At 41.9% G+C, this 121,896-nt stretch overlaps 1 protein-coding gene across 4 annotated transcripts; it reads left to right on the forward strand.

Moving 5' to 3' along the window:
• The first annotated feature begins 50,710 nt into the window (after positions 1-50,710).
• Positions 50,711-117,698, forward strand: PRICKLE1 (prickle planar cell polarity protein 1). 4 transcript variants are annotated; one of them, XM_042792084.1, is made up of 8 exons: positions 50,711-50,925; positions 108,128-108,307; positions 110,581-110,694; positions 111,535-111,672; positions 112,160-112,363; positions 112,897-113,083; positions 113,223-114,086; positions 115,407-117,698. In XM_042792084.1, exons 2-8 carry the CDS (start codon positions 108,176-108,178, stop codon positions 116,261-116,263), a joined length of 2,496 nt encoding a protein of 831 aa, XP_042648018.1. In that variant the 5' UTR covers positions 50,711-50,925; positions 108,128-108,175; the 3' UTR covers positions 116,264-117,698. The 4 variants fall into 4 exon arrangements, with proteins under 4 accessions (XP_042648018.1, XP_042648019.1, XP_032855661.1 ...); XM_042792085.1 differs by lacking the exon at positions 50,711-50,925 and adding an exon at positions 51,351-51,452; XM_032999770.2 differs by lacking the exon at positions 50,711-50,925 and adding an exon at positions 65,353-65,371.
• Positions 117,699-121,896: the final 4,198 nt, after the last annotated feature.

The raw sequence follows: 121,896 nt of genomic DNA on the forward strand, positions 1-121,896 counted from the left end.
GCCCTTGAAAGTACGCTGCAATATATTAAAGCTTTTCTCTTTCTAGCTTCTATCCCATTTTTTTAATCAGACACAAAAAAAGACTTGAACTCATTCTTAATGTTAAAACGATCTTCATTGCTCTGACTAAGGAAGGTAATGAAAGAGGATAGATGCAGAGAAAACCTGTTGCTAATGTTAGCACAAATGTAAATAGTCAGGTTTTCACACTGGTAGTTAATTTTGGGAAAACTCTTTAGCACTGTCGTTTTTCAGCTCACGTTCAACACGTAGAAGGACTAACAACTCATTCTCTAATCCACTGGCTGCAGAGGATACCTCTGCGTGTATGTCTGCAGACAACCATGGATTAATATAAGTACAAACAAAGCTGGTGTTCCTGGCCCCCATTGTTTAGATCTGGCAGAAGAAATAAAGCAATAAAACTGTTAATAAACATTTTGAAATACCTACTCAGTCATAGCTAAACCAGACCTAAACCCAAGCTTTTTTGGAAAGAGGGAAGAAATAGACACTTCATTTCTGCACCTCAGCTACTCATGAGCACAGCCCTTGTTTGTAAACCTGGCAGGCTCAGGCTTATGGACCTTAAAGTTACAACAGCATTATGTACAGAAAACTGTTTCCATTCATCCTTAGGAATATCTAATTGTGTATCTTTTTTTTTTTTTTTTTTTGGCTTGGTCTCCATAGTACATATAAAGTGTGCTGACACAAAAATACAAAAAGCCTGGGACATTGATGGAGAGGTCAGAACCCAGAATTCTTTTTCCCTCTGCCTGGGAGACTTTTTCAGGAAAATAAATTCTCCAGAATTTAGAACCTAATCCGGCTGTAATTGCAGATTAAAGCATTTTCATCAAGAATGGGGTGAACTGGATCAATCTTCGCTTAAAATTAGCTACATATATTTACTTGTGGCTTTGCCTCCCCTGAGCAATGGAGTCATCCCTAATAATTACTCCCCATAGGACCCAAGCCCCACAGATCAAGGGACTGTACACACAATAAAAAGACTGTCTAAAGTAGTTCAGTCTATCTAATGTACAGACAATCAGAGAATCAGCTGAATGCCAGCTGTATTTACTTAGCTGTTTTTTCTATCTCAAATGTACACAATGTGTGTAATTCTATAAAAATCAGTTGCATATTAGTTGAAAATTGACTTAATAAATAAAATCGATAAAATATATTTAAAAAACATTCATTCACTGATTCCTTACACTGGTTATTTAAAATAATAGTGTATGATTAAAAATTGTTTTGGCTAAACCAAAATATCAGTTGTCCCAACCATTAAAATGTCCTGGCTGTGCTCCTAGGTGATGACAGTACTATATTTAGTCACTGAGTACCACCAGCTGTCTTGCTAACAGAAGTCTGGCATTTTCCTTAATTGAGAGATGCAGTATGTGTGAAATGATACCACTCACACTCACTCATGATAATACTAGCATGACCTAGTTGAAAGCTTTTAATTTTTTTTGCTTCTTTGTTCAGAAGAATAACAGTTGGTTCGGTACAATGTTAAAAACTGAAACCTATCCAAGAGGTTTATAAGGAATTCTCTGCAGATTATGATCTAGAAACCTCATTTTCCTGAGTCCCCCGGCAGGGAAGGGCAGGTTAAGGGGAAGAAGTGGAAAATGTAGCCTTCAACATTTGACAATTATCTTCCCAGTCACCCATATCTTGCAAGTTTGGGTGATGTTTTCTTATTTTTTTTTTTTACCTGACTGAACGCTGGGCCAGAGATAGCACAGGGTGTTATATTCTGGTGGACATTACCACTTTCTGCCAGTCTTCTACTTTAAAAACAATGTTATAACTAAAAGTGGAATGATGACTTTTGGTGATGAATTGCGAGTCTGCCCCAGAATTGTAGTTTTGGATACAACAAAATTATTTGCGAAATCTGGTTTGAATTCCTAGAGTATGAATTTGAGAGAGGAGCCCGTGGTCCCTTTCCCCACTCTCACTCCAAGGCTCAGTATTGCCCAGTAGGTAGGACAAGCATCAGGTTGGAAATGTAACTAAGTACACCACTTCCCATGAGAGCTCCTTGGCGCTGGGGTCTGGGTGATGGGTAATGTAGATCATTTATTCTCTCTTGTAGTCATGCTTCCACTCATATTCATAAATAAACATTCACTGAAGCAGCAACTACAAATCTGAAACTCCCCTTGTCAAATGACCTAACCACCATCTTAGACAGATGTATATTATTTTTGTTCCAATAAAGGTTTATGTTTTCATTGTTAAGTGGTCCAGCCATAACAGAGGAGCCTTGAGACCCCTGCTTCAGCACACACTACAGTTTGACACTTGTGATATTTTCTGAGTGGGGCAGCCTGGGGTTAAAATTCCTGCTGTGGACCAGACAAAGAAGGAATCAGGCCCAAGGTTTCCCACATATGATGTGCATGTCCAGCACTGGGATCTAGGGTGCAGGAAGGAACAGCTTTAATATCAGCTTCTCATGATTACCTCATTGCTCTTGTGAATCTGGCCCTTGGGTTTTTTTTACAATGTCCCAAAGTGAAACCAAATGATTCAAGGTGAATTAAATGTTGCAAGCAATCCAGAAGGGCTTTTTTTTTTTTTTTTTTTTGATTCACTGAAAATGTTGAAAAGCCTTGGCTGTAGGAGCAGTCAACCACAACAGTCAAAAAAAAAAATGGAAGAATGGTTGTTGAGCAGGAAATGTCCTCATTCCCTGTGCCTGATTCTGAAGGGCCAGCTGGAGCTGACGTGTGCAGCCAACCATCTTTTACCAAGAGTGCGACAGCTTGTGAATAGACAAAATAAATATTAAGTAGCATTTATAGGCACTGTGGGCAGGTGAGGAGGCAGAACCTGAGCCTGCAATTCAGAGATGTGAATTCAGTTCCCAGCTGAGCCACAGGATTTCTGTGCAGCCTCAGGTGAGTTGTTTACTCCCTGGATGTGCAGATGCAAATTCTTGTAGCTCTGTGAGACGTTTCTCTGCTTCTGTGGACCAGTTATACCAGCTGGAGATCTGGGCCCTGACACCTCATGCCCCTCGGTATAACAGGGTGGGTAATGCTTTCCTAGATCTTAACAACCTTGGCCTAATGATAAAGTCACTAATGTCTCATGGGTGTCTGTTGCGATGGACTTACAAAGACCTAAAAAAACAGAATGAGTAAAACAAATAGCATGGGAACAACTTAAGCAGCAATTTATCGTATAGTACATAGCAATTTGCTGTATACTATATCACACTGCCAACATGGGCCTTTAAAATCTTTAAACACAGGATGTTTTCCTGTTCTCACACACTTGATGTTTCCTCCAAATGGAGAACTCCTGGTGCGTACAGCAGATCAACCATTCACGTATTCATTGTTCTGTGAAGTCAGGAGTTTGTGAGTGAAGCTGTGACTTTTTGCTTCAGAGGTGATTAAGAAGACAGCTGAACCCATAATACTTAGCAAAATAATGTAACTAGTCAGAATTTCTCACCATGTATTAACTGTGAAATGCACTTGAAAATTGAGATTTTTAATTAAAAGTCAGTGTTCTTATCTGACATCACTGGAGGATCACTGAGCAGCACAAGAATGCAAATGAATTCTGGCCTGCTTCAGAAGTGGTTAACAAGCCAAGGGAGATTATAACATCTCACAGAAAGCCAAAGAGCTGAATAGAATACATACTGTGTTTCCCAGCCTGCCAGTAAGTAAAGATCGTCAGATCTGGTTTTCTGCTTTTCTGTTCCACACTTGTATCTGCCATGGGGAAAAATCTGTAAGGGATGAGCAAGCTCTCAATCACTGTTTAAGTACCTTGCTTTTCATAAAAACATGAAGCAGAAGTGTTTTGTTTCCCATTGCATTTCACAGCTTCTGCATGTTAAATGCCTTCAGATTCCTGCAGAGAGCTAAATCTGGTGTGTAGTCTGCAGCAGGTAAAGAAGGTATATCTTAATGAACTGCCAAGTAATAACACGAGGGAACTTTTTAACACAGCTTTACTTTCATTACTTATGATAAACTCCATGACTGCTCCTATAGCCTCTAAGCCCTGAAAAAAACCCAGTGTCCTTGTGATTCCTGATGTAAGACAGCCAAGAGGCATAGTGGCAAAAACCTGACCCTACTTTACTGCAGCTGAGCCACATGCCTTTACAAAAAGACTGGGTAAATTATTTCTTTTTTTTTTTTTTTTTTTGAAGAGAAAAGATAAAATGTTGAATATCTACATTTAATTAGAGAAGATGTTTGGTTTCAAGAATAGGCACAGTGGGGTGGCATTTAGTAACAGCGCCGTCTGTTCTGACGGTAGCTTGTCAGACTATGAGCACCCAGTTCTACCTGCTGTTCAAACATGATCTGAGAAATGGGTCCTTCCCAGAATATTTTAGGATCTCAAAAGAAAATGTGGCGAGTTGGTGCAAGCAAACAAAGTGGGCTTGAAAGGCAGAAACAGTGAAAATGAAGGTCATATGGCAAGACAGCTCGACTTAGTGTGACTTGGACTGATGCTCTTTTAAAAAGAGAAGCAAGAGATTCTAATAACATCAGTTGGCACCTTCCATCAGCTAGCAGTTTGGCATGGACATTGTAGTAGTAAAGGGTCTTGAAAACTGACCTGAAGGAAAAGACGGAATCCCGCAGTCATAGAATTGTTGGGGCTGGAAGGGACTTCTGGAGGTCATCTGGTCCAATCCCCCCTGCTCAGGCAGGGCCACCTACAGCCTGTTTCCCAGGACTGTGTCCAGGTGGCTTTTGAATATCTCCAAAGATGGAGAGTCCACAGCCTCCCTTAGCAACCTGTGACAGTGCTCAGACACCCTCACAGCAAAAAAGTGTTTTCTGATGTTCAAAGGGAAGCTCCTGGGTTTCAGGTTGTGCCCACTGACTCTAGTCCTGTCACTGGGCAACCAGGAATAAGTAAGATGTTCTCTAGGAAATGGTTTTCCCTCATAGATGGCAAGACTCCAGATTTCTGTGTTCACAAAGCATGAGATGGATGACTTGGTAAAATTCTTACCAGGTTACTCACAAAGCCCAGCATTTAAGAAACAACAGGTCAGCTCCAGACACTATAACTTGAAGATCTTGTTTGAAAAACACACAAAAATTGGGGAAACTATATCCAATATCATAATTTGCAAAAAAACAGGGACTACATGTTCCATTAGAAATTGCTTTGCTTCTTAGGATTTCTAGCAGGGTAGCTTGTAATGCCACACTATCACTTCATATGTTTCAACATAATTGCTCTTCTTTTTAAATCAGCCATATATTCCTGCTGCAGAAATCTAAGCTTTCATTTTGAACATATTAAAATCACTGGCATGATTAACAGTAAAGGAAAATGTCAGGTAGCCAATATAAGTTCTCTGATGTTGCAAACACCGTGAAAACAACAGCTTTGATATGTGACCTTCATTCATTCATCTCAATGCAATATTAACAATGGAATATTAATTACGAGCATAATGTTACTTCTTACGTCAATATTTCACAGGTCACTTTTGTGAAAACATCACCAGCTGATGGATGCAGTCGAAGATGTTATAAAAAGATTCAACACGCAATTTGCTGTTGTCACTGATACTGTAGATCTCAAGCATTCTTTGTCAAAATATAAATTACTTACCAGAAGGAGAATATTCTCCAGGTTTTGCACTAAAGGAATCAACTGCACTCTATTCCCAAAAATCACAACCAGGTTACATATCTCTGAACCTCTCAACCTACTGGTTCTCCCAAGACCGTTTCCACAGGGCATTCGCAGTACAAAATTGACTCCAGATTGACCAGCCGACCAATTAATTTAGCATTGATTATATTGTCCCAAGTGATGGCTCATAGTTCACTCCCATCCATCTGATGTCACCTGGCCCTGAGTTATTTGCATGTCTCACAATGATCTATTTCTTAATAGGCAATGTATACGGTTGCTAGCATTATATCGATCAAGCAGACCTACACAGCAGAGCACCTGTATTATGCTCTCAACACAAGAGCCAGATGTCTAATACTATATACTAATGGATAAAAGTGGTGTTGTGGTTTTTCTTCCCTTATATGAAGACCTAACTTAAAACAATAAGCATCTGGTGGAATTTGCAAAAGAGCCTTGTGGAGCTGATGGGCTATCCTGGGTACTGCTTAGGCAATGCAAAGCCCACAAGGGTATATCTGCAGCATCTCAAGTTGCCTAGATGGCAACTGACCTGAAAACCTTTAAAGGTCTGAATCTCAACACTGGAAGGTACGTTTCTGAAGGGTATACTTTGTGAGATGATTGTCATCCACTTGAAAGGGCCACACACTGCAAAAGATGAAATTTGATGCTCCTAAGCCTTTGGGAGCAGGGTAGGAAGTGATCAGAGGTCTGCAGAGTAGAAGAGTACCTAAGCAGCTCGTCCAGCTTCAGAAGCCCCACTGTGAAGAGTCTCTGAGTAGTACATACAGCAGAAGCAGAAAGACTGGAAGTGAAAGAAAAATTACTGTCTGTCATAGTCCTCCATCACGTCAGAAACTGGACAGCTGATTGTAATGAATGATGCCAAAAATTTCTTTGAGCCTGCACCTTTTCCAAACACAGTGAATGTGCAGAGACTGTCACATTTCTGTGAGGTGTAGGCTTACAGGGACTCACTCAGGTGACATATCTGATGGACCAAGGCTGGTATCTGTGATAGGAAAGCCAAAGTTTGTGTAGCTGAAAGACTTTCTGTCAATCTGAGGATGTTAACCCCTCTCTGGCCAAAACCTGATCATGTTGTAGCTTTTACAAGTGGATTTTTCCCCTTTTCCATGTTTTGCCATGAGGGGAAAAAACGCCAGTTCCAAGCTAAATGTTTTTTCTGTCTTTGCTCTATCTTAACAAAGATAAGCACAAATGAGTAAGGAGAGCATGATAAATCACATGACAGATTATTCTCAATGACTGAAGCAGAAGCCACAAAAATAAATAAACAAATAAATTAATCTGAAAATATAGAAGGATCCGTTTATAAACGCGTAAGCCTCATTTGCACTGTTTATTCTTTACTTCCATATGTAAATTGCAGTGAGATGTCTTCAGTACTTTCTATGACTATTTATCTTACCATATTTTCGTGGATCTAACCTCTTTATTCCTCTCTGAGACATTTCTAGCACTGAGGCTGGAGAGCCCAGCTGGGAAACAGCTGTGTACTGTCCAGCTTTGATGAGCTATAAACTTTTCCCCTTGTGCTAACATTGTGACATTGCCCACTGCTTTGGTTTCTTGAATGCTGGTGGTTAAAAAGCAGATCTAAAATCCCCAGAACTGCTCTTTTTAGTCAAACATTTCTCTCCTTTTGTATCAGCAGTTTCTAATTAAACAGCACCATACTAGAGGACCTAAAGATCATTAAAGGTGCACTCAGGGTGTCCAAGAATAGAAGCACAATTCAGGTGCTGTTCCCTCAGTGCCTTTTCAAAATGGACCGGTCAGTCTCCTCACTGATTAACAATTGTGCTAAATGTCTTATAAAAGTCTGACCCTAACACTGCTAATACCTTCGGTCAGCCAAATAAATTCTTTCAAACTTTCACAGTGGAAAAAGCCTTCTATTTTATGATTTTATAACCCTGTCATTAGCAATCTTTGAAACAGCATTCCACCCCCAGGTTGCGTTCTGTGGTTATGAACTTCATTTGATCACTGCCCCATCAATTTGACATTAACTGCTACAATTTACAACTGCTCTGGCTTTCTACCTATTATTGTCGTACCTCTGCAAGTGCAAAAAAACTGCTGCCCAGGGGAAGTCTGAAAGAATGTAATGTCTTGTTAAAACCTGAAAGGGCAATGGGGGTGGAGGGAAGAACCTCCTAGAAGAGAAAACCAAAGGTTTGATAATGAATAATGCTTCATTCTCTGCTGTGAACACGGGTGACCTAGCATGTAGACCACAGCAAAGTAGTGAATAATTCACTGAGAGAGTCATAGACCTCCTGGTAGACCACAGCATTGCTTTGTCTCACAAATATGTTCTCCCACAGAACGGAGCTCGACAGGATGGTTCAGTCTACAAATGTTTAAACAAAGGGTGGATGTGACAGGCTATGCAGGGGGAGTACCATGCACAGCACAGGCCAGCCTGCATGACTATTTTTCCATTAGCAGTTGATTGATAATTCTATAGGCACTGCACATAAGGGCAATGAAGAAAAGAATGGCTTTGATGGAGCTGAGGCATATAGCTCATGTCCGATTTCTAACCCAGACAAGAAACCAATTCCACCCTCAGACAGGGACATTTAAGCAGCATTAATTGCCTGAGCTGAAGCCACAGGAGCGTGGACATTTTGAGCAGCAGCTGGAACCCAGGCTGATTTCCTGACCTTTGTGCTCATAAAAGGAAAAGCAACCAAAGGAACTATTGGGGCTGGAATATGGTCCCAGTTTCCATGTGAGTCTTTCTCTGTGCTTTTGTGGGTTTCTCAGCCTGAGAGTCAAATCTCAGGCCAGGTGGTTTCTGGTTTAGTTTGCAAAAAGAAAAAGGTTCTCAAGTCACTGAACACTATTCAGGCTCTACCTCCTTCCATCTCTGAGCCCAGGATTGTGAATATGAGCCTGGGTCCTGAGAGCTGTGCTGGGGACAGGAGAGGAGCAGTGCAAAACCCCCTAAATCCCAGCTCTGATCTGTGTTTCAGTTGTGTTTGGGAATAAAGCTAGCAGGCACTTTTTGTTAACTTGGATATCAAACTGTTTATAGAAGCTTTTTGCCATTTTTCTTTTTCTTTTCCATATTTGTAGCCAGAAATATTTTGAGATTAATCTCATGGTATATCTGAAGTTTAAATTGTTTGGTCTAATGGGGCTTCTGAGTAAGTCACTTTTATATCCAGATCCTCTCATGTTACCTTACTCACACTAAAAAAGACCTTTTGATTTCATTGTGGCTATCTCTAGCACATAAGATAGTTAAAGTCTAGCCTGCGGTTTTCTTCTTTTATGCAGATCAGCTAAGCTATTCTCAAGCTTTGTAAATTACCAAAGAATCAAACAACTATTCCTCAGTTCTTCCTTCTGATGATCCTCCCCTGTTGCACAACCTTTTCTAGATCTGTTTTTCTAACATCCCAGGCAGTGCCTTGTCCTCTCACATGGTGAAGAACATGTCTGATCTATCAGATCACATGCCAGGAGGAGGATGCCCAGATGCTAAGACTTTAATCTGGGACCATGTCCTTTGGTCATGGGGCAATGAGGCATAGGACATGAGTTCTGCTCATGACTTGGTGACCACTGTGTCTGGCTCGGGAGGTCACCAGGCAGAAGAAAGACTGCATGTTGGCATCATGCTTCATAAGTGAGCAGGATATCATCTTCAGTACATGGGGAGGGGACGCAGGGGCCGAATCTTAGAATCATAGACTCATAGAATGGTTTGGGTTGGAAAGAACCTTAAAGAACATCTAGTTCCAACTCCCTTGTCATGGGCAAGGACACCTTCCACTAGACCAGGTTGCTCAAAGCCCCGTCCAACCTGGCCTTGAACACTTCCAGGGAGGGGGCAGCCACAGCTTCTCTGGGAAACCTGTGCCAGTGTCTCACCACCCTCAGAGGAAAGAACTTCTTCATTATAGCTAATCTGAATCTACTCTCTTTCAGTTTAAAATCATTACCCTTTGTCCTATCACTACAGTCCCTGATAAATGGTCTCTCCCCACCTTTCCTGTAGGCCCTCTTTAAGTGCTGGAAGGCTGCTATAAGGTCTCCCCTGAGCCTTCTCTTCTCCAGGCTGAACAACCCCAACTCTCTCAGTCTGTCCTCATAAGGGAGGTGCTCCAGCCCCCTGAGCATCTTCGTGGCCTCCTCTGGACGCAATCAAGCAGGTCCATGTCCTTCTTATGTTGGGGTCCCCAGGGCTGAACACAACACTCCAGGTGGGGTCTCATGAGAGTGGAGTAGAGGGGGAGAATCCCCTCCCTGGACCTCCTGGACACACTTCTCTTGATGCAGCCCAGGATATGGTTGGCTTTCTGGGGTACAAGCGCATGCTGCTGGCTCATGTTCTGTTTTCCATCCACTCATACCCCGAAGACCTTCTCCACAGGGGTGCTCTCAATCCATTCATCACCCAGCTTGTATTTGTGCATGGAGCCTCCAAGGAGAGGAAATCATGTCTTGAGTGAGATGTTATCTTTCAGTCCTCTTCCCTCCTGGCATTGTTTCCTCAGCACCACCAGTAGTGAGTGATGCTCAGTATGACTCAGCATCACATCACAGAGAAAAAGAGACACTGCTGTTTTGATTGTATGTAAAAAGCTTTTTTGGTATTTCCATTTGCAGATCACGGACTCATAAGAGTGGGACAATTCATTCTGGAAATGGCCTTTCCAGTACATGCAGTTCTACACATGTTTGCAAAAGTCTCTTTACTGAAATGCTTACAGTAATCTTGTTTTACAACTAACCAGAGAACTATTTAAACCATTTTCCAAATGGATAATGTTCTTGATTTTCACTGTATATTGCAGATTTGTCTAAAAATTTAATTTTTAAAAATGAAGTCATTTTAGTGTAAGTGACTGTAGAAAGGTGGCTATTCCACCTTTGTAATGGTGCTTTTAACTCTCAGATCAGACTGCTTCTTCTATGTAATAAAGCCATAAATGCTTTATAATATCTGATATTTTTATTCCAGATTCTTGGAATAATTTAGTCATCAGTTTGACTGGTTAAAAGGGATTTTAGAAGCTACACCTAATATTTACAGGCTTCCACTGTAATCTTATTATTTTTCCAACCATGAAAGTCACATGTTCTCCTGAAAATTGGCTCATGGAACACCACTTTTTCAGTATCTTTTTTATTATTTCCATCTATTACATACTACCCTCAAGCTGAGAGGAAACTTTAAAGGCACACAACTAAAGAATCTTTGTTTATTATTTGGAAAAGCTTGGATGTATTTCCTTTGGCCAGATTTTAGTGACTATGACTGGAGAGCTAAATGTCCCTGATGTTTTTAGCAAATAACCTTTAAAATACAATTTTGTAACCCATAGTAGATAATAGCAGATAACACTGCTATTGGTATCAAATGAGCCCTCATATTTTCCCAATCAATGGATTCCTGGCAACTTCTAAGGGTATTTTATCTGAAAACAGACTGACTTATTGTTCAGCTTCCAACAGCGGGACTCACAGATGGGATCCTGCCGCTCACTGTCTCCTGTTTTCCTGCTTTCTGGAGAGGCCTGATCTGGCTCCCAGCTCCCACTGAAATCCAAGGGAGCCAGGAGCACTCTCAGCCTTTCAGAAGTCACTCAGGGCCTTCATGGGGCTGAGTCCGTTATTTTCAAGGACTGCTTCAACAACCTGAATGCACCACAGAGGTAAGAGAGCTGTAATCCCATTTCAAGCAGAGATGCTCTGAGAGTCACTGCACAACACCTCCTGCAGATTTTAATAGGTGTCCTACCCCCCTTCAAGAGAGACCATTACCAATGCAGTACAACTCCAATGGTTACTACACTGATATTTAAATCTGCTTCTTTATCAAGGTGTTGCCCCTGCTGTGTGGGCATCACTCGCTATCACTGACCTGTTAATGAGACTTTATCTGCTGACAGTACAGATCAGGCTCTGTTCCCATGGTGCACACCAAGAAGTGCTTTCCTTCTGCAGTTATCCCTTGGAAACAAGACTGACAGAATCTAACCCTTTGCCCTATAAAAATTGCATGTTGTTCTGAAAGCCAAAATGCAAATAATTCATGAATTTTGTAAATATCTCTAAGGGAAGAGAAAAATGGTAGGCAGAATTGGAGTCTGCTATTTTTACCCGCATGCCTAGCTGATTACATGTCATTCTTCTCACACAGAACTAAATATCTTAAATGCAAATAGCCAGAGGTTGTTGTACGTTTTTTGCCCTTTTCCCAGCTGTTCATTACAGAGCTCAATAGCAGCTGACAGCAGGTGAATATGTGGATGATGGGCCATGGATATATTCTGTTAAATAGAATGAATAAACCATTAAATGATCTTATTTCTTGATATGCCTGAATGCAAGCTGCATCTACAAGCAAACCAACATTAAATTCTGTATAACAAATCCCTCTTGTATTTTGCAGCACATCAGTCATGCAAATTTTATGCTATAATCTTTTAAGCAATTATAACCTCCATTTATTTTTAATGAATCGAGTATCCTTTTACTTTTAGCTCTAGACAATTGAAATAAGGATGCATGAACCTGGAATAGTAGACTACTTACATCTGGTTCATTTTGTAAACTGTATTTGGTGTTTTATATAACTTGTTTGACCTGGGTAGGAATGAGTGACAATGTACCTTCCTTTTTTGAGAATCAGTATCTTTGAAATTCTGCTATACACTAATTTATCTATATGTATGTATGACATTGCTATCATAGGAATTGAGAATGGTTTGGAGAGTGCCATTTCAGAATGAATGCATATTGCTTGTATATAACATATATGCATGTACACAGTAGAGACATAAATTGCATATTTTATGCAAAAAGAATTAAAAGATGAAAGAAACTACAGAATTAACCCTAAAGCATCATCTCCAAAAAAATAACCACAATATTTTGACCACGTTCTGATTTAGAAATCAGATGCTGGATTTGGAAGTGCCACTCTTCACTTTACAGGTTTCTATTTTCTATAGAAAGTATTACTTCAGATGTAGTTCTGCTCTCCATTTGCTCAAAAAGAGATTTATTTCCCAGTAGCTCCAGGAATGCAGGACCTCCAACTCTTTCCATGGCACACCGTCACACTGGCATGACCCTCTGCCAGCCCAAAGGCTATTTGACCTGGTCCGTGAGATCATGGGTTTTTGGAAGGTCAGGCAGATCAGGGCACTCCTCTCTGTGAGAAGGAATTAAGAGGGGAAGTGTAGGACCAGACTGGGTTGACAACTCCACGTGAGGGATGGTATCACTGCACAGATATTGCTCTACCTCCAAATGTGGAACTGGGAAAAAAAAAATACCCAAGAGCATTAAGAAGTTAACCATCCCTGCCTTCTTGTGCCTCATTGCTTACTCTCCTCATCTTGTTTACACAGCATGGTTTTTGTCTGGACTACAAAATCTGGAGAGAAGCCTCACCACCTTCACAGAGACCAGTGTGGCATTACTCACGCTGGGAACTGCAGGAGAAGACATCCGTCTTGGATTAGTAACACCTGCCTCTGTCAGACTTGCATGAGTGAAACACAGGATGAGCTGCAAAAGTGAGCAATTCCAATAGCACTAAAGGCCAGGTGGAAAAGAGGGTATGTGAAATAATCAGGAGATTTCGCATTCCTTCCTGGTGTGCAAACAGAAAGCAGCATGACTATTTCGTCCTTCAATTCAGCAAAGCTCGGATACAGCATGATTTACTAAAGTCAAAAGTATAGGGTCTATGAATCACAGACTCTAGTAAACCAGACATATCTTATCCCACTGGCCCACATGAAAGTCAGACTCCAACTCTCCATAACCTACTGTTATTATATTTTGTGTGGAATTAGATTGCTTTGTACAGCTGGCCTAATACTGTTTCTTTGCAGCCAACCGTGGACTAAGAGCAGGAGAGAGATTTAGTTAAGTTTAATCCTTCATTTTCTGCCAGCTTCTGAAAAGATGTTGTGTGCTGTGTATTTGGAGTTTTCTTTGTAAAATTTTTCTGTTACCAGCTCCCAGGGAGCCCTTTTTTCCAGTCATACTGGTGCAGTTTGGCCCCAATTTTGACCTACTGTGCTTTAAAAGACAGCTGTGCCATTTCTTTTTTACAATTGAAATCCATGAAAAAGTGCTCTACAGTTATCTGCAGGATTGTCACAGGTTTAGAGTGGGTTTTGCCATTAGCAGAATTAAAGAAGCTTGGCAGCAGAAGAATTTAAAATATGGGAATAAGAAGATCTGAACATGAAGAGCAAAAAGAAAAGGTAATATGTATGCTACAAAAACATATACTAGATAAGATTTATATATTAAGACATATTTCAGTAATGCAGAGAGAAGTTGTGTTATAATGAAAAGCAGAGACAAAACCATCTAGCTATATACAATACTATAGATTTGTGCATGTAAGGACACTCATAAAAAATGAACACTGAACTAAGCCCTGTTGAACAGACCAGAAAACAAAGAGCAGCCCTGTCAGCATACCAAGTTTCAGTAAGATTAATCTGTGTTGCAAGTGTTGTTCCCAATGTATCTCTCTGCATTCATCCATCATCTCCCTCCATGAAGCCAGCATGAGCCTGCGGCCTTTTTGCTGCCTAAGGCAAACTGGTGTATGTGTGCCTGTGTGTAAATATAGATTATTTGTCCAGTCCCCAAGCCAGCAGTCCTCATGCAGTTAATAGCTAGCAGGACGTTTTGCTGTCCCCACACTGGGAATATCCAAGCCTTCTTCTGCTCTCATATTCACCCAACTAACTTCAGTTGTTGAAAAATGATTGTTTAGAGTCCCACACTAAGATCAGTGGGAAAAAATAGGCTTTTCCAAAGGAAGGAAGTATTTTAGAAACTTATTTTAAAACTATGGAAGAGTCTATGTTAACTAAAGAGGAAGCCTAGACATCTAACTGGAACTAGACACATATTTGTACAGGTTTAACATTAAGTAAGGGAATTTGGTGCTCAGAAAGATGCATCCAAACCATACTGCACACATGAGTAGCTGCTACAGTCCACAAGAATTTGTCCACAGCCTGAGTACTCATTGGGCCAGTGCTTGAAAACTGCCATAGGCTCACCAGCAATTTGTTCTCCTCTCTGGAATAAGCTGGCAGTGCTTTGAAATTAACTAAAATTAACTTGCTCCTTTCTTTCTCATGAGACTGGTAACTCATAGTGATACTCCTCCAAGCCCTTAGATACAGCACTGGTCTCAGTTCCCAATTCCCCCTACCAGTGTGGACAGAGCCCAGAGTATGCCCCACATTCACAGCAGAGACGAGGGAGAAGTGGGAATTCTCAGAACCCAGTCCCTGTATGGTGCCATCTTCTTCCTCCCTCCCAAGATTTTCTCTGGTGTCATCTCTGATGTCATCACTAGCACAGAGTGGGGCTAATACATATCTCACAGGAATGTTGTGGGTGTTAATTAAAAAATGCTCGTAAAATGCTTGGAAACCTTCAGGCTGAAAAATGTATAAAAACTTCCTTAAAAATATTATTCTTATTTTCTATATCCGGATACTATGTCTCCAGAGATCTCTGCAATTTTAAAGTAGGTCAAAATTCGGCTCTTAATGAGTTGAGAACTCTGATATTTTCCTCCAGACACAATTTTCTAGAGCTTAAATTAAGAAACATGAGGCCTGCTTCCCTGCACCCAAACGCCACTGCACAACAGCTGGGGATAGCAATGAAGAGACCAGAAGATATGGTCCACATGCCCAGGCAAGGTGCATTTGCAAGCCAAATGTTGACCTCAGAGTATCAACCCACCTCATGCTAACACGTGCTTTGGTTTCCATGGGCTTCTACAGTTTTATTATTTGGGTCCCAAACAAAAGGCACCCATGCAATATATCATTTGCATTGGATTCTTCCTTTTGGAGAAGCCATGATAAGCCAAGTGGACACACACGTTTGATTCATGCTATCTAACCAGGTAGAACACAGGCTGTTAAAATTCTCTATACATCCCAACTGGAATGGCATCAACCCCTAAAAGAAATACAGGACATTACACTTTTCATTTCCATTCTGTAGGAGCAGACAGGGCTGAGACATACAGTGTTTCCTGAGGTTAATGATAACCTGAGGTTAATGGTTTCTGGCTGAACTTTAGGCCCTCGGCTCCCCCTAACCTGTCATTAATCCCCAGGAAATGCCTGAAACCAAGCGTATTATTTAAATCTGGCAGCAATTAATTTATCTCTGGACCTTACAGATGCTCATATTAAATTAAAAAGAGGATGATTTATGGAGAGCGCCAATAATGTCCAGATCAAGGCAAAGATAGATGTTATCCTTAATATTTAAAATTCAGGTTTCCTTTTATACTGAGTCATTGGCTATCATCTGTATTAAAAGTTTTTATTTAATTATTCCAGCAAATAGGATCTTTTCTCTAATTATTCCTTTTAAAAAACACTTTATCTTGCATATCCTGCCAGCTGCATCAAGATTTTATCTTTTTACTCTTTAGGAGTGTTTCATGAATATTGCTCACTGTTGCTTCTGAATCAGAGAGTAAATGTATTTTTAGAAACTTAGTTTAAAAAGAAGAAATCAGAACAAGCGCAGTGGCATGTGTAAGAAACAAGAATTATCCTCTCGCTCAGCAGTAGATCTACAAGTCTCAGACAAAATAACAGCTGTGATTTTATTTCCACATATTAAGAAGATAGGCCAAAAACACAGTATAAAGTTGTCAGTTTCTGGAGAGCCAGAAGGTGAAGCTGTACTTTGGTTTCTATTCTCAGTTTATCTCTGGCTTTTAGGCCGAGGCTGCCGACAGCATGTACACTCTCTGTTAAGGCTTCTGAAGCCTCACCAGAGCTCTCGGTGATGTGGTTTGGCAATAAGTACCACTAAATCAGACACACAGGCATCAGTGAAGTTGGCTCTGTAATTGCAAATAACAGCCATAAATCCATTGAAACTAATCCATGTACCAACTGAAATAAAATCCTTAATCTCGCTTCCTTTCTGTTGTTCAGGTTTCACTTTCAAGTTTTATCACAGTATAGTGCCATTAGCTCTACAGATAAAATGGATTCTTCCAGAGTCCTTAAAATCTAAACTTCTGATGTAAAAACAGCTTAAGAAAAACATTCTGGACCTTCTGAGTTGAAGGTGAACTGCAAGGGGACAAAAATCAGAGCTGGATTTTTTTCTTCTTTGCAGAGAAATCATTCAGTAATATTTTTCATTGCAAGATGGTTACTGAAAAGCTACACTTTATACTTTAATATTTCTGTAAACTGATTAAATCAATTCCCTACAGAAAAATTACTGCCTTAGTGCAATATGAGCTCTACTGATACACAGTATTACTCCACTCTTAGAGAATAACAGGAACAATCTCACATGTGTATATGTGGTCACACATCTGGGTTTGTGTAGCATTAGCACTCCCTTTCCTGAAATCAATATCTCCTGAATATTTTTTTCCTTCACAGCCTTTTCTCACATGCTGGTTCTGCTGTCCCTCAGCAGTTTCTGGTATAACCCACCCGTGGAGAAGACGACAGGGCAGGTGCAGTGGTTGTGCTATTCTGGTAAGACTCCTACTCACCAAGGTGGGTCTCAGCCCCGGCACTGCCGCCTCTGTAGATGTTTCTACCACTGGTAACACCAGTCTGTACATGTGGTCAGTACACGTACACTGCTGTGCACACGTGTCCATGAATACTGCTATGAAAATTTCATGTGAGAACTGGAAGAGAGACTTCAGCCTCCTCCACTGACATGTGGCTCCTTCATGTTTGAAGAAAATGATCTTTCTCAAGATTCAGTGCAGAAAGTGTTCAGAAATGCCTTTTTAACTCACTTTCTTTTTACAAGCTTAGTTTCATATAATGGAACTTCAGCATCTCTTTGTTACAATATTTTATCTCCTTTGTTTTGAAAATATCACTATATGTGTTCCAGCCACAGTTGTTGCCCTGTTTAATAATAACTACTTCAAATACATATTCTGCAAGATCATTTTCTAATGTCTACAAATGGATTACAGAAATATGGATATAAAATGCCAGCCAAGGAAGGTAAGGACAGTGTCTGCCACAGATGTCTTTTTCTCTCTCCTGCAGAGTCATGTACAGTGCCCATTTCTTCCAGGATGCAATCGAGCAGCTAATGAGCTTCATTGGTGCACTTGAACCTCCTGTTCTAGCTGATACAAGCAGATTTGGGCTTTTTCCCTTGGAGCAGTCAAATGTTTTAACCATGACTGAATAACTGAAGTGCCCACTAATTTTAATGAGCTAAAGAAAACATATTCCTAGTGTTCTTCTAATCACTTAGGGCCCAATCTGTATCCTACATCATTTACAAAGGACTTTGCTACGCACTTCACTAATCCGTGGTGTGGAAGATATAGAGCATGCTATCATCCATGTTTTACGGAGATATCTATATGGCAAGAGTCAAATTCAATGATGTTTACATGCTATTTGGTAAATTAATACTATTTTAAGGAAAAAATAAGCCAGTTATCAAGATACGGCCACATTTCTTATAGTTTCCTGATTTTCTGCCTTCTGGTATATCTAAATCCTCTAAATATGAGCTACTGAATCAGCATTTTGTACGCTCAATGTGATTAAAGCTGTTCAGAGGACAAGGATTCCATTTTGCTGTAAATTTCAAGGTTTCAGAATTTGTTTTCACTATTCAGAGGAATGAAAATAAACCCCTCAAACTTTTTTGCAAATGGAAATTGTTATGAAACGTCTGTTTCTGGATAGAGAACCTGATCTTTTCAGCTCAAGTTCTTTCTCCTTTGGCCGTAACTGACAAGGGAACCCCAGGCAAAAACTTTCTCAAGAAATGTTTGTCAAAAATGATATGTTGATACAACATTTTGGCTTTGATGAAGTGACATATTTCATTTCACTGAAAATATTCTGACCAGCTCCAGATGTGATTGCCTTATTTAAACTAAGAAAATGATTCATTGTGAGAGTCTGAATAAGCCAATAAAATAATAGGGTAATGCAATGTTCTTCAAATCAACAGCATTGGATCTGAACTCTTGTCTTTATGTGTGGAATACATTCATAAAATATAAACAAATTCATATTGTAGAAAGGATGTTTATGTCCATCCAATATAATCTCCTGGATTATGTTGGCCATTTCCTTTAGAATCCTGAAATCACAGGAAAGGAAGGTCTGAATCCAACTTTCTCCTGCACTGAAGAACAAATATACATAGAACAAATCTGAAAAAATTTTTTGTAACATGTTCTTAAAATTTTCTAATAGAAGAGAGTTTAAAACTTCCCCAGATAGCTGTTCCTGTACTATCAGGATCTTTGAAACGATCATTGAAAATGTTTTCCTATTACTTAACCTACATTCTCTTGATGAAACCTCAGCTAATTAATTTAAGCCAAACTTTAGATCATTGTCCTCAATTATACCAGTTCCAGGCATATTTCAAATACAGTGAAACTTTTCAAGGTCTCTTCTCATTATTACTTTTTCTTAACCAAATAAAGCATTTCTTGAAGTGTTTCCCAACTACCCATGTTTTCTAGACCTGTATTTTTGAAGAGAAAATGAATTAATTTTATGGAATGATTTCTGAATCATATTCGTATTACCTGATTAGTCATTTCAATACTTACATAACCATATATTCTAGTATTTGGGTAGTATAATTTTCTACATCAGTTGCAGCTACTACATCACCTTTAGTAAGGGGCCTCAACCTCCATTTCAATAAGAGGAAGGCAGTCAAATATTCCACCAGCGCACCACCTCAGACTGTCATAATGATGTTTGGTGTTAAGTGGAGCTCTGGCCACCAGCATGTGTCATGCAAGCCTTTATGCGGCCACCAGATGCAGAAAATGTAGTGTGGCTAACTCATTGTGAACTTCACACTTATCAGGGATTGGAAATCCCTGCCTGAACTAGAGCTTTGAGTATCAGCTGTGGAATTTCCCAAGCCATCTGACAAAGTGCAGGCATCACATCAATAGCTCCTGCCAAGCCATAGCAGTGATCCAAATGCTATTTCCTTCTTAGTGTGTCATGAAGATTGGTGTGTTTTCAGCCCAAGCTAGAATTAAACAACATAAATGGTTTCACCATGAACAGAAAAGAGGGGACAAATAGTAATTTCTTTTGTTTTAAAAACCAGAAAATACCAAGACTTGCCACATTGATTTTATCTCAAAATCTACAAACAGAAAATGCAGCTGGGCCTTAACAAAGCTCTACTGCAGTCAATCAAAGAAGATAACTTTCATAATTAATTTAGGATGTTTGCCTAATTAATATAATTGTAATATCTATTTGATCCAGAACTGATGCAATTTGGTTGGGGTTCAAGCACCAATAGGAAATAAAGCCCAATAACTAATCATTTCTCTTGGGACCAGGCTGTCCAAAGCCCCATAGATCAGAAAATATGATTCTTACTGTTTTCTCTTCAAGGAGACTCCTGGGGCCAATGGAAACATATGAGGTTTCACATCAGGTCATTAAATTGTCATGCTTTGTCCTTTGATTTAATTAAAATCTTCTTAGTTATTCAGACTTCTGCGCTGCAAGCTGAAATGTAAATGAACGATAAGATGAATGGTTTAATATAACATCTGCAATTCTATGTTTCTTCTTACCTGAGAAGCTAAAATTTGATCAAGTATTTCTAACTCCACACAATCATCACACAATCATCACTTCTCAGTGTCCAGAGCAACTGCTTGTTTTAGAAAACTAGGAAACATAATTTATAGTTTCTATACTACAAATATTCCCTAAAAAATTTTCTCCCCTCTTTTTCTACCCACCAAATGTTGTTGAAAATGTTATGAAGTTTAAAGGACTGAGCAACATCCTACAGATCATTTTGATGTTTTCATATTTCGCCTAAATAAGCACAAAAGCTGATTGATATTCTTCATAATTCAATACCCTTCTATTTTATTCCTTTGGTGAATAGGAGAGCAGAGTCCCATGGCTATAATCTACTTTTTAATATACCACTAATGATTTATTATAGATGTCTCTCAGGAAGAAGAGTAAGATTCTTCTGCATTCTTCCTCTGCTGACTTCAGCAATATAATCAGACAATTTATTTTATTTCCACTGATACTACTAAGTTCTAAAATCTAAGAAAAACGTGTATTCCTTGATACCACTGGAAACTAACATTCAACACAGATGTTTGCATTTTGCACATTTGCATTCTCCATATGTATTCTGTTTTTAAAATCTCTGCTTAGTGTAGATGGAAACCTATTCAATTACTCTCAGAGTATTTTGCTCTTCTAGACATAACATCTGCAATTCAATTAAATGTTTCATCTATTTTCTTCCTATCATCCCAGGATATAAACCCTGATTCTGTTAATCCAGTGCTGATGCTTGTTTCACTGTGAAAAGGACATTTTGAAATTCTTTAAAAGAATGCAATACTTGAGAAGTGAAAAGAAAACAGAGTATTTTGACTTAGGAAAAGCTACTATGGGATCAGATCAGTGATTGCTTCATAATCACAGCTTTTCCCTGGCAGGCAATTAGAGGAGTTCATATATGCTGGATTTCTCTGAGGGCACTGAAATACTTAGCTTCTGTTCCAGTTTTGAGTAGGAAAAATTAACAGTTCTACATCTTACAATTCTGTGAACAGTCTCTGATTTTCATCTACTTTTTAGATAATTTTGTAATAATTTCTGCAAGAACAAGTTGTAGCTTTCAAACAGTGGATTTGCAGAAAAAGATCTCCCATGAATTTCTGTGGAGTAGCCCAACACTAGACAGCCTGCAAAGATAGCTAATATTTCTACAAATAGGCTAAGAAACACCTACTTATCCCACATAAATGACTTTGCAAGCTATTCTGCATTGCACTGGCTTTTCTAAGACCTTGTCATTATGGTATCTGAGCACATGCGGACTTGAATTAAGTGACAGCATTAGTAGCTGTTGGATTTTCTTCCATTCTATGTCATTCCTTCCTCATAAGGACATCTCTGCACACAGTGCAGGACATTTATCTTTCTAGGTCCATTCGTTTAACGTGTGTTCAGTGCTTGTAGGAGTCCAGTTACTCTGCAAAGTCAACCCACTGTCTCCAAGGAGGTCCCGCTGCTCCAAGAGGTGGTACTCATCTGTCGGACTGGAAGGTGCTGGAGAAGTATGGCTGCTGCTCACCATCCTCCCTCGGGACATCCCCTGGGGGTGTCAGCCTCAGGCTGCCGAGCACTCGGTGCTCGTGGGAGTAAAGCAGCAAGTGAGGGAAGAGCGGGAGCACAGGCGGCAGCCCCGGGACCTCTGCCTCTCTCTCCTGGCAGAGGTTTCCCCCAATGCTTCTCTGGTCACCAGCTCCGTGCTGCTGCTTACTGCCTTCTCTGGGGACTCTCTCCCTGTCCCTTCTTTGAGGCATCTCATAGAACCCGGGCTTTGTCTTACATCAAGAAGATTAAATTTTGGAACTCACTATCTGTACAGCTGCCCAGACCCAGACTCCCTCTCCAAGCTAACCTTGAACATGGAGTGGTTTAGATACGAGTTCTGCACCCCAAAATTGTGTGGAGTATGTTCTCCCTTCCCAGCCTTACCTTTTTTCTTCTCGCTTGCATTGTGTTTTTAGCTTGCTAGACCAATGCACTTTATGCTCAATCTACAAATGACAAATTATTCAAGCAAACAACACACAGAGGAGACAGTGTGTGACAATAGCATCAAGTGTTGATACTGAGGGATTATTATTTTATAATAGAAGCTAGAACAAATTATTTTTTGTGAAAGAAAGTCTGCTTTCTCAAATGCATAAAGTTTCTATAATAGTCAGAAATTGGCCAGTTCAGCAGATTTTATACACATAAATGTTATATGTAATATTTTATGTATAAATGTTCCAAGTTTACTCCAGTGTAAAGCTTTCCTTTAAAGAGTAATTCTCACTCCATAATTCACTTTTATGATTTTCTTAGGGCTTTAAGTGTAAAAGCTCAATCTGGTTTTGTTTTATTCTTTAAAAAAAAAAAAAAAAAAAAAAGGCACAGAGCAAGTTAATTTTTACATTGAATCTGCCAAAGGCACGTTGTCAGATCTGAAGTTAAACATGTCGCTTTTGCAAACACATGCACACACACACGTGCACATCCAGATACACAACAACTTTTTAAGGCTTAATGACAACAGAAATAGTTTCATGCGAGTGGAAGAAGGGAGGCCCCGACTGGAGCCGATGACTGCAGCAGGCTGTGCTCATTCTTGGGCTTCTCTCCAACCCTCCCTCAGGCCCTCCTGTTTCACATCTAGTGTAAAGATGTTTCTCTCCCCCAGACAGTTTCTCACAAATCTGAAACTTGGGCTTTCTGCCAGACACTGGATCCTAGGCCGAGTCCTTTGCCTGACCACGAGCCTTTCCGTGTCCTGTCCTTTCCCTTCAGTCTCAGAGAGCTGCCACAGACAGCAACAGGCAGGTTCTTCGTTTGTCCTTCGTCTTCCTCTCCTGCCCTGTACACACAGAGGAGAGTGCCGACTCCTGCTCAGCCAAACCATGTGGACATGTTCTCAGGTGTTTTAATACGACCCCAAAAGAGAGGAGTTGATGAGGCTAACTGATGAAATTACATGTGTTTTGGATGGAATGTTATCAGACCACAACACAGATTTTGAGCCCTCCCTGGATCCATCAAAGTTTCTTTAGGAGAAGAGTAAGAATGACTAGTGGGGTTGTCTGGTTCTTCAGTCTGCTTCTTTCTTCAGTAGCTGCCCAACTTTCAGATACAACATGCAACCAACCCCATTTTGCCCCCAATATTCTACCTTAGACAGAAATTACTCCCAGTATTTTCTAGGATCTAAACTATACCTGCTCCCAGAATTGCAAAACCAAAGCCGTACATGCTTTGCACTACCAGAACTGACTCTGCTAGGATCTTGAGTCCTAACACATTTTCTTCCCATGTAGTCTGTGTCATACTTGGGAGTTGCAAGGATTCCTCTTGCATTCCACTGTATATTTAAAAATGTTTTAACTCTTATATGTGCTGCAAAAGGGAGATGCTTTTATCATCAGGATTCCATATGAAAGTTAAGTCCCCTGCTCATCCACACAAGGGTTACAGCACAAATAATGACAGCAGCCACGCCACTGCCACTACCTCCAGAGTCACTACCATCTTATTTCTATGACCATTGCATAGTGATGATACTTAATAAAGTAATGCTTCAGGATCAGCCACTAATGTGTTCCCAAGGTCCATGACACAACACATATACAGAGCACCTTATGGGATTCCTGCTGCTCTTGAACAGTTTACAGTTTCTGGTGTGAATATTCCTTGGTTATTTTATCATTTTTCTTGAAAACCATATTTATAGAGGTGGATCTAATTGAGCAAAAGTCAGTTTTCTACCAAAACAGACATTTTTTCAGTCAAAGGAGATATTCTCAACTCACCAGAGGCGGACATACCGACTATCAGAAATGAGAAATAAGCATTGGTTGGTCTCACGCAATTGCAGAGGATTCCTCAAATCACTTAGTCCTACGATTAGCCATGCTGCTCAAGTTGGTTCACTTTTCAAGTGAAAAAACTGATGCTGCCTGAGGCCAAAGCCAGGTGCAGTTCTGAAGATAGTTTACTCCAGGAACTACTGCTTACTATGAGAGGTTTGGTTCCCAGCAAGCCACGTAGTACATGCTCACACATAGTCATGCAACTGATACCCTCAGTATCATCTTATAAAACCACCAGTTTGCGACATTGCCTTCATCTTTCAGACACCTTACACTGAAAAATCGTAAGTGAAAATATGTATTTATATATATGCACATGCACTCACATGTACACATGTTTTATGGTCACAGAAATGCCACTGGTGCCTCTATGCACTCAGCAGCTCTGTAATAGAGAAACTGTCCCAAACAAGTCTGAGGGAGATCAGTCTGTCTATACTGTTTAGACACTGTTTGGTACCACTCTGCACTATTCTTGCTGTCCTGGAAGAGACATTTTACCTTGGAGCACTTCAATTGCTCATTCAGTGATTGCTGCATATCTGCTAAATGAGGTGTGTGATCATGTAAAGAAAAACATTAAAAGGCCACAGCAACGGAAGTGAGCTAAGGTTGAACAAACATCTGAATTTTAGTATTTCCTAGCTTATAAGTGATTTCAATGTAGATTTTATATTTTATATTGTTGTGAGAGTTACCATTATCACTGAAAATATATTTTTCAATTATATCTCACAGAAATTTAGATTTGAAGTGCTCCAAAATGGGAGCACAACTTCCTTACATCTTTAATTGCGTCTGGATCCAAACCATAATGACTGGATAGTTTAATATGTCACCATAACAACAGCTGAGCACTTTGATTTAAGTATTATTTTTCTACTCTTTTGTCCAAAGAATCAGTAGCTGAAGGATAGATTTTACACTCTTATTCTGAAACAGGTTTAATTAGACCAAGACAACCATTTTAGTGTTTGTCCTTGGTACACAATAGACCACAGGCCAAACGTTTCCTTGGTCCCGAGGGGTAAGTCCACCAAAGAAAATACTTTAAATGCATTATTATTACTAGCGTGTAATCAGCAGAAATGAGTGCTTCTGACAAAATGTTGGTAGCTTTTGATTTAGTTACCATTTTTTAAAGATTTCGTTTCCATATCTAGCAAATCTTATGAATCAACATAAATAAATACATCTAAGCAACTGATTTCATAACTCCATACTTTCAGGGGATATATTTTTCTAGTTAGCACATTCACGTAGATTTTTAGATGAGCTTTAAAGTCTTACAAACAATTATTTTACTGGAAGCAGATAACAAAACATTTATCTGAAAAATTTCATAGTATTTGAAGTAAGACAGACATGTTTCAACTCTAAAGGGTTTAAACCAAGCTGGATTCTTAGTTTTAGAAGTATTAAAATTATACTTAACATCTTTTATAACCAAGACTTTTTCATATAAAGAATATAAAATTAATCATAAACCTCTATCACAAATTCCCTGCAGAACCCTCTTTGCATTACTCACATTTTGGGGTTGCAGACAGCGGACACTAAGACGCACATGGACACCAAGCTTCTACTTGCTTCTACAATTCAGGTACTGAACTATACAAATAATGTTGAAACACCATGAAGGAAAAAATCTCAAAGATACATGGTGCAATATAATTTGGAAGAGGTTTCCAGCTTTGTCAGATACAAACGTCAAGAATAATTTATTGAAGGAGGCAGTTCTGACATAGTCTATGAATAGCTGTACGCATCAGAAGGCTGAGATGCAAGAGAAAATATTGACCAAATATCAAGCAAAAGTGAATGTGCATCACACTGTTGTTTATCACTCCACTCCTTTTGAGTGGCTGCATAACATGAATAATTTTTAGTTTTCATGTTAGTGATGACCCTGGCGATATAAAAAGCCAGCATAACATCCTGAGTGCTGGAATCTTAAAGCATTTCTTATGCCTTTGAACACTCATTTACATTAGTTCAAATATCAGGTGTAGATCTCAGTCAGTGAGCTTCTTAAATATGTTCTGTATCATACTGTGAATGGAAAGATGTAGACCAGCTCAGTACAAATCCTCCTTTGGTCTCTCTACAGATGAGACCACAGCTGAACACCTGTAGAAAAGATTATGTACAGATGTCTTCAAAGATTCAAACAAAGAAGAGCATTAAGGGAGGCAAGGTGCTGTGAATTCAGGAAACTATACTTGGATCACTACTGTCGCCAAACCACTGTAAAAGTCAGACCCATTTGTCATCTAGAAAGCCACAAAAGCTAGATCTGTCAAATAAATGTGAACCTTCACAAGCCCCTATCCTGTTTCATGTCTGGAAATAACTTTTGATTAAGTAGCTGAGAAGATCAATTAATTAAAAATAAATAAAATAGTTTGTAAGAATGTAGCAGTGTTGTATCCCAAAACTGACTATGTGGATCTAGAAATTATTTACACACGTAGGGATCATTCACTGCCATGTTTCAGGGGTAAGACACAGACTTTTAAACAGCACATGGCAACATATGTATTCACAAGCATTTCCTCAGGCAGACCAACATGCTCAAAACTCTTGATTTCGAAAGAGCAACTGAATCTCTAGAATGTTATGCTGGTTTGAGGCTGGACCTAAATCTATTTTCAATCCCAATGTTACCTTGTGCCCACACTGCTCAGACTTAAGTCCCTAGTTTGTGCTTGTAACATTCCTTTTATCTCTACGCTTTGATACGATTATCTACTGACTCATTGAGAAGAATATTCACAAGTTATTATTCTGAAATATTTATTGACTTAGTGGCAATTCAATTAAAAATATTTCATCCCAAATATGGTTTTCTTGTTAATGTAGTTCAAAATCTAGGACAAGATATTTCATTCCAAATATGGTTTTCTTGTTAATGTAGTTAAAAATCTAGGACAAGACTGTCTGGCTGAGCCAAAGATTAAATCACCAGGAACATATTGAAGTACTAGTTGTGACACTGTCCCACATGACATCCTTATCTCTAAATTGGAGAGACATGTATTAGATGGATGGACCACTCAGCAGATGAGAAATTGTCTGGGTGGTCACACTGAAAGAGTTGCAGTCAATGGCTTGATGTCCCAGCGGAGACCAGTGACGAGTGGCATTCCTCAGGGGTTGGTATTGGGACCAGCGCTGTTTAACATCTTTGTCGAAGACACGGACTGAATGTGAGCACAGAAAGCCAATAGTATCCTCGGCTGTATCAAGAGAAGCGTGGCGAGCAGGTTGAGGGAGGTGATTCTCACCCTCTGCTCTCATGAGACCCCCACCTAGAGTGTTGTGTCCAGATCTGGGGCCCCCAACATAAGAAGGACATGGACCTGCTTGAATGCGTCCAGAGGAGGCCACGAAGATGCTCAGGGGGCTGGAGCACCTCCCTTATGAGGACAGGCTGAGAGAGCTGGGGTTGCTCAGGCTGGAGAAGAGAAGGCTCCAGGGAAACCGTATAGCAGCCTTCCAGTACTTAAAGGGGGCTACAGGGAAGGTGGGGAGGGACCATTTATCAGGGAGTGTAGTGATGGGATGACGAATAACGGTTTTAAACTGAAAGAGAGTAGATTCGGATTAGCTATAAGGAAGAAGTTCTTTACTGTGAGAGTGGTGAGGGTGGTGAGGTTTCTCATAGAAGTTGTGGCTGCCCCCTCCCTGGAAGGGTTCAAGGCCAGGTTGGACGGGGATTTGAGCAACCTGGTCTGGTGGAAGATGTCCCTGCCCATGACAAGGGAGTTGGAACTAGATGATCCTTAAGGTTTTTTCCAACCCAAACCATTCTATGATTCCATGATTCTGTGAAGTATGCTTTACAGGTTTTTAGAAGTGTTAGTTGGATTTCCATTAAGTTAATAGATTCTTATCTTTTCTAGAACTAAAATAGATGAACCAATGAAGAGGAAAGGTGATCCAATTTCAAAGAAGGATGCTCCAGATATTATTCTTCTCTGAAAAACTAACTACAAATTCTTGCTCTATATCTGTTTCTCTATTCATAAAACAGTTTCCCTCATTGAGCAGGATGTTATGAAGATATCCACGCTGAATAGTGTGAGTGACTCCAGTAGTACAATAATGGAGTCATCCAAACTCCAAATATAAACAAAACAAAATAGATGGAGTCAGTGAACTCCGTTCTTACTTAGGAAACACTTTTGAGGATATCATGAAAAGACTTTCCAAGGGACACATCAGCAAATGTCTCGAATGGGACTGTAAGAGACCCATCATATGGTCTCGGTTTTTACTGGTTTATGCCAGAAACTTCAACAGGACAAGGATGAAATGCCTGCACATGGTTGTCCATTCTTTTTAGCTGTTAGCTAGCTCCCTGTGTTCTCTGTCCATCACAGCTCACACTCTTCTCACCTGGGTGAGAGTCCTTATTGAAGGACTTTTCCTAACTGGCAACATGGGGGGATCCACCCTGTTCTGCGGGGAAAAGCACTATGGCTTGAGCTGTAACATATTGTTTGCCCTCAGAGTCTCAAGGGCCACTACCCAATGCCCTCAGAGGCCATGGTCCATTTTATTCACTAGAATAGCCATAAATCACAATTCTAGGCCAAACACCTCCCATAGCTGTTGAAAGACAAATTTTGCATCTTGGGTTTTATTATGAATGCTTTTGTTGTTGTCAGTATGCGGAAAAGCACAAAGCATAATAGGGAAATTTTTCCTACTATGCCATATTCCCATAACTTTCTTCACATTTTCTTTAAATCTCAGGCATGCATTTCTCTTCATTATGGAAAATGTATGCTTAATTTAAGGCCTAAAACTGAAATGTTGCTTACAGTAATGCTTTCTTGAGTCTTATTAACTTATGAACTCTTGGTGGGTTGCCCAGTACTCAGAACAGCTTTTCTGTTATTTTCCAAGCTACATCAAAGCGTTTGTCTCAAGGGCCTGAGGTTTTTTTTTTTAATTTTCAGTGAGTGAAAGCCTCAAGAATAATTTTCTAATGTTAGTCATGTGTGCTGTAACTGCATTTCTCTCTTTTTGCTAAGCTTAGTTCCTCTACACATAACACAGAGGGCAAACCGTATGCCAATGGTAGGCACAAGTGATGTGAAGTTATCCTTCTAGCAACCTTGGGAAGTCAGAAAAGGGCCTCAGCCATGCAGTGTGAATCTGTATCCAAATCTGCTTCTGTTACAACGACTCAGGGTATTATTATACAAAGACCACAGCGGACTTCAGGTAAACTTCAAGGCGCTGCAGAAAGTACAACATGAACTTTTTCTTACAATAGACCCTATCATTCCCACATACAGTAAAACCACATCCATGAAGAGTACGTATAAATCCAAAGTTTGCTCTAGAGAGCAACAGCAGCATTCACTAAAAGTTTGCTCTAGAGAGCTGGCAGAATTCATACCTGAAGATGAATCCTGAACAATACGGATTGCTCAGTTGTGCATGCTTGGAACAGTGACACACTTTCCTTCTTTTCCTATAAAGCCAGTTTGTACAACCAGCCCCTTCACCTCCAAATTACATGAAGCCACAGCTGCAGAGTAAACACATTGCTAATGAGATTTGGAAGGCTTAGAGAAGTATATCTTGTAGACTACAATTTCTACTTCAGCATTCATTTGGACGATATTTAGGTGATTAGTATCTATACGTTTCCTGAACTGTGGAGGGCAAAATTCACTTAGTAACAGTCACTGTCCTGCAGAGAGACTCATAAGCTTCCCCGGATGCCTGAAGAAGCAGCTGCAGTGTCGCTCATTCAGGGATCCATGAGCATCAGAAAGCCCTTCTGCCTAGATGTGGATGAAGTAGGACCAACACTGCACACCACAGAGCAACACGATTATCTGTGCTCAGATTCAGCTCCTGCTCACACCCAGAGTGTGTATTTTGCCCCTGTATTTGACCTCACCAGTTTCTGGAAAACTTGGGAGCAAGTTAGCAGATTTTAATTCTTTCTACTATTTATTCTTGTCCTGGCTGGAAGCAAAGTTCTTTTTCATTAACTTTTTTATATGAATTGCATGGTTACTGATACAGTGAAGACTTCAAGTAGCAACACATAATGATCCCAGCAGTTCTGAACATTTATTGTCTCAGCAGGAGACTGAAAATCAAACACAGCGAACCAGCAGCTCTCTTTTCGGCAAACAAACGTCCTGCCTGTACTTCCCAAGGGATCAGAGCTTCTCGGCCTCTGGCCTCTGCTACTTACAGAAGAAAACTACTTACATCTATAAGCGCCAGAGACCTGTTTGGCTAGGAGTGGTCCTTGAAAGTAACCTGGGGTGGACCTAAATCCACAATGTGATTGCTTTATGTTGCTATGTGAGAGAAAGAAGCCACAGTGACCTTCTAATGCAACTCTCAGATTAAGGGCAGAATTGTGCTAGCTATGAGCAGTATGGACATGAATCCGCAAATACCATCAGGGCTTGCTCTCTAATGCATACCACAAAATAGATACAGACATATGTTTGAGAGGAGTTTGGAGAGAACAATTTTATCATTTGTTGCTTGTTTTTTTCCTGTGGAGCAAGTGAGTGTGGGGATTAACCAGCATGTGTGCAGTGTGGATGATGAGAAGACACCGGCTCCCACAGAACAAGGATTGATCCAGCTGGAGTGTGCAGTCCCATGGCCGGGGCAGTGGCACGTCACTGACCTGCGCCGCCCCGGAGACCTGCACGTGAAAATCCAGAGGTGCCACCCTCTGGGCCTCCCCCACGGACCAGGGGACGTGCTGATGGCAGGAGGAGATGAGGTTAGCTGCTCCTGATTTTCCCCCGGGCTGAGCCTCCCGCACAGCGTTCCACAGGCAACACAGCACTGAACCAGTCCTCTCAGCAGTGACATTACCCAGAATGGGTGAGCTTTGAGTCTCAGGCTGAGCTTTGCATCTTACAGTCTGCTCTTTTAGTATGTGCTGGGTGATTTTATGCTATGTGTAGTGTATTGTAATCTACTATATATCCCCTTTTTCCTTGCAGCTTCAAAGAAACACACTTCTTATTTAAAAGTAATTCATTCACTTGGGGCTACAGGCAATCTTAAGTGATCCCAAAGTCAGAGGCAGGTAACAAAGACAAGACCTAATCCTGAAGCATATTAATGCTGAGTTTTGTTGGGAATTTTGTCTGAGCTGGGGTGAGAGGATCTGGCCACAAAGAGTTTGTGGATGCACAACTCTCTCAGAAAATGTAACCTATTGAACTCTTCCCAATTAGTAATCAGGCTCTTTTCATTCTGAATTACAAACACCAGCAAGAGAGAGAGGGGGAAATCCACACCAATGCTTTACATCAATTAATTCCAACAGAACATCAGATTTTATGTATTATTAAACCTGCTATATAATTATAGAAAGACCTCTTGCAGTGGTTTGTTAGACATCTTAAATAATCACTTTTTTCCCACATCACCCCTTCTTTACTTTCACAATTTTATCTGTCATTAAATAGTCATTTTTTTTTTTAAATCTCACAGGTTTTTGATACTGTTTAGACATTTTTCATCACTAATGTTTCTCTAACTTCAGTAGTAATACAGGACCAGGCTGCAGTCCCCTTACACTAGCCAAAAGTTGTGTGAAACTCTGCTGACTTCAGATTAACCCCTTGTGTGAACATCTGTTCACCAGTGGAAGATGTTCACATTCTGGCATGTGGTGTTTTATTGGTCACGGGCACACTGGCTCCTCTGATTTCAGATAACTTTTGAAAAGATAGTGGTATATTGCTTATTCTTTCATTGATTTAAATCCTGACAGTCTACAGTGTTGTAAAAAAACACAGGTGAAAGAAGAATATTTCTATTATACCCATTTTGTTGATGAGGAAAAGTGGGCAGAGGAATGATGTACCACTTCTAAGTCTTGCTTCATAGATATTTTGGGAATAAGATGGAAAGGGGCTGCAGTACTCAGTGTAGTGGTTCACAGGCCATGAAGCAGATTGTCAGGAGACTAGTGTCTGCAGCTCCTGGGTTCATGCCTTCTGAGGCCAGGATGAAATCCAGACCTAAGTTGTTCATATCTATTATTTGTGTATTTATAGGGTGTCTGTCACTGAAGTACTGAAAGGCCAGACTAGCCCAAGGCCACAGACTCAGCATCCAAACAGAGTTCAGATCTCAGGAATTCCTCTGTCCCATTCCCATGCTCCATCCCTCCTCTGTGCAACATGAAAATAAAAATAAAGCTCAGGCCACCGTTATCTCTAGGACTTTTTGATTTGACTTAATAAATACAAGTACGCCATCACTACTTCCAGTAAATATTTACCTATTTTGTCCACATTTCTACAGGAATTTTATGATGCAAAAGGGCAGTGCTGCAATCATATAAATCAGGAGACTTACTTCAGGATTTCCATGATAAGCCAGTTGCATTCCCCTTGCTTGGAGTGTACAAGAAGACATAAGAGAAACAGTAGTGACAGAAAATACGTGTTAACACTCAGCCACATCTCCAACTTGCTCAGCAAAGTGCTTGTTCATTGTCTTAATTCATTCTCTTTTTTGACCTGTTCAAGACAATTAAAAAGGCAGTTTGGGAAAAGAGTGGGGCAGTGGAAGAAGGGAACAGTTGATTTTTTTTTGGTACTCTTTTTTTTGCCTTAAGTGATTATCTTTTTCTAGTAATAAAAATCATGTTGTGAGCAGTGAAGGTGACCTTTCAAACAAGTCTTGCAAAATACAGGGACTTGGGAACTTCAAATTGAAATCTCCTGAGGAATCTAGAAAACTTAACTCCTTTATTCTGCTCTTGGCTAATCCACAGTTAGAAATGAAGAGAACAGGACTCATCTAATGAAACATATCTGACTGTATCTGAGTTAGTTATCCCTTTACTGTTAAGAGAAGGAAATAGGCATCTCAGCTAATGAAGGCCAGGTAAATCTTACATTATGTAGTTTTGTAGGAGGCTCGTTGGCTACCTTAAGCATGGTTATACTGAAGTCCTATGAGGCAAATCCCAGTCTGAGTCACCACATTTTAATCAGCTTTATCCTTATCATTTCTGTTTAACAGAAGGCATGAAGTGTATAACCCTCTATTTTATTTGCTTGAAATAAATATTATAGCTTCTCATTTCCCTGTTCTCTGTGAATGGCTCCACGCTAAGAGCCCAACTCAGTAGGTATCGCTCCGCCACAATTTCTCTTTAATAAGTAAGAAACGAGGGCCAAAGACCTGAAGAATTCACAGAGCTTCTCTGCCGTCCTGTCTTTTAACTCCTTTCCATATTCTTCTCTCTCACCTAAGCTCTCATCACCATCTACAGCTTTTAGCAGCTGGTGGCCATGATAAAACAGGTCAGCTGCTGAAATTCTTCAGATAACTTTTGACAGTCAATTTGGATCAACCATCTACAGCAATAGTGCATTTCTGAAAGCCACACTCAGTTTATACCCCAGTGCAAATGGCTAATGTTCAAATATGTCAAACAGCTCAGGATTAACTGTACTGGAAAGTATGAATTTAATTTCCTCTGTTTAAGAATTAGAAGAGAAGCTTGCTTTCAAACTTCACAGTTGCAGAATAGTAATTTCACTTTACTTTAGGGTTGATTTCTGCAGGGTGGGGGAGTTGGTATCACGTAGAGCATTCATTCAACAACATGCTTAAGCACACACAGAGTTTTAAGCAAGTAAGTAGCCCTAATGAAGTAAGGAAATTAATATTGCACTGTAGGCAAGACCTGAAAGACTGAAAAATCATTTCTATTTCCCCTTCACACCAGGAAAAGCAATAGAAAAACGTATTTTTTAAAACTTATTCATGCAGTAACTAATGTCTTGACTTTGGACTGTAGTATTGTCTTGATAAACTTTCTTTCCAATGTACTGCTTAGTTTACTCCAGATCAGGACGAAAATGAGCAAGTGAGAAAGATTGACACAGGGTTGTGTTTGAGGCCAGATTACCCAGAGGCAGAAAGTGGTGGGCAGCCTTCCTTGGGACCCTGTTCCAGTGACATAGTATGTCTTTTCATTAGAGAAAAACTTCTTTCAAAGGCATCATAGCAACTCCTGAAGGACGCTCTGACTTTCAAAATGGGACAGAGAGCTACTGTTTAACACTGAAATACTATTTATTAGATAAACATTACATTTAAATAGCAAGAAAACACATGAAACCTTTGCAAAAGTTAATGTATTTTCTTTGCTGCAGCTTTGTTTTTCATGTTACTTTTCTTGAAGAAAGAGTTTCATATCAGAGCAAATGTTCAAAAAGCACCACTAATATAAACAGCAATTTACTTGTTCAGTAATACTGTATATTCTCCACTCTGGTCCATCACTGATTTCAATGTTTACTCCTGAATAATTGCTTTCTTTTTCACAACTCAAGGATCTTCTCATTGCTGCAGGAAGAAAGTAAAAACTTCTGTGTGCGTGACATCAGTCTGCTGCCACAGCAATGCGTGTCATCTTACATGCAACCTTTTGGGCTAAATTCTGCTCCTAATTATACTTGATTCATGCTGTTGGCTTGCATTCTTTTGCAGAAATTTAAGAGAGGAGAGCACTCTATTGCAAGACTATTATGGGTACGGCTCTGCTCCCATGCTAATCTTACTTCACTGGTTTCAGACAAGTTGCTCCTGATTTATATTAGTTTACCAGAGATCAGGTTCAAGCATAAAAATTATCAGGACGTAATAGACCTTTATTCAAAATAAAAATATTTTTCCTCATTAATCAGGAAAGGCTATGGAAAAAGTAAAGAAATTACTTTACATTTGCTGATATGTGGGAACATTTGCCCAAGTACTAAATCCCCCTTTAAAGAAAAATAACATGTGCTAAAGCTTTAAAAGGGGTCCAAACAGAGGATTAATTGAGGAGATTGATTTCAGTTCTCCCCACCCTAGTTTAATAGGCTTTTTCCCAACTGGGTTTTGGGGAGTTTGGTCTTTTAAACCACTTGTTCTTAACAGCAGTATGGAAGAAATCTGGAAATTGATTTATCATAAGGACTTTCCATTGTACTCAATAGACATTCTGTACTGCCTTTTTTTGCATACTTTCTGGCTAATACAAATCTGTTGGAGTTTCTACTTCGCATCTACTAGTATCATATATCTTACTGAGATGCTAAACACAAAAGTCCTGGAGCCTGTATCAAAAACCCCAAACATTTCATGATTATATTTTACTGCAACATATAGATCTTATTTTCAAGTTGCTTGGGACTGTAAATTTGCTGATATACTACTGTGCTTTAGAACTGCCGTGTATGAGCTGAGGAGCAGAGTTAGATTGAATCTGAGAACTAAAAATCTTCCATAACAAATCTAGCATTTGATCAAAGACCAAATCCTGGTTTGGTTTTGGGTCATAAAGGTGCAAGTCCCTCATCAATCAAGTTCTTTTTGAACTGATCTAATTCCAGGACATTAACTCTTAAGAGCCCCAGGAGCCAAAACAGAGAGGAAATTACTCCTTTTAACAGAGGATGCTCTTGTAACTGCAGCACCGTGACCCACCGACAAAGACAGCTGTGTCCCACACTGCGGGAGAGGAGCTCAGGGCAACTCTGCCCAGGGAGGGACATCTCCTCTTGGTCACATCACAGGTGGGGACAAGCAGCCGGAGGCAGCTATTCCCCCGCACTGCTCTACCTCCTGCTATTTAAAGCTCTGGCACAGAGCAGTCTGATCCAGCTTTACTGCAGCTCTGCTTGTGGATTTGGTCCTGCACACACCGGTGTAACTCGGACCAGAGTCAGACACGCCAGGCCAGAGCCTTGGCTGCGTTTGCAGACCACACACCCAGCAGGCTTAGCCTTACATCAGTTAGCAACAGCTAGAGCTGGTCAAAAACCAGAAGGGGAATACTCCTGGTTTTTTAACAGTGCAGTTTTTTAATTGTGAAAATGATCTTCCAGGTTTATTTAAGCCACAAGAAATCAGAACAGCAGGCAGGGGATCAGCTCCCCAGAAGAGTATCCCAGGCACACCCCTTTCTTTCTAGGAACAGATATGCCCATACTACGGCCAGAAACTGCTGTCTTTGTGATGCAAAGCACATGATCTGGCCCCTATACTACATTTTCTGTCAAAGCTGTACCTAGAATTTATGAAACTCTGGTGATTTTTTTTTCCCTCTGTTCTGTTTTAGATCAAGCTGAGAATTCATCTGAGCATTCAGAGACTTTTAGTATCGTCTTTTTTTTGGCTAAACAGACATAATGTTTTATTATTTTCCCACATTGCAGGTTTTCCAAAATGTACCGCTTTTATAAGTATAAATGTAAGAAGAGGGAGAGAAAATGGGCAATTATATGTCCTATCCTTTCTTATCAAAGCCGTGTGTTAGAAAAGAGGGAGAAATTGAGAAAAATTGAGAATAAAATTTATTGTAGACATTTTTTCTCATCTCAGCTGAATGTCTTCCAACTAAGCTTCCTCTCCCAAACCTTGTGATTTCAAAGACTTTGTATGATACATCTTATATGCAAGGATTTCGATTATTTTTTTTTGCAATGCAAGAAAATAGTGTTTCTAGTCTAACTCAAATACCAGGGAAAAAAGTGTGTTCAGTGATATCTCCCAGAACTACAGCTGCGTTATGATTGTACAGAGAATTTAAAATGTCTGGCCTCCCTATAGAAACCAGCTGGGGAAAAACAACAACAACAACAACAAATATTCCTACAGGAACCTGAAGGAAAGCACAATTAGTGGATGTTCTCACTTACTATCCAAAAGCTATAGCATGTGCTCCTTTCCCCAGGACATATATTAGTGATCTCAAAGGAGCATTTGCCTGTCACATTACACCCTGGAGCTTTGAATCAATATTTGTCTACTCCTGTCAACTTCAAGCACTTAAAAGTCATGACTCCTACCCCAGGCCAGTATGTGTAAGCTCGCAAATCCTTAGATGCCTTTTTTTTCTGGCTCTTTTGTTTTTCATTAGAAATTTTAGATCATACTTTTAGATCATATATTCCCTTGCCAGATATCCATATGGTATTTGCAGTGCTGTCAGATCCAAAATATTGAGACTATTGAGAAATACTTTTGGAAGTTCTTTACAAGACCTCCACTTGGGAGCCCCACCTGTGGTCAGCTCACAGTGGCTTTCTTTGGGCGTTATGTGTCTCTCAATTTCACATCAATTCAGTGACGTTCATCCCCACATCTAAAACTTAACTTTTGAAGCAGCTCAGCCCAGAGAGCAAAAGCAAGCACACACTCTCCAGCTATAGATCAGTTCAGCCCTCAGCCTCACATCTGTTTCTTGACCTAGCATCACCCCTGCTCCTTTTGCAGCACTGGGGGCTCCACCTCTGATGGGGTCAGTCCAGGGAGGGTTTAGCCCCCTCCCCTCCTCCTTGTTCCAAAGAGGGGTGGAGGCTCTGGCAGATGCCTTCTTCAAGAGACAGAAAGATAAAAATAGCAGGAATGGGGCAGTAAGGCCCACAGTCCTGAACTGCTGCATCTTCTCCTGATCCCCTCTTCTTCTTCCCTCCTGTGGGGTGAATATGGGGTTCTCCCTCTTCCACATTCCTACAGAAAATGTCACCAGCTCATGCAAGAGAGGGAAGGAGTCCTGTGGGCTGCCCCCAGAAGCCCTCCTGGATTCCCCGTGACTGCTGAGGACATGTCAGGGACAGACAGCCAGGACTGTAAAGCATGCAACGGCTGCGACCTCTTACCCCACCGGGACCGCAATGTCTGTTGGATATGATCTTTAAGAAGTCTTAAAATGGGGCAACACTATTTCTTCCCACCTGTCCTGGGCAGCCCCAGTCAGGCTGTTCATATTCAGTCACCCTAGCAGGAGGTATGTATGTCTAGAGATGCTTCCCAGTGACTTCTTTTATCTCTTCAACTAGAAATTCTCTGGCACTGCCTTTCATATAATATCCACTTTATCACTGTTTCTCATTACTTTTACTGACCAATCTGTACTTAAATATGCAGCTATCAGCTACACTCACAGTTCAATACTCAAGCAGTAAAACTGGCTAATCAGTCATTCACACGAGAGTCAAGATTGAAATTTGGCCTCAGTTTTTGAGACAGGTTATTGTAGTTCTTAACATAAATTGCGGTTATATTATTCAGTTGTAACCAACTTCTGGAGTTACCCCAGCACCTGTGAGAAAATGAGGAAATCTAAGTGAAAACAATGCATTTTTCATCCCTGCATTTAGGCACGGAGCATGGATCAAATTCCTTGAATGAAAACTGAACAGGATGACATGGGTGTTATGAATTAAGACAAACCCAGATATGAAAGATCATGTATCTCATGTAAATTTAGTTCTGAGATGAATATGTGCTTTGGATTTTACGTTAACATGGGATAGACTTTTCACATCTTCCAATGCACCTAGCTCCTCTGTCTATTTTGAGGTAATCTGTTGGCTTTCTGATACTACAGCATTGCATGAATAAGAAAGAGGAAGAACTGTTACCTGTTTATGAGAATAAATTCTAACTAGTCAATGTTACAAAGCACGATGAATACTTCCACATGACAGTATCTTTAAAACCAGGTTCAGTCTATTGAGTAAGGCTGAAGAGGGAATGGAATAACCGGGGAAGTGTGTTGTTGAATCGCAAACTGCAATGGTCTGTCTATACTTCAGTATCTGGGATATTATGAAGAACATCCAAGAAGGAGAGGTCCCCATAAGGTTCAGAGCAAAGAATATGGAAGTCCTACATGAAATCAGGATCAATCACTCAGGAGAGTTAAGAAACCTAGCAATCTAGAGACATCTGCCTGAAAAATGGCAGGCAGAGAAAATGGAGAAAGAGGTTGTCTATGAAATAGGTGTAACTGTTAAGAAGTTTGTTACTGCTGAGTGGAGCAGCAATAGGATGATATAGGATGATGGTGAGAAATTCAGTAGGCTTTGGCTATCCTTTTTATCTTGGAGGTTATTCTTTATATATTTAATTAATTCACTTAGTCCTAGAAACTGAATTAGCAGCATTACATCTTTCAGTATTACTATACTTGTCAAAGAAATTGTACTTGTTTTTTACAACTTTTTGTCTCTGGAAGACCTATTAAAGGACTTCTCTGTGACTTGGATCTTGCACGTGGAGCACAAAGACACACACGCATCTCAGAGATCCAGGGGCAGAGTCACAGAGAGCAGAGCTCTCCACCACGTTGATGTATAACTGGGAATCAGTCAAAGGAATCAAGTGAAATGCAATACCTCCAACAATATCCCACAATGGGATTGATTTTGATGATTTTTTCAAGATTTATCTCAACCGTTTCATCTCCCTCTCCTTGAATGTATTTACTGGCACATTGTCTTCTCACCCTCCACCACACCTTCTGCAACCCTTCTGCGTCAAAGAAGGGTCATTTTGCACACTGATGGTAACTCAGCTTCTCAGAGGTGCACAAGGTCAGCTTTTTCCATTTGAATTGGGAGGCAGGGCAGGTAAAGAAAGCAAGACCAGAAAATTTCTAGCAGTGAAGAGAGTAGCATAGTTCATACTAGAATCTGTTTTCCAGGCAAAATTAGGCTTCCATAATAACACAGCCAATTCTCACTGTCCTCAGAAGGAGTATTGGGTGAGTATCTGAGGGCAGAGTTTGTCCCCTTGATTTCTTTGTGGATCAAGGACAGAGAAACTGGTTGCTCCAGGATTTCCAGGTATAAACTAATGCACCAAACATACCCACTACTTTGTATACATTTTGTACATACTCACAGATTACCTTGCACCTCATATTCCACTTCTGTTTGTAAAACAAAAAAAAAAAAGGAGCATGTTTCTCTTCCATTCCATTTCTGTTAACAGTAAATCAGACTTCAGAGAGCTCATAATTTTTGCTCATAGGAGTCAGATTGATAAAAACCATTCTGAACACAGCACTGTGCCCCTTGTTTTTTGATGCTCTCTTCCTGAAATGGAATTTGTTAAACAAATGCCCTAGTCCTGGCAGGCCCCTCTTGACAGTGGAACACACAGCAGCAGAGGTGTTGATTGAGAAAGTGGCATGGGGGTGGTATGTCGGGGGAGGGAACCTAACAGCAGATGTCATAGAACAAGGTAAGAATGACATCCCACCTCTCATCTAATCAGCCCCCAGGTACATGCCTAAGTAATTTAATGAATGATAACCTGAAACCTCATCTGGATTTAGACACTTAAGTTATCCCTTTGGCTCTCAGTGGCACACTCTTAATTATTTTAAAGATGTCCTGAAGTGATTATCCATTATTTACTTAATGCATTCTTGTTTAAAGCACTTGGCTAAGTGTGAGGCCTAGGATGAAGTAATTTCCCTGAGTAGAGTAACAAGGAAATAAGGGAGAGCAAAACTCGCTTCTGCTGCTGTCAAAGCTGTGTCACCATCCAGGAAGGAGAGGGAGGCTCATGATGCTGAGGAGAGTGACCAAAGGTACAGCGTGCCTGTGCTGCTCAGGGGCACGGGCATCCAAGAGTGAGGCTTTGATCTGCATCGCAAACTTCAGGATGCTCATACAGCAGGAATTAAACAGTCACTAGTAAAATGAGAAACAGTGCTGGGAAAGCAGATAGTCCCAGGTCTCCAGTTGTTTTTCTATACCTGTATTTCCTTATTCCTCCTCAATCCTGCTCCCTCTTATACCCTCCCTGGTCAGAGAAATGATTATGTTCCTGCCCAGCACCCTGTGCCCTGTTTCTCCAGCACAGTTTTCAGATCATTCCTCTGCAAGGTAGGAGATATGAATTTTATCCCTTAAACTGTGAATGGAAGAGAAACAAGGTAGACAAGCCTCAGATTTTTGCTCTGGTGACCAGGATGATGCATGAAAGGTGGGAATCATGCTCTCTGATGTCAGCTGTGTAGATCTGGGCCTGGACTTCCAATTGGCATCTACCCCCTTGATTTTCCAAGCCAAGACCATCTTTTAGGAAGTTCCAATGCAGATATAAATTTTCTAAAGAGGGTGCTCTCCGCACTGTTTTGGTATTGTCTGCAATGTTTTTGACCAAGTCTTAACTTCAAAACTAGATAGATAGAAAAGAAAATGCTTTCACTTAATGAATGACATTCCTTCCCTCTTTTTCCCCTTTTAAGATCTGCTTTCATTGTGTGTGTGTGTGTGAGCTACATTTGATAAATCATGAGCTAGGGGTCAGTGAGATATTGCCAGGTTTGACATAGATTTGACAAGCACTGACTAATCCTGACAAATTTCCCACTGATGACATTTCAAGATACAGTTTTGCCACTGGCTGAAAGAATAGGGACTTTGTAAGATATCTTTGAGGGTGAGCAAATGTCTCAGATTAGTACAGTGAGAAGAATGAAAAGGAACCCAACTAACACATGCAAGAAAATGCTGTTTTCTAAGTACAAAGGAAATGTGCTCAAAGATTTTACAAAACAGTTGTGATTCTGTAATTTTTGTACCCAATTTTAAGTGCATTGTCTCAAGGTGCTTTTCTTTGATGTGATTAAACAATGTACAGAATAAAATCATATTGTACTCTAGAGAATTTCAAAACAAGCTGAAGAGTACAGACAGTCCTGAGAAATTTTCTTCCCAATTAGCTTAAAATGGCCAAGTAATTCAGTGTGAGTTTGCCAAATCCTGCTTCTCTGACTCCAGTGTTTTGACTTTCTGGAGTTTCCATTATATCAGGTTTATCTACATAAAATGCAAGCAAAGAAATAGAAGGCATATTTAGCTGACAAATCAGGCAACTTGACATATTTTCATATGTCAACTTTGACAGATAGATAGGCAGTGCCTGAGAAAATGACACCTCCAAAGGAACAAGGATGCCTTTTGACATCCAATACCTCAGCTTACTTAATTATTGACAGTTCACAGAGGCAATTAATATACAATGAACCTTACAGGATGGAAGATGAAAAAGTACAAAAATTTGGCAACACTCCCCTCTAACTAGACCTAGAGAGAGACTTAGTGCTAAAGGAAGCTGCCAGGGCTATAGCAAATTGTGCTGTGATGCTCCATGGAAGAGAATAAACCTGAAAAATAGATCAGTGATTAATTATCAACTGTTTGGATTGCATTTTCGGTGAAGATACTTGATATCTGAATCTGGCAAATACTGGAGGAAAAAAAGAGCAAGCATTCAAAATCTGTAAGCATTTCCGATTTTCAGAAATGCTGCCCACTTGTTATTCCCTTTTCCTTCTGTTGGATTTCTGGCTTTTTACCATTTCCAAAAAGCACCATTTGATTTATTTACTCATGGCTATTATGCTATTATGTTTCAATGAATTCCCATGTTACCAAGTTTTACAACTCAAATGTTTTCTGAAAATGCATTTCTTGTTAAAGGAAGCAGAATCTTAAAAATTTGTCTGTGCACAAACTAGCAGCATAGTGTCTTTTCCCATTAAGAAAATAGAAACAATGTCATGCAGCCTAATACATGGGAACACAAATACTTTGAATAATACATAGAATCATAGAATGGTTTGGGTTGGAGGGGACCTTAGAGATCATCTAGTTCCAACCCCCCTGCCCTGGGCAGGGACATCTTCCACCAGACCAGGTTGCTCAAAGCCCCGTCCAACCTGGCCTTGAACCCTTCCAGGGAGGGGGCAGCCACAGCTGCTCCGGAAAACCTGATCCAGTGCCCCACCACACTCGCACAAAATAATTTCTTTCTAATATCTAATCTAAAACTACCCTCTTTTAGTTTAAAACTGTTAATGCTCATCCCATCACTACACTCCCTGATAAAGAGTCCCTCCCCTGGAGCCCCCTGTAAGTACTGGAAGGCTGCTGTAAGGTCTCCCCTGAGCCTTCTCTTCTCCAGGCTGAACAACCCCAACTCTCTCAGCCTGTCCTCATGAGGGAGGTGCTCCAGCCCCCTGAGCATCTTCATGGCCTCCTCTGGACCCACTCGAGTAGGTCTGTGTTCTTATACTGGGGGCCCCAGAGCTGGACACAGCACCCCAGGTGGTGTCTCATGAGAGTGGAGCAGAAGGGGAGAATCGCCTCCCTGGACCTGCTGGCCACACTTCTCTTGATGCAGCCCAGGACACGGTTGGCTTTCTGGGCTGCGAGCACACATTGCTGGCTCACAGTCAGTTTTCCATCCACTAATACCCCCAAGTCCTTCCCTCCACGGCTGCTCTCAATCCACTCATTGCCCAGCCTGTATTTGTACTTGGGATTGCCCTGACCCATGTGCAGGGCCTTGCACTTGGCCTCGTTGAACTTCATGAGGTTTTCACGGGCCCACCTCTCCAGCCTCTCCAGGTCCCTTTGGATGGCATCCCTTCCCTCCAGCATGTCAACCACAGCTTGGTGTCATTGGTGAACATAATGAACATCAAATACTGAAAACATGAAATGCATTTAAAACACAGCAAGCAAATTTACTGCATGATTTCAATAATATAAATCTGAGTATTTTTTACTTTGTTTTGGGTCTGTTTTTTTCACATTATTTTCCATAATTATTTTCAACAAATGTTGAAAATCATTCATTCATTCATAATATAAAGGCCCAATAAAATGTATTTTGTCTAGCAGAGAATAGAGAGAAGATAAATACTTCTGGTGACATTACCATTTCTGCCTCACTTTAGAGGTCTAGCTAAAATGCTGTTTAAATTGTATTGAATTCTGCTTCCCCTTTTCATTTTTGAAAACAATGGCTATTTAGTCAATGGAATACATTTTTCCATGTGCGTGTATGTTACTTGCGAACTTTGCCTTTATGGCTTCTGAACTGATAGTTAAAATACATGTCACTGAGGGAAAAAGACCTAAAAAACTGTGAGACAACTCATCTAAATCATAGTCCTAATCATAACTGAAAGCGTATTCCCAGTACATGAATTTCGAATCTACCTAAATATTTGTATTCTGTGTATTACCACACTCATCCTATCAGCATCAAAACAATGTCATCTGAGATTATTATTTGCAACTAATAGCTGCATTCAGCTGTATAGCTTGAATAGTGATTACTTCTAGACAACAGCTTATCTATCCCTGGTGTTAAAAAATCCCCTAAATTTATTAATCCTACTGAAATTTTTTTGAATTTGAAAAAGAAACAATTTGCTACATTAGTGACCTTCTAGTTTACTTCTTTAGGTTGAAGACCATTTAATTCCTTTAATTTTTAGCGTGATAGCCAAAAACTGATGAATATTTAAAGACAGCATTCATACACGTTGGGGATTCCCATCAAGATCAGACTTCACTTTTACCTGAGTCCAATTGACTGAGAAATTTTTTCATTAACAGTGATTTTGATGAAGACTAATGCTGATGTTGTTAGTGTTTCCCAGAGATACTTTTTTAGGTATGTTACATGACTGAAGACAAAAGGAGATTTTCCATTGATTTAAATGCCCAGCAGGTCATGGAAATAATAAATCAATTAATAAAGTCAAATCTCTGCAAGATTTGCAAAACCAAATTCTTACAACAATGTAAATTTATCCATGTCCATTTTGAATCTACATTTTGGGTGGCGCTTAGTATGAAAAAACACAAATTAGTCTAAAGACAAATCTAGCACTGGAATTAAACATTTAATTTGTTTTTAAGAATGTGTTTTACTTTTTGTAACTGATGCATTGGTCACATAATAATGGAGGAGACTAAAATCTATAATCATAACAGCATCCTTCCATTAGACAGAAGTAATGCATGGGGAAAAATAGAAAATATTTCAGGCAGCAAATGTGATCTGTGTCCCCATACGTGAATATGCTCTAGCAGATTACACTTTTGTACAATCATTACTCAGTACCTCAATCAGGCTACTCACATTTTAATTTCAATTTGATTTAATTGCAAGAATTGTAATTTCAAAAGAAATTATCAGTACAGAATCCAATAGTGTTTTATCTTAATTACAGCTTATTCTTCATGTCATCTATTCTTCTCTGAGGATGATGAATAATTGATTACATGATTTGCCACAATTATTTGATGAATAATCAATGGTATTCAATCAATTTGTTTAGCGATTGTGCTTTGCAATTTACATTTAAGTAAAAGATTAAGATCTTCTGCACAGTTAAACAATGAACTATGTTTAAATAATGTTAAAACTGTAACACAGTGAAACAAAAGCTAATCAAGTTAGAGATTTGATTTACACTTGTGCCATTATAGAGAAGGGAAAGGACAAACGGTATGGCATATTATCCTTAACTTCTAACACTCTGGCTTCTCAAAGCATAATTTTTAAGTGAATTGAATTCAGTAAAAAGGAAAGATTCTGAAAATCATCATGAACGTTTATCCAAAATAATATTTATTTTCTTCTATCGTGCTTTTTTTTCTGCATACTACTTATAAATCTGGGTTGATCTTATGAAACAGCTAATCATCAAGTGTCTCCGTGGATGTGGGATCCAACATATGCTCTCAAATCTGTTTTGTCTCTCAAAGTGGGGACAACAGAAGGTTGTTCAACCTCAGTGTCTCCTGTTCAAACAGAAACACCTCCAGGCAACGAAATGGCCACACTCTTGAGGAAAATGCTGTGAAAAATCCTCATAGGGTAGGTAGCCTAAAAGGCATACAGGTAGGAGTCTAATGCCTGGTGGGACTGGGAAATAGATACGCAAAGGGCCACTGGGTTTCTGAGTATTCATATAGAACTAGAGAAATGCAGGGAGTTTTGCCGTTACTTCTTGAATACAACTAGTTTCATCTGAGACCCCTCAGAAGGCAGAGTATAATCATCCATGGCTGGAATAGCTATGGAAACTCTGGGATGTTTTCCAAGAGCTGCTCCAAACGTCACTGCAGCTTGTAGGACTGACTCCAGTTCCAGTGGGAGGGAGCACAAGGCACAGCAGTGGCTCTTGGAAACAGGACTGGGATTACTTACACGTATGCAAACTAAATGTTGTTCTTTTCATCACAGTCAGGTTGCCCATTTTATCCTAGTCCATAGGAGATAACTAGGCTAGAAGAACCAATGGAGAAGTCTGTGATGAAAGGCAGGGCGTGAAGTCTTCCTATAAACGTAATATTTTAGCCCAGGTAGAGAGGATATAGAGAGTTAAACAGTTAGGGAAGATGCCTGGGAATTAAATCCATAAGAAACTTTTATTAGCTGGCCATGCAAAGATTCAACTTACTTTTAAACAGAGATTGGGAAGGACCATATAGATGAAAAAGTTATGGGGCCACAGGATAGGGCTAAAACAAATGAAACAAGCAAAAATCAGCAGGAGAGCTCTTACACAAAAATGAAGGACTATTTCAAAAATAAATCAGAAAAGGAGACCCTGTAGTCTGGAACAATACTTGAATTGGACAACCTGAGAACCCATCCCCTCTCTCAGATGCACGCATGCATAAGAAATCAAACCTGGATGCTGGTGGTCATGGTACTCCTCATTCTATCCCTGATTTGAATGACTGGTGACCAGGTTTCCAACTACCCTGCAAAGACCACCCAGCACTCAGAGTAGCTCTGATGTAGATTGCTGAGACTCCTGAGGATACAATGGAGGAAAGCAGTAAGGTAGTGGGGAAAGCTACCCTCCTAACCAATGACATTTTTCAAACCTGCTATTAAGATTGGGGTTTTTTAAAACAAATCTATACAACTGACAAAGAACATATTGCTGAGTGCAAGCCAAAGAAAAAAAGTTGGGTTTATAAGAATCAGCATTTGAAAATTTATGCCTAACTGCTTCCGCCAGTGCACATGACTTGATTCCAGTCGAACTGGCCCAGAAACATCCAGTGCAGAACTAGAACAAGGTGCTCTTGTTAATATTAATCATTGATGTACTTCTATACAGATTTTTGTCTGAAAAGTTCAAGTGCTGCACAAAGATTATGCCTTACAATACCCATGTGGTGTAAGAGAGTTTTATTCTCTGCATGCAAACAGGGAAACTGGGGCATTCCTACTGCTACTTAGAAGTACAAATAGAAGAAGAATGCCCATCGTACCCACTGTGGGTCCCTTCCTGAAGAAAGACTAAGAAGTAAAAAGAGAAGGAATAAATGCAATGTACAGTGTTGTAGAAAGTGAGTAGCAGAAATTAAAGCATTGTTCCTCCCTAGAAATCCTCAAATGAAGCTGGCCTATGCTTCACACCACAGAGAAAAGCTAAACCAAAACAAAACAGTACCAACTGACCTTGCAAAAAATCATAATCTTGCCCCTTACACTAATTTTGTTTTAAATACACGGTAAAACCACCAGGTAGACACCTGTGGCATGGCCTAATGGCAGTATAAAGACTGCTGTGCTTCACTCAAACTCTCCATCTCCAGGCATGGCCACTTTCTATTCCCCAGTACTTAAACTGCCTTAGTAATTAGACAGCATAGTCTGACCTGTATCTTCTGAATTGGCTGAATCCAACAGCTCTAAATCATCTGTATGTAAGGTTTCAATATGAAAACATGGGATACTTTAAAGATAATAAAGATTTAAAGTATTGACTAGAAGAAGTACAAATGGAAAAGAAGGTCTAATGGATGGATTGCTCTAGGTATTTTCTTCCAGGGTAGCTGTGTGAATCTATATGGATGCTTTTTCCTCTGCTTCAAAATCACACAAAAACTTCTCATACTTCACATTTTAAAATTTTAAGCTCCTGAAACATAGGACAAAAAAAATGCATTCCTCACATGAAACTCATGATAACTGTCAGCACTACTTTCTAGAGAAAAATCCTAAATACAGAACATATTTTAGAATACATTTTTCATACAATAGGTAACAGTCCCATGGAAGTTGATGTTTTTACTACGTTACAGTAAAAAAGCTGAGACTCAAGATCCTTTTAAACTTGCTTATCAGGAGTTTATATGTTTTTTTTCTTGCATAAGTGTTCTTGAAATATTTGATAAAAGTTTAAGGTATACAAATAGATATTGCAACTCTGGACACTTTTCCTTAATACCCTCTCTCAACCCACTACACTGGCAGAGTAGACCCCATCCTCAAATTATCCTGACTTCAAGTGAATGAAAAGTGCATGTAACTAAAAACTGTGAACAGTACCTGAGGGTAGAATGCAACAAAATCATGGGGAGCCAAGTAGTTCCTACGGAAAGTGCAAAAAAATTATGGAGAATATTACTGCTCCTTCCCCAGTATTTGCATTTGCAGGTTGTATTTTTTTATCTTATTTCTTACTGCTTGCAGGGTCATGGGTATATTTTCTTTCTGACACAAAGTCCCATAGGTCCAAAGAGAAAACTGACTGTGCTCTTTCATCAGGACTACAGTTGGTAACTTGAACATACTTATTTCTGTCCATGTTGTGAAAAACAGAGCAGGTTGTGACACTCTTAAAGCAGTTATGCAGGATCTGCTTTGCAGACATGGCTGTAGAATGGGTAAATTACATTACTGTAGCAAACTTCCCAGGCTACCCATATGGTTAAGTAGAAACTAAGAGTTTATAGCTTAATTAGAGGCATTTGTAAGTGAGGATCAGATAAACAGATATACAACTTAAAAGAGTGCATTGGCCATAAATCCTTTCATTCCAGATCCAGATCTGCTAATATATGACTGTAAACACCTTTGACAAGCTTATTTAAAAGCTAGGCAATCTTATTTCCTATGCCTTTGGAACCTGAAGTGGGAAGAAGTAAATGACGGAAATCATGCAATGCTGCCAGCACAGTCTAAACGTATTTAGATCTTTGTGATAAGTGCTACAGAAATGCTTGAATAGGTGGCAGGGAAGAACACAGGACAAGGGACAAACAGCTCTATAGCAGCAGATGTCTACAAGCAGCACTTTTTCCATTTTTGCCTCCTTTATCTTCATATTCCCTTTAAAACATACTCATTTTTTTTTCCACATTTCTACTACATCCTTTGTGGGTTTTTTCTTAAATTATAGGAGACATCCAAATTCATTCTGATGGAAAAAGTGATGGAGACTTCTTTTAATGAGGTTTCACCTGTCTGTACAAGTGTCTGCTTTTTCTCTGAAAACTTCCATGCAGATACAACCTGGAAGTGTTTATTTTCAGACTCGGTTAAGATTTAAAAAGAAGTGTTCAGCGATGCGATGATGATATTACATCCAGGCTGCAAGTTAACTGCAGAACAGAGCACTCAGGGTTAGAACTGCAGCTGAAACTTTTAAGGTGGTAAGTAGGTTTAACACTCTTGCCTGTAATAAAGTTGTAGCCTGGGGTTGTAGTCTAAAGTTGTTTCCTGTGAGTGTTACATTTTTATTTTTTTGGATGCAGAAAGATGATTTTGACCAGATTGGATTCCAGATAACAAGCTTACTCTATTAACACAGGAAAACCAAATGTGCTTCAAAACATGAAGGAAAAACTGCCATTTCCTAACCTCAAATAATTCTTTGTTTAGAGAATCAAGAGAGACGCTGCCAGACAACAGACCAAATTTCAGCTTTATATTAAGCTTTCACAATTCCAAACACATTTGTTTCACCAAGCGGGGAGAGTTTGTGACTGCTTAGAAGTCACTCTGGTAAAGTTATCTCACCTTACAGTTTGCATCTATACAAAAAAAAATATAACGATAAGTTAAATGTCTTGTTACTCTTCCTTCTCTTTGATTTTTTCATGGAGGATTTAAACACTGCAAGACCACTAGAGAACCAGGAGCTCAATTCATGTTGCTTAAAGGGTGTGAGGTGCAAGCAACTGAACCAAGGGCTGCAAACTCCAGTAGCTTAAACAGATACTAAAAGTGCTGATAACGATATAAGGGAAGGGATTTAAATGTATACCTGGCCACTTCAGTGTTCCTTTAATGCCTACCACATTCGTTCTACCATTTTATGTACATTAACACCAGGGCTGCTTTGCTTTGGGAAGTGCCCACTCCCGCCAGCCCTCTTGGGGAGCTTTTCTAAGCCTGGCAGCCGCCGGCTCCGCGCACTCAGAAGGGTGAGAGAAGATGGTGAGGGACGAGGGCGAGGGATGAGAGAGGGATGATGGCAAGGAATGAGGATGAAGGATGATGACGAGGGCCGAGGGCCAAGGAGGGTGCTGGCCCTGCGCCCCGTTCTCTCCAGCAATGCCCCGGGTGCAGCCGGTGGGTACGTGCAGCCCACCGACAATACCGTGGGCGACAAATACAGCCGGAGCGGGCTCCGTCACCCAGCTCCGCACAGACCAGAGGGAAAAGTTTTTAATTAACTTTCCTCCTCCGGCTCCCTCGGCGAGAGCCGGCGGCGAGGAGCCAGCACTTGGCCTCAGAGCTCCGTCTGACCGGGGGAAACGGAGGGTGGAGCCTGCCCGTCCTCCGCCTGCTCGCCCGCCTTCCCAAATTGAGGCGGGGGAAAGGGGGTTTTCACAAGTTTTGCGGTGCCCCCCCCCCCGCCCTTCCCCGAGCTTCAAACGGCAGCGCGCCTCCCCCCGCGCCGCCGCCGGGCACATGGGCGGGGCCCGGCTACCGGGGCCCCGCCCCTCGCTCCCCGCCCCGCCCCGCCGGGTTTCCCGAGCCCACCGGCCGCCCCGGCCCGACGGCGATTGGCGGGCGCGGCAGCCAATGGGCGCGGCGGAACGCGCATGTCGCCGGCCTGGGCGCGGGGCGGTGGAGCCCCATTAGGGCGGGGAGCGGGCGCCGGGCTCGGCCACTCGCGGGGCGGCGGCGGCTTTGGGCGGGTGGTCGGTCGGTCCGTCCGTCCCCTCCCTCCCTCCCTCCCTCCGCTGCTGGAGATGCGCGTCTGTCGCCGGCGCTGACTCCGCGGGGCAGAACCGGGTACCCGCCTCTCCCCGCCGTCGATGTGACGGGCGCCGCCGCCGCCGCCGCTGCTGCACGGGAATACGTCGCCGTGGCTGAGCCGCGCTGCGGGGAGGGTAAGTGGCGGCTCCCCGGGAAGCGGGGGGGGGGCAGGACTGACGGGCAGCCCGCAGCGGCGCGGCGGGTTTGGCGGGGCGCCGTCCGCAGCCGGGACCGTGTCACCGGCGGCGGAGCCCTTCCTGCGGCACCCCGCTCTGCGGCGGGGGGGGGGGGGGTTCTGCGTCCCGACCGGGATTTGCATCGCCAGGGCGTGCCGGTGAGCAGCCGCCCGACCCCGGAGCCGGCACTCGTCAGCGAGTAGCCCCTGTCCTGCGCGGAGTTGTTGGACGGGGGACTGCGGGCGTGGGAGAAGGGCGGGTGGGTGGGTGGGTGGATCCCGCCGGGGGGGCCTGGGGGGCTGGGGGGGGGGGGGGGGGGGGGGGGGGGGATGTTGGCGAGGCGCCGGTTTGGTGCGCCCGGCGGAGCGGGCTGGGGCCGCCGGTCTGAGTGAGGGTCCAGATGCGGGAGCTCAGCTGTTGCCTGTCAGTGCGGGGGACAACTGGCCTCTTCCCGGCAGCCCCCGCCTTCGTCCTTATCCTCCGCGGTATGTCCGCGTCTGGGCGCCCTCCTGCCCCGGGGCGCGGTGGGGGGGGGGGGGGGGGGGGGGGGGGGGGGGGGGGGGCTACCTTGGTCCGCCATCCCGGCGGCATCTTTTGGGCTCTCCGTTGCGTTACGGGGGGTTGGGGGGGGAATCCCCCGACAGCGGCTGAGGTGCAGCGGGGACCTAGCTGAAGTACGTGGGGTTTGGTTTTTTTCCTTCCTCAATGAAGAGAAGCTCCGGAAGGGCGACGGACGCTCCCTGAGCCCCTTCTCCCATAATATTTATGCCCACCGCGGGATTTAAGACTCTAACAGCCACCATTTATCATCCGGCCGGGCTGGGCTGAGTCCAGGCGCCTTCGTTGTGGTCCGAGCCCGGGGCGGACAGGAATCTGTCATTGTACCCCAGCGGGGTGGCTGAGGAAAGCAAAATAAAGCACCCGCCGGTACCCGTGTTTCTAAATGCCATCAACTGGAGAGCCAGGAAACGCAGCGGGGGATGTTTTACAAGCTCTCTGAGAAATGTTTATACAGAGGATTTAAAGGTTAACAATGCATATTCCCTACATGCTAAAACCTAAAAGGTGGCAAAAATAAACGGCTAACGTTCCTGGCGGCGAAGTTCCCCGTTTTCGTTGTTTAAGTTGGTAACCGAGGTCTTTAAACTGTGTGTTTGGCGTGGCAAACTCAGAGCGACTACTGAGATTTCCTAGCAGGATGTGTTGTTCCCCCTGCAGTTATTATTATTTCTAGGAGCAATTATTGTTATTGCTTCTCTACAGCACAGGTATAGCACAGTGGCCGGGTTTTCATGCCAAAATGTCAGCGGGGCGGCGCGGGTGCGGAAGGGGAGCGCAGGGGAGCGGGGAGCAGTTACCCCGACTGCAGCGACGGATTCTTCCATTTCCCACCGCCGAGCCCCGGATGAGCAGGGCTGGTGCAGTTCTGCCAACAACACGGTTAATTGTGTCCCGTAAATCAAGGTCCACGGGGCTGCTCTCTTTCTGTATAACAAAAGGTTTTGTAATGAGTAAGCCCAGATCAGTCATATAAAAATTTTAACATCAACTGGGCAAGGTGTGTGTGTGGGGACCTTACAGGGTTAATAGCTAAACTATTAAGATTGGAGTCAGATGTGGGTAAAAGCAACAGGAGAGTCTGTTTTTTCCTAATATCCTGTAGTATGATAACTCTGAAGAAGGTAATTGTTTAAACAAAAAAAAAAAAATCTGTTTCAATTTAAGATTTATTAAGCAAGAAGATCCTTACGTAAACATCAGAATCCTTTTCTTGTTTGGAAAGGCAAGGAATGGCTAGAAATGTCATCTGAACTTAAAAGTGAAAGACTACAAACTATGTGTGGATTTTCACACGTATGTGCAAGAACATTATTAATCTCATTTTCAACTAGCTTATTCTACATCTTGGGGGGGACCAGGGCATTTAACTCAGGCTTTTGGCAAAATGTCTTCTGTGGTTTGCTTTTTTTCCCCGAGTAAAGGAGTTCTTTCTAACATTTAACAACAGGCTTAGAATACAGGAGTAGGAGATACCAAGTGTCTTCCAAAGGAGAAATGGAGGGGGAGGAAGGGGGGAGCCAGGTCTACTTACATATATAATAAGTCGGGAATGTAAATTTGTATATAAGGAGGAGATCTGAAGAATGACTTGGCACGCTAATGACCTGGCTTTTCAGAACTTCAAGAGTTTGGTCTGTCTCCCCCTATGGTTATAATAAGAGATTAAATGCATTTGGCATATTTAATTAATTAGCATATGAAAATCAGATGGCTCTTACTTTGTCATTGTTTTCCTGTGAAACTTTTCTATGCTAATGACTGTCTACATTTTACAGAGTAATTTAAATGGCTTTGGTTCGTATTATGTCCTTGCAGATTGCTTTGACCCTTTCTAATGCTGCAGCCTTTGTATCCTAGCCTAAAAGTCCTTTCCCTTTGTAATATGGATCTTGCATAATATATTGTCAGCGGCTGCTATACACAGCTTCTAACAGGGCAGACTGAGAGGTGCACTGAAATTTAAAGCCTCTGTTTGCTTGGATGCTATGTCTTGTGCATTCCAGAGTTAATTGTATGTGCAGTGGTGAAGTCCATTTAAAACAAACAAACAAGCTGGGTTTTCTTTTTGTTTTCTACCACTACCTTATCCTAAAGTAAAGAGATCCCTGCTGTTGGGGTATAAAAACATGCTCTGAAACATTACTTTTTTTTTTATATATATATAATACAAAGCATCATTTGTGTTTCTGGGAAAATTAGTGTATGATATAATATTGCATTAAGAATACTTGATGATGAGATGAGTTCATTATGACCAAGTGGCTTATATCAATATTCAGTTTACCCCCTTGTATTAAGGCTTAAACTTCAGCTTGGCCACCAGTGTTTTCTCCTTATGCTGTTTAAACAGAGGTAAACTTGAGGTTAGCTCTAGTCATTAGTACATGCTTGGTGTTAGTCATGTGTGCTTAGGTCCTGCTCCTGGAAATGTTTACAGAAATGAGTAGCTTTTACTTGTGTGCTTAAATTGTTTGGATTAGGAGTTGTATAATGGGAAGAACCAGCTTGGAAGGATACAGCGCCGCTATCGCTCCTCATTCCCCCTCCCACCTTATGGCTGAGGAATGATGGGAAGGAACATGTTTTGCAAGGAATAGCACACTGAAGTCGTGGCATTTCTGGCAGAAATTCCCAGATAGACTATTAGACCGTGATTTGCCAAAATTACATGTTTTTTACAGAAACAGCTCTTCAGCTGCTGGTTCATTGTCAAAGAATATTTCCAGTTACTGAAGAAAATTTCACAAGTGGTCTACTACGATGCTTCTTCTTTGTATTTTGCTTGTTTATATTATGCATTAAATACATTATACTTTTTGTAGCGGAACTGAATGAAAAATGACTTCTCACACAAACTGACAATATTTCTCAAGGATGTTCTTGTATAAGGAGGGGTTTTTTTAAATGTACAAAATGAATGAAGTACTCAGGTACAAGAGATATGAGTGCATACAAGCATTTTTAATATTTTTTCAAATATCTGTAAATGAAAGCTTTTTGCTAGCTTACCTTTCTCGGAACTCTGCCTGGAAGGCTAACTCCTTAAACGTTCATAAATATAACGATAAGATTGGTGAGTTGCTTTTCAGGATAATTTTGAACCTATCGAGCTCAGAGTGTTTTGCTAGCTAGTAAACCTGGGGTAGACAGTCTCTCAGGCAGGCCTTTCATTTCCAGTGGATTACACATCAACAAAAGCTGGAAGTGTGTTATTTCAGTTGTTCTGTACCAAAGTCATGTACTCCTGTCTAAGGTTTGCGTTTGAAACATTGATTTATAGCACCTGATAGCTCTTGCTGTTCTGCCTAGCGTGCTTTCCTCCTTCATTTTCCTTCTCTCCCTCTTCCCCCCCCCCCCCCCCCCCCTGTCTAAGGTTTGCGTTTGAAACATTGATTTATAGCACCTGATAGCTCTTGCTGTTCTGCCTAGCGTGCTTTCCTCCTTCATTTTCCTTCTCTCCCTCTTCCCCCCCCCCCCCCCCCCCCCCTTTACTCCCTTGCTCTCTAGTTCTACTGAGTTGGCAATAAAGTGATAAGAGCATTATGGAGTGTGCTTGTAGGTTTATATCTGTAACAGTTTTATTCGGTTGCCCGTCTTTTATCTAAGCACAGATCCCACAGTTTGCAATTATGGTCTTTGACTTCAGTAACAATTCTGTTTTTTTGAAATGTTTCCAGTTACACACAATATTGGCTTCGCAGAGCAGCTGCATGCCAAAAAAGCATTTCCAACTGCCATCCAAATATTGAAATGTGATTGCTTTACTTTTATTCAAAATAGATTTTGTTTCCTGTGATGTTTTTATAACCACCTTTTTGAGCTTGTTGCCTTCTAATCTTGCATCAAGTAGCCCCAGTTTTCTACATTACGTGATTCCAGAACTAGGTTTCTCTGACGGCAACGTGCCAAATCCATGTCTAATGTTTGTGCTAATGTGGTGTATACGAAAACTGACTTCTCAGTGGATTTGATCACTGATTTGTATAATTGCAACCAGCATGATTAAAAAAATCTGCATGTCAATATCATGATGCTTATAATAAAACTTACAGATTTTTCTTTTTAAGCAGGGTGATGTTATATCTTAAATTTTCTTAAAGGGAATCTTAATTGTCCAAATATCTTCATTTATGAAGGTATTTGAGTGTTTTAAATAGAAAATAAGAACACAGAACATAATATTCAAGGCCAGGTTGGATGGGGCTTTGAGCAACCTGATCTGGTGAAAGGTGTCCCTGCCCCATGGCAGGGGGGTTGGAACTAAATGATCTTTAAGGTCCCTTCTAACCCAAACCATTCTATGATAGATGCAGTTACGAATATAGCAACGTAGGCTTCAGATCACAGTGCGTGGTAGGACTCTTGCATCCCCTTGTTCTGTAGGAAAGCTGCATCTTCTCTCACTGGTCTTAAAGACTGAAATGAAAAACTTGCATGTTAAGAACTGTGCAATTGAATCTTTAAACATATCTCGACAGATACTGCTATACCGCTTCTCACATCACACCTCTTCTATAGTCCCGTGCTCCTCTCTGGAGCAATGTAAACCACCTCTGACACAAGCGCTGTAATTGTTCAGCTCTACCCGTTTTACCCTCCCCTAATCTCTTCATTAACAAAGCACTCCTGTGACAGAGATAGTGCTAGCTCAGCAAGAGGCTCCACCTAGGCACACGGGCACTCTTGCTCAACCCGTTGAGCACACGGGCTGGTTGGACACTGCCCTCACCCATGGCCCATTTCTGTAGCAACACAAATGCACAATAATCATGGCACAAATTGAAAAGCACCTTGCGCTTTCAAGTGTGGATCAACTTGTCTAACCACAGTACAAGCTGACTTGTTTTCAAGTGTGTTAAAAATTAGTGCGTGATTAGTGAAGATGGTTTTTAAAGATCTCTTATTGTAATCAAATGTTACAGTTAATCACCAGACGTTCAAAAGTGTTTATGTAAAGAATTGCATGTGTTTGTGTGCATACTTTAAGCTGCCATATTTTTACTTTATTTCAGCATCCTTGCAGGAAATGGTATTCTTGTAGAAAAATAAAAGCTTCACATGCTGAAATGACTATTCGAAGTGTGAATATTTATGTACGTTAAAATTACTTTTATGAAGGCATTGAAGAAACGTCTGATCCTAGAGTATTTGCATTTATATATACAGACCGATAAATGAATTATGCTAGGTCTAGAACCTCACTGGTGAATTGCAGGTGTCTTTTGTAAAAGTATACATAGGGCTTTCTGGGAGCTTTGAACTGTTTTCTTATACTTTGCTCATCAGAAAGATCATAAGGATGACTTCATTGTGAGGTTTTTTTTTTCAGTCTTGTTTGCAAAGCATGGTGGATCTATACGATAAATACTGAGCTCCCATTCATCCTAGGACTGAAATGAGTTTGTTTTGTGAGTATAAGATACACAGAGGATATGTTTATATTTAACAAAATTAGTAGTATAAAGCGAGTGTAAAGGAACTTAAAACTCTAAACAGCTTGGCAGGCCAATAGCCAACAAATATCTTAGAGTACTGCCAAACATGCAGAAAGCAGACCAGGCTCTTGTCTGTACCGAGGTATTAGAGAAGTATGTAATAACCTCCAGCCTGGTAAGGATGTTGTTATGCAGGATGCAGCTTTGCTCTGTCCTCTCGGCAGCTCAATGTAGGTTTGGATTTCAGCAGGTATCAACTAAGAGGTACCACTACTATTTGGGAGAAATGTGAGCTGCCTGGAAAAACAAGCAGTCGTGTTACAACAGCTCTTCTCCACGGCCAGATCCTGGAGTGTGAGTCCCCTTTTGTGGGGCATCGGCCTCCCCTTAGGAGACTCTGGGGATGGGAGCCGCGTACTAGGGTGAGGCTGGAGGGAGCATTCACATGGTAAGAGGGAGCCCTACGTATTGCTGGTCTGTTCAGGTATGAGCTGCCAAAAAGCTGTGGAAGCGCTCACAGAAGAGGATGCTGCCGAGTAGGTTAGCAAGCCAAATGGTTGATTTAGCAGTTTGTGAATCCAGTAAACGTCAAGCTTTACCCCCTGACCTTTCATACAGACAATCTGCTTGGACAGTCTCTGCAAGGGATTTCAGCTGGTGTGAAACTGTAGTTCAGTGGTCCAGGCTAATAGCCCATTTCTTTCTCAAGATGTGATTTTCAAGTTATATAAAACTGTTGATTTCATACAAGAACAGCTCTTACGGTTCTACAGTAACCTAATATATTGAACCTGAGCAATTGCAGGTATTTGAACTGAAGTGACCGCCATGACAAGCAGGCATCTGCTTCATTGTTGTGGATTTATAGCTTTTCAGATTTCTTTGCAAAATCTCCCCTGACACGCAGAGCCCTATTGTATAGTTGTGAATCTGCCACCTTTTAGGCTGTAATTCTGGTAGGTTACTTCCTAATGTCTCCCTGTCTGTCCTGTACTGTAGCTGTTTATAAAGCTTTCTGACCTATTAGTTGATGTCTTATTAGCCTGGAGCTTATGCTGTAAAGAGGTACTGATATGATGAGGACTATTTGGCGGTGGTATTGTAGCACAAAGGTATACTTGGTGGCCTTATTTTAGGAGATAAAGTGGTATTAGACTCCTGTTCGTTTAAGGCTTTTTTTTACATTGTGTAAGCCAGTGTTCAACATCTAAATACTACCTCCAAAATACTCAAAGTTGGGATATGCAAGGGCGTATGTGTTTGTTCCTGGGTCTTTTTCCACCTCCCCATGGCCTCTGGAAGGAGACTAATGTTTTGAAAGAACAGGTCTCATGAAAATCAGCAGGTATATCTTGAATTATGCAACATTTTTTCTGCGGGTAGGAGTTGTCCTTCTTTGTGCAGTTCTGTGCGTTTAGCTTTTTCCGGCTTTGTTGTGTACTAAATCAGCTAATATTTAATGCAACTGTGAGAAGAAAATCTAGACTTATTTTTTAAAAGGAAACTGCCAGCATGTCGTCCTACTGGAGACCACTGTGGGAGCTGTGACCCTGCTTGTACACAGGAGTAAAGGTGGAGAAAAAGCATTTCCAAACAGGCAGCTACAGTAATGTTCTGTCAGTGTTGGACTCTGAATGAGTATTAATTGCTTCAATCTTGCATTACTATGGTATATCAACCTGATAAAACAATGAAGTAAGTCTGTATTCTCTCTGTAAAAATACTCGAGCTATTTCCCTTGCACTGTTGCTTAGTTTTGCTGGCATAGCTTGAGCAGGGATGTAGAGATGGTTTAAAAACATCTGTGAGTTTTCTTGCTTTTTTTGTTTTAAGTGAACTTCCCAAATTTGTACAGGCTGGTAACAATGGTTGTGTTAGTGCACAGAGTTGCTCACCAGGGTGGTGAAAGAGGAGATTCCTAACCGTGTGCTGCTACCCAAAGAGACTATAAAGCTGTAGCTTCTGTTGTGCCATAGGTCCAAACCATGAAGTGGTTTTGTCACTTATAAATCATCTAGTACTTTGCCTGACTTCAGTTTCATCCACAAGTATTTCTCTTTCTAGTTACTGTAATGTTAGTTGTCTTGGATGATCCTGAAGGGTTTTGGAAGATCAACTATTTGAGCTTGGGTGTGAGTGATGATTAGGCACCATTCTGAGTGATGCAAATAGTTCAGACCTTCCCCCTACACACACACTTCTCAGTTTCTGGCAATGAATCTGTGTCCTTTGCAAAGAAAATGGTCTGCTCCTCATTTTATGGACTAACTGTAGGAAAATATAAATCAATGGTGTCTGTTGGAAAGAAAATGCAATATTTGACTCTAAAATTTTATTTTAAAACCAGTTTAATGGCTGGGCTTCTGACTCCTTAATACCGATCCCAAGTCTTCAAAAAAAAAAAAAACCTGGATAAGCTGCAAGTTCCCCACCACCACCCCCAGCTAGAGCCTCTTTGCCTGCTTTTGCTTGTGTACTCTATCGGTTTCACAGTTCATATACTTGTGTTTTTTTTAAAATCTCCCCCTGCACTCTGGTGGGAAACATGTCTGCTGTTTCCTTTCAAACACACAAGGCTTGATTCTCCTCTCACAATGGCATAAATTGTGAAGAACTCCACTTGAAATCAATGGAAGTAAAGACATGTAAAATGGGGTGAGAGAAGAGCCTAGCCTCTGGTTTCTATTTTTAAGCGAGTCTGGTTAACCTAAAATTGTTCAATATGCCACTGTGACTACAGTTTGTAGATATCACTTGCTATGCTTGTTTCTCTTCATACATAATGTTTCATTTTCATATATAATGCATTACAGCTAGTACCCCTAATCATGATGCACATTTCTTTGATTTAATACCTCAGTAGTACTATATCAATTTTGGTAGTTAATAAGCCATATGTATGGTAAAGTACTTACCTTACTAGGGTCAGATCCTACAAAAGGTCTGGGGGGGTAGCTGTATTCCTGTGCAAGTCTCAAAGGAAAGAAGGCTGGATTGGCTCTATCCATACAATTTAAACTTTCTTTGTGGTTTTCTGTTGCTTTAGTTCTAATCTGTGAATCTTGTTCCTCGTTATCCAGGTTCAAGATACTAATTCTACATAAACAAAACTTTGTTATTGTTGTTTTTCCTGTGCTTGTAAAGTGCTTGGCTCCCTTATTATGTTTTGTACATACTCAATTTAACTTCAAATTTTCTCTGAACAGCTAAGTAGTTGGCAATAAACCTGGAATATCCACACACAATTTCTACCACTGCCTAAGTTTTGGTGGTTGCTTGCATTTGTTTATTTTTTGGCAATGGATTATGGTCTTTAATTACCATCAGTAGTCAAGTAACTGAATGAGATTATACAGCAGTGCTGTAAAAACTACTCATGCTAGCTATGGTCTGTACATGTGTGGATATCTTTGAAAACAGTCACCTCATTCATTACCCAGTGCAACAGACTCCAACTTTACCACTATTTAGTTTTTGAAATTAATGCAGCATTCTCTACCTAACTGAAATGTTGCTTTGACTGCCTCTTTTTATAGTTTTAAAAAATAACATGAAGTAGTTGACTCTTGTAATGTATTCTAACTTGGAGTAGATCTATTGGCTTATTTGAATTCGTTTTCTGCTTGAGTAGCAAATCACAGGTATTCACAAGGGAGTCTCTTTAAACTTGAAGAATGTGGTAGGCTTAGTATATCATTTAACTTTTACCTCTAACTTATGACAAGAGTGAAAACCCTGTGGTGTTTAGTCTCTTGTGCTGTTTAGTCCTTGAGATTTCCTTTTCAACTTTAATCCCCCATCGCCCCCAAAAGTCAAGAGGTTGCTTAGCTAATATGTGGTGGCCTTATGTATCATTGAAGTATTGGGGACAGAAGATACCACAGCAGCTTTCTACGCTGCACAGGGTTTTAGTGTTTCAGACCTCCACCTTGTGTGGATTCCCAGCCACAGAGGTGATGCACAACTGGCTTCTGACCTCTTGACTACAGCTATCAGTTCCAATAGCGAGTTCTCTGTTACCCCTGCTAGGTTTTGCATTACTTACCATGTGAAAAATCAAGTATTTTAGGTAGTTGATTTATTGCAGTGAATTGATTGTAGCTTTAACTGTGGCTCTTTGGAACTATAGTTGTCCAACAGTGAGGTAGCATGATGATGGAGACCAAGGTGTGGTGTTCGCTGCTGCTGTGAAGTGCTGTGATTGTGTGCACTGTAGTGCTTGCCTATAGCTGATGTGAGAAGTGGTGGGGCAGAGAAATGTGTATGGTAAGGATGCATATGCTTGTCAATCAAGTAGGCTCTTCTCAGCTGGAAGCTGGGTGCTTCTCAGCTTTGATCTGGTAGAGCAGTCCTTCTTGTGCACTAGGGAACAGACAGCCTTCTGAATGCAGAGATGTGCAGGTGTTCTTCCTGGTGGCTGGTTTTACTCATTTTTAATCTGATGGCTTTGAGAGTCATTCTGTGATACCATTTTTGGAGCATTTTTAAGCTCTTCTGAGAGTTACTATTGTGGAGGCTTCAATGCATGTCTGGAAGAGAACTACTTTTGGTAGTATTTTGAAAGCATAAGGTCTGGTGTGCGGAAGTCATCTTTGGGTAAAAAAGAAACAAAAAGGTGCTGTGTCTAGAGTGTAAGAATCTCTGGGAAAACCAGTCTCTAATGCAAACTGATATATACAGCAAGACTGGAGAAAGACTAAAATCTTTGCCAAGCAATATGAAGCATCCTAACAGTTTCATGGATGGAGCAGCTTCCATTGAGAAAGATACGGGACTAGAAGAGCATGCTTCCGGCTCTTTATTAGTTGTACTGGTTGACAACTGTCTAAAGACAATATTGTGTAATGATGTTGGTGACTAAATTGTCTGAAGAGACTTAAGTAACTTTCTGCCTGCTGTGAAACTGACATAAGACTTGACCTCAGGAAATGGAGATGTATTTGGAGATCCAGAGCTTGAACTTGTTTAGTTTTGAGTTCTGAACACAAAATACAGACCTGATGGTGCAACACTTCTGCAAGACACAAATCTGGTTTGGAAGTAGCAATAAACCCAAGATAAATTTTAAGAAGCAGTGCTTCTAGTAAATAATTCCAGAGCCATTTGCTTGTAGTCTTGATTTGTATGTAGGTATCCTAAAAACTACGACTACTGAATAGGCCACTGTGTACCTACTACAGGCATCTTTTCTCAAAAGCTAGCTTTTTCTCACATAGATGCTTTCTGACAGTAGGCCTCTGGTAGATGCTTGGCAGCCATGTCTTCTGTGGCAGCATAAATGTATGAGATCAGGAGTGTGAATAGATCACTCTTGAGTAATCCTTCTATGCAGTTACAGGTTCATGTCATGGTGTACACTCTAAGACAGTGTTTAAAACTCTTTAAGAATATGCATGTGTTAAGGACAAAAGTGGGAGGAGGAAGTAAAGCAGTATTTTAAATAATGTCAGCAGGCTCTAAGATTTTATCTGATTTTTGTCCTATTTAAGGAAGGTAAACATGATTAAAAATTGGTACATTGTGGAAGGGTACATAGAAAAGATGTATTTCTTGATATACTTCCAAAATTGCTGTTTAAGGACAATTCTGTAACGTTGATGTCTTAACAGCATTCTGGTAGCCTCAGTTTTCTTTCCTGTGGAAAAGTTCCAGCTCTCGCCTACAAATTATTTTGTTCTGTGGTAGTTTATGAAATAAAATAAGTATCAGGAGGACACACTGTAAAACAATTATCTCTAAGTTCCTGACCAAAGTATGCATGCAGCTTGGTACAGCTATGAATTTAGCCCTTAAGAAAAATATCTCCAAAAACATGTGAGCCTGTGTGCACACACCGCACCTGCAACACAACAGATACACACCGAGCACACTTCTGTAAGGAAGCTAGCGATTCACATCTGCAAAATTGATGCATTTCTGTAGCTGTTGGGCTAGCATTGAAAGGTGTGTTACCAGCATGGAGAGCAGAGCATACCTGCTGAGAAAGGTGCTGGTGGATCTCAAGTCAGTGCTGTGCTCGCTGTCTGCAGGAGAAATGCTTGAGAACAGTGACCTTGAAACTGTGTGGATGAAAAATATGCAGAATTAATGACAGTCCTGGACATGTTCACTTAAATACTGAAATACGGGACTTGAGCTCTAACTACATTTCTGGTTTTGCATAGAAAACCCAGAGTAGTCTGTGTGCTTATTTTGGCTGGGATAGAGTTAATTTTCTTCACAGTAGCTAGTATGGGGCTATGTTTTAGATTTGTGCTGGAAATGGTGTTCATAATTCAGGGATGTTTCAGTTACTGCTGAGCAGCAGAGCCACGGCCTTTTCTGCCTCTCACCCCACCCCACCAGCGAGCAGGCTGGGGTGCACAAGGAGTTGGGGGGTGCACAGCTGGGACAGCTGACCCCAACTTCCCAGAGGGATATTCCATACAATATGATGTCATACCCGGCATATAAAGCTGGGGGAAGAAGAAAAGGGGGGGATGTTCAGAATGATGGCATTTTGTCTGTGGTGTGTGATGAAGCCCAGCTGTCCTGGAGATGGCTGAGCACCTGCGTGCCCATGGAAAGTGGTGAATGAATTTCCTTGCTTCACTTTGCTTGTGTGCATGGCTTTTGCTTTACGGATGGAACTGTCCTTACTGCAACCCATGAGTTTTCTGACTTTAACCCTTCCGATCCAACCCCCCCGGGGGGGGGGGGCGGTGTGACTGAGGGAGTGGCTGTGGGTTGCTTAGTTGCCAGCTGGAGTTAAACCACGACAGTGCGGTAGTGCCTGCCCGAGCTCTCTTACGGCTCCAGGGAAGTCACCAGTTTTTGCTGATGGCTTCAGGGAAGGGCTGAGAGCAGCCAGGTCTGGTCAGGCAAACACCACGTACAGACGCCAAGATGGCAGAAGACGTACAGCTTGGCTGGTGGGGTGTGGAGAGCTCATAGCCCGTGGTGTTAGGATTCTGGCCGCTACAAATTTCCGAGGGGGGCTCACGCTCCTGGAGGTGCGATGGAGTTGCCGCCGCGGGGTCTCTGTGACGGGAGGGGGACAGCTTAATTTACAGCTGAAGGGGAAGGTGGAGGAACGACGGTCACCTCAGCCTGGGAGGAAAAGCGGGCGGGGCCGGGGAGAGGCGGCTGCGGCGGGGGCTGCCGCCCGCCCCCCGCAAGATGGCGCCCGCGGGCTGGCGGGAGCGGGTGCCGGGAGCCGTGCTGGGTGCGGGGAGGCGCCGTCCCTCGTGGGTCTGTTTTTTTTGTGGTGTTTTTTTTTTTTTTTTTTTTTTTTATTTTTTGGCAGGGTGCTGTATGGCACTCGAAGCACTTCTGCCCGTCTGTGTTTCAAGACGGAAGTTTTGAACTCTCCCGAAGGACTTGTTCGACACGGAGAGCAAAATACAAGGTGTGCTTTGTAATTTCCCCTCAAATTCTTACAATTCTAATTGAAATGAGTGAAATAAACGGATTTGAAGGACAGACAGAAACGTGCCAATGCAAAAAACAAACAAACAAACAAACAAACCCAAAACAAAACAAAAACACCAGAGGATTTGCTATTTTTTCCCATTCATCTGCTTGCTGTGCCTATATGTTAATTTGCACAAAATTATACTGAAACCCAACGGAAAAGGGAACAAGCTTGAAAGTCCCAGCCCATATGCTCAAAGGTGTGTTTAGATGTACATCTTTTGGGGTGACATCTTGCTCCGTTTTTTCCCCCTGGGAGCAGATGGGTGTGAATTTGCAGGTGGAGCTGGAGATGAAGTGGCAGGCACTCGGCTTGCCCCAGCTGCCGGAGGGGTACGGCAGGAGCCTGGCAGCTCCGTGCCTGGAGAGTGAGCCGTTCTTCACCAGGCTTTCCTTCCCCGGAGGACCCTCTGGCAGGACAAGGGCACATGTTGCCTGTTGTTGGGGTGTCAGCTCCAAGGAGTAAGCAGTCCAGTGTGTAGATGGAGGCAGGAGCCTAATAACAGCCACTCCACAAACACAGGAGACAACAGAAGAAGACCAAGCACTTTGATGTCTTTCAGTCCCTTTCAAGGCCTCCGGTGAGCTGCCCAAACTAGTTTAACCAGAGAGACAGCAGAGAGAGGAAGAAATGGGCTATGGTGAATAGCCAAAGGGGTGCTTCCTTATCACCCTCATTCCTGGGGAGCTTTTGAGCTGAAGAGAGCCTGTCCTGAAGGTAAGGGAGTGAGATAGGCCTGCCTGAGACTGCAGGAGAAGTTCGTTTTGTTAATGATCATGAGGAGGCTGTTTGGGGTCAGTAGTTGTGGGTCCTCCTTTTGAAGGAAGGATGGGCAGGTGCTAAATTCAGGCCTGTAAAGTAATCCTGCTTGGTATGCAGGTTGCAGCTGCCACAGGCTTCCTCTGATGGCCTTGGAAGGAGAAGGGGCACCTCTTGAGGTCATCTGAGACTTCAGGTGGGTTGTGCCTTCCAATGACAGTGTCTGTCTTTCCACGGATGGAGGGTGACTATCACATAAGGGATGGATGCAACTCATCTGGCTAACAAGAGAAACTGTGACAGCCTGCAGTCAGAAGACTTGTGGAGCAAAGTCGTTGAGCACTGAACCCTAAGGTGTGTACATGGTGAATGCCTCCACCTGGATTAAACTAGTCTAACTGCAGAAAAATTACACTTTAGCAAAACATTAAAGTATTCAGAAAATCTTTTGCAGAAAAGAAATGGAGAAGAATTGCTGGCACTGCAGAACTCAAGCATCTGGCCAACTTGACCAAAATATTGTTTAAAAATAAAATTGTGGTTTTCTCAGAATTTTAGGCATATGGTTTGAGAGTTTTTAGCTAAATCCTTGTGAGCATTATCCTGTTAATGTGAAAAATGTTCCTAGCTTTATAGACTTTATGATGGGGCTGTGAGACAAAGGTGCTAATAATGAATCACCTGAGTGGCAGGCATTGAAGCAATTCTCAAATAGACCAGAAGGCTTTTTTTTTATCTTCTGCAAATACTGGCCACTGCTACACCAAACAAGACCTGTCTCCTTTTGTACCCTTCTTCCCACAAGAGAAAGAAACATTCTCTCAGGGGTGTGTTTTTTGTTCCTTGAATTCAATCTTGGGAAAGGAAACCCACAGTGGTAAATAATTAGGTTAGGAACTAGCAGGATGGGCTTAAATGAAAGTGCCTCCTTCAACGATCCTCCCCGTTCTTAGTTGTACAATGGACTTTCTCAACGCTGCTTCCCAGTATTCATCCAAGTCCTCCAGCCCTGAGTACCTGTAAACAATTAACATTCTCCCACATGGCACACAAACCCTTGGTCAGTGTTTAACAGGGTATTTGTGTGTGGCAGCAGTTTAACCTCCTCAAGGAATCCTTCAGTCCTCCTGCCTTTCTCTTCTGTGTCCTTTCCTCCCAGTTGTTTCTTGCTGATATATTCAATTTATATGCAGACTCTAAATACAGCTGTTTCTATGTGATGCTATTGTCTGCTCTGTCCTAAGAAGCTATGACTGTACAAAAATATCAGTTTTTAAATGCATAGGTCTAGTAGTCCCTTTCTAATGTTGTTCACACCTGCTTATCAGTTATAGGAATAAGCTGCAGGTGGGAACATGCTGTTCCACTCATATTAGAAAAAAATAAGCAATTCCTGGGCCTCCTGTAAGGTTTCTTTTATTGCTGTTGTCATCTTGTTCTGGGTTTGAAGAGTATCTTGCTAGTTGCCTCTTGACTGGGGAAAAAAAACACAATGTAGGGATGCAGAAGCAAGAGCCACTCCAAAATGTGTATTGCCTAGTATGTAGCTTGGCTGTTGGGTGACAAGGAGTTAGACCTGTGGTGCTGAGCATGTTATAAGGTGTTAAAATGTATCAAAACTCGGTGTATAATGAGACACTCTCAAAAGTATGTTTCCAAATCACAGGACTTACTGTTGTGGAACATGTACAAATGAGCACAGTCTGGGAAGTACTTACTAGCTAAGTGGCAAAGGGTAAGTAAAAATAAACCACTGCTTTCCCCAACTGAAAAGTAAAAATGGTCAACTCCTATGTGCTTCTAGAAAATGGGAGGTCTCTTAAGTGACAGCTTTGAGTGAAGCATTGCTTAGCCCTGGTGCTGGTTTTATTGTGCAGTCATGAGGCATAAAAATTGCCATAGAAGTACTTGGTGTTGCTTTTAAAAAGGAAACCAAGCCCCAAATTTTTTAATATTACTCCATGAGCATTCAGTTTTCATCAGATGAGGCACAGCTTCACATATACCTGAATGAGAAGTTTAAAAAAAAGAACTGTTTTAAATATGAGGAAATAATAAAAAGAACTTAGTTGCATCTGAGATACCAGCCCTTTGAACGTGAGCAGCAGTTGGGGCACTTCAGGATGCATTATGTGATGATAATGTGTGCAATGCCTGTAATCATATTGGTCTTGATCAACCTGCTCAAGAAACTGACTTCAAGGATCAAAGTTCCGTGAAAATATTTTAAAAACCTTATAGAAATATTAAAAACTATTAATGAAATATTAATATTTAACATCAAAAGAGTGTGTATAACAAATAGCTAGAAATAATTTTGCCCAGTAATGAGTATGACTGACAAATAGACAGAGACCTTCAGAACAAGGGAGGAATGGAACTGGCCCTTTTTAAACAGTTTTTCTTAAAATGACTAAGGTTTCTTAACAAATATGTTTTACATTTAAAACTACAGATACTTTTATTTGGAACTTAGAATACAGAATTCTTACTGTAATTACCAACTGTTTTGTCTGACCATTTCTTATTAATGATAAAGCTAGAAGTAGATTAGATTGATAAATCATAACCCTGGAGCGGCTTCCTGTACATAATCTTTAGTGTCTTTTAAAATTCTTTTCTTATCACATTCTAATCATGTCTGGCAGCATGACACATGCCTTAGGGATGACAGACTGTGGTCATGTGGGATTTTTGTCTTTAAGTTTTCTAGCGTAAATTTTAGGAAGCTTATACTGATTAGGTAGCACTTCTTTTGCCTCTAAGTGGATAGCATGCTGTCTGTACCCTGATGTGAAAAGAGAAGTATGGGAATACAAAAAATTGACAATGCAGGCAACAGTCTGCAGCTGGTATTCTGTAGTTCAATGTTTGTGCTGCTACTGCAGCAAGCTAAGATTTGGCAGGATCATCAGCTCAGGGAAAGCCTAGTGTCATAAATAAAATTATTCTCAGTGTTGCTTCAATATTAAAGTCTCTCTAAAAGGTAGACACCATTTCCCCTTCACTGAAGCTTGTACTAAATGTCAAGGATGTTTCTTGAAAGAAGATAAAATGCATTGAAAAACAAGGATGGGGTGGTTTTATTTCTTGTGGAAGCTCAAGTAAGTTCACTGGAGGGCTGACATTATGTGAATGACTACTGCCGATTGCTGTCTCCACACAGCACCTCTTTGCTTCATAAAACCATTTTTAATGAAAATCTAAAATATCCCCTGTCCCTTTCGGTAGAATGTACAGCTCTGGTGCCACTGGCTGTCTCTTTTTTTTTAATAGGACTGAATTCATTTGGTGGACCTGGCTTGTGAGCTGCTTCTGTAAAGCTGCCATATGGTGCATCAGGGCAGCATCTGGACAAAATGTTTCACAGAAGTATGGAGTACTGCTGGGTAACCTGGCTCATAAAGTGAAAATCTAAAACACTGAAAAAGGCCATCTTCTGTAGCATTTCCAGCTCTGAAATTCTTAACTCTTCTAATCTGATGTTTCATGAAGGCAACTCTTGGGCAAATTGTCTTGTATAAAAATAATCAGATTTAACAACTTTGGACTACTACTGGCAATATCTTTGAAAGCTTCTCCTTTAAGACCAAATCAATCTTTAATCAAACATCTGCATGATAACAAAGGCAGAAAATGTAACTTTAAAATATCCATTCTTTTTCTTGAAGTGTTCATACTCAGTTCATAGATTATGCTGAAGCTGCATCTGTTCATCTGACTTGCTTTTGGCTTGTTCCATAAAATGTTACTACACTATTTCTGTGGAATACCTTAAATTATTGGAATAGTGACATCTGACAGGTATTGATTACTTTGGTAGATTTACACAAGACTGTGTTTATTCCACCAGAAGCACATTTTTCCATCTGTACTAAAAAAAAAAAAAAAAAACCAAAAAAAAACCACAATAAACAAGCCCAAAACAACAACAAAAAAGAAAACCAAAACCAAGAAAACAAGCAAACAAAAATAAAATAAAACAACAAAACAAAAATCCCCAAAACTAAAGAATTGAAGAATTTTAAGTGTAAATGTGCTCTACCCCCAGTCCTTTTTCTTATCAGCAGAATCTGTCAGGAGGATATTTAGAAAATTAAACTTATTACATAACTAGTCTCATTTCCATCTAAAGTATTTCATATGCTCTTTCCTGCTACTAGATAACTTGGTCCAGACTTGGGTCTACTCTTTTCCCACTCAAGGACTTGGGTCCTTGATGATTACAGTGGTGATTACAGAAGGAACATGGTACTCGTGGGAACACAGTAAAGATGCAAGAGGTAAAGAGGTTGAGAATCTAGAGAGACAGAGAAGAGAAAGTAATTAACTTATCTACTTTTCAAACAGTTCCTCCTTTCATTTGAATAGAAACAAGCTTATAGGGACCCAATACAGCTGGTAATGAAATGGCAGTACATCTCTGACCTGAGTGGGAGTTGTACACTTCAAAGGATAACTGAAGTAGGATGTTGTACTCATCGGGAAACAAAGTTATTGTATGAGTAGTACTCGTATATCTGTACCATCTATAGTTTGCTTAAAGCAAATACAACGGACATCATGCTCAAACTTACAAATTCATTTTAATGGAGGACAACAGTTCTGTAGTGGTTCAAGCATGTTCTCACCAAACTGAAGCAGCCACTGTGCTGAATGGGAGTTTATCACAACTCTAAAACATCAGTCTTCACATCCACGGATCACTGGAAAACTGAGTTTTGGACTGTTAGACTTCTTTTATCATTCATGTTTATTTGTGTCAGGTCAAACCCAGTGCAAATCCTGTGTGAGAGCTGGTGTAGTTACTCACGGTGTTCCCCACAGTAGAAAGCACAGGATCTTTTGTAGAGTCACTCTGCTTGGAAACAATCTCGGGAGGTCATTTGATCTAACCTTCTCTTAAAGCAGGGCTGACTGAATTCAGACCACCCTGCCTCAGTGCAGCATTTGGATTTCTGCAGCATACAGCAAATCCCTTAGTAAATAAGCCAGTTTTTCTATGAATTGTATCTTCATCAATTAGAAGGTCTTTAGTAAATTGTGTTGCCACTGGAAGAATGGGGATAATAGAAAGAAAATCAAATTTGCTTCTCTTCTGTGTCTACTTATTCTTTGAGGGTGCAGTACTGCATCATGATCGGTTATAAAGAGTATGTTGACCTGTCTGTATGGATTATTTCATTCCTGGATGCCTGGATGTTTAAGTGGCACTTAAGTAACAGTATCTTCCAGCACTGTTAGGAGGTGATTAAGATTCAATTACTGAGTTGGTTTTCTTTTGTAAATAGCTTCTAAAATATTAGTTTAGAAGTTGTACTTGTGAAACGCAGGGTTCATGTTGCTGTTTAGAGACATGCCATAAGGGATGGACAATTGAGCTCTGTCATGCTAAAGCAACATGGCCCTTATGGGGGACAGCAGACCCTACTCATATTCATGGTCCATGAATGGTCAGGGATTTGTTCTCAAAATGTTTACAACATCAGGAAAGTCTTCAGAAACAACTGCTTATGAGTGCCAGTCTAGAGTACTTCCAGAAGAAAAAAGAAATAAAAGTCAGTAAAGCTTGTTATCTTCTAAATATGCATAGTATGAAATAAGCTTGAGAAACTGGTAATTCTGAACAAGTAGAAATATTGTAGCTCAATTTGAACCTCTAAGTGTGTTCTGGGTTTATATTCAGCATGCCTGCACCATGATCCTGAGCAAGCAGCTGAAGTTGCATGTTTGCACCCTTTCAGACAAAATTTTTATGAGTGTGGATTCCTTCCAGGTAGTTTGTCAGTAAAGGGGAAGTTTGATAAGTCATAGCTACACCTTAAAGAACAAGAATAACTCTGAAATTTCAGATGCCCAAAGATCTCTACACCAACTTAGTGGAAACTGGATGATAATGGTTTGAGAACACTAAAGGGAAAAGTGCTTGCAGAGGGCCTGCTTCCATTGGCTTAGAGTGCTATTTAGATAAGTGCTGCTGTGGTCTGGCTTTTCCCTTGCAGTGGCATTATTGTTTGCCTGACCTCATGGTGAACTGGTTTAAGGAATCAAATCAACAGGAAATTTATTTTTTTTTTTCTCCTTCTTTTGGCAGAGTTAGATTTCTGCTTGTTTAAATTCCTGCACAGTTCCACCGTGCGATCAGCTGAGTGTGCCAGTGCAGGCACAAGGAGGCTGCATGCAGTCAGCACTGAGGAAAGAGGCAGTCCCAGCAGCAGCCCAAACATGAATGGGTTTAAGTTGTGTCTTAAAAGTCCCTAGTTATCCAATTCTTGTGCACCTTGCTTTGTCTTGTTCTACAGGTAAACCCTACTTCTCTCTTTCTGCTTTTTTTACTTGGCTCACTTTTATGACTTTCCTAATAGTGAAATGGTCCTTGGAGATGTTGGGATGCTGCTACCCATGGTTACTGATCTTGGTGGTGCAAAGATTATTAGGGATTAGAACCCTTTGCGTGCCCTGGGTGCTCCAGCATGGTTGTCACCCCTGGCCTCTTTGCCAAAACTTGCTGCCCTTCCCCAGTGGAGGGGATGGAGTGTAGGGTGGGTTGGGTAGGTTTCAGCCACTTCAGGGGAGTTTTCAGTCTAAACCACAGATAAAGATGGGTCTAAACCCAAATGGTAGGTAAAGAGAACATGCCCTGGGAAAAAAAGGCATATCCTCAGATCTCTTAGGTCTAGGATGAGGGAAGTAATTACTAAAACTGAAGTCTCCTACATGACAGACTTTTTTTTAAATGTTTTTCCTGTAGATAAAATCTGAGAACTTTTGTCCCTAGTGCTGCTCTTTAATGTGTGATAGACTGTGTGATGGAATTATTCCAATTAAAAAAAAAAAGTCAACAAAATAAGTAGTCAGTGGCTTGTTTGGTTGTTAGTAGTTTGCCATACAATCTTCTGAATCTTTTCCTAAGGTACTATAACTTATTTTGGTTTGTGGGGTTTTGGTTGGTTCTTTTTCCTTTTTTCCCCCTTTTTTTTTTTTTTTTAAAGTGCCAGGAAAAGACGACTGAACTTGAGTTTACATTTTCCAAAGGAAGAGAGTTCGCCCTTGTGTGTCTCGTGTGTCATACAGATCTTGATGCACATAAGGACAGTGGCATGAGATTTAGCAATGCTTTACAGTAGTCACCAACTTCTGAAAATTTCTGTAAGTTGTTAGATCCTGAATGTTAAAATTAGTCTTTCTTCAGTGTGGTTGTGCCATATGCTTTTGTAAACGTCTCCTCTGTGTTCCATCCTTAGTTTGATAGATAGCTTGATCTGTATTGTACCCACAAATGCAAATTCAGGTCTCGTGTTTATAAACAGCTTCTTGTATATGTCAGGTGTACAAAAACAGAAAACCAGGAAGTCTTAAAAAATGAAAGTTTAATGCGTTAATACTGTGTCCACTACTATGCTCTTAATGAGGATTTCAGAGGTCCCACATCTGAGGGCTTGTAGAGAAGCACAGTGCCAAATTCTGTGTTGCTTCCTCATTCAGCTTTAAGTACTGGGTTTTGGTATTGACAGAAATGAGTTCCTTGAGGAGGGGAAGTGTTATAGAGTATCAGAGTTCTGACCATTATTTAAAGGATGGTGCTCTGACATGAATTTATATTTTTATAGATATCTGCATAAAACATCTTATTAGTAGTTCAACTTTGATGTACCTAACCATTAGATCATACAGTAAGTTCAATGTGTTCTTAAATACTGTGAACATGAGTACATTTTAAAAATATAAGTATATTCTTTCAGAGAGCAAACTTGCAGTATGTTATTGTGAGTCCCAAAAATAGGTGATAACAAACTTCATGCATTTTTGAACTAAGCAGAGATTAAACGTGATCTAGGCGAGTTGTGGCTATGAAGTACCTGCCAAAAATTGTTACTTCATTATATCCTACTCCTAAGGAAGGGAGATCCTGATTGCAGGTGTATAATAAGTAGGCCACACCATGCTTGAGCAAAGCAGCCAAGAATATAATAGGTGTAGAAATCAGTTCATTTGAGGTGATACCTATAGTTAAGTGAAGATGAGCTGACGTGGAACCTCAGTGTTGCCAATGATCTGTGCTGTTCTTACTGTGTTAAAATTTTCCTGTGTACTCTTGTAAATATAAATCTTAAGGAAAAAAGTCACAAGATCTATCCATGCAATTAAAAAATGCTAAACGGACCATGCGTTTTCACACAGCCGGTTGAACTTACATGAAAGTCTGGATGTTTAAAAGAAATTATTACACAAATACAGAGCAGGCAGGGACTGGAAAATGAAGTAGTCAGATACTCCAGCTGCAGTAAAAAGCAGACTCAAACGCTAGTGGCTGAGGTGTCTGCAGCGCTTGGCTAGTAATGCATTGTCTTGCTGTATTCTTGACTTTGAGCAGCTATTGTGCTAAAGTGCGGGTCCGGGCTGTTGAAGTCTTTCCCACTTTTTGCGTGCAGGAATGGCTGGAGCTCTGAGAGAACAGATTGTCTGGCTCTCATTCTTTTTTTTTAGCCAACCTTGTTTCCAATCTGGTCTGAATGCAATCAGTTATCTGTAGATAGCAAGCAGTGACTGGCTATGAATAATGTCTGTGTTACTTAAAAGTGACATCTGTGACTTGCCAGACTGCCTACGTGAAATGCTTCCAATGATCTAGCTGTTGCTCATGCACCCGTGTAGGAGGGGACAGCAGCAGCCTTAGTGCAGGACCAAAGTGCTCTGTTTCACTTTGTTGACCTCGGTCATGCACTGCTCCAGCCCAAGATCCTGAAATCCTGGTATATGTGATCCAGTTTGAAACTGCTCCCAGGCTGGTGCAGGGCCACAAGCTGCTCCTGTTGCTAACGGCTGTGCCTGTTCCTGCTGGCGTACGAATGGTGGTACGCAGGAAAACCAAGACTCTGCAAACCCTGTGTTTTGACACTTCTTCAGAATGTTTCCTTTGCTGGAAGAGCTTATGTATTGAGGTCAACTCATGAGGATTTCACAGAGAAAGCTGAATTTTCATTTCAAGGGTCAAAACCACAAATCTTTTAAAAATGATAATATGGACAGTAGATCACCCTGGTGGTGGCTGAAAAGTGTATTTTAAGATATTCTGAGCCTCATCTGCCTCTAAGAAGGGAACAGAAGGATAGTTGCACAGCTGTAATTAAAACTAGAATCTAAAAGACTCTAGTCCCTCTGAGGTGAAGGTTTGCATAGTGCAGTATAAAATGAAGTCTGATTCAAAGGGCTGCAGATGCTTACTGCTTGTGCTCACAATCTGGAGAAGATACTGAGGACAGATTGCTCTCGCTGCCATGGCAAGTTCTCTATTCCCCTATATTTCGTGATGCTGCTAGGCTTCAGCCTAGTGATCATGGCATCGTTCCCAACCTGCCCTATTGTGTGTTTGTACTGTTTGTGCTTACGGGTGGGTCAATGTTTGCAACCATTCAGAAGAGATGGAAATACCTTTTAGGAGGGAGAAAAACTAACAAAGACAGTTGTCTGAAAAGAATCCACTTACTTGTAAACTCCCACATCTGTTAGCTGTCCTGAGTGTTGGTTTAAGAAGGAATCTAGAGATATGCTCAAGTACTAAAGAAGGCTTGTTTGCTGTGCTCACGTCTTTCTTCCGGGTTGGTGAAAATAGGAAAATTACTCTCACAGATGGGTTGTAGGTATGTTGTGCAGAGACGTGATTTTTGAAAGAGTTCTAATAGTGACTTCTGTCTAACAAGCAGTAATTATAGCTTTGAAACCCACTGAAGCAAAAGGCTGAATGATGTTTAAGGACACTGTTATTTCTGTGATTCTTAAAAAGCAAATCCACAACGTGAGATATTTAGAAACTTAAGTAGGGTTAAACTCATCATGTTAACTTAATCATATAGCCTGAACAAGATCCTTAAAACATAGCTATTACTTGTTTTTATTGATTGATCATGAAAAGTCAAGGTAACATGACTTTAATTATCTCTGTCTTATGTCTAAAAATCAAACAGGGTTGTAGGATGGGAAGCCTCATAGTACTGATGAGGTTTGCATGTGATTTGTCTCCTGGACCTTGGATGTTCTTCTGGGATTTCTGTTAAGGACAAATAGATAAAGCTTTACTGCTGTGTCAGTGTTTCTCAAGCCAGCGGGAGAGGTTTAGGGCTTGGGGTATTTACTCCAGAGTTGCAGTTAACTTGATGTGTATACCCTCCAAAAACCTAGTAGCAAACAGGATAGGTTGTTCTCCATCATCCATATAGTTACTAATCGATTGTTTTGAGCAACTATAGTATGCAGATATGAAGACTATTCTTTGAAACCAACTCCTGAATCTGCACAAAGGATTTCCCTTGCCATGGATAAATAGCTTGTTCACAGACATTAAGGTGTTTAAGAAGTTCTGTTTACTGTCTAGCCAGGAGATGGCTCTGTTTAGCCGTTCCCAAAGGACATCAACATTTCTAAAGCTAGAGATAATTGGCATTCCTTGGGAGAAGCATGTTTAAAACTGGTGGTTTTATGCATCCATTTCATGAATTTCAGGATACCTCTAGGGAAAAGCTTGAATGAGAAGGAATTCTGAGCAGAATTACAGTAAGAAAAATGGATGCATGTGGACATGCTTGCCCTGTAATTGGAGATCTGTTTCAGGAAGGCCAAAATAAAGTCCTTACGGTAACCAGAGCCTGGCCACAAAAGCTAGATAAGCACTCATGGGGTTGTCTTGCTGCTGGAAGCACAACCTTTGGGCTGAAGCGTAAGTGGCTGCAAAGCATGGTTTCCCTATTTCTCTACAAGTGTTGTTACACCTAGTAGGTACTTCCAGTGATCTTAAAATAATAATGGTACATGTTGAGTGGCCTCATGCTGTGAAGCCACTGATATTTCAGTCCATCACTTATGGGAAGAGAGAAGGTACTTAGTGCTCCAGTACAAGACTGGGGGACCCAAGAGGCAGGAGTAAACACAGACTATTTTACTGAGTTGAAGAAGCAAGATGAATACTTGGGAAGACCCATCTTCAGAGAGCAGTTGTTGACCACTGTCTAATATGCTGCAAAAAGTGAGGAGAGCACATGTTAAGAGTCTTATGTGCTGCACAGAGTGAACTATGACGTGAAGGAAGTGTTATACGTACATAGAACCTAGTTAAAGGTCTCAGCTGAAAGAACGGATACAACCTGACCATGAATTGTAATTTTGAAGTAATAATACAGATGCTGATGGTCAGAAGTTTTACACCACCACACTGTTGTCACCTAAATGTGTACAAGTGAATCCTTGCTGACTAGGCTTTGTTACTGGCCTTGTGTTGTCTTCTCTGTTGCATTGCAGATACTTGCTTGATTTAGACCCACATTGATAGATCTATAGAGTATTTACCAAATACAGGTGTCTCAAAGTAAATTTCTGCCTAGCTGTACTCTTGTAACAAATGTTGCTAAGACTTTGCATAAGCAAACATTACTGAAAAAGAAGGAAATGGCAACTTCCAGCCCCTAAGGCTTCAAGTAAAGCTTTTGTCAGGATTCTTAAGTTCCAGGCACAAAAATGCCACGTGTTGTATTTGAAAGTATTGTTGTAAGATTGTCTTAACATGGCCAACAACTTTTAAAAATTCTTAATATTTGGTGAAATTTTCATCAGTATTTAATGCTGAGAGCTCCACCTTCAATTTATAAATGAAAACCTATGCACTTAAACTCAGGCAAATTTCTACGAAAAAACAAAAGCAAAAGATAAGCATTTTAAGAATTGCAATAAATATGACAATGTGATGGGTAGCATCTGTTCTGCAGGGATAGGACTCAATTTAGGACTTTGGAAGTTACTTGGTTTTCTTTTTTATTTGCTGCTTCCTTTATAGACAGGATGATTTTTCTTGGTACTAAGATGCCTATGTGATCTTGAGATAAGAATCTCAAATTATTCAACATTTCTGGGAAACCCTAACTAGTAAGTATTGAGTAAGTTTGGCATTATTATTGTCCCAGCTTCTGAAAAGCTGGACTCCTCTGTGAGGTTTCAGTATGGTTAGTTTTGTTTTTGTTAGGAGACATGTGAATTTGGTTGGGTTGGGCTTTTTCCCCAGGGGTTTCATGGAACTCAGTAGCTTCTGGGCACACAAGCCTGACTTGTTTGAATGCTTTTTTTTTTTTTTTCCCCTTCCCCTGAGACTTGATACTTAAATATTTATATAATAACACTCAAGTATTTCAGACCCCTTCTAAAATCTGTGTGGCTGAATGGTCTTCTATAAATGTTTTGCAATGTGACAAAGTATGAAGATCTAATCAGTAGAGGGAGCTGTGTGGAACACCAATGTTTTCTTTCTTTCTGGGGTCCAAGTTCTGAGGCAAGACATGAATATTTAAAAAGCTTTTGAAAACCGGCTGACTTGCTGTACAATACCACTGGCTGTTTACTTGAGGCACCATGTAAACTGATCTAAATGCTTTAGGGAAGTGCATGCCTATACAAATAGATATAACTGCAATTATCCTTTTTCAGATGTTCATGAAACCACAGGCTGATCATAGGAAAGTTAATTTTGAGATGCAGATCTCAACTTGGGCTGTACTTATTTTGAGCAACAAGTTGCAAAAGAGAATGAAAAGCAGTCCCTTTAATATTTGTAAGGCTCCTCAGTACGGGGCAAATCCTTGTCTTAAATTTTCAGAGCCCCTTTGCAACTGTACAAGCACTTATCCACTAAGAAAAATAATTGTACTTGATTTTTTTTCCCCACCCTCTTTAATCCTTGTACTTTTTATAGCTCTAAAGTAGGATGGTTTAACAGCTGCCTCATGAGCAGCTGAGACATCCTTATTACCACTCAGAAAAGGGTGGGACAGGCAGGTGGGGAAGGAACAGCTACAATCATGTAAAAATAAGTTATTCTGAACTCTGGCACATCTAAGCACCAGAGGATCTAGAAAGTAGAGTTAAGCTTTTTGTGGCTCTTTGATTTACTACTTCTGAGTCTTCTAACTATGAGAATTAATAAGTGTGGCTTTTAGTGAAGCACTGTGATATAGAAGGTTTGCATTAGTAAGTTCTTCACTTGAGATGCACAACAGCTGGTTGTTGAACATGTAATTTTGCCAAAGTTAAAATAAGAGATTTAAGAAAGAAGCTTTTTCTTGTAACTTGTGCATGTATATAATTAGTAGTTTAAACTTTTCCATCTGCATGATTGTTCTATTGCATTACATAATTCTTCAAGAACAAGTTTAATTACTTAATTAAGGCTATGGTTATTATTTCCTGTGGAACATTTTAATTACAAATAAAACCTGAGGTGAAGTATCTCATGTTGAAGGAGAAGGTTTGTTCTGAGATTTTACAGCCATTTATGCTGGTGTAACTTCATAAATGTTTCCATATGAAACCCTGAGGAGCAGGAACTCTTATTTACATATATCCACCCACAGGAACAATTCCTCTAAAGGTAGCCTGCAGAAGACATTTTTGAAGTTGCTCTCAAGCCACCTTTGCTTCATACCTCGAAGTAGGAGGCCTAAAAATGGTTGCAGTTAAGTGGCATATATTCTTTAAATAATTGTTTCTTCCCTTAGATACAAAGGGTGTTGGATTAGTTACCTAGATCTTGATGACTGGTGGTCGTGTTTTCCACAGCATGTGTTTTTGAAGGTTTAACAAGGTACAGGACATGAATTGGAATTTCTTCAAAATTTACATCACTGAAGTATTAAAAGGTATTAATTCTTTAATGACTAAAAATAAATTCTTTTTAATACAGTAAGGTTTTCTTCATGACGAGAAGACATTAGAGTAAATACATACTTACACTTTCTCCAAGTTCTGGATTCTCAGGGAAGAGAATGAAATGCACAAAAGAAATGCTGAAACCTGGAAACAATTTGGCTGAACTGCTTTTCTGGTTCTTCAGAATTTAGACTTTCCAAGAGAGCAGTGACATTTTATGTGGGAAGATGCTCTCTTTTCCATTCCTCAACCCTCAAGAAAATCCAAGTCAAACCCTAATTTTTTTCAGCTGTTTTGCCAACAACAATAAAAAGCAGATTTGACAATGGCACAAGAACTAATGCTTGTACAATCACCTGAGCTTCTGTTTGAGAAGACCTGAAGCTTTAGTGTGGAAATGATTTGAAAATAAGAAAAGCTTACGCAGAAAAGACTACTATAAACGTGGAGTCCACAGACTGCTTTTGTGAAGTGGAGGAAGCCACATTCTCCTTTTTACAGTAAAGAAAGTGAAACAGATGGACCAAGTGGTTTGGCAGAAGCAGAAAGTTTTATGTTGGAAAGGATTAGAGTTTAGGAATTTCGGTTTAGTGGCTTGAACACGCCCTTCTGACTATTTACTTATTAATTTTTTTAATAAGGATGTGGTTTGAGATGCAGGATTTCTTGAGGGGTTTTTTGAAGAGGTAGGAGAGGTAGTCTTGCTTGACAATTTAATTCAAATATACTTAATGCAATGCACTGGAAATGCAGCACAGACAAAGCTCCAGAAATCTCTTGCTGGGGAGAGGAATATCTGTGATCTGTTTGCCCTGGTGAAGTGAAATGTGGTCACAGATACACACTTGCATGCAGGCTTTCCAGTGATTGGAAGAGTTGTGGTGGAAACAAAACAGATCTTCATGTCACTTGCCAGAACGAGCATGAATCTGCACACTGAGTAAGCCAGTAAGCCCACTTTGGGGCTGGCAGAGAGAGATTAACCTTTTTCTTCTTTGTTGGATGAGATATAAGTTCTGGGGATGGTTCTTGATCCAAGTGGAAGAGGATTTGCTTCTCCTTCAGCAGTCCATGTCTGGCTCAGAGCTTTGGAGTAGAGCAAATCAGGCAGCTGGAAGACCTATGTCACCTAGGTTAGCACTTTAAGAAAGGCAGCCATGGCTTTACACAAACTATAGCTACAGCTACAGAATAAAATAGAAGCTATAGAATAAAGTAAAGGAAAAAAACCCAAGCCTTAAATTTTTGGGGTAAGCTTGACGGGGATTTCAGGTTAAATTATTTTAGGTCAAACCCATCTTATACCCACAAAAATAATTTTAAAAGTTATCTGAAGCCTGTTTGCATTAATTACGCCAGAAACAAACTTTACTGAATTCAAGACGAATTATTCTACCATAAAATAGATGTAGGTACTTCTTAGAATAAACTACTTTGCATCTTTTAGCTGCTAGCTTGCTCTTTTAAACTGGGTTATTGCTTGTCTCAGCCTGTCTACTGTTGTCCTTAAGTGCTCTGAAATCAACTTCTCTGCATATAGTCTTGCTTGTGTGTGTATACATAAACACACATGTAGTGTATATCTTGTAGATATGTATAGTGAGAGCATGCAGCTGAGCGTGTCTGTTGTAGCTCACAGTCTGTGTGCTCTGCTTCCCTGTTGTACTGGCTCAAGATCTTTCCCTCACTGCACTTCCAAGTCCTGTCCTGAGAACAGTAACCAAAGGGTTGAGATTGCTTCATTTTACATCATTTCAAATGAAAGAGAGGGAGTGTGTCTGGATCAGCATTGCAGTGGAGTTGTAAAACCCAAGATGTCCTTGGGGAGAGAAATTGTAAGGCCTGTATGTGTCGCTTCAAATAGTAAGACTGATGATGGGGCAGGTCCTCCTTTTACTAGGCAGGCTGCCAGGGATCTTGTTGCCATCACAAAATAGTCAAGAGCTGAAGCCCCAGTAGGTCTTAAGCAGAAAGAAATATGGTGCAAAACACTCAGTGGTGGTTCTGGGCAGAGGACTGAGCAGGGGGTGCTAGGATGTGTGTAAAGGTCCTCCACTGAGCAGCCTGTCCTCTCTAACCATGGTGCACCATGGCGTTTTCTGGCTTGCTGTTCTGAAAGCTCTGCCCTTGGTGGAAAGTGGCTCTGCCCCAGCGGTGTCTCCACTGCAAGGGCAGCCTCAGGAAGGGCAGATGCTGTTGCTGCTCCTGATGTCTCTCTCCCCTGCCCTGGGATCTCCCAGCACTTGTGGCGCCTGGGGGACCAGGGTCCTCCAGACCAGCACAGCAGGGTGTGGGGAGCAGAAGTGGCAGGATAGCGTGGTGGTTTTTCTCTGCCTCCTGCCCTCTATGCTCAAAAGGAAAGCACTTCAAGTGGACAAAACAAAGAAAATGTGGTTGTATTGCTTAAGTATTAACTCTTTAATATGAAAGAAGGAAGGGAGGGGAAAGCCAGTCTTAAACAGTCTCCAGTGTGTGGTCAGACCTCTCTTTCCAGTACTTTTCACTCCCTGTGAGTAGTTCCAGTGATTTACGTGGCTTAATGGTAGTTGTCTATGTTGCCTTTCCCTTCCCTTCCCTGCTCTGGGCAGCAGTGTCTTGTGTTTTGGCCTAGGGCTACGGGCCTCCCTGAGAAGCTTTCCTCCCAATTTCTCAGTCCCAGCTCAATCTGCTGCGTTGGTGCTGGCTTTTTCCCAACACTGCCAGTGCTGACTGTGCTGCTTGCTTATCCCATTGGACATCATTAAAATAAAACTTCAGTATAATTTTTAGGCTATTCGGTAGATCAGTGTTGTTTGCATCTAAAACTGTCACAGCCTCACTGATACTCAGAGGTTTTAACTGAAAGCAAGAATCCTTTCTCAGTTTACTCTGATTTTTGTCAAGAGGTAAAGTCCTATTTGAAATTTAACCGTTAAACAGCTTTTCATTTCTAACATTTTCTTTTTCCTTTGAGCATCTGTTTCCAGATCCAGACTGTCTGCATTAGCTCTCCTACTCACCTGAATCCCTGCTTCTGCTCCTGGGTATTACAGCTGCTTCTTAGGATGGGGGATGGGGAAGGAGTTTGGTCGTCAAATCTCTTCCATCCTTTAGCTGGCAGGAAGATGGTGATTCATCCTGTCAGCTTTGACTTGGAGCAATTCTAGACCCCAGATGTGTGTTCCCAGATTGGCTGGACTTCATTGGAAGCAGAAGCTGTGGGGGAATGCATTAAAGACATCCAAGTTTAGCAGCACAAGAACTATGTAAATGCAGCTATATCATTGCTGGCCCAAGCTGAATATCCAGCTGCACTGCGTCATGGGGATTTATGGGCCTGAATCTCTACTAGCTCATGAATCTCTGCTTCTGATCTGATGCTTGGTGTAGGCATGCATGTCTTTGCAGATGCATATGCTCAGGGGTCCGGTCTGAGATGGTTGTAACTCTTTGTACCTTACCATTTTAAGTAATGGTTCTTGAGCTGTGACTGGCAAGGAGCCCAGCAGTCATATGGCAACAGGCATGTTGTCTAGCATCTTATTCTCTTCACTGACTCCCTTTAGAGTCATAGCTGTCTTTTGAACCCTCCAAACTTTTGGATGGACTAGCCTGGCCTACGTTGAAGCATTCTCCCAGGAAACAAGTGGGCAACTGCGAAGCTTAAACTGGAAAGGAGGATGTAAAACTTTTTTCTTACTAACACCCCAAAATGAACTCCAGCAAGACTTTTCTTAAGGGGTTGTGCTTAGAAGGTGATGAGCAACATGAGAAAACCCAAATAGGTGATGATGAAGTAACTTCAGATAATGGCATTAATGAAGAGATCAGCTGTTCTAGATGAGTAGTAACTATTTTAGAAATAGTTTCCCATCAGTTTCTGATAATCCTTTACATACCAAATCTTGCTTTGTTCTGTTCCCAGGGTTATCCTGGCTTGCTCATATGTTACACTACGAAGTTAGGAATGTGGTATTTTTAATAAATCCTTGTTCCTGTATCTTGGCCCAATAAAGAGATGTTTCAGGATAATTTGAACATTGCAAAATCTTATTTCAGTGTTTTGTTTCTTTTTCCTCAAGTAAAGTTACAAAATGACAGGTTGCACTGCAGTTAAAGCAGTGTTGTCAGGGAGAGCTGTCTAGATATTAAATGATGACATCTTCACTAAGCTTTTCATAATACAGCTGTTTTGTCAGTCAGGTCTCTTCTTATGTAGGCAGTGGAAGAATGAGATTAAATTAACTGTTCTCCTTGAGTTAAAAATTAGATGTGCATCTTAGCCTGCTGTCCCATAGTTTTCTACTATCAGTAGAGGGTCAAGGCAATCCCAAGGACAAATACAGGCTGGGTGCTGAGTGGATTGAGAGCAGGCCTGCGGAGACCAACTTTGGGGTATTAGTGGATGGAAAGCTGACTATGAGCCAGCAATGTGCGCTCACAGCCCAGAAAGCCAACCGTGTCCTGGGCTGCATCAAGAGAAGTGTGGCTGGCAGGTCCGAGGGAGGGCTTTCTCCCCCTCTACTCCACTCTTGTGAGACCCCACTGGGAGTACTGTGTCCAGTTCTTGGGGCCCCCAGAGCGTAAGAAGGACATGGACCTGCTCAAGTGGGTCCAGAGGAGGCCATGAAGATGATCAGGGGCTGCAGCATCTCCCCTGTGAGGACAGGCTGAGAGAGTTGGAGTTGTTCAGCCTGGAGAAGAGAAGGCTCCAGGGAAACCTTATAACAGCCTTACAGTACTTAAAGGGGGCCTACAGGGAAGGTGGGGAGGGACTCTTTATCAGGGAGTGTAGTGACAGGACAAGGGGTGATGGTTTTAAAGAGGGCAGATTTAGATTAGCTATAAGGAAGAAATTCTTTCGTGTGAGTGTGGTGGGGCACTGGCACAGGTTGCCCAGACAAGCTGTGGCTGCCCCATCCCTGGAAATGTTCAAGGCCAGGTTGGACGGGGCTTTGAGCAACCTGGTCTGGTGGGAGGTGTCCTTGCCCATGGCAGGGGGGTTGGAAGTAGATGATCTTTAAGGTCCCTTCCAACCCAAACTGTTCTATGTTTCTACTATAAAACTTGCCAAAACCAGTGCACAATGGCATGATGATTATAATACCTGTAAATTACTTGTTTTAAACAGATGTTTGCAATATAGGTGGAGGCTCATGGCTCTGGAGTACATGTAGTACCTACTTGAAGCCTTAACATTAGCTTGTTTCCTTCCAGTAGAGCCTACTAAATGTTCTTATATCCCTGAGGATCACGGATCATTTTTCAGTAATGCTGTCTTAGAATTTCTTCTAAAGGGATAAATTACTATGTTGCATCTAATTGCTAATGGAGGGAAATGGATGGATGGACCCTGGCAACCACTGGAGTAATAAAGCCTTCCTTGGACATAAGTTTACAGCATCCTCTGGCAAAGCACTATAGTGGGTGGCTGGGAAGGTACAGCTGATGGGACTAAGGTATGTGGCTTGGTATTGAAATGCTTTCTATTTCAAAGTGTGTACACCTAAACCAGTGTGTTTACAGAGGCACAAAGACTCATCTGTACAGGTTGCCTCTGACACTCAAGTGTTGAGGGTTAAAGAAACTGGGTAGCTCTAGACGGACTGCTGGTGTACATGTTGGTTGTATAAGCATACCAGTACTCACTTGGTAGACGTATGCACAACTCTTTCAAAGAGTCCTTTCTGAATATATTTAATGGAAACAAGACCAGAGTTTTTATTAGGGGTTGCTAGCATAAGTATTCAAAACGTCTACCTAATTCCTCCAATTTTGTCATCTGTATTCTTCTCTGAAAACCAGGTTCTTTCTGGAAAGATTGCTTCTCCTAGGGAGAAGGCAGGTACTAATCTTTATAGATAAAAGATCACCTAAGAGATCAGAGAACTGTGTGTTTTGCTGTACTCCTGTGACTAATTGAAAGATAATGTAATAGAAGGGAGGTGGGAGGAAGAGGACAAAAGAGAGGAAGAGAGACTAGGTGTGTGCAAGGCACAATACAAGCTGTACTTCTTTGCTGCCGGCGGCATGGAAAGAGAGGGTATATAAATATATGTGAGCTGAGATGGAATAAAGCCCTAAGACAAAACTGTTTACAGCTTGTGTGTTATACCCATGTCAGCCTGTCAACAGTGGAGATTAGGGTTTTATTTTGCCCTGCTCAATTTTATTGAAACTACAACGTGCTTTGTGTTTATGGGCGCCCATTGGGAATACTTGTGTTGCTGCCTGTTAGCTGAGGCGAGGGAACTGCAGCCTCTGCAGGGTGTCATGCATTGGCATAAACTGATCTTATAGCCTTGCTGCTGGGACAAGTGGAAAGTATGTGGGGCTCTCCTGGTATGGCGTATCTGGCTGGGATGCGATAATATAATAGCTTTCATTTGCATCCTGTGCCCTTCTTAACCATGCTTGCGTAAACCGAGCACGGGAGGGCCAAGTGAAAATTTCCTTTTCCCTTCTGAAGGAAACTAGAGTAACTAGAAAAAGGGTAATTCCTTCAGTGAAGGTTGAATCTAATCCCTCTCTGAGTTTAAACTGCTTTCTAGAATTAAAACTTAATTTAATCATAGCCTGTTTGTGCTTTCAACAGACGTGTTTTAGAGTAGATGGCCTTGGTTTGCCACGGGTCGCATGTTTACTCCTGTGTGTGAACTGTGGCCTGTTGATCAGACAGGAAATGTTTTGGGTTGAAAAGCTTCCTGTCATGTCCTCATTCGTGTGAAAACGAAGCTTCTTGCTGTTGCAATCTTTCCTGGCACATCATGTCACTGGTGTCCCAAGGGTTACGAGCTATCAGGTCGAGGGAACTGCACTGCAGACATTTGAAAGAGATCGCAGAGCTCTTTCCAAAGGATGCTGCTCCATCCAAGCAGATGGTTGGCCTGAAAAAAACAAGGCAGGGACTCTGGGACGTTACTCCAAGTAAAGTAGGGAGAGAGCTAAGTGAAAAGGAATTTTAAAAGATGAATGATGTGCAAACTTCTTGCTCTCAGGGCAGGCAATTTTTACTTAAAACATATGGTTTATGTGTGAGGAAAGGTCACAGATCAAATGCTGGGAAAGGTCTGAGGCTAGTCATCTAAGGTCTAGCTAGAGGTACATGCATCCAGTGCTGATGCAAACTGGCAGATGTTGGATGATCATGTATGCACCTTAATGTATGTGATCTGTGTCACGTCATTCTGCGATAACTGGAGAATGACCAGTCGGTCCATGCTGACTGTGCCAAGTCTTCTCACCTTCATTTCATATAGCAAGATAATGAACAAACCCTGTGTCCCTTTAATCATCCGAGGGAGTAGAGTGCCGGCTCTCCTGCCTACGCAGCCAGTTTAGAATGAATCCAGGTTGGTGTGTCAGACAAGCAGCTAATCAATAGACCTGTTCTTCCAAATGTCCACTCCTGCAAGTTCTCCTCAGTAATACTACTGTCCCTGTGTTTTCTCCTGTCGGAAGGAGGGTTGCAGGTTTGTGGGATGTAAGCAAGTCCTCCTCTCCCTGGCTCCCTGCTACAGTGGGTTAGTTAAACTTTATACCACGGTAGTTCCATTTCTGTCTTGATCAGGTATGGGCTTCTTGGTACCTAGGAAAATGTGGGGTCCTGCTTTGGCAGTAGAGGCATGTGATGGATTTGTTGCATTTCACACGATTTATTTTATCACCTGCTTTTCCTTTGCCTAGTGGAGACCCTGACCTCTGCATGAAAAAGTCTGTTGGATAGTGATGGCATAGAGAACTTGGCAAAAGTAAAGCATTTACAACATCTGTATCTTTGAAGTGCCTGTTTAACAGTGCCATTGTCATGCCAGTTGGAGGCAACACTTCTCTTTGCAACTGAAAGGCTCAGCAGAGCTAGCTGATAAGCGCTGGTGCCCTGCTGGGAAATTGACCCTTTGAACTGGGAAGAATCCCTCCAGATAAGCAAGTAATGGAATTTTTATCAGGTCTTGCTTTTTATTGTAGCATGTTTAGAGTTGTCAGTCTTTCTATGCAGCAGAAGTGTTTTCTCTCTATCTGGTAGGTGCGTGGGTAATATAATATTCACACTTTAAAGATGCTGCTTCCAGGCTTGGAAGGAGTAGCCATGCCGTGCTCTCACAGAACAGAAAGGAAGCAATGACAATATAACTTAAATAACAAACATATGTTGATTTAAGAGACAAACTTGCTGAGCATCCTAACTCCCAAGGGAAAGGAGAGGAGTTGTGAGGATATTCTAAGCATCTTCATAGGATAGACATAAAGTTTTTTTCACTATTACCTTTTTTTTTTTAAAAAAAAAAAGTCAGGAGATATATTTAACAAACTTTTGTTTTCATTTCACTATAGAAATAAATGCTGTCTTCTACATTAAACCTCATAGCTACGTTTGTCTCAACAACATAATAATGTTTGTAAGCAAAGTGCTGTTAAGCACTGGGCTGCTTCTGTGCAGGTGAGAATCTGCTTTCATATAGAGAAGGGATCAATCTTTTCTAGACTTTTCTTCTTGTCTCAAATCTCAGTACCAAAAAAGCAAAGAGAAGGAAACTAAAATTCAGACTTGACCTTGTTGTGTCCCTGACCTGGCCTATTGATATTTCCAGTATGACCATCCCAGCAAACCACAGCGTGGGCCCTGTGAAAAGGCTGCTCTTGTCTGTGGGAATGTCTGAGTCGCCTTCGCATGTTCTGGACCGGGACTTTGCACATTCAGCCCGTGCAATATGTTTGGCAAAGTACCCGTCTCTGGCAAGCTGCACATCCAATACAGATGGTTTGAGTTAACGAACTTGGAGTCCATAACAGAGAAGATACGGCTCTATTAAATGTATCGATCCAAACATATCGGTCTTGTGGACAACCTGTAGAACAACAGGAAACTGTCAGAAGGGGTATTGGGAAGCGATGTGGGAAGCTGCTGCCACTGCAGTGGGGGACGGGACATTTTGCTCGGAGCACGAATTAATCAAGTTCAGGCTGACATTCCTTCGTGTCAGGTTTCCCCTTTGGTCTCCCTAAGACACTGCTGCAGTGGAAAACCTTTCTCTCCAAGTAGTTTTATCCCACTTAATTGCTCTTTAAAATGTGCTTTATTCCTTGCTAACAATATAGCACTGCTGTGCTATATTAATTAATTTGTAATTTAAAGAAGGGGGGCAGGGGCTGACATATGGCAAATACATGCTTTAGTTCTGGTAAGCACATGATTCTGAAGATAAACAAAGCTGTTTCCTTATCCTCAGCATGTACTTATTTTGTTTTGCTGATAATGAGAAAAAATTAACACTGTTAAACATGATTGAAAACAGCAGTATCCTCTGAAATTAGTCTGTGTGAATGACATTGAAAGTCTCTGTGCTTCTTTGTATTTACTCTAAGCTAGTGTTCATTTGTAAGTGTAAAGCGGTCTTAAAAAAAAATCATCCTAACACCAAAAAATAGTTTCAAATCTCTCTAATTTTGTTTCCTTTTCAATCTTCTAACAATGGTCCTTCTGTATTTGCTTCTCAAATGTGTATAGCTAAAAGATATTTTTATTAAAAATTGGATCCTATCAAAAAAATTCCAAATTATGGAAGAGTTTCTAAAAGTATTTTATAACGTAAATGTTTTGCATTGAAGTTTGTAACTACTTGTGCTGCTCAGGTTGCAGTATATCATAGTTCCAAAATTTTGTTTTATAAGGAAACTTACTTAAGCCTAAAAATTGAGGGAAGGCAGCAGTTATTCTTCTGCTAATTCACGTTTTAAATGTGTTTAATAAAGTCAGTGGAAGACTTCTCAGAAGCTCAAGACTACATCTGTCTGGGCAGTGTTTCATTCAGCAGTAACCAGTCCCCTGAGACCAGATGCCAGACAGCTCAAATCCATCTTGTGCAGCCCTTGCCCATAGTTGCACAGTGCTGTGTGCCCCACCACACACGTGCCCTTCACAGAGACATTGCTCGTTGGTGGATTGTCTTTTTTTCCTGTTCAATGTGTCTGAAACACTCAGCAGGGAGCTGAGTATGTATTTCATGAGTTGGGGTACTGCGTGAAGACGTGGGCTGAGTGGTTCACTCAGCCTCTTTGAGATAGCACTGGAGGACTGTGGAGGGAGGGTGGAGAAACCCAAACCCAACTCTTTTCTGGCCCATCTGGTAGGAACGGTCTGTCACCTTTTGTATATGCCACACACTGTGTCCGGTAGTGTTAGTTACTCAAAACCATACCATGGGGCATACCACCAGTGAAATGGTGTAGGTGACCACAGGCTGGTGCTTGAGCTTGTGCCCTGGCCCTGTTTAACTTAGTACTGCAGAGGTGGCTGGAGTGTCTTTCCCGTTAAGGAGGGCTGAGGTACTCTAAGTGCTGGCTGTATTTGGCACTGCTCAGGCTGCAGCTGCACTGAAAGCTCATGGCTCATGTCGCTCTGGTCCTTCCAACCCATGCTCCAATGTGAGTGCTCTCCAGTGCCCCCGGGGCTGGGGGCTGAAGGCTCTCAGTACTGTCCTCTAGTAAAAGTGCTCACTGTGACCTGCCCAATACAGCTGTCCATCCAGTCTGCTCCTGGGGGGCTTCCTTTCTGGTGGCTGCCTCTCTCCAAGGGGACAGCAGGCCAGGAGTCCCCAGAGCACCCACAAGATAAATTATGTTAGATTAGATGATTACGCATACTCAGTATGTGAGAAGTTAATCTAGGGTGTAAAAAGAAGAGCCAGGATGAGGAGGTGCTATGATGGATAACCCTTTCTGAGTCTGAATGAAGATCAGTGGTCTGTCCAGAAAAAAATGTTGGGTACTGCTGCTTTACAATACTGTTGCAGAGGCAGCATCATCTCTGACCCTTTACTGAAGCATTCTGGCAGAGTCTCACTGAAATCGTGGGGAGGGAGGCGGCTGCCATCATAAACAAGAATCGAGTTTATAAAGATCTCTGGCATAACCTAGGTCTGTTCTCAGTTTGCAGGACAAAAGCCCAGCATCTTAAGTGTCTTCTCTCCAACAAATTTGAAAAATGTCTTTGTGCCCTGGAGTTGTGGGAGGAGGAAAAGAAAAGAGCGTGCAATTTGAATGCCTTCGATGATTTTTATTTTTTTTTTCCTCTTTATCTTTTAAAATAGAGAGGTGATGTATTCCTTCTTAGATGTTTCCACAGACTGAGCTGTAGAGGTAAAATTTTTTGGCCCCTTGTGGTTAATGCTAGGATGCTGTCCTACAAAGTGGCCATACTGTGAACAGCCCAGAAAAAGCAGCGGGTTGTTTTATGCTTCATCATCATTCTTTTGATTAATGATGCCTAATTTCTTCTAACACCTCCCATACAAGGGTTCTAGCTCTGCCCTTTGAAACAGATGTACAACTATGATGGCAATTAGATCAACTCTAGTGACTGAACTTGGCCCATTCTCCCCAGAGGGATTCTCCTGTTTTGCTTACATCAGTGCCTAGGAGCAAGAGAGAGCTGTGCAGAGCAAAACATGTTATTTAGCTAGAAAAGTGGAATCTGTTGCTGAATTGGACTTTTAGAGAAGGGATGTGCATGCTGAAACCTTTCCTAATCAAATTCCAGTCATTCAGAACAAACTAAGCTAATTGTTGTCAGTATTTCGTTGATGCTGCTTTGCAGGTGAGTCGTGGCAGCAGTGCTTTCAGTGTTCTTGCATCGTTACCCCTTAGAATGAAACATGTTTTCTTGTAAAATAACCAGAGTATCTGCAGAAACTTGAACAGTGTGATATTAATTTCTCCACTGTTGTGAAAAGCTTTTCTTTACCTCCATTTAATAGTGTCAAAGTAGTGAAATGTTGGTAATATGATGATGCACTGTTTAATAGTATTGTCAAAGTAGCATTCAAATAACTGATGCATCTTAGCAGGGCAAGGTAGTGTCAACCCATCTTTCGGATGAGGAAAGCTGGCAAAGAATGTAAAGGTTCTGCTGGAGATCTGTTAGCAGTCACAGGAAGGTGATACTAAACCTTGATCTGTATTCGAGGAGTTGAGTTTGTACTGTGTGCTGTTTTCGTAGCTGCTGTGTCTTTCTTTAAATGTTCTGTATAGGTCTAATGATACAGAAGCTTTGTTCTGTCCGATAGATGAGAATTGAAAGAGTAACATACAAGTGTCTTGCTGGAAAATGTGCCTAGATTTGATTATTTGGCAGAGGGTACACTTGGTACTACTTAGAATAAAAATGTACAGCTCTGCCTCAGGTAGTCAGTGTTTTCCCAAAAAATGAATGCCCACTGCTGGAGGGATTCAGTTTTTCCCAAGACAGACCCTGCTTAATTATTGCCTTACTGTTCAGAGCAGACACTGGCTTTCTAAACGACGGGATTTGCTTTGGGTTCTCATTAAATGTTGTATGCCATAGTGTGACACACGATATGCCCTGCAGTGTGTCATGTGCTATGATGCTAATCAACATTCAATACCAAAAGAGGAGAGCAGCTGCTCCACAGTCAGCATGTCTGAACAGTCCTGTACCCAGCAGGATATCGCTTAATTCACGCTAATGGATAAAGAACTGGCCTCATAACACTTATGTAAATGAGGCTAATGATCAGGGAAAAATGCAAACTAGTTTTTATTTATTCATAGAGATACGTGTAATTAGAGGTAATAGCTGGATCCAAAAACTTGCTCTCCATCATTTATTTGTTGATAGTACAGAATATGAATGGCTTGTTCCGCTGTTTCTCTTATGAAGTTACTGACTTCACACAGAAGTTGAAGTATGTATGCTCTTAAATTCTCATTGAGAGAGTTACAAGGCTTAATGGGGAAAAGCTACAGATAATTGCAGCTCCTGAACTAACCTCAGTCATTTTCATTGTGAGGTAACGGATCTCTGTTGAAAATCCACCTCTGGGAGGATCAGCGTATTGATTCAGTTTTTTGACCTTTTTGCATTAGCTCCGCTGTCTTCTATAGACTAGAGAGATCAAGGGGAGGCAACCTGTCCGTTGCAGTTGTGGCAGCTGAGTAATAAGATCATAATGAGGTATGAAGGTTTTGTTTTAGCATCTCAGCTGTACAGTACTCGCCACCCTCTTCCATTTCCCCCAGCATTCTTCCTCTTCCTCATTCATGAAGTCTGTTGTTTCTCCCAGGTGTCATCCCAGTGGCACAGCTGATGCCATTTGATCATTCATGTTTTGAAGAATCAATCAGTTACGGTGGCTTAGTCTAATGGTGTCAAACAGGAATTGATCTTAGCTGCAATTTGAACAAATCATCATCTACTTGGGTATTTTAGACAGTGCCAAGTGCATGTTTCTGAGCCTACACTACAAGCTGGTTTTGGCTAGGCAGATTTCTCCAAGAGTAGTCTTTCTGATGTCATGCGTAGTGAAGAAGTAAATCCAGCCTTAATCTCATTTACAAGAGGAAGCTGCGTAACACTTGAGGCTCTGTGGTCCTGACAGAGCCAGTTTGGGTTGATATGGGCATTCTTTATTTTCTGTACTTTAATGTGGTGCAAACTAGCTACATAAATTCCTGTGAGAGCTGGTTTCACTCTCGCTGAGCGGGCACCTCTCTGGACCTTTGCATGGTAACTAAGTCTTGCCAAATTGTAGATATTATCTGATCAGCACACCAGGAATTGATTGACGAAGGACTTTCTAATCCAACTGCATAATGGCACCAAGTTGGTTGAGAAAGCAGCAGCAGTGCTCAAAACAAGGTCAGGATTCTTCATTCTGTAACTGAATCTTCTTAATGAAACATTAGCTAATTTAACTAAATTGTCTTTTAAAACCTGTTGTCTTTTTAAATATCTATTTTTTTTTTTTTTGGATTTAATGTGCCCATTAGTAATCTGTTAAGGTCCTCTTTCTATGAATGGAGTTTATATTAGTCTGGAGGTGTGAGGGGGGTACCTGCTGATGAAAGTCAATCGTCCAAATGTAAAAAAATGATTCTTGCTCAAATCCATACCCTGATCTTTGTTGGAAAAAGTATTTTTTGCTTTAAAACTTGCCCGGTGCAAGCTTTAGAGTACCTTCAGAAGACTTCAGTTCTTGTTATGATGTGGAAGTGCAGGTCAGCTGTCAATCGATTGCATTTACAAAACCAATATAATTATCACTGAATTATCACTGACTCATTACTTCTGCATATCAGGGAAGGAGAATTATGAAGGAGTACCACTGAAGAAGAAAGTAGATGATGACTGAGGAGGGAGGGATGTGTGTGTAACACAAAATCCAAAGATTACATCAAGCTGGAGAGTCATGTTTATATGGCTGTTGTGAAATATTTATTCTCATCTTTCCTCTGCTTACTAATTGTGTGAGAGTTAATCTTGTCTCAGCAATAATTGTTGTAGACAAGAAAGCAAGTTAGCAAAATATGCAAGTTCAAAGGTACTAAATCGTCAAAAACTTAAACTAACACTAACCATACATGAACATTCTCAGGACTTTTTATAGACTCTGTAGGTGATGATTGCCATTTCTCAGACCTGTAGAAATGCCAGGTCTTGACAATTCACCTGTCAGACATATCTGAAGCCATATCAAGCAGCTCTGATATTCACAGGTTTTACTTAAAACCTGATTTATCGAAATTTAGAGTTTTGTCTTGAGTTCACATTGCTATCTCAAATATTTGTTTTTGAAACCTGTTTAAAAGATACTGAAGCATTATGGAGTGGAAAGGTTGGATGTTTTTCTGCTGTCTCATCGAGGAAATTATTCAACTTTTTCCTTAGAAACTGCAGAGTTGCAGAAATTAATCTTGAACTATCTTTGTGAAAGTAGCCTGAGACTTAAGCAGATCCTTCAACCTCTGATGTTGAAACTCATAGCAACAGTGAAATGCTTCACTTCATATTGGCTAAATGTAAATCTATTCTTAAAAATGGGGGTGGTAGTTGTCTGTTCTAGAAGTATGCGTTGTCTATGGCCATAGATTGCATTAGCACTTGTTTGCTTCCATTCAATTCTGGTACTCTTACAAACCTAGGCATTATCACTTCAAGGCTATGCATCTGAAGGAATCCATCCTAAGGTGGTAAGAGAAGCTGGGGCAAGCTGGCAAGCCCAGGTGGGTGTAGCTTAAAGCTCGGAGGCTGCCAGCTGAGTGTCAGGTATCAGGTATTGTTGCTGTTTCAGCAGCTGACAGTACCGTAAGGACTTAGGGATAAATGGATGCTTGTACAAAGGTCATTTATGTCAAGGGTACCAGTTGAGTGTTCTTAAAACAGTCTTCATTTGTACTGTGTGCTTCATACATAAGGATTTTCTTCACTACGAATAATCTAAAATCTCTTGCTCTGAAAATATGCTTACATATTCTTAAGAATCTGCAAACATTTCTATAAATTCAGTTATGGAAATACATACGTATTGGAGGCTTCAGACTTGTCTATAGACATGTCATGCTGGTGATGAGGTGAAGCTTGATATTTTGGAGGCTTAAAGTGATTTTTCCCTGTCGTAGTTACAATGAAATATCTTGCCAGTTGGTGTGGAAAGGGTAACGACTGCTAGTTAAGAAACATAATTAACTGGATTTCTATTTGAGTATTTGTTTAACTGAGTTCTTCACTATTATCCTATTGAACACCAGGCATAACTCGCATCTTGAGCAGACACTGCCTGCCCACTTGGCCTTGAACTTCAAGTGCAGTGGAAATGAAGAGAAGGAAAGAAGCACTTTTATGTCTTCAATCACCTGATCCTAAGCATCTAGCTCTGTGGTGAAGGGAATACTTGGAGGAGAAATTTGACTCTTTCAAATGCCTTTGGACTGTGACTCTACTAGGTCTGGGTTTTTTACTGATCTAGCACTTCTTGCCTATTCTTTCTCCTCAGTTTATACCTGTGTGTCCATAATCCCAAGGGCACTTGGCAGGCAACCAAGAGAAGTGCTGGTGAAGCTGTCTTCCCTGGCTGCCTTTCAGTGTGGTTTTGATGCATCAGTGTTGTTATAGCTAGCTACTGACCAGGAGTGGGACTGTCCCTCTGGGCTTTTTCTCCCATCACCTCCCTAATGCTGATAATTGTGCTCAACTCATCCTGCAGTAAACCAGTTCTGGGAGCTACACCAGCAAAGAAAAGCTAATCATACTTATAGGGGGGAGGAAAGAAAAAAAAAAAGGGGGGGAGTGCAATTAAAAAAAAAAAAAAAAGTAACCTTGCAAATCGGCATTCTTCACTCTGTTAAGCAGAAAGCCTGCTTGGGTTTCCCAGAAAACATGCTGAATCATAATCTCCTAGGAAAAGAGACAGCAAAATTAAACTTTGCGTGTTTACCCTGCATCTTATTTGGTCATACACAGATAGATTAATGTTAGTAAGGTCAAGTTTGCACTAAGGGCAAAACCCCTTTAACACTGATTTTTATTTGCCCAGGTATGTACATGGGGGCTGGTTTGTTGCCCATTTTGGAGTAATAGGTTACATTACAGCACTTCCATTGGGAAACAAGGGTGGGAATTTTTTTAGCAAGATGCCAATTTACAGAGATATGTAACGCATTTAAGACAGACATGGAAGTGAAGGTGAAACCTTCATGGCTCTCATAGAAGGAACTCTTATTCCTCCCCCCCATTTTTTTTTTTTTTTCAGGGTAGGAGAGAATAAGAAAGGGAGGGAGGAGATTTGGGTGTAATTTCTGTTTTAAGGCAGCGACGAAACATGGAAAGTCATTGTAAAACTATGCATTAGTGTCTGGAGTCAGTGTCATTTGGATGCCGCCTAGCCCATGACAAGCCTTAAGTGTAAAGAAACCAACAGTTAGAGTAGTGACAGAGAACATGAGCTGGCTGGCTGGAAGACTGATGAACTTCTGTTGAGGTAGAAGCCTGCCCAGCTTTGCAACCGGGTTTTTTTTTTTTTGTTGTTTGCTGAGCAAGAAGTGAGAGGACTGTTCCCAGGCTTACCTGGCTGGGATAATTATTTAGCGGTTGATCTTTTTATGCAAAAGACTGAAGCACTTATCTTTTTTTGGTGGTGCCTCTTGGTAGTTTCATGGCCTTCAGTCTTGACAGCTCATCAACCTGGTAGTCTCTCTGTCTTGCAATTGCTGTACTAAAGAAAGCTACTAAAGGTGTAATGCATCTCATTACACACCTGCCATTTTTACATCCTCCTTGCATCACTGTCTGCCTTGAGGATGGCCTGTGAGATTAATTTGGTAAAATAAACTAATAGTTAATCTAAGCATTTTTCTCTCCCTTGTATTTGTAGTGTGTTCTAGCAATAGCTTCTGGAAAAAGGCAACGTAGCGCTCTGCTGGGTGCATGTTCCAGTGGCTGCTAGATTTCCCTCCCCTGCAGATTTTAAGAAGGTCGAGGTTACCACAAACCTTTGCAAATCTCATTTTGGGCTTAAAACTGATTTTTGTTTTCTCTGGATGTAATGCTGCAGCAGCAGTAGTAATCCTCTATGTCAAACTTTGCCTTCCCTTAAACTCAATCACCCGGGTTTTTTCCCTAGGTTTAGGCTGTTGCAAAGCATCACCAGCGACAGGGCAGACTGAGTGTAACTGGAGCATTACTCATGCAACAAAACTGTCCTCGCAAAGGATTTGAAATTTGTTTTTAAATACTAGTTTAAATATTGGTTTAAATATTAGTTTCTTTACATGGGTGCCCTGCTGCTGGGGTGAGTCTCCCTTTGTGTGTGCGTGTGTGTATATCTGTGCTGACCGCAGTAGAAGAGCCATACAGTTTGCACCATTTCCTTTTTTAATATAAATCAATTTCCAAACCAATTTAGATAAATTGCGAGGGGTTCTTCGGAGGCAAGGCCTGAGAATGGAGCTTGAGAAAGATAAGAGTGACATCATTCATCATCCGCACAGGCTTTGGCACAATACTTGGCTGAAAAGTCCCTCAATAAGCAAACAGTGCATTAGCACTGGCTCTGCAACACCTTCCCCGTTGCATAATGGTGTTTGTGCTGGGGTGTTATTAAAAACCCAGGCAGCGATTCCACCCCGCGTCAGCCTCTGCTACCGGCAAAGCGTTGCAGGCGCATGTTGCTGCAACTCATTTTGTTATGCCTTGTGCAGCCTGGGAAGCGGGGTGCTAATTAACACAGGGTGTCGATGTGGGCAGGAGAGCCCCGTTCGCACCCGTCGGCTGGTGGTTGTGGTGGTATTGTGGGCACCCAGGCGCTTACCTCTGCCCTGTGTGACTGTGGGCTGCGTGGAGCCAATTACGATAAAATCAAGATTACTGTCTTCAGAAAAGCCTGTGGGGTTACAAGTTTCCAGATATGGCAACAGACCTGTTGGTTCAGGAGCAAGTCCTAGCCCGATCCAACAAGGAAGGGCATTTTAATGAAACGTTAATTCTTTGCTGCTGAAGCAAAGTAGGATCGTGGTTTTAAAAGGTGTGTTGGCCTTTGACTCCCAGAGCATTAAGAAAAGGAAATAAAATCAACCTCTCTTAGAGATGCATTCCCAACACGCAGTAGCTGACGCTGGCCTGTCCTCAGGCTAGTGGTATCTGGTGTAGCTCTCAGTAGCAAGCTGTTCAGGTGCTGTTTCCCTCCTTGATGCCTGGTTGCTGAATGCCTCTGCAGCTCCCTGTGCCGTTGTTTGGCAGGTGAAAATAAAAATGAGCTGCTTTTTTTTTTTAATTTGTCTAGTGCTACTTGATAGTCTCCCGCTTTATCTGATGTTAATGTTTCCATTGGAAGTTTTCACTTATTTTTCTAAAGTTGTCTGGGGCATTGTCCCCACTCCATCAACCCCGAGGCAGGCAGAGGCAGACTGTTAGGATCACAGGGAATGCAGCAAAGAGGAGAGTGGAAGCGGAGCACCCTGACTCAGTCCCAAACCTCTGCTGGGCAAAAGTAGTCTTATCCTTAGTTTTTTTAACTAGTTGCATTTCACATGCATGCTTCCTTTTAATCCCTGTATCTCTCCTTCTCTGTTGCATATCATCTCTTGTCTTTTACCTTGATGTCTCCTGCAGAGCTGGTTTTCTCTGTATTTTTAAATGTTATTTAAAAATTGGCAGAGATTCAAACTTTGGAGCCATCAGAACTCATGAGGTGCTGCCTCCATGCTCGCTCTTAGCAGCCTCAAAAAAGAAGATACAGGAAGACAGCAGGCAGTGACACAGTCGAGAGGCCCCAGTACCTCAGTAGCAGCACTGCTCTGCCCCTGTTCCCAGCAGCACATGGTCGTCTGCTGGTGGGGCCAAACTTCCCCGTTGGGGTGGGCAGGAGGAAGCGGCGTTGAACGGGGAGAGCACAAGGAGGTTTCACCTATGGCTGTAGGCGTGGGGTGGCCTTGCTCTGGGGGACCCATTAGTTCCTTCAAGGCTTTAGCTTTGCTGCAAGAGCATCCATTGTGTCAGGCGTCTCCTAGTGATTATACGTAGTGGTGAAATTGTGCAAACTGCTCCCGGCTACGAAGGTGTGCTTCCCCACTGGTGGTGGTAACCTGCGAGAGGAGGGCTGGGGCCAGGTTTGGCAAGATGTTCAGTTACCTAGAGATGCAGGTGGATGTCCACAGAGGTTTCCGATTGCACCAAGGTGAACATGGTTAAATTTCACTTGTACTTGAGCATGATTTGAAGTGGCCTTGGAGACCAGGCTGCTTACTCATCATCTGAGCAAGACGACCCTGTTGCCCCTGTGCTTGCAGGGCCCATGGCTCCCAGTTTGCGCAGAAGAGAGGGAGTGAAGCTGGTAACTGAGCCAGCAGCTCCACAACAGTCCTGCCTGGTAGGAGTTGGTTCTGGTTTCTCCTTGCGCTGACACTGGCAGGTCCAGGGAACTAAACCTGCATTTCTTCACTGGGTTGGGTTTTCCAGTAGATCAGCTCAGACCGTGATGAAACGGCATCCCTTACTCTGGCCTCGGCACTCCCTCAGGGCATAGACCAGGGACCACCCAAGGTGGAAAGGACCTTGGTGCTGTAAACACATCCTAGAGCTGCTGTAGCCTGCAGGCAGGACCATACAGTGGTCAAGTCACTGTCCCTAAAATTCCTGAAGGCCATACCTGCCTGGGTTAGGCAGGCTTTGATTTGTGCATAAACCCTTGGGGAGCAGTTGTGATTCCTGCTCCATGGACTCTTCCAGTGCTGTCAGAAACATGTAAAACCTTTCTTGCTTTGTTTTGTTTCAAAACATGAAACCTAGTTTATTTTGAGTAGTTTTCTTATTGACTGCTCTGAAAGAATTATTACTCAGAGATTTTTTTTTTTTTTTGTTCTAGCTTCCTTTCACCTTACTGCATACTTTTTACCTTTCATAGCTGACTTGTGACTTTTTATTTTAGATGAACAGGTGAGATGATGCTTAATTAAAACTCTTGGAGTGGAGGTGGTGATCATTAAAGGGTGATGATGTAGAAGGTGAACTCCTCTGTTTATGCACAGAACTAATCCGGTTTGAGAGGTGGGTGTTATGCCACTGTCCCACCCGGAGAAGCTGCCTCTGAAGCACAAGAGGTTAATTCGTTTTCTGCTCCTTGTTCTCTCTTCTGTGACTGACAACAAAGGTAGCAATTACCAGTGTTATCTCAGGGGATGTTCCCTGATGTGGATAATTGCAAACTGGGAAACCACACTGATAAGCTTAGGGAATTTCTTACAGGCCAGAGAACACCCCTGTCCTGGTCAGTAGTAAAAGTTAGTTGTTACCCAGACTGAATTTGTGTTAGTAATTTAGGGCAAAAGGTTCCATGTATCCATTACAGGTCCCTTGAAGCATCCAGTTGTTTGAAGGATCAGCTCTACCCAGCTGCAGTCAAGAATTTGTACATGCCTTAAAGGGCAAGTCTGTCTGTGCCCGTCTTTTTCTTTTTTTTTGTTCTAGCCCCTTTTTTTTTTTTTTTAAGGCAACTTCTGTAGCATGGTTTATGCTTCAGTTAACAAGTATGTATGCTGTTGTATTTGTTGTGTAAAAATAATAAAAAAAAATCATAGCAACGCATTTGTGCTTGTGGAAGCAGCCTGAATCAAAAGAGATAGTTAAGGAATGACTTTCACAATTTGCAAATGCCTAGGGGGAGTTATGATAGCTGGTTCTTTAGCCTAACATTCAAGGGTATGGTATGATCCAGCCTTTGAGCACTGAAACACAGCAATCAGATTTAAAAACAAAACAACAAAAAGAATTGACTACTTGAAACAATTTAACAAGGGCTGTAGTGGATTTAACAGAAGTTGTAGTGGGTTTTTCATTGCTGGTACATCAAAATCAAATGTTTTGTTCATGCAGACAGTAATTTTTAGGAAAATCTTATGACCACATGAGTTCAGGCTGGAAGATCACAATGGCTGGTTTTAGCCTGATAATTTTTAAGTGCATTGCCCAGAACAATATAGTATTTTCTATGCTCAAGCCAGAAAAGTCTGAGGAAAACAAAAAGAGCAGTGCAGCCACTATCCCCGCACACCCTCAAACACTTCAGTGTCAGGGGGAAAGTGTTAGCAAGTCTGGGGACAGTTTGACTGCCCAAAGTGAGTGAACGTCTCCTCTTTGGCTTTGGTAGGCTCTAGATGGGGAAACTTTGCAAACTTATCTGCAGCCATCGAGTCGGTTGTGTTGCAGAAGTCCCCGCATGAGATGCTCCTTTTGCCATGTGCTGTGCAGATGCGGTGAGCCCTCGCAGCGGGGAACTACTGAGAAAAGGTCAGGCACCCCTGGAAAAGGAGTAGACAATATATGCAAATTGCTGGTATTTAATTCAGTCGTGTAGTGAGGAAGAATAAACATTATTCCTGACATTTCCATTTTTGATTAATGATGAATGGAGTTGGCAGATGTTCAGCTGGCCACCAGATGGGGTCTGCTCAGTCCAACAAGCAGAATAGAAACAGTCTGGGTCTTGTAAAGCCAGCACTGACAAAATCTCTAGTTCATCCAAGTGATACGCCAACTTTGACCTCAAAACAATTTAGCAGTTTAAGAATGGAGGTAGTACAACCAGCGCAACTGCTTAGGGAAGTGAAATGGGGTGTGGAAGGACCGGAGCTGGTTCGGTTGCTGGAGTTTCAGCAGGTTTTTTTTTTTTTTTCCGCTGCAGGAGCTTTATGGGGCTGGATCCGTGCGGGCTTCACCTACGGCTGCAAGCGTGGCTGGAAGGTCTCCGGGCAGAGGCGGTTGGTGATGGGGAATCGGCTGTTTTTAACGTCGTTAACCCAGGGATCGGCTTTGCGACTTTGGGATCAGACGATGACAGCCCGGTGCCGGGCCTGCCCCGGCTGCCTGCCTTTGCCGCCGGCTGCCTCTGGCGCTGGTTGATCAGCACTCGGGAGGGAGGAGGGGTGAGGGCTCTTCCCGGCCCGACTTCAAACCCCCCCCCGTGCCCGGCTGGGGACCGACAGACAGACAGGGCTGGGGACCGACAGACAGGGCTGCTTCTCTGGGCGCCTCAGCCCGCGGCCCCCTCCGCGCCTTTACCCGTCAGGGCCGGCTCCCTTTAGCACCCTGCGGGCAAAGCCATTCACATTTAGACGAGTGAATTTAAATTCATGCAAATTCGGTTCCTGGGGGGAAGAGCTAAGTGTCTGCGAAGTGCCCGTGGCCGGGCCCGGGACTCCGGGGGGGGGTGGGGGGGTGAGGGGCCGGGTCCCTGCTGCCTCTCGCAGCGAAGAGGGGGGGTTGCTGCTTTGACCCCGAGATGCAGCGCGAATAAATTCCCTTTGATAATGACTTCCCAAGGGAGACAAAGGGCGGGAGGGAAGAGGAAAGAGGAAATTTGACCGCGGTGTTCACGGTTACATTCACGGTGCCGGAGGGGAAGCTGCCCGCCGGCCTTTGAAGCCGAACCACCCGCCCCTCGGTTGTGTGGGGGTTTTTTGTTGTGGTTTGTTTTGTTTTTTATTTTTTGGGGTTTTTTTATGCCCACGCCGGACGGGGAGTAAAAGTGAAGGGCTGGCACTTTGTCCAGGAGCATTTTTTAAATGTAGCCCGGGTGTTACTTTTCTGTGCATAAACTGGGGCTCGGACGCCCCTCCATCGCCTGGGATGTGCCAGGGGAGGCAGCGATGGGCATCTGCTCGCCGTGGCCCTCAGCTGCGCGTTGATTTTCGGTTCTATTATTTTTATTTCTACGCAGCGATCTAGAACAAATGTTTTCCTGTCTTTATCCGAGCCCTTAATTTCTCCGGCAGGACCGCGCTGCCCGGGCCGGGTCAGCCCGGAGGGCGGGGTGGGAAATCTATTTCGGACGTTAAACACGAACAAAAGCTCCGTCGCTAAACACACCCCCCCCCCCCCCCCCCCCCCCCCGTCCGCCGTGTTCCTGAGCGCGGAATTTTACTGCGACCCTTCCCGCCCCGGGATCGGTGGCAGGAGCGGCTCCCCGCTCCTCTCCTAAAAACACACACACCCCCCCCCAACCCCCCCCCCCCCGCCTTGGGCAGCGCTTCGCAGGGAGGATCGCTGGCGGGAGACGTTCCGGCCCGAGGAGCGGTGAGGGGCGCACGGCGCTGGGGCCGCACTCCTGCACCGGGCGGGGGGGATGTTGGGGGGGAGCCGCCCCGGGGGGGGGGGCGGTGCTGCCCGGGGAGGAGCGCTGAGGAGACAGCTCCCTGCCCGGTTTGCAGCCCCGGGGGAGGGGGGGGGGGGGGGGGGAGAGGCGGCCCCGGGGGCGGCGGCGGCGCAGGTAGAGATCCCGCCGTGTTCCCAGCGGGCGGGACGAGGAGGGGAAGCGGCAGGGACGGGGCAGGAGGAGCACCCCCCCCCTTCCCTTCCTTTTTTTCCCACCCCCCACCCCTTCCCCTTTTCCTCGGTGGGGCCGTGCCCGGCGCTGGCCGATCCTCCGGACCTGGCCGGGGAGGGGAGCGGAGCCGCGCCCGCCCCGCAGCCGGGGAGCTGCGGCCGCATCGCCGGGTCTCTCTGGTCTTTACAGCCCCGGGGGGGGGGGGGGGGGGGGGGGGGGGAGCGGGGAAAGGGACTCGGTTTAAAACAAGGAGGGGGCGCGGGGTCGGGTCTGCAGCGGGCGTCGCCTCTCCTGCGCCTCCGCTCCCGGCTCCGCCAGCAGCCTCGCCGCTCTTTCGGTGCTGTGAAGAGGTAATTTGCGGTGGTGACTTGTGTCCGCTCGTCCCCCGGAGAGTCTGGGTGGGGGCCGGCGCCTTCGCGCCGCCGGTGGGAGACCCGAGCCGGCCCCGGAGCGGGGGGGGGGGGCCCGGAGGGCTGGGGGCGCCTCTGACCCACCGTAACGGCCTCGAAACTTGGGCAGGAGGGGAAAAAAACCACCGGTGCTTCAGAGAGCTCTGCCTGCTGATAAGGCATCGTCCCGGCTCCTCTGAGATGAGCGCGAACGGCTCGGCGTGTCTGTCAGAATAAACCGGTCTATGCGCGGAATTTTTTTTTTTTTTTTTTTTACAACTCCAGCCTTGTGAATTACTAAACACTTTCTTGAAGTGTTTTCTCTGGAAAGTTGTCTCAAATGAGGGCTGTGAGCCCTAACAAAGAAGGGTGTTGTTCAGGAGCCAACAGGTGACGGGGTGAAACCTGAGTATATGTGTACATTGGAGTAAAGTCTGGCTGCTGTTTAAAATAGAATTTAAAAAAAAAAAAATCAATGAGAGACTGTAAAAGGCAAGATTTCTTTCTTTCTAAATCTGTACACCCTCCTCAGGAGGGAGGGGGGAAGCATCTGTGAGAATAGCGCTTCCTTGGCTAGAGGTTTGGCGCTGGCCGGCGTTGCCATCCACGCTGCGGTGTGGCCGGCGTAACACAGCCACGCCAGATGTGTTGGCATCGGCTGAAGCTTTGTCACGGTGCTTCCTGCCTTTGTTGGTGCAGGTAGCCTGCCTTTGCAGTATGGCTCGTCAAAAGAAAACACCCAGACAGGGATCGTCCAACTGCCAGTTGGAAAAGCGATCTTTGCGCTAGGATGCTAGAGGAGGAAGGTGGTTAACTCTCCCGTCAGTCCTTGTACCCTGGCTAAGGAAAGGGAAAAACGTTCTTGCTTCTAGGGTCAATCTAAGGGTCTGTTGAATGACGAAGTAGAGAGGCTTCATTCCTTCTCCCAGTGCTCTGGGTGGTTCTGGACTCAAAGGACCCAAGAGCTGGAGAAGTCGCTGTGTGCTGGTGCTTATAAAAATTCTGCTCATCAACTCTGGATCCGCATTTCCCAAGTACAGAGCTATAGAGCTGTGTGTAAATATGTAACTTGTACGGTAGGTAGGGAATGGGGCTTTCTGATCATTCACATATTACATATTGGAAATAAGTCTTTACATCATGAATAGTTGCTCTGTGGTGGTTTATTGCTGCTGTATTGCACCTTTCCTCTTCTAATGTAGTTACCATGCACCAGGGATTAAATAAGCAGGTGAATGGGCTGCCCATGCTAATCTTAACTCCTTGAGCCTTCATTGTGAATGGATGCATGTGATATGCATCTTGTATCCCCTATAGCCTTGTTAACAAGCCTTCTAACAAAAAAGTTGTTAAACAATTTGCCCTGCAGGACAGTGTAAAACAGCAGGGGATGGGCAAGGAGATATTTGTCTAACTGTGCTCACAAATCGTGACCTCTTCTATCTGGTCAGGGGTGAACATAATCAGTGAGCTGGAAATCCTAGCATGGGGATAACCTTCATATGGGGTTCAGCAATAGCTTTGCTCTAAGTTTTTGATATCCTAATATTTTGTGTACCAGGAGGTTTGTAATTAGGAGTGTAGTTTGTCTTTGCTTGTAAGAACTTTGTTATAATACAGTTGTTTTGATATATCAGTGGAAAAAAAATGTATTAATTGCTTTTTTTTTTTTAATCAAATTTAGCTGTTTAATTCAATTATGTTATTCATAGTTGTCAAGCTGCCAGTGACATACCTCCTTGAAGGCTATGGAGCTTTTCTTGAGAGGTAGTATTTGAACAGAGCCAAAACCTCCAAATGTTACACAGACTTTTAAGAAAGCAAAACAAAGCGTCCTTGCTGTGTTTTGTAGATGTCATAGCAGGAGTAGAAAGACCACCTTTCTACTCATCCCTCGGAAAGCATTTATTTTTTCAGCTGTTGTTTATATTCATTTGAATCCTCCTTAGGATGTAATAATTTTAAACAGATCTTTGAAGGATGAGTGCAGTTGGGGGGTGGGGAGGAAGAACCCTGTAGTTTTAAAACGCAAACCAAATTACACTTGAGCAGGAGAGGAAGGAGAACTCCTAAACAAGCAATTGCTAAAATAGTTCTGCAGATAGCCTGCTGTTAAGCTGGACTCATTTAGAAACCTCACTCTCAGCAACACCACAATATTAGTGACACGGCCGTATTGCTATATGGTGCACTGTCAGTCATTTTATAGCTGGCTTAACATCAGCTCTATGGTAGCTTTTCTCTTTTAAAGTGAATCCTGTCCTTTGAGTAATCTCGGTTCATTGAGATTTATGAACCTTGCTTTAAACATTTTCAATCGCCTCATTTGGGGAGGAGCACCCTGACTGTAAAGCTGCATTTAACAGTTGGAGGTGAGGTGTGGTTTTCCTTTATTCTCTACCAGCTGTGCTTTCAACCTGTCCCGTATCACCGGGAGATGGGCCTGTGGCTCTGTGGTTTTCTCTTCTTGGAGCTGGAACTTGTGCTGTCTGAAATGGGGGGGTCAGCGGTGGCCCAGGTAGGATCAGTCTTCGTGGAAAAGGAGCACGGTTTCTCTGGTACCAATGCCCTGTCTTCCTTTGGAATTGGACAATGTTCCTGCACTTACCTACCTTTGCTATACTTGAAGCCCCAGTGCTGCCTTTTGCCGCGCGGAAGTAGCACGTAGCCTTAGTGTTGAAAAATCCTCGGAAAAGTTAACAAGTCTTCCTGCAATCAGATGTTGGTATCTTTCCTTGTCTTTCAAGAGAAGAGAGTAAGTCAGAGAAGTTAACCCTTGATCTTACAGAGCAAGGTCTTTGAACAATGTGAAGCCATTACTCTGTTAGCTGCGTGCTTTGAGCGTGGGGTGTCGTGTGTGCGAGCCTGGGGTACACCCTGCTCGAGTGTGGGGGGGCTGGCAGAGCTGAGCCTGTCTCTTTGCCTAAATTACATTTCAGATCTGCTTGCTGCAGTGTGGTTGAGGTCGGGCTGCCTAATGAAATGGTGGCAAAGGCATTTCACCTAGTGACTCCTTTTATTCCCAGGTTATTGGGCAGGAGTCGGTTCTTGAAAAGTGACAGTTTGACCAACACAATTCTTGTGTTGCGATGCCTTAAGAATTGGAAATACCAGTTTTTAGATGTCAGTAAGTAGCACGTTATTGTAAACCAGGTATCTACCTCTTTCTGAAGGGAAATTGTAAAACAGTTCATCTGCTGCTAAGATCATCTTGGAAAGACAGGGACCTGTCGATGATATTCATAGTGATTTTATACTTAAGAATTGTTTGGGTATAGATGCTGGGGGACAGAAGTTGATGACCTTTTTTTGCCAGAGTGGTTTCTTCACTGCATCGCAGTATTCCTGGGCCCCTCCTTCCTCACACCCTGGTTTTATACAAGCAATAACAAAAACATACCTGATGCTTGACTTCATTTCCACTAGTACGTGGAGACAGGAAACAGTTTTGTATCTCTTGTGTTATCATTTTTTTCTGAAGGAAACTATTTCAAGGGATCTAGTATGTACCAGGAAGTCTGTTTTTCTATTTTAAATATATAGGATTGAGCTTTTAGGATTGAGTTTGGTTTTACTCACCTTCCTTGACAGAGATTGTGATATGGTGATGCTAAGCTCAGAAGCTGTTTTGATAACCTTCAGTAGTTCAGCTAGAGTAAGATTTCAGAAATTTGCCTGACAGCTCACAAACTTTGTAGAAATAGCCTGATCTTAAAGGGAAGTTTGGCAGGTTTGCTTGCCCCATCAAATATTAAATTGATCTTTTATTACAGTGCAGCTACACAGTGTAAAAGAAGTGTGTTGTCATCTTAGCAGTGCACCAAAAACAGTGCCTATGTTTTTGAACCAGAAGTTTTTGGAGTAAAATTACCAAGTTAATTTTTTTGAGCACTAGCCCAGTGGGGGAGTTAAATAATCCTATCTCTTTTTATGGGGTGTGGGAACACATTGACATTGAAAATGGGGGTAGATAAACTACATAATACTGAATATCATAATTTCTCCAAGTTTTTAGCTTTGGATGCATGTGGCCACTTTTTTTTGGAGCAGGTTTGGGTTTACGTACTGAAGCAACAGAGCCTGACACTAACCAGTGCCTCCCACTTGACAGAGGAGGAACTGCTGTTGAGTAGCAGAGTACTTGGGTACATGGTCTTAAATCCTTTTTCTGCCTGTGATCGATGAGCAATTTATTTCTTTAATATGGTGGTGATGAGGCTGGAAATGTAATGTAGGACTCAACTGAAGCTCTTAGATTGCTCTCTGCTTTAGACCCACCAGCGAGGTTATATGTCAAGGAGATTAAAATTTTATACAGCACAAATCTAGCACTGACAAGATTGCATCCATGTTTAGATGAATAGGTGAAAGAATTGCCTAAAACAGGGGAGGCACATTTTACAGTAACATACAGGATGTCTGTCATGGTAGGGATACATCCTCTCTGTTTTTGGTTAACTCTATTTCACTGGAGTTCCTGGTCTGAACTTCCTAATAACTTCGGCTAGAATTAATGCAAGATATTTATCTTGATAAGCTTTTTACTGCAGAATGCTATGGATGTTGGTGAGAGCCTTCTTTGCCAGTTGTGACTCAAAATGATCCCACTGATACTAAGCTTTGCAGGCTTCAGGAATCAACAGAAGCATCTCCCTGTAGGGTTTTAAATTAACAGAACAATCATGATGTATTTTACAGAGCCTAATCTGGTGTAATTGGATTTCAAATATTTAACTGGACCAACGCCCTTCCACTCTGATACAGCTGAAACAAAGTTCTCGGAGGAATCCAGCAGATGCTTACTGCTCTGTGTCTACCTTGTGAAAAACAGGATGCTACTTGCACAACTGTCTTTCCCCGCAATTTCTTTAGTTTTTGACAAGCGGTTGTCATGTCTTTTGTGTTACTAGATTGATGGTAGTAATGACTTCAGGAAAGGCTCATGTTATTCCTTTCGTTAATATCTGCTCAATGAGTATTTGCTAGATATACCTACATATAACCTGTGATGTGAAAAAAGCAGAAGTGTAAAAGAAGATAAGTGTTAATATTGAAATACAGTGTGCTTGCCAAACACGGTAGTGTGCGTCTAGTTTTCTTGGGTAGTTTTGTTCTTACAACTCTTTTAAGTGCTTTTGATTTGCTTGTAGCAAGTTGTAATGATGCTTCGGTTGTTTATGGTTCTGGGCAACACAAGGAATACTAAACGGTTGTAAGATCATTTACACTGATAATTAGTTGTTGAATGTTCACATTTATTAAAACTCTGTTAATATCTTCCTCCAGATCAATTGCTTGATGAGCTGCATCTAAAATATTTAACGCTTCACATTTATGCCATTGGAGATGGAGCCCAAAGCCAATAATCTCATTTTCGGGTGCCAGCGAAGCTCAACATCTGACGATGACTCTGGCTGTGCCTTGGAAGAATATGCCTGGGTCCCCCCAGGCCTCAGACCAGAGCAGGTACCAACTCTGCTTCTGCTTTTTTAAAATATGCCTTGTAAGGACTGTCTCGGGCAGTGACAGGCTGCATCTACAAGTCTAAGTAAATTCTTATAATGTATAAAACTTAAAGTCATCTAGAGCACTTCTTGTTTTGTTTCCTGTTCCAGTAAGGCTGCGTTTAGGGAGCTTAAAATCCTCGTCACCGAGGAGATTTATGCTCCAAAAAAAAGTTCACACTCAAGATTTTTCAATCAGTATGTGCCGCAGAGGTGTGTATTTTCAAGTCTAAAAGACGGATAGAAATTTGCTTTCTCTTTAAAATAAGTTATTAGGTTACATTAAAGCTCATGGCATACCTCGTGGCATTGTGCTACTTGGCCAGTACTTCACTGCACTTGTGCAACTCTCTAAATAATTAGGCATTTGACATCTAGAACATGTGTGTTACTACAGTGCAAATAAACGAAAGGGTTTTGTCACTGTGACAAGCAGTAATGTATTTTACGCTTGTTTAAATAGTTGTATGCCTGCCATTTGCTCACGCCAGGATTTCTCTTGTACGGTCTCTGGAGCTGACACTCGTGGGTTGGTTGGGCTGTTCCTTCCGCTCTCCCCTTTCTTCTTTATCTTTTATAACGTCATGGTAATGGAAATAACAGTGAAATTATTGATGAGCAAGTTGCTGTGGGAGATCAAAATGAACCTCTCATGGTATTCATTTACTTGACGATACTGCAGCTGTGCTGAAGCTGTGCACTCGGTAACATCCAGAACTCAAACTTCGGTGTTAGATGGGGAGAGTGGCTTTCTAGCGTCTGCTAACAGAGCAACCCTCCTTCAGCTGGCGAGATAATGCAGCCCATAGCCATCAAGGTGCAGGAGATGTCTCCTTTCTGCTATGCGGAGATGTTCTTAATCATGAATAAAGTAACAAGTCAGCAGGAATGGCAAAAAAATGGGTTATTTTTAGAGAAACTCTTTTTATCACTTACTTAAGCATATATAAGGATCCTGATGAATCAGACCTTAAGGCAAACAGCAAGCTAACATTCTGCCAGAACAATTAAATGCCTTGAAATACGCTCATAATCCAGCTAGCTTAAACTCACTAAAGATTTTTTCCAAGAAGAATGACTTTTTTTGAGAACAGTGCAATAAACTTGAGAAAAGGGGATAAAGTATCTTTAACGCTTCAGTTCTTACTGCATGTTGTTACCTTTTCCTGCAGCTTTTTGAAATACAGTCAGAAGTCAGTGGGCTTACAGTAGACTTCTGATATTTAAATTTTGGTTAAATGAAGACCAAGTTATGTTTCATACAACCTTTCCCATACAATTTTGATTACTTCCTGAGTCAAGTGACTGATTACTGCTTCTTTTTCATCTGTCTTTAACAGTAATAAGCTGTTGACCTGAGCATTATTTAAATCTGGATGGCAAGTAATATTTTTGCCAATAGTCGGCTCTTATTTACAGCCCCAGGCCTCGTGACAAGCTGGAAACTGCATAGGAAAAACAATAAATCTGTAGCTGTTCCACAAAAATATTTTTTGCCATTGGGCTTTGTCATAGTATTCATTACAGCTTTCCTGTCATAATTTTCTTCTGAAAAAAAAAAAAAAAAGAGTGAAGATTGATAGGTGTGTACACCTAATATTGATTTCTTTATCAGAAACATGCAGCCTGTGAAAATTTCGTAGTTAATTTGCATCTGACTGAAATGTGGCTGGATCCAGCCTCCTCCCAAGGGAAGGATGTTTCCACCTTCTTACCAAAGCCCACATGGAAGCAATGAAAGCTGATGCTTTGGGTGAACCTGATCAGCAGGAGACTACAAAACAGCTTTTGTCTCAACAATGTGTAAAATGCAGAGAGCAAATTAAATTTGTTTATATAGTGGCTGTTTTCTGGAAAGCTTCATGCCTTGTGTGGTAAATTGCAGAGGGGAAACTTGGAATTTCCACGGGGTTGCTGACCAGCCCTGAAGGGGGTGGGAATAATGAGAACATTAAATGTGCATAATTTATGATACCCCCCTAATTGTCACTGCAAATTGCATTCCAGAAAAGCAATTCAGCAGCTGGGTGCTAGTTTTATCAGAGACGGTTTGGGTTTGCTGAGCTGGTTCATCTGGGTCTCGTATTTTCAACACAAACCCTGTCACAGGTCTAATGAAGCGTAACCTTCTTCCTTTGAAAATGAGACCCGAGATCAAACAGTAGCTGAAGGGACGCTTGCAGGGCTTGGGTGGCGTGTGTCCCTCGGTCTGAACTCTGTGTTCCTCCTGGTCAGGTCCAGCTGTATTTCGCCTGCCTGCCAGAGGAGAAGGTCCCTTACGTTAACAGCCCCGGAGAGAAACACCGAATTAAACAACTCCTCTATCAGCTGCCACCCCACGATAATGAGGTAAACACAGAATTCAGGATGCACCGTCAGGCCTTAGGTCTCCCTGGCAGCTTTTACGTGGAGAATCACCTACCTGGGTATTTATTACAAGCCTAAACCATGGCCTGCAGTGGCATCTGACCTATAAAGCAGCACGGTGTGTACACTGAGCCCATTGTTCGGCTGTCCGGTTGGCTCGTGTGCAGATAAGAGCTGTCTGGAAGGACACTGCCTTTGCTTGTTAGGGAGGCTGGTGTCACTGCAATAAACTTAACACAAGTTGGTTTTATAGTGTTTGCAGCCACCCACCAATTACCAGGAACCTACAAATTCCTGGAATTGCATTGTAGCACACAAAAAGGATGCTTTGTGATAGTAAAAGGTTTGCATCTCAGATATGCAGTGTAATTTGGAGTAGAAGTGGAAATAACAAACAAGCTCTTTGTAAGGAAGGGGGGTGGGGGTGTCAATACCTAAGATCTCATGTAGACTGCAGTACTTAGTTGTGGGCATTTAACCATAAATCCAAAGGACAATGTTATGGCTGATTTAGGTCCGTTCCATTATTTTAGGATAGCAGCAGGTTTTAGTTTGGCTTTTTAAAATCTTATTTCTTGCCTAAACAACTTGTTAGTTTACTGTAGTGTTTTTTTCCCCTGTAATACAAGATCTCTCTCCGTACTGCTTTTGTATTATGCAAGGTTAGCTAAATACTAAGGCAGTAGACAAGACAAATTGGAGAAGTTTAATGAGGATTGTCAGCATGCCTGAGGAATTCCTTGCATATAGGCACTTACTTATTAATCTGCTACTTTAAAAGCTTGGTCTTTAAAATAAGTTCTCCTCTGTTTTCACTGGAAGGTGAGATACTGCCAGTCTTTAAGTGAAGAAGAGAAGAAGGAACTGCAGATGTTCAGTTCTCAGCGCAAGAAGGAGGCACTCGGCCGAGGCACTATTAAACTGCTCTCGAGAGCAGTGATGCATGCGGTTTGTGAACAGGTAATACTGCTGGTGCCACAAGCCAGCTAGCGAGCTGAATGATGTAACACTAAAGTATATCAATAGTAAATGTAAGCTTATGTCTGTCTGTGAACACCAAAAAAAAAAAATTAGTTTTGAAACTGCATGTAAAGAGAAAGAAGGTAGTGCTTGCTTGAGCAAACCACCACCTCTGACACCATGAATGAACAGAATCTTTGATATATTTCCTACTCAAAAAAAACCCGTTGATGACTCATACTAGAGTAATGCAAATGAAAAATAGGCATATCCTTAAAAATGTTATGTATAAAATGAACTTCTATTCACAAAAGGTCTGTTGATGCACAAAGTTTGTCGAGACCAAAATTGAGAATTTTTTTTTCCCCTCTTGTCAGAATTTTGGAATAAAACCTTGAGATCGGGTTTGGTGTTTTAACTTTGTTTAAATGCTAGAAGCTAGTAGCTTGGGATGGGAAGTGTATTCACTTTCTGGTTCTGTTCCTAGTGTGGTACAAAAGTAAACGGTGGTGAAGTTGCAGTTTTTGCCTCGAGGGCCGGGCCTGGTGTGTGCTGGCATCCCTCGTGTTTTGTGTGCTACACATGTAACGAGCTGCTCGTTGACCTTATCTACTTCTACCAAGATGGAAAAATTCACTGTGGCAGGCACCACGCCGAACTTCTCAAACCTCGGTGTTCAGCCTGCGATGAGGTAAATAATTCACATTTTACAGCCAATCTACACTCCTGTTGTTCAGTTGACAAACTGCATCACTCGGACAATTACTAACTTCAGATCAGATGCATGTGTTTAAGAAGTGAGGACTCTGCTGCATAGATGTGTTTGAAGGCTGAGGTGTGTTTCGTTTCTTGTCAAATTGGCAATATTACAAGCAATATGAAGCTATTTAGAAAGCACATGCCTGTTTGTATTTAGAATTGAATCTTGTAGGTTAAATTAGAAAAAGGATCCGTACAAATATTCCAAAATATCATCCTGATAGCAGTTTCTTTAACGGTTGAGTTCTTATGTTCTCCTTTATGTTTTCTGCTTTAAAAAGAACTTGTTGTTACAGAAAAGTCAGAAAGCCACAGTTGCTATGGGACGTTGTTGTTTCTATCTTTGTAATTCAGAAAACAAATTCAGCGTGTGAACTGCACAATTGGGATTATTTTTGCATGCTCGAACTCCCAAGGTGAGGTTTTGGCCACTTAACTAAAAGTTTACTTTTTATCTCCGAAAAGATCATTTTTGCTGATGAGTGTACAGAAGCTGAGGGTCGCCACTGGCATATGAAGCACTTCTGTTGCCTCGAGTGTGAAACAATTCTGGGTGGACAGAGATACATCATGAAGGATGGACGACCATTCTGCTGTAACTGTTTCGAATCTCTCTATGCGGAATACTGTGAGACCTGTGGGGAACACATTGGTAAGTCCGTCCTTTTCAAGCCTTAAGCTTAGAGATTGAGGGAAAGACAATTCACAAAGTTATTTCACATTCCAGAAGTGTGGATTCTGCAAGCGATTTTTTAGAGAAACCCAAAGCATTGCTTTCTCTCCATTTCCAGGTGTTGACCATGCTCAGATGACCTACGACGGACAGCACTGGCATGCCACAGAGACTTGTTTTTCTTGTGCTCAGTGCAAGACGTCTTTGCTTGGCTGCCCTTTCCTTCCAAAGCAAGGGCAGATTTACTGTTCGAAAACCTGCAGCTTGGGAGAGGATGTCCATGCCTCCGACTCCTCTGATTCTGCATTTCAGTCTGCTCGATCCAGAGATTCCAGGAGGAGCGTTCGCATGGGAAAAAGCAGCCGGTCAGCCGACCAGTGCCGCCAGTCTCTCCTCCTCTCACCAGCCCTCAATTACAAATTTCCTGGCCTTTCAGGTAATGCTGATGATACTCTTTCTCGTAAGCTGGATGACTTAAGCCTTTCAAGGGAAGAGGCAAGCTTTGTAAATGAAGACTTCTGGAAAGGAAGAGTAGAGCAAGAAATGCCTGAAGACCCCGAAGAATGGGCTGAACATGAAGACTACATGACTCAACTTCTTCTGAAGTTTGGTGATAAAAGCCTCTTCCAACAGCCTGCTGAAGTAGACATTAGATCGAGTGAACACTGGATTTCTGATAGCATGGTCAAGAGCAAGTTGGACTTGAAAAAAAATAATCCAAGCCTCGCAAGTAAGAAGTACCAAACAGACATGTACTGGGCCCAGTCGCAAGATGGCTTGGGTGACTCTGCCTATGGCAGCCACCCAGGCCCTGCCAGCAGCAGGAAAATCCAGGAGCTAGACATGGAACATGGGGCATCAGGATACAAACACGACCAAACACCTTGGTATGGAGGTTCACTGGAATGTTTGTCTGACCTGAAACAGCAAGAACAAAGTGTTCGAGACTCAATGGATTCTTTGGCTTTGTCTAACATAACAGGTAACGGGGGAAGAAGTGACTGGTTTTGATAGAAAGGTCAACCAAAGCACACGTGTTGGAGTATTTTGAACTTTTTCTCTCTGTGATTTCTAAAAAGCTTTAGTAGCAAGTGATGCATGTAAAGTAGGCAGTATCTTTATCAAGCACATATTCTTCCACAAGATAATCCATAATGTTAAACAGAGAAAGGATGGTCTTAAATTATGCATTTGTTTATACGAATGACCACTTGAAGCAAATGAAGTTTTATTTTTTTCCACACCTTAAATACGAGAAGTTGCATTATATACTAGGATAATATCAAAGATAATCTGCAAAACACTTTGGGTAATTTCATGATTCGCTTATATAAATATGTAGAAAATCTGAAAGAATGGTAACCTTAGCCTTAGAAAACGAGGTTTATATAAGATTATCTTTCTCCATTGACTAAAGAGAAACTGATAATTTACTTTTGTGAACCTCCTTGTCAAACATGATTGAAATCAGCTGAAGCGATACAAGTCAGATATGCAAGTGTCTGTGTGTGTTTGTGCATTAACCTTCATATTTCCCTACAAAAAAACTGAACCTGAGAGTTAAGTACGAGACCCATTTTAAAAGTTGTCTTATCCCCTTCTCCCTCCCTTTCCTTCTGTAATCTGAATGGCTGCAGCCACTCAGGTGGCTCAGGCCCAACCCCATGCTGCATTGCCTAAGCAGTAACAAAGGAACTGCCGAGGGGAGCTTGGTTCGGGGGGCGGGGAGGAGGAGGAGGAGGAACTAGAGGTGTTGCACCAGGGAAGGTCAGAGGGCAGATGATGCTGCTGCTGGGGGAATGAAGGGTCATTGCACACAAACCTGGAGTAAACCAGGCCAGCCGACTGCTGCTGATTTTTGGAGGGGAAGGATCCTTCTTTGTGAGGCAGTAAGCCTGGCTTTCCTGTAGCAACAGCTGGAATTTAGAGATACCAGAAACATGAAATATTTCCGCTTGAAAAATGGCAACCATGGACCGTAGAATAATTTTAAGTAATTCTTTTTTTGTTAGAGGCTTAGCTGTATGAGTCTTAGAGCTGTTTAAAAATTTTAAACTCATTAAACTTCTGCTCTTGCTGTCCTAATGTTAGCTAATTCTTTGGTAGTAAGAGCTAGTACTTAAATATTTTAAGTCAAAACAGAGCTTAATTGTTCCATGAAGCTAGTCCTTTCAGTAATAGTTCCAAATAACACTAATAAGGTCTGCTTTACTGAAAATGAATGTTTACTAGTTCGTTATAATACTTATCTCTTGGATAGTCCTCTCATTTTCTTTTCCTCCTTTCTCCATTCCCACCACAGGGGCTTCGATAGATGGAGAAGGCAAGCCACGGCCATCTCTCTACTCTTTGCAAACTTTCGAAGAACTGGAGGTAGAGGACTGTGAGAAAATGAGCAACATGGGAACTCTGAATTCTTCAATGCTCCACCGGAGCACAGAGTCCTTGAAGAGTCTGAGCTCAGAGTTGTGTCAGGAAAAGGTCTTGCCAGAGGAAAAGCCAGTCCATATGCCTGTCCTGAGAAGATCTAAATCCCAGTCTAGACCACAGCAAGTGAAGTTTTCAGATGATGTTATTGATAATGGAAGTTACGAGAACGTTGAAATACGTCAGCCCCCGATGAGTGAAAGGACTCGTAGGCGTGTTTACCATTTTGAAGAGCGTGGAAATCGGCCTTCTCATCATCGTAGAAGAAGTAGGAAGTCTCGTTCAGATAATGCACTTAACTTGGCCGCAGAAAGAAGATGTTCTCCAAGAGAGAGGTTTCGTTATTACTCCCCCCAGGATCATGAAAAGTTTATTCAGAATAGAAGCTCGCGTGAGATTCGGGCATACATTCAAAACGCAGAGCTGTACGGACAATATGCCCATACTAGGTCTGATTATGCACTGCGGAATCAGGTGGTTGATAAATTTTTTGGATTGTATGGTGAGGAAGATGACTCCTGGTGTTCAACTTCATCCTCATCATCCGATTCTGAAGAGGAAGGGTATTTTCTAGGACAGCCAATTCCACAGCCACGATCACTGAGATACCCATACTATACAGATGACCTTTCTGGTCCAACTACTGCATTATCTAGTTCTCAGTTTGGACAAAGGACAACCAAATCAAAGAAGAAGAGGGGACACAAAGGCAAAAATTGCATCATTTCTTAATTGGGAAGACCAGTCAACTCTGTAGCTACAGTTTGAACCACATCTTTTTATATTAATAATTGTACTTAGGCAAGTTGCTAAGGTTCTTAATGCTTTGCCAGTGTAAATGATAACCCTGCCAGAGTTTACATTGTACAAGTAACATTCAGAAATGTCACCATGCCAAATGATGATCTGCTCACATATTGCTAGGTTTACGTATTATGTTTCAGCTGTCAAAATACTGTTACTGCAGTTCTTGATACAGACGTTTTGTAGACGTTTTATTTTATGCTTGATCTTCAGCTATGTTGAATTACCTGAGGGCATTCAACAAAGATCAATAAATAAAATTGTCAGTCCTGTGCTGTAGCTATACCCACACAGGGTGATCTTTGACTTTTTCCTCTTACCACCAAGAAAAAGGCTCTAGACCGTGCCCTTTCTTTAGTGATAAAGCTCACTCTTCCTCCTTCAAGTTTCCTTACAAAAACTGGATTATTTTTTATTTTTTATTTTTTTTAATTTGGGAAAATGCTCCTTTTCCAAAGAGTCCAGTATTAAGGAGGCAAAAATCAGAATGTGGGAGCTGAATTGCTTGAGGCCTGATGTATCCTAAAGCAGCAGTAAATGGTTTATACATTGAACTTTAATGTTTTTCCCCTCCACAAGTTTTTAAGACTTCCATCCCTCCGTAAGGGTTTTTGTTTGTTTGTTTGTCTTTTTTTTTTTTTTTTTTTTTTTGGTGCCTGTTTAAAGAAAGATATTAATTCAGCTGCTGGAGTTGGACTTAGCTGCCAATGAGTGGTGATGTTTTTAGGCTGGGCCACCCTCCCTCCAGCAACGAAAGAGAGGTACAACTGCTGGAGTCCTTTGCTCAGGCATGTAACCCCATTTAAGTCAATGAATCTACTTACGTAACAAATACTTTCATAAGGGCTTAAAGGATTAGGCTCCAGAATTGTGTCTTTTCAAATGCGTTATCCAGGTTTTAAAATGTATTAGCTGCAATTCTAAATCAAAAAACATTGATATTTATAATGTAGTATTTCATAGGCTTAAATGTATTCATAATTTAACAGTGCAAATACTAATGTACATATTGTACAGTTAAAATTTAAAAAGCTGAATATTTTTATATCCCTGAATTTGAAGAAGTTTGTTACAATATCAAACTAGATTTGTTAGGGGTTTAACAGCAGCATTATGGATGCAATATCGCTTGTATTTTAGTCAGGGGTTTTAAGTTGAAAAATATTGAAAAATGTTTAATGCAAAACAGCTTTTTGTCTGCTAGGTATTAAAAGCTCTGTATGCATGGTGGGGCTATGTAAATACTCTCTAAACTATGGCCCTCTTAATCTTGCAAGTGTTATTTATGGGTCAAGCAAAATGTAAACTATATAAATGTAAAAACCACACAAGCCTGGAATATATCAGTACAACAAATATGCAACTCCTGTGGTTGTGGATTTTTTTTTTTAATTATTATTATTGTTCTCCTCTTTGCCCAAAAATAGTTTCTGAAGTTCATCTACATAAAGGAAAAGAGATGCTGGGCAGTTCTAGAAGGCAAGCTGGCAAAAAGCTATGAAGTAGTAGGTAATCTCAGAATTTGTCTTGAACTCATGTGGAGCAGGGAGCTATTTTAAGTTACAGTAAACTTCCAATTTTTTTAGATAAAGGGCAAAAATTTGTTACTTGAATTAACAGTGACATCCACCAATTAAGACAGTAAATGCTAGGGCCATTGGCTTTTCTGACCACCTGAAGAAAGGTAATCAATGAAATAACGTGCTTCTTACCAAAAAAGCCTGGCAACTTGAACTAAGCTTGTAATTCTTGAGGACAGGGAAGTTTTGCAATAAAAGCAGCTAGAAGGGAGGAAATGGACACGTGGGTATTGGCTTACACCAAAGAAAATGAAGCCATAGCTAAGGCTAAATCCAACTAGCAGTTACTTGCTTGTATTTTTCAGGGTAAAATAAGTAAACGATCCTTTACTCCCAGAGGTGATATCAGCCATTAAAGTCACTTTTGTAGTACAAACAAGTCTTGTGTACGTGAAAGCTGATCAAAGTAATACCATGCTGCATTGTGGGGGCCAAGGGGTGGCCAGGGGGATGCTGGCAGTGGCAGAGGGAGGTCGCCTTCGCCTTCGCCTGGCAGCCGAAGGGCAGAGCCCGAGGCAGGAGCTCCCTCCCACCTGTTTTCCCTCAAGAGCAGACCAGGCTGAGCAAGGTCGGGCTGCACAGTGCGATGCCCGGGGGAGCAGTGCTCCGGGGTGCTGCCTGAGCAGCTCGGTCAGAGCTGGTTTAGCTACGTCTCCTTACCTAGGCTGGGCTGCAGGCCCACAAGGGATTAACAGAATTAGAAAACATTTAGAAAGCTTTGTTTTGCTGAGGAACAGACTGCTAAGAGATGTTCATGAAAGGGGAGGAATAACAGCTACTTGTAAGCACGCTTTCTTAAAGAGGGGCTAACTTGTATTTTTATCCGCTTTAAAAGTTATGCACTAAGTTTAAAGATAGCTATACAACTTTGTTTTTTCACTAAAAGATTTCAACTTCATCCTTTTTGATTACTTCTTATGAGTAATGTTTCTAATTGATTCTTCCACCTTAAAGAGAAGGGTATGGGATATAGTGTCTGCTACTAGCAGAAGACTCAGTTACAGTCACCAAAGCTGTAAACTCTGTTGTATATTAAAAGTAGCACCTACATTCCAAGTGGAGCTTATACCCTGGTAGGCACCTAAGCATCACATGGCCGCTCACTCACTGCCCAGCAGTGGGATGGGGGCGAGAATCAGAAGGGTAGAAGTGAGAAAATTCATGGGTTGAGATAAAGGCAGTTTAATAAGGTTAAAAAACAAACCACAGAAACCCCAAGTGAAAAAAATCCACTTGTTTTCCACGAGCCAACTGGTACCCAGTCAGACCCCGAGCAATAGCAGCCCTGGCACATTTCTCCCTATTTTATTACTGAGCATGACATCACATGGTGTGGAACGTCCCTTTGGGCAGTTGGGGTCAGCTGTCCCAGCTGTGCCCCCCCCAACTCCTTGTGCACCCCCGGCCTGCTCGCTGGTGGGGTGGGGTGAGAGGCAGAAAAGGCCTTGGCACTGTGTAAGTGCTGCTTGGCAGTAATGAAAACATCCCTGTGTTATCAACACTGTTTTCAGCAGAAATCCAAAACGCAGCCCCATGCTAGCTACTCTGAAGAAAATTATACCAGCCAAACCCTGTACAACATTCACAAGAGTGAGAAATACTGGGGCAATACATTATCCTCATCCTCATCAAAAGAAGAAACCTTGCACATACAGCATGCTTGCAAGGAACCCGTCCTTCCCTAATACGTGGCATCATTAGCTCCTTTCATACCCATAGTGGTTTTATTGCGGACTTTCACGCTAACTGCTTACGTTGTCACCCCAAGCTGCCAACTCACCCAGTGAGGTTACAGATCGGTTCAGAACTGCTCCAGCCTTGGCAGGTAGCACTGAATTTCCATGCTCACTTCCTTCCTTTTCCTCTTTCCTTTTTATTCTTTTAGGGGATCTGCACAGTAATGAGTGCTAGGACTAAGTTTTGTTTTCAGGAGCTCTTACGGTGACAAAGAAAATAAATTCTTCCAGCACAGCGTCTGGTTCCTTCCACCAATGCTCTTCCTACCCCTTTCCAAGAGCCCCACGGGGCCTGGCCATGAGACCAAGGACAACTTTTTACATTGATATGAAATAAATACAAAGTATATGTTTGTTACTACAGGAAGCAAGACTAAAAGCCAAGTTTCTTGCTTAAGTGACTGGCATATTTTACTTTTACATCAACGGAAAGCATACATCACAAAAAGGTTAAATGTGAACATTCAACATAATGACAAGTATTAAACAGAAAGCCAATTACCTATCACTCATAAAGGTGAATGAAACCTTTCACAGAAATAACACTTACGAAAAAATTCAAAAGGCTCCTTAGTTCATGAGTAAAAACCATTTAAAAAGAATAGTCAGATTAAGCAAAGGACAACCTAACAAACTTTTGAAAGCTCTTCCTGACCTACTAGCTAATTGGCTGACGGGACAGGCTCAAAGTTACAGTAAATGGGGTTACATCAGGCTGGCGGCCAGTCACCAGTCACCTGGGGTTCCCCAGGGCTCAATTTTAGGGCCACTGCTCCTTCAGGTTTTTATAAATGATACAGACATAGGAGTCAAACGTACATTAACTAAGATTGCCAACGACACTAAACTAAGAGGAGCTGTGGACTCCCTCAAGGGTAGAGCGGCCTGGCAGAGAGATCTGGATAGACTGGAGAGCTGGACAATCACCAGTTGTAGGAAATTTAACAAGAGCAAGTGCCAGATTCTCCACCTGGCGTGGGGTAGTCCTGGTTATACGTGAGAACTGGGGGACGAGGGGCTGGAGCGCAGCCCTGGGGAAAGAGATCTGGGGGTCTGGGTTGACGGCAAGTCAAACATGAGTCAACAGGGCTCCCTGGCAGCCAAAAGGGCCCACCGTGTCCTGGGGTGCATCCAGCACAGCACAGCTGGCCGACTGAGGGAGGTGGCTGTCCCCTCTACACTGCACTGATGCGGCCCCACCTCGAGTACCATGTGCGGTTTGGGGTGCCTCCATGTAAGAAGGACATCAGACTATTAGGGTGTGCCCAGAGGTGGGCGACCAAGATGGTGAAAGGTCTCGAGGGCAAGACTTACAAGGAGCGGCTGAGGTCGCTTGGATTGTTCCACCTGGAGAAGAGAAAGCGCTGAGGGGAGCCCTCATCGCGGTCTACAGCTTCATCGAAGGAGGCAGCGGACGGGGAGGTGCTGATCTCCTCTCTCTGATGACCAGCAACGGGACATGAGGACACGGAATGCAGCCGCGTCAGGGGAAGTTCACCTTGGACATTAGGAAAAGGTTCTTCACGGCGAGGATGGTCGGTCACCAGAACAGGCTCCCCAGGGAAGCGGTCACGGCACCAACCCTGTCAGAGTTCAAGGAGCATCTGGATGCCACCCCTAGCAATATGGTTTAGTTTTAGGTAGGTCTGCAAAGAGCAGGGAGTTAGACTCGATTACCCTTATGGGCCCCTTTCAACTTGAGATATTCTTTGATTCTGTGGTTGTAAGCTTTGGCTTTACCTTACAGAAAAACGCTTGAAAAATCAGATACTTTTATCATAGTAAATTTAATCAGGCTTCTAGCAAAGGAGACTCCTAACAAACTGTACAGTAAGAATGGACCTTTTTAATCAAAAATATATTAAACATTATTTCAGTATTTTTTCATTAACATTTCTAACCCAAAGCAGAAACTCTGATGAATCACCCTGAAGGCTCCCAGTCCTGTAGATAAGTAGTGAGGTGCTGTAGTTACACTTCTGCCCCAGAGAAGACTTTGCCTGTGGTTTCATGACTGATCTCAGTAAACCAGGTTGCTGCCAGAAGGGGCGGGTCAGGTCTAGCTACTGTGCCACATCAGGTTGCCTCTCTTCCCCTCTCTCCCTCCCCAAATTAGCATCCTGTAGGATCCATGAGCTTATTCCCGCTCACGATGCAGCCCACACAATCCCAGGTGCCAACAAGGTAAACTGCAGGTCATCTCCTTTGAGCAATGCAAACTCTTAGAAACCAACAAAAGCCAACT

This window comes from Tyto alba, unplaced genomic scaffold, assembly GCF_018691265.1.
Source record: "Tyto alba isolate M040663 unplaced genomic scaffold, T.alba_DEE_v4.0 Super-Scaffold_2, whole genome shotgun sequence".
NCBI classification, from domain to species: domain Eukaryota; kingdom Metazoa; phylum Chordata; class Aves; order Strigiformes; family Tytonidae; genus Tyto; species Tyto alba.

What these genes read in the sequence shown, in the direction of transcription:
- PRICKLE1 (XM_042792084.1), top strand. Translation starts at nt 108,176, where the DNA reads ATGCCATTGGAGATGGAGCCCAAAGCCAATAATCTCATTTTCGGGTGC. An exon ending in CAGGCCTCAGACCAGAGCAG is followed by an intron (nt 108,308 to 110,580) that starts GTACCAACTCTG and finishes CCTCCTGGTCAG; the next exon opens with GTCCAGCTGTATTTCGCCTG. An exon ending in GGCTTTGTCTAACATAACAG is followed by an intron (nt 114,087 to 115,406) that starts GTAACGGGGGAA and finishes TTCCCACCACAG; the next exon opens with GGGCTTCGATAGATGGAGAA.